Source organism: Aotus nancymaae, unplaced genomic scaffold, assembly GCF_030222135.1.
Source record: "Aotus nancymaae isolate 86718 unplaced genomic scaffold, 86718_ANA_hifiasm-v0.15.2.pri h1tg000006l, whole genome shotgun sequence".
NCBI lineage: Eukaryota > Metazoa > Chordata > Mammalia > Primates > Aotidae > Aotus > Aotus nancymaae.
In genome coordinates, this window is record NW_026988417.1 from 65,082,989 (window position 1) to 65,227,167 (window position 144,179).

General features: G+C 37.3%; 1 protein-coding gene across 1 annotated transcript; it reads right to left on the reverse strand.

The window, feature by feature from the left end:
- Positions 1-57,417: 57,417 nt before the first annotated feature.
- Positions 57,418-96,356, reverse strand: GC (GC vitamin D binding protein). The gene is made up of 13 exons (XM_012464420.2): positions 96,189-96,356; positions 85,711-85,780; positions 84,667-84,799; positions 81,186-81,397; positions 79,582-79,714; positions 79,189-79,283; positions 73,905-74,034; positions 72,613-72,815; positions 70,617-70,746; positions 70,060-70,157; positions 68,146-68,278; positions 61,498-61,552; positions 57,418-57,595 (listed from the first exon to the last, which is right to left on the reverse strand). Exons 1-12 carry the CDS (start codon positions 96,247-96,249, stop codon positions 61,523-61,525), a joined length of 1,428 nt encoding a protein of 475 aa, XP_012319843.2. The 5' UTR covers positions 96,250-96,356; the 3' UTR covers positions 57,418-57,595; positions 61,498-61,522.
- Positions 96,357-144,179: the final 47,823 nt, after the last annotated feature.

Here is a 144,179-nt window from a genome sequence, read left to right on the forward strand (position 1 = left end):
TGTGAGTTTCTCAATACTGCTTTTCTTTCTGATATTGAAACGTTTTCTTTCTTTTTTTCCTTTTGACCCCAGATACCTCCTTGGGAAAGAACAATTTTCTATAAATCAGATTTGTGTCATTGATTCTCACTTTCCTGGCAATAGAGCGTTCTTTCTCAAGATAGTCCTTGGCCAGATAAGCAAATGAATTCCTGTAACATCTGCTTTCCCCATCTGTTATCAGAGTCCCAGCAGTGTTACAGTTTAGGTGCAACAGTGGGCACTCCAGGTTCACGTGGACCGACACTTTTCTGACACTTATCACTCTGCCAAAGCTCAGTCTTTGCTTCACAAATCAAAATGCAGCATTGAGACTTTAAGAGGTCTTATTTACTTCTTTTAAGTTTAAAGTATTTCAGTATTCTTTATAGCTTTTCCTTTTTCTAACTATAATATTCCTCACCTGATCAAAGAAAGGAATTATTGAACAATCAATCAATAATTGTGATTAAAATTATGTTGTGATTAAAAATACATTCTGGCTTGTTTCTCTTTACTTATAATTTTAGTTACACTAGTCAGGGGTACTGCAGGAAGGGTGAGCTAACAAGCTTTCAGTAGGCCTAATACTCTGCCAGGCCATCTCTTCTCAGCAGGTCACTCCTGGGTTATTCAAGAAAAAGTTGCACATGGTTAACACTGAATGGTAAACTTGGCAGTCGCAGCTGTCAAAATGATTTGTTAAACCTTAGGTCCTGGAAATTAGGTTATTCTTGCTGTGGTTTTCTTTGTGGCACTGTAAGATTTATTGAATGTAGTTAACGCACTCAAATTTTTCTTCCTTTAGGAGTTAGTTGTTGGCATTAAGTTGAATGGAGAGGTAATAACTTAGGAGACAACAATAGAATTTAAGCATCTTTGACAATGACCTATGTTATTGACAAGCCGAGGTGAAAAGATAGGGGAAAATTTAAAACGGGGAGCAAAGGAATGTGAACACACTTCAGAAAGAGTAATATATCTCACATTCAAGGAGAAGGGGTAGAAAGTAGCTCTTTGAGAGTGAGACAGAAAAGATCTTGGACTGTTAGTTGATGGTAAAGGGAAGGGAAGGGAAGTCAAGACTTGTGCTGCCTCTGTTCCTTAATGTGTTAGTTTCTCTCTCAATGTGTGAGCTTAAGTTAACAAGGTTGGTGCTGAATCTTCAGTAGAACATTGAAGATAGCGCCTTAGCCTCTGCTGAAATGGCCCTGAGTATTTCTTTTGTGTTGGCTGGGAATATTTTCCCATCAGCTCTGTATTCTGCAGTTCCTCCATAAAAGAAGTAATAAGTCCACTCCCTCTCCCACCTAGTTTGCTTATTCCAAAAAAATATTTTTTGGGGGGTATAAGTAGACAAATTGAGGTAGGAAAGACCTTTGCCCTCTGATAAAAGGAAAATCCCAAGGAAAGGAAATTCATCCATTCTTATTACATATTTAGGTACAGTTTTAATGTGAAGAAAGAGTAGATCATTTTCCTGGGAGCCGACTGAGAGGATGGGAGAGAGACGGCAACACGATGAGAGAGCATCAGCATAGGAAAGGAGAGGACAAGCTCTTCCAGTAGGCGAGCTCTGCCTGATGTTTTTGCCAGCCTCCTCTGCCTGATTGGTTAAAACAAGAAGTTTGGGAGTTCTCCCAAGTGTTTTCCTGCCTTCATTTTAGCTTTGTCATATCTTTTGCATAGCTCTCTATAGATTAGACTTTGTTTCAAAATGGTATTTTAAAATAATTAAATATTTAAAATAATGTAGCACAAATGTTTCCAGATAACCAAAAGGAAATGAAGTTTTGCTGGATTCCCAAACTTTTCTATGTAGAAGAGTTAGGCCACTGTGTTCTTGGGAATCTCTGAAATGTTAGCAAATGAACATGTACTCATCCAAACTTATAGGTCAAAGAAAATGCCAGAGAATCAGGTTCTAGAAAGGGTGGGGAGGTAAGTGTGCTATTAATGCTTTGTGTGAATGATGGAAAGGAAGCAGGCAAATTTTCCTGCACCAGGCAGTTTCTGGCACTGGGTTCTTTATTTAACTTACAAGTAATTTCATTTATCTAGTATGGAAGAGAGAATAAAAGAGGAGGGAAATTTGAAGTCAGAGTTAGAGTGAGGCTATAGATGACATGACTTAAAAAACTTGGACTTACTATGGGAAACTAGAAATAGTTTGTGGGGCTTGTGGTCAAACATAATTTCCTCAGAGATGCTTTAGATTAGAAGCAATGCCAGAATGAAAAGGGGGCCAGAATAAAAATGTTTAATAATTCTTCCTGTTATGAAAAGTCCTTTTCATATTTATGTCAACTAACTTTAGAGAATGTATCCTATTCTCCTGTAAAATTCATTCTGTTTGGGTGTTTCATTCTTGGAGGACTCTAATACTCTTTCATCCAGTCAGTCAAGCAATGTTTCATTAAAAAAACATTTGAGTACCTATTATGTGGCCACGCATGGTGCTAGCACTGGAGAAACCAAATGAAATGAATGAAACATAGTCATTGCCCTCAAGGTAGAGCCTGCAGAAAAGCCCACAGTCTTTCTTGGGGTGATATTCAATATCAAATGAACCATGACAACATTGGACAAAAATGAGTAACATAGGTCATTGCAGACTTGAAAGAGGCAGTGATGAAATCTTCTTTGGTACATCAGAAATGTCTTCTTGGAGCAGGGTCAAAGCTGAATCTTGGATAAAAAAAAGTTCTCTATGGTGGGGATAAAGGTGGGTGTTTCAGTCAGAGAGCATTGTAGAAAGCAGCAGTCCAGTTTAGATGATGAAGGGCTTTGTATGCTCTTCTCAGTTCAGACTTTATCCTATAAGCTCTGGGGAACCATAAAAGGTTTTTTAGTAGATGAATTACATGATAAAATTTGCAATTTAGAATGGTCACTCTGGTGACTTTCAAGAGGACAGAACAGTTACAACATTCTAGATTACTTTGGGCAGAATTGTTTGTTATCTAAATACTATTGAGTTTTCTAATCTACAGACATGGTATATGTCTCGGTTTCTTTTGGTCTTCTTTAATTTTTTTTAGTAATGTTTTGTTGTTTTCATTAAACAGGTCTTGCACATATTTTGTCAAATTTATTCCTCAGTTTTTCATGTTTCTGGTGCTATGATAAGTGCTATTGTTCTTAAATTATAATTCCCAATTGCTGTTGCTAGTATATAGAAATGCAATTGATTTTTGTGTATTAACCTTGCTAAACTAGAATATTAATTCTATATTAGCTTTTTAAAAAAGGTTTCTAAGGAATCTAGAAAATGGACATGATTATGTTGTCTGAAAAAAAAGAGTTTTACCTTTCTTCGAATTTTAATTCTTTTTTTCCTCCTTGCCTTTTGCACCAGCTAAAACTTCCATTACAAGTTTACAAGTTTCAGTAGAAGTAGCCATGGACATTCCCCCCTTCCTCCTGATCTTAGTGGCAAAGCATTTGGTCATTCATCTTTAAGTATAATTTAAGCTGTTGCCTTTTCACAGATATTTTCAGGCTGCAAAATGTTCCCTTCTATTCCTAGTTTGCTGAGAGTTAAAAAAAAAAAAAAAGCAAGAATATTAAAATGTATCAATGATTTCTCTGTGTCTATTGAAATGATTATATTGGTTTTTAAAAAATTCTGTTGATATGAATTACACTGAATGATTTTTAATGTTAAATCAAGCCTGATTTCTTGGAATAAACCCCACTTGGTCATGATGTCTTATTGTCATTGTGTATTTCTAGATTTTGCTTGTTAAAAATTTCTGCTTATAGGTTTCTAAGGGATATTGACATGTATATTCCTTTGTTGGGAATGTGTGAGTCTGGTTTTGGGATTAGAGTTATTCTGGCCTATTATGGTGATTTGGGAATTCATCTTTATCCTTCTCTTTTCTGAAAAAATATGTATGAGACTGGTATTTTTTTTTCTGTAAATGATTAAAATAGTTTACCAGTAATGCCATTGGTACTAGAGTTCTCTTTGTGGGAAGATTTTGAATGATGTACTCAGTTTCTTTAATAGATTTAGGGCTATTGAGTTTTTAAAAATTATTTCATCAGTTAGTTTTTGGTAGTTTATAAATTTTAAGAAATTTTCCTATTTCATCTAAGTTGTCATTTTTTTGGTGAATTTTTTTTTGCAATATTTTCTTTTTATCTATTGAATATCTGCAGAATTTATAGTAATGTCTTCTATTTAATTCTTGGTATTGGTCATTTGTTTCTCTCTTTCTCTCTTCCTCTCTTTCTCTCTTCCTCTCTTTCTTCCTCTCTCTTCTCTCTTCCTATCTCTTCTCTCTCTCTCTCTTTCTTTCCTTCTTTCTTTGTTTCTTTTCAAGATCTCCTGCTGTTGCCCAGGCTGGAGTATAGTGGTACAATCATGGCTCACTGAAGCCCCAAATTCCCAGGATGAAGTGATTCTCCTGCCTCAGTCTTCTGAGTAGCTGGGAATACAGGTGTGCACCACCATGCCCAGCTAATTTTTGTATTTTTTGTAGAGACAGGGTTTTGTTATGTTGCCCATGCTGTCTAGAACTCCTGGGCTCAAGCAGTCCTCCCACGTCAGCTTCCCAAAGTGCTGGGATTACAGTTGTGAGACATTGTGCCTGGCCTCTTTTTTTTCTTTATAAGTCTAAGCATAAGTTTATCAATTTCATTCATTTTTGTTTTCCAACAATTACCTTTGGGTGTTTAAAACTGTCTCTATTGGTTTTTTAATTTTCTAATTTCTTGATTTCTATTCTTTACTATTGTCTTCTTTCTACTTACTTTGGGTTTAATTTGTACTATTTTTTAGCTTGTTAAAGGGTCATGCTTAGGTCATTTATTTAACATCTTTTCTCATATAACCATTTAAAGCTATGTATTCCTCTCTAAGCACTGCTTTAACTGCTTCCCACAAGTTTCAGTATGTTTTGTTTTTAATCTTCAATTCATTTAAAATATTTTCTAATCATTTTGTGATTTCTTTTTTGACCAAACTTAAAAGTTTAACTTTCAAATATTTGGACATTTGGTAGATGTTTTGCTATTGTCGATTTCTAATTTAATTTGATTGTGATGGGGTAATAAATGTGGTATTATTTTAATTATTTTAAATTTGTTGGAACTAGTTTTTAATGGCATGGCATTTGGCCTACTTTGATGTAAATTCCATATGTACTTGAAAAAAATGCATTTCTTGATGTTACTGTGTGGAAGGGTCTGTGAAGATCAGTTAGCTCTGATTGAATGCTATAGTGTTGCTCAAGTATTTCATATCCTAATTGATTTTCTGTTAAATTATTTGAATAACTATTGAGAGTATTGTTGTCTCCAACTACAATTTTGGATTTGTCTTGCTTCAGTGTGTCAAGGGTTGCTTTTTTTTTTTTTTTCCAAATTTTGAAACTCTAGGTTTTAGCTTTATTATATCTTTTTTTGTGAACTGACCTCTTTATTATTATAAAATGTCCATCTTTGACCTGAAAATATTCCTTTTTATAATGTTTACTTTGTTTGATGTTAATGTAGCCACTCCAGCTTTCTTATGATGAATATTTTCATGCTTTATCATTCTTCTATCCTTTAAGTTTTAATCTACCTGAGTCTTTATCTTGAAAATAGTTTTCTTGTAAATGACATACAGTTGAGTCTTAGTTGGGTCTTGTTATAATCCAGTCTGATGATATCTGTCTTTTAATTAAACTATTTAGACTATAGACATGTAATATGATATAGTTGAGTTTAAATCTATCATTTTGGGGAAGAAGGCAGCAAACCACATTGCCATGTATGTACCTGTGCAACAATCTTGAATGTTCTTCACATGTACCCCAAAACCTAAAACGCAAGAAAATATATATTTTAAAAAATAAAAATCTATTATTTTACTGTTTGTTTTTTTAGTTTTCATATTTCCTGATTTAACATTTACAAATATTTAATATTAATAATGCTTAATATTTTTAGGGTTATATTTTACTTCCAGGAATGATTTATTTAATGGATTATCTCTGCTTTTTATTTGCCCGATAAAATTCTTATTTTTCTTTTTTTTCCCCTTAAGAATATTTTCACTGGATACAGATTCTATGTCAACAGCACTGTCTTCTGGCTTGCATAGTTTCTGACAGGAAGTCTATGGACATTCTGCTTTATTCTTTTGTATATATGTGTCTTTTTTCCTTTGATTGCTTTAAAATTTTTCCCTTCAATGCTTGTGTTTGGTAATTTGATCATACTACATCTTCATGTGATTTTTCTCTATATCTTGTTCATCATTAAAAACTTCTTAAATCTGTTTGTTGCAAGATCTCAGAAAATTTAGAATACATCTGACCACCATTTATTCTTCAAATAATTTTTCTGCTCCCTCTCTGCTTCCCACAGACTCTGTTATGTCTGTGTTAAACTCTTCACTATTATTCTACATTGAGGTTCTGTCAATTTTTAAGTGTTTTTATATTTGTGCTTTATATTTGGATAGGTATATGGTCCCAAGTTCACTAATTTTTCTTTCTACAGTGTTCAAACTAATGCTACTTGCTTCTAGTCACTTTTTCATTTTCACTATTGCAATTTTCATTTCTAGATATTGCATTTGGTTTTCTGTATGACTTTCATTTCTTTTATTATTATGTTCATTTTCCTCTCCTTTGCATCCTTCAATATGTGTAGGAAATACATATCATCTTAAGCTTTTAATCTCCTAATTAAATCTCTATTATTTTGGGGTATGTTTTTAATTAACTGGTTCTTCTGGCTATTTGTCATATTTTTTGGCTTCTTTGTACATCTAATAAATGTTTAATTGTTTGCTAGACTTCTGAATTTTATATTGTTGAGTGGTGGATGTTTTTGTGTTAATTTAATATTTTTAAAATTTTGCCTGAAGACAATTAAGTCACTTGTGGGTTAGTTTGATTATCTTTGTTTTAAAGCTCTTTTATCTTAGATGAGTATAGAGTATGTTTTATTCTCAAGATAAATTTTTCCCACTTTTACTGAGCCTTCTACAGTCTACTGAATACCTTGTGTATTCAGAGAAATCTCTCCATTCTGGCTGGAAGGAATTCAAACTGTTTTTGGCCCAGTCTCAGCTCCAGAAACTGTTCATCTTTCAGCTTCATGGTAATTGCTTTTTCTGCAGAAATTATTCTTGTCTGTCCTCCTGGGATTTTACCTTATAAATGGGCAAATATCTCCTTAGCCAAAGACTCAAGGTGACCCTTACCCAGGTTTCTAAAGTTTTTTCTCTATGTAGTTTTGTACTGTCAGATACATTGCCTTAAAAATTCTAGCAACTCTGACCTTCCTGAACTTTAACTGTGTCTGTTCAACACAGTGAGACTGCTGGACACTCCTTAGGTTCTTCCTTCCCGCATCACTTGGGCATGGGTAAGATTCATCTAGTTCCTTCTTCCCCTTCCCCAGTTATCAAGGAACATTATTATTTTACTGTCCATTGTCCAATATCTGAAAATAGTTGTTTTTTGTATTTTGTTCAGTTTTATAGTGGTTTGGAGGGTAATTTAGACTACCTTACCTTCTCATGGACAGAAACAGATGTCTCTTTTGTCTCTTAGTTTTCAGTCTGTCCTCCTTGTCTTGCTTTTTTCCCCCACTACCCAGCACCCCAGCATTTGTTTTAATCTTACCTTTTGGATCGTAGGGTGGAAAGAGATCAAACCTTGTGCACAGGTAAAGAAGGATAATGAAAAGAATCAAAGAAAAGGCAAGCAAATATTTCTACTTCTAAGATGGGTTCCTTCATTAATAAGATTCCCAATCATCATTGTGAGAAAGGATTCCCTGTCCCCTTTTCCGGCCTTACCCAACATTGCTAAGATTGTCCCCATCACACAGTCTGATTATTACATGGCTAAGAATTTCCAAATTTTCTTCAGTTTTAATACAATCCTCTTGCTCTATTGTTAGTTTTCCACGGTTCACTATCCCAGAAGGTACCGAAGAGTGGAGAAAACAGTAAGATGTCATAAAAGTGGGAGAAAATTGGGTTTCAGGCACTATGGTTATGAGAACATTCTTCTTGAAGTTAATGTTTGCTTCTTGTGGAAACATAGTTTAAATGTCTGCCCACAATCATTTATCATTCATATTTCTACCTGGGAGAGTATTTATTTAAGAGCTAGAGAGGCCAGCACAAATACCATGGAGGAGCAAACTCAGAAGATAAAGTAGATTTTTCTCATATGACCTGCTTTTTGGTTTTTTATTTTATGATTTTGACATAACTAGTTCTTCCTTTATTCACCTCAAAAGATACTAAGGTTATTTTTCATAGGCACTACCTTCTTTAAGTGGAATGAAGTCACCTTAATATACTTGGTTAACACAATATTTATAAACTTCTCTTCACCCCTGAATTTTTAGAAAATGATAGTTAATATTGGAAAATCTTTTTTATATTATACCGTAAGTTTATTTTCCACAGTACTTATTATTATGCTTTGTTCTCAATTGTTTCTCACAGATTTACTCCTGCTCCAGTAAATCTCACAGGTTTACTCTGTTCTAATATGATTTAATTTGTTCTCTTTGCTTCCTTCCCCACCCTCCATATTCATTCCCTATCCTTTTTTTGACGTGTTTTGACTACTTGGTAGCTGACCATTATGAAAAGAGTTATCTGGGTCCACTTGCCTGACTCTCTTGCCTTGATGGTTGAGAGTCTCAGTAGAAGGTTGAAGGTCCAGAAAGTTGAGTCCCAGTAGAAGGTTGGAGAGAGAAAGAAGGGAAAGAGATGTCTCTTTTGCCTCATTGTCCCTTCTACAGTCTGACAGTGGTTGTGTATCTCCATAGTTAACAGCTCTTGTGAGATAGTCTTCTCTTGCTTCAGCTCTCCCAAGGCTCATATATTCCTTTTTTCTTCAATTTGTCCCTTCAGGCTTTGGGGTAGTCCCTGGGTACTTCACTAACCCTTGTTGGCTTCCATAATCCTACCCATGACTCCACATGCAGTCTCTTCACTGACCTCTCTTTAGTTAAGCCCTTTTTGAGTGTGGCTGTTTTTCCTGCTGGGACCCTAACAGATATAAATTCTATATATTGCCTAGAGAACTCTTTATAAAACTGGAGTCAAATAACATTGCTACCCTATTCCAAACTCTTCAGTTACCTTCCTTTGCAATTAGAATCAAAGAAAACTCTTTGATAGAACCTCATGATCTTAACTCTCCATTTTTTTTCTCCTTCCAGTCTCTCTCTCTCTCATTCTGTTCCAGCGACACCCATCCTCTTTCCCTTGAACATGCTAAGGTCACTCATACCTTGGGCCTGTACACTTGCTATTTTCTCAGCCTAGCTAGTTCCTCTCCTAGACCTTAACATGACTGACTTTTTCTCAACATTCATGTTCCTGCTCAATTTTCACCTACTCTCAGAGAATGTCATTGATCAATGTATTTAAATTGATCACTTCCCCTAGTATTACGTGTCTCATTGCTCCGTCTTATTTTGAAATAACAATTGCTACTGTTGGAAATAATTCAATTTATTTTTCTCTTTGTGCATGATCTTTCTTTCCCCACTACAACATAAGCAGCTATATTCAGGACATTTGTCTGTCTTGTTCACCATTGCATCTCTAGTGCTAAACCACTGTCTGGGTGCATCATGTACTCTCAATAAATGTTTATTCAGTGATTGAATGAGTAAATCCATGGTTAATTTAATGAAAGATTGAAATAACAAATGAAGCTGAGGAAGCCAAAGAATTCTTAATCAATCCTCTGAAAGGTAAGCTGTATATATTGATCTATTCTTAGAAAATTCATCATGTCCCATCCGTAATTCTGGATTGAGAGGCAGAACTTATTGGTACCAGTGTAAGCAAGTTTGACTTGGGAGAAAAAAAGAGAGTAGATCAGCCAGGAGCTGAGACTATGGAGAAGACTATGAGTAGGAGAATGACAGTCACAGGCCAAGGCGTTAGTGGACAGAGATGCCCTGTTTCAAAGGGAAAAAAACGCAGCAGGAAATAAACCTATGCCAAATCAGAAATGAACCGTCCTAGTAAAGGCCAAGAAATGCAACAGGAACCATGGAATCAAACGGATATGAAGTCCATGGAATCATCAAAGGCATGAGAGTATGAAGAAAGTGCCGATACAAGACCCATATAAACATGGGCTTAGATGCTCTAAGTGTAGTTCTGTGGCTCTCTGTTCTCCAGGTCAGCATCTCTTCCCAGGTGGCGTGCTCTCTCAATCATCTGTCCACCCACAGCTCTCCCTGATCATCTGCATATCGGCAGGGAAGCCTTGGAGTTTCTTAGTTGGATTTGTCAGTGACTGCATTTTTTTCCCCAGCAGAATCAATAATTCTGGCAGAAAGATTTCCTTCTTTTGAGACACTAACTCTCTGTTGTAATCTCAACAGCATCTGCACATCTAAACTTTTTCAGAGCAGGGTATCTCTAAAGAGGAGGCCAGACTGCCTTCCCACCCATCAGTTGAAGCCCAGTTTCTTCCTCTAGCTACAGGAGTCTTCCAGACCCTGGCTCTTCTAAGACAGACTACACATGATGCTGATTCCCATGTCCATGTGGTTTTCCACAGCAGGGTTGGTTCAGCTTTTTGCTAGCCCATTGCTTTTTTAACTGGAGCTTCCATTGTCCTAAAACTTAATCCCGTTAGGCAATGCATGGAAAGAAATCAAATAAACTAAAGATTTCAATTAAGTTTATTGGTTACTAATCATTATCCCAGATGAAACTGAGCCTTCCTTGGTGCCTCCTAAAAACAGCGGCACAGTCTTTATGCCTCTTTAGCAGATTTGAGGAGGAGCTGTGCTGGAACAGTGACCTTACACTCTCTCTCCACACCAAAGGTGAAGGAATCACTTTAAGAAGTCAGTTTACTATTCTGTTCCAAGAGAATTCCTCTGGAACAGGACTGTTTAAAATAATCTTTTTTTGATGATGAAAATATTCTATATCTGTGCTGTCTGATGCAGAAACCACTAGTCACCTATGGCTGTTTAGCATTTGAAATGTGGACAGTGCAGTGAGGAACTAAATTTTAAATTTTGCTCAAATTTAAATAATTTAAATTTCTTTTTTTTTGAGACAGAGTTTCACTCTGTTGCCCAGGCTGCAGTGTAGTAGCACGATCTCGGCTCACTGCAACCTCTGCTTCCTGGGTTCAAGCTATTCTTCTGCCTCAGCCTCCCTAGTAGCTGGGATTACAGGCACCTGCCACCATGTCCGGCTAATTTTTGTACTTTTAGTAGAGATGGGGTTTTGCCATGTTGGCCAGGCTGGTCTCCAACTCCTGGCCCAAGTAATCTGCCCACATCAACCTTTTGAAGTAGTAGGATTACAGGCCTGAACCACCATGCCTAGTCTATAATTTGAATTTAAATTTAAACAGCTACATGTGGCTAGCGGCTACAATATTGGACAGCACAACTCTAGAGTCTGCTTACCAATGCACCACAGCCCAGGTGCAAAATTCTGCACCTCCTCTTGTCTCTAGGCATGATGTAATGGAGGGATTGGCAAGGCTCAGACTTATTTTGGAAGAGTACCACATATAAACAAGAATGTATCTTGCTGAGGCACCAATCTGTAAGGGGTGTTACTTCTTGTTCTACTCATTCTGGAAACTCACTGAATAAAGCCAAATAATGCATTTCTGGTGCTAATCGCCAATCACTTTTTTAAGTGGTGCTGAGAAAACTCATGGTCAGTGTGACTAGGAAAGTCTCTGTCTTTGTTTTGGGTCTGCACCTATGATTCATTCTCAACTAAAGCTCATGCTAATCCTTCTCCCATACCCGTGCTTGCTAAACAAAGTCAGTAACAGTTCTGACAAATCCAAATGCTATTATTTCTTTCTGACATTACACAAAATCCTTCCTTTAAAGTACAGGACCACCCTGCATTGGCTATAGAGCTGCATTAACTATATTCTAAAGCTTTAGCTAACTGTTCTTTTATTATTTTATAAAGTTGTATAAATGCTGGTCTCTCTGGCTCTTTTCCAGTATAAATGGATTCTATTGGTACTGTCTTTAAAACTTTACCTCAGGGTCCTCCAAGAAGCAGACACCAGGATGAGATTAAACAGATAAGCTCTATTAAGGGAACATGCCTGTGTGCAGGAAATAGGAGGACCACCTGACCACTATGCCAGTCTAACCCAGAGTGAAAGAGAGACAGAGAGACAGAGCGGCAGTGAATGTTGAGTGGAGGGCCACACAGTTTTGGCAAAGCCACCAGGAAATCCTCAAACAAAGCTGACCAACAAAAAGTCCCGTGTCTCTCTGGAATGGGGTCTGCCTTAGTATCACTGCTACACTCAGTCACTGGCTGGAGCAGCCTGTGAGAGGAGTAGCCTTGAAGCAAACCCTGGTACTGATTTCCAAGCTGGAGCCCCTGGTCCATCATGCTCTCTAGAATAAGACATGAGCAAAACACACGCCTTGTACAATTCCTGCTTCAGTGATGATGGGTGGAAAAGAAAATGAAAGATAAAAGATGGGATAGCTAGAAAATGAAATATCTGAACAATACCTAGAAGATTTTCTTCTATTAGGCAGAATTGTCCCCACTTACTGCCTCAATGTTAATTCTAATTCTGTTCTATCCAATGGTTCCATTGGCTTCAGAATTAGGGATAGAAACTATCTTCTTGTCACCTTTCTGGACTTTTGTTAAGTCACTTCTATCGACTTCTAGTCGTTCATTTCCAGAATATGCCAAGGAGAAACATTTTCTTTTGCATTCTGTTTACCAACTATTGTTATTTATTTATGTATAGTTTGGGGTTCTTTGAAAAGGTCTGATAAATAATACATTGCTTCCACATTCAGTTTCAGAATAAGAGAAGAACAGAAAGAAAAGGGTCAGTATATAAAGGCCTCAAAAATGACCTTAATTACTAATAAAACTAGATAATTTGACTATGTCTCTGGATAACTTGGCCCCCTGATGCTGTATCTAGAATTCAAAGGGCATCTACTCAGCTTCATTTGCACTAGAACAGGGCAGGAGTTTCCAGCTCCAAGTGTAGGTTCTTCCCAAGCTAGAGAGGGGAGCATGTTTCCTGGAAGCTTCCATTCATAGTTACTCTCCCAAATTCACTGATCAGGTTAAGTCTTTCCTATGTCTCTGGAATGGAACTAAATGAGTGAGGGAGGCAGAAAGAGGCCAGGAGTATTAAATCCACAGAAGGAAAGATCAGTAGTGGGGAAGAGGCCTGACAGATAAAATACCAAAATGACACTTGCCAGGGATGCACAGGCTCGGTGGCCAATTCTCTACTTTACAGTGGTTCTACGAACATCTCCAGAATTCTGAGTTCAACCAGTGGGTACATTTGTATACTACCTTCTCTTTGGATTCTTGAAAAATGTTTTCCCCACTTTTGGCTCAAAATTTGGGGTCAAAATCTTTTTGGAGAGCTTAGGAAAGCTTTGGATTCTCCCTTACCAAAAAATGTTTACAGATTCAATTTTTTTTTGTGACTAAAACCAGACTGAATTTATTTATTGACTCAGAACTCCAGCTCTCTTTTCTATACCATTTTAATTTTGCATACACACATATGCACACATACACACACGCATTGGACTTGAGGTTCTGAAGGCCTTTTCTTTCATTCTGGCTTTCCTTTAGCCACTTGAGTCAAGCCAAAATTACTATAATCCTGACTTTTGAACTTGGAGAGCTTATGTGAAATGGTCCATAAACTCATTCTGAGAAAAGATTACTTAATGCCATTTCTGTATTACCATGGAATTAAATCCCCTTTCTCAAACCTACTTTTACATTATCTTTCTTAGGTCAAAATCCCAACTTGAATTTTATGGATTTGGGGAAAGAATTTTAGTAACTGAGTCACGCTATAATGTGAAGTAGTATAATTGAAGTAGTACTGGGTGAGCACTTAGGCATTGGAGTAAAACAGAGCTGTTTTTAAATACTAGCTCTTTGACCTTGTAAAAATTACAAGGTAAATTTTACAAAAATTCTCAGACCTCTCTGAGATTTACATTCTCCATAAAATGAAGAAAATAATAGTACTTTTGTCACAGGAGTATGGTGAGGGTGAAAGGAGATGATGTATTTAAAGCATTTAGCATAGTACCTGGCACATAATGAACCGGTGATAAAAATCAGTGATTCTTGCTGTTATTATTATTTTTACTTAACTTGCATTAACAGCACTTGCTGCAATAGCTGACACAGAATAAATGCCTAAGAAATATTTACTAAATGAAGACTAGGGCAAATTTAGTCACCTTAGTCTTCTCGTACCCAAAAGTAGTAGATCGTGCCATATCTTATGCCGCTGTACGATGGAAATCAAAATGGACTCACCACTCTTTACTTCTTCTGTGACCAGCAAAACCTGTCTGAAGACATGATACTAAATAATATAGTATCTCCAGCTATTATCCTCTTAGGAAAATATTTGTCAAGTTCACATTTATTCAAAAATTTTTCTCTAGGATAAATCAAAATGTTTCTACTCAGTGAACATAATCACCAAGAGCTTCATTACATGTTTCTGAGTCTGTCTGTTTAAACAGACTCTTTTCAAGAATTGGTGCAATTCTTTGAGAATAAAAAATCAGACTAAGTTAAAATCAACCAGACAGGTACAAATAATCTATCCAAAACCATTTGTTCTTTTTGTCTTTTTACAAATATACATAGAAAGGCAGATATATGGATAGATATAGATATCAATGTTTTGAGATTAACTTTTGCTATTCCACAGATTCTAGATCATTTTCTCCAAACCCCTCACTTCAGTACCTCATCAGAAGTTTCCATATCAGGAAATACAGGTTAAACAAGTGTTTGTTTTATAAAAAGTGCTTCATTCCTTTAGGGTTCTCTCTCACATGATTTCTCTCATCTGTCTTGCTGGGCAGATAGAATCTTATGAGGATGTCAGCTTGCCAAATAATTAAGATTCTTTTCAGTAATATAGGACTCAAATCAAAAACATTCCTGGAGACTAGTACATTTACAAATATTATTGCTTATACAGATGTGTGGTGGAATGGGATAAAATGTTAGGTATGACAACAACGAATTAGAGAAATATGAGGCTGCCTTCAGGCACATGAATATATACATGAGGGTAGAAATATTTTGGTGGGAATTATTACTAAGGATGTGAAATCTTTGAAACAATATTTGGAAACAGAGGCGTCCAAGTCAAAATGAAGGAAGCCAGTCAATGAAGGTTTCTTGAGCACAAATTATGTGCCAGCTACTGGTCTAGGCACAGAGAACATAGACATGAATGAGACAGACATAGTCCCAGTCTTGGTTCACAGTCAAATGCAGAAGATGGACATTAAGCCAATAATGAAATAGCTCAGAAGAAACTAGGGCTTTGAAGAACTGTGAGGTCCTGTAAAATTTGGGGCAAAGGTAGCATGGAGGAGAAGATAGGTCTAATCTAGTATGGAAGGTTAGAGAAGGCCTTACTTTGAGACAGTGTTTTCTAAAGCAAGACATAAGTCTGTCTTAGCTAGGAAAAGAGGGAGGGAAGTTGCTCTGTTAGATAAAAGGAACATCATGGGCAAAGGTCCATACAGAAGTTGAGAGAATCCCATTGCCTTATTTTCCTAGGGCTGCTGTAACAAAGTACAGCAAACTGGGTGGCTTAAAACAACAGAAATTTATGACCTCACAGTTTTGAAGGCTAGAGGTCCAAGATCAAGGTGTCAGCTGGGTTTGTCCCTTCGAAGGGCTGTGAGGAAGAATGTTTCATGCCTCGCCCCTAGCTTCTGGTGCTTTGCTGGCAATCCTTGGTCCCTTTGGCTCGTAGAAGCATCATCTACATCTCTGCCTGTATCCTTACATGGCATCTTCCCTGTATAAGCCTAGGTCCAAGTTTCCCCCTTTCACAAGGACACTATTGAATTAAGGGTCCACTATATTCTAGAAGAACTCATCTTAACAAATGACATCTGCAATAGCCCTATTTCCAAATAAGGTCACATTCTGAGGAGTCAAAACTTCAACATATGACATTTTTTGGGGACATGCCTAGCCTGGAGAGAGGAGTGGGGATAATGGTTTGATGTGATCTCAAAAAGGTAATTAGCGTACCAGCACATAACACACATTTAGGTGAACTTAGTATTTTGTACATTTTTTCTAAGGGCCATGGCAAACCATTTATGAATTTTAAGCAGGGGAGTGGAAACGATCATATTTGTGGTTTTAAATAATTGCCCTGATTTCAGTGTGGGCAATGGATTAGTAGGTGGTACAGCATCATATTGTATCCCTCCACTTTCCTTTTTGGCATCTCTTTAGTTATCCCCGAAGATATCAGCTCTCCCTACCCCATGTTCATAAAGGCTATTTAGCTGGCCTTTGAGAGGTCCAGATCTCTTTCTTGTACAAAATGCTCTCTTGGGACATATTCTATGTTTCTGAATCCATCTGTCATTCATTATGTATTTTTCTCCTTTAGACATCAACAGACAGGAAAGTTTAAATTTGCACAAAGAATTCAGTTTAGTCAAATGACTCTTGATCTTTTCAGATCATTGAGACTTTACATTAGCTTCAATTGAAAAAATTGCTAATAAAATGTTGAATATTTAATAAAAAGACAACTTGTACATGACTGTAAAATCAAGTATTCAAGTTTGGGCTTTTACAAAATGATGAGAACTTTTGTTGTTGTTGTTTTTTGTTGATACAGGGTCTCACTCTGTCACCCAGGCTGTAGTGCAGAGTGTGATCTCAGCTCACTGTAGCCTGGACCTCCCTGGCTCAAACAATCCTCCTGCTTCAGCCTCTAGAGAGACTGGGTTTACAGGTATGCACCACCACACTTGGACAATTTTTGTATTTTTTTTGTAGAGATGGGGTTTCACCATATTGCCCAGGCTGGCCTCCTAGGCTCAAGCAATCTCCCCATCTCAGCCTCTCAAAGTGCTGGGATTACAGGCATGAGCCACTGTACTTGGCTGATGAGAGCATTTTTTATGTTCATGTTGGGAATTGACTTGCATAAGCAAGAGCAATGTTGAGTCAACTTAAGTTGATTCTCCCAGAGCGCCTTCTGGCTCTCCCATGTGAGCTGCAGGATTTCAGGTTTCAAACCTCACATCAACTGCAAGCCCTCCCTGGCTGCTTTGTGCTGATAGGCAGAAAACTACTTTATGTGATCTAATCTTCTCATAGGATTATGTCTGAGGATAATGAAACTTTACTAAATGCCTGTGGGAATTTGAAGATAGCCTTTGTAATGAAGGTAATCTATTGTCATACTGCATGATACTGAAGCAGAGGAATATTGAAAGTGATTAACAGAGCAATTAAAAGATATAATGATGGGGCCTGTAAGTCTGAGATACTGAGAAAAAGAAAATGCTATCATTTAAAAATTGATCTTAAGCTTTAGCATGTGTTTCTGTGACCATCACTGGCAGAATAGCAAGGCTTATTCTGTATGTTTTAGTGGTAAGGCAAAACTTCTGTTTCTTCCATTTTATTTATGAACAGTCAGATCTAGAACATACTTTAGAGATAGTTTGTGTAGGACCTTCTGTGTCAGGTAGGGTTCACGCTGAGCTAATATAACTAAAGCGGTTTGAACAAGATAGAAGTATTTTTGCTTCTCTCTCATGTAAGAATCCAGAATTAAGTAGTGCAGGGCTGATGGGCTTCTCTGTTTAGTGATGTCTATCGGGATCCTGTGCTGGTGGCGGGCTCTGCCATCCTCATCACGGGGCTCTCATTCCTGGGTATAGGTGGTGGATCCAGTTATGGCCATTTCCCAGCTAGTGGGACAGGAAAGAGTCCAAAACAAGTGGCTTTGTCTTAAAGGAAATGACATAAAAATTACAATATCATTCTTGCTAGCCCACAACCACTCTTAGCTATGAGGAAGGCTGGAAAGATAGTCTCTAGCTGGGCATTCTTGTGCCTAACTAACATTTGAGGGTTTTGTTACTAAAAGAAATACTGGGGCAATTAACTGTATCACACTGTCATACTCTGAGGAAGAAATTAAGACCCAGAGAGGGTAAATGACTAGTCAGAAGTTGCACCGCTATTGAAACTCTGATCTCTAGAATCCCAGAAGGAGACAAACTTTACTAAGTAGCTGTGGGAACTGCCCCTTGTCCTGTTCCTTCCACACCACCAGTATTAAAAAGAACTGTGCCAAAGGTCAAGAGTTTGTCTTTGAAATGGCAAGTTTGTCAGTTGGCTTCCAGGGATTTCCAGGAGTTAATTAACTTTAAGCATTTGTCCAAAACCGCCCCCAAATCTAAGTTGCTTGTCAGATTAGCAAGCTATTGGTAGGCTTCCCATGACTTGTTCTAGAATAGTTTTATCCATTTTAATGTGCTACTTTCAACCCCAAATTCATATCAACTCATATTTGCTTCTTTTAGAAATTTTTGAATTGAAAATCCAGCTTCCTGAGTAAACCTGTCACTGATTCCCCTTGTTACCATTTTCACATGTTGTCTTTCATTCTGAGATTATCACACAGTTTGCTGAGATACACAAAGTAGCACATAAGACGACATACAATGTGACCATTCTATTTCTATTAAGAAAAATCCTTAATTTCTATTTGTATAAGTATCTTCCTCAGCATTTTATTGAGAGGAAAATGGATCAAGCAAACTGGAAAGGCAAGTAGGTTTTCTAAGTGTGGAAACAAAGAATTAGATTTCATTCATTCATTTTTTAAAACATGTTTTAAAAGTAATAGTTTTCAGAAGACCTAATTGATCCTTGCTTTAATTTTAGAATTATTTCACCTTTGGGAGTTCTTGACCAAACTTAAAAACTCTGTGAGCAGTGGCACTTCAAGCTTTCTGGGACCTTTTCAGGTAATACAGTCTCAGTGTTCTGCTTCCTCTTGATCAATCAGAGGTGAGATTGCTTCTTCTTTTCCACGTAGCAGGGTTTTAGTTCCAAAGAGTGTATTTGTCTCACTTACGTACTGCTGAAGCCCTGGGGTTGTATTTTTCTGAGATGAAGATAGTTTAATGCAATCCCCTTACACAACTATTCTAGATGTGTTTGTGGCTAAGCATTTAGTATTTAATAAAGCCTTCAGGAAAATATGTGTTTGTTAGTAGAGCATTTATTTTCTTTAAACATAGGAAAGGTAATCTTTCTCTTAAGTTTCTTAAAAATACTTAAATACACTCATAGTCTGTTAAGTCTAAGAATAATGTATAATGGGGAAGTGGGGATGGTGGGATTCGCAATAATACTCAGACTATTCCTTCCACAAATTCAAACACCGGACATTTTAGTTGTTTATCTCTTTTTAAGAGAATGTTGTCTTGTATATCTGCCCCTCTTCTGGAACTTTAATTTTCTACCCTTTCTTCTCTCATTTGTATACTTCTATTAATACTCCCTTCTTCAGACCTAGACTTATCATGTTGGTTGCCCTCTATTTCAGTAAGAATCACATAGAAATCCAGCGGGTGTCAGGCAGCTGGCAAAATAGAAAGGCTCTGCTAGCTGAGTTTACCCAGGACCTGTATCCAAACTCTGCCCATGTTTTTAACTTCTCATTCATAGACTCTCCTGTTTGCTATGACCCCTCACATGCTATGAACAGAGTTTTGACCTCTTGTAGGTCTTTCACTATTAGAATTAATGCATGCTTCCACTGCTAATGGCTCACAGGGTTCTCCTTCCCAAGTCTGACACAGTTCTATGCACTCCCCATCCTTAGTGTGGCCTCAGTTATCCTAGTAATCTTATGTCCATGACCAATATAACTTCCTCTTTTGAAGGTTATGACCAAGAGCTATGCTATATCAAGAAGGTTTACAATTCATGTAATGTATAATACTGTTGTTTGTTTCAATTAAAATTACAAAAAATTAAGTCAATATAGTTAATTATATGCATGATATTTATTGTGCTAAGATTTATTGGGCTCTGATTTACATTTTAATAGTAAACTATCCATTTAAATGAAAATAGTAAGATTTTCATATAGTGAAGCTAAGTATGTTACTTGGGAAAGTGGTTCAGAGACGGTGGAACCAAAGTCTGTATATATATCTTTAGGCTTCTTTTCTCCTGATCAATTTCTTCTTCCTTGAATCCCAAGGTATTACTTAAAGAGAGTTTCTGCCCAGATTCAAGTCTTTACTTTGAAAACTCCATAAGACAAGACAAAAATCCATTATGTATCTGTTGTAAATTTCCAAAAGCTAGGGTGGGCAAACAAGTTAGTTGAGGTTTAGAACATCTAGATTTCAACTGTGCTCAGTTTAGTTTTCCAAGAAATAGAGAATGGTCACCATAGAGAAACGCATTCAGATCATTAGAAGGCTAAGGTGGCAGCCGATAACAAAGAAGATAAAGGAAGCTACTCCTTGCTTATTGGAATAGCTTTTTAAAAAATCTAATTTCAAAAATAGTATTTCTCTTTTTATTGTATTCCAATTTATTATAGAAAAATTGGAAAATGGAAAACAAAAAAAGAAAAATGTCAGCCAGTGACCACTACTCTCATGGGGGACTTTCAGCCTTAAGGAGTAATTAAAGAGGAGGTGACAGTCATAGGGAAAAAAGATGCAACCCAAATTGGCAGGGCACAAAAATAGCAACATTTCCACAACATTATAATATTATTACTTAATCAGATTCTTTCCTAAAACCGGCCTTTGAGGAAAGTGTGGTGTGGATGAGTGAAGAGGTAATTTCGGTTGCTAAACAGGGTGTGGGATTAGGAGTTTCTGTTTGTTTGTTTTGAGACAGTCCCTATTGCCCAAACTGGAGCACAATGGTGCCATCACAGCTCACTGTAACCTCAGCCTCCCTGGTTCCAAGCAAGTCTCCTGAGTAACTGGGACTACAGATGTGTGACAGCATACCCAGCTATTTTTAAAAATGTTTTTGCCATGTTGGCCAGGCTTGTCTCAGACTCCTGGGCTCAAGGTATCTGCCTGTCTTGGCCTCCCAAAGTGTGGGATTATAGTCATGAGCCATTGTGCCTGGTGGATTATGGGTTTTTATGGAGAGAACCATGAGGGCACCAAAGAAAAGGAGCCCAGAGGCTGGAAACAGGGGAAACAAACTCCCTCTACTTAGACATGTTGCTTATTGCAGCCTTGCCCACTCTCCTTTGACTTGTTTCAAGTCTGTTCTCATACTTCCTTCTCTTTCCAGTACTCTCCTCTCAACTCTCCCACACCCCTGGCTCTCACCAGAATAATAATAGTAATAAAAACAACAGTAATATCAAAAGCAGCTAACATCTAGACAGCACATTACAGCTTACAAATGCTTTCATATATGTCCTCTCATTTAATATTTGTATTAGCATTTATTCATTTAACCAAAATTTAATGATCACTGGCTAATTTTTAAGTGAACAGAACAAGCCTAGTGAATTAAAGTATTATAGAACAAGCCTAGTGAATTAGGTATTAATAGTCCTTCTCCTAAAAATGAGGAAACAGTGTTTAGGAAGTTCAGGAAACTTTCCCAAGAGGACACGACTTTTATTTGAATCCAGAATTGAGCTCCAGGACTGCTTATTCTAAGTAACATTTTTTTTCTTTTTCATGGTTTCTTGAATAGTGAGCTAAAGAGTCAGTGAACTGAGTGTGTTTCTGTGACCTGAATCCTTAGTACTCTATAATAATAATTTGTTTCTAATGGAATTTTAAGCCCTGGAGTTTGTTTGGACCTAATTTTTATTGGATACCATTTCCTCAGTTCTTTCATATAAATATCTTACACTGAGAGACAAACACTGAAGGATTTCATTCATTGAGACATAATATTTTGCTGCATAAAATCCAAGAGGCTTTTCTAAGATTCATGGAAAAATAGTAGATATCCTGTACTAACTAGCACACCTTAATTCTTTACTGTTTATCTTTTGACATACTAAATCTAAACTTCATTAGAATAAGACTTTTGTATGTTTCCTTCAGGACTATATTCCAAGCATCTAGCTAGTGCCTGATCCATAATATACATTTGACATATGTTTAATTCTTGAGTGAATTAAAGCACATTGTTGGCGTAAATGTGAAGTTGAACTGAAAGTGTTTTATATACATCATTCATTCAACAAATTCAGTACCTGGCCAGGCACTGTGCTAGGAACTGAGGATAAAATGTAGATTATGTCATAGTGAAATAATTTTGTAAGTCAAGACTTATAAATTGAAAGTTATGGGAATTCAGTAAACTTTAAATATCAAAACAAAAAATGAAATGCAGCTGCTCAGATAACTGGGAAGTTCCAGGTAGAAATGTGGCTTCAGGCGTGGCTTACCCAGGGGGTTCATGTGCCATAGGAGGCATCTGCTTCCTTTATACATCTCTGTTCTGCTTTCCTTTGTGTTGCGTTTATTTTTAGGCAGGCTACTCTTAAGGGGAAGCAACACAGTTATCTCCCTGGCATACTTTTAGCTAGTGTTTGCAGCTTCTTTCTAAAGAGTTGTTCTAACATACAGGTGAGAAGTGATAATGATTTGAATTAGGGTAGTTCAATGGCAATGATAAGAAGTGAACTAATTTGAGCAACGTTTACAAAGTAGAGCTGATTTAATATGGAGGAAGAGGGAGAAGAAAAAGAGTCAAGGATTACTCCCAATTTTTTGAGTAGGGAAACGAGTGAATATTCACACCACTTACTGGTACTAAGTACACTGAAGTTGGGAGAAATATTTTGAAAAAGATAAGTTTAGTTTTGGATGTGTTGAGTTTGAGGTTTTCATAATATTTAAAAAGGTGTAGGCACTTTGATCTAAAAACCGTGAAAGAAATCTAGCTGGAGACGTATAGTCAGAAGCCTTTAGTATGAAGATGATAGTTGATTCCATGTGAGTAGATGAGATTACGTAGGAAGAGTTCGTAAAGTCTGAACATAAAAGGTCTCACCACAGAACCTTGAAGAACACTTATGAATAAGGGATGGGTAAAAGCGGAGAAGTTCACAAAGAATAATTACCAGAAATTTAGAATGAGGTGCTACAGGAGTTATGGGAGAAAGTATTGAGAAGAGCAGGATTACCAATATTATCAAATGTAGTTGAGAATTTAAGAATGATAAGGGCTCAGATATATTGGAAATGGAGTGGAGGCCACTTGTGATCTTATCAGGACCACTTCAGTTGAATAGTAGGGGTGGAAACCAGATGGCAGTGGTTAGAGGTGTAGTGGGAATTGAGGAAACAAGTAGAAAACTTCCAATAGATTTTTCTATAAAAGAGAGGCAAAAAACAGGGTAATAATTGGTATGGTGCATGGGATTGAGGAGGGACTTTTGCTTTTAATTGGGAGAGGTTGAAGAATATTGGCAGCTGTCTTTTCCAGCTTTTAGAGGACATTCACATTCCTTGACTCATGGTCCCTTCTCTCCATCTTCAAAGCCGGCATCATTGTCTCTCCTCTGCTTCCTTCTTTTACTTTTAAAGACCCTTATAATAATATTGGATCCATCCGGATATACCAAAATAATTTCCCTATTTTAAAGTCAGCTGATTCACAACCTTAATTCCTTTTGCCATGTAAATCAATATATTTATAAGTTCCCATGATTAGAATGTGGACATCTTTGGGAGGCCATTTTTATGACTGCCATAGCAGACCATACTAACTGATGAATTTCAGGGATCTGACACAGAACAGAAAAAGGTATTGGAGATGTTTAAGAAAAAGCTGAAACTAAGGAGGAGTTTTACACATAAGCAACAGAAAACTTATTTGTATGTGACTTAAAGTTGAAATGTTTTTGTTTTGTTTTTATAAGTTCTACATATCTCATTAATATTACCCAGATGCCTATAACCTTATGTTTTAGGTCAAAAACTTCATAAGCATCAGGTTTGATTAAAAGTCCATTTGGTAGCCTGTGTGGTTAGAAAACCAAATAAATGCATTACATATGATTAAATGTAAGCCTAAACTGAATTTGGAAGTGCATCTTAACATGATAAATGTAATCAGGAAACACAGAAAAGCAATAATTATTGATTTATATGTAAAAAAATGAATGTGATTTCATTAGTGGAGAAAACTTTAGAAGAAAATAGAATAATGGATGGAAAAATACCTTAATAACCAAAATTATTCTTACATAATTTTTGTTTTTCAGGAATAATTCCTTGATTAATCATATAACTATGATCATATGGGTTAGATTGAAGAACTATTTACAAGAGGTACCCTTGCGTTGAAAATAAAAACATCTCCATCTGGCTATAGCTAAAGAGAAATATAATCTAGGATTCTGTCAGATACAGGATATCAATGTTGCTTTTCAATAAACTACATAGAAATATCACTGTTGTTCCTTGTTAGTTTTCCTAGTATTTCTGGTGAACAAAGGTACCAGTGATTCTCATCTGTCTTCCACAGTAAACACTCATGATAAATGATGGCATTCATGTATGCAATACACATGAATGAAATTTAAGCTCAATTCCCTGAGCAGTATTTCTGATGCTATCTTTTTCTCTGTCACTCAAGATCATATAGCTGATAGTTTGAGAATTAAATTCATGCTATTATAGATGTAATACAAGGGCCTGCTAGCTTCTTAGATTCAGCCTCCTTTCAATACCCAAATAATTATCATCTGGGCTTTTTTTTTGTTTTTTTTTTTTGAGACGGAGTTTCTCTCTTGTTACCCAGGCTGAAGTGCAATGGCGCGACCTGGGCTCACCGCAACCTCCGCCTCCTGGTTTCAGGCAATTCTCCTGCCTCAGCCTCTTGAATAGCTGGGATTACAGGCATGCACCACCATGCCCAGCTAATTTTTTGTATTTTTAGTAGAGACGGGGTTTCACCATGTTGACCAGGATGGTCTCGATCTCTTGACCTCGTGATCCACCCGCCTCGGCCTCCCAAAGTGCTGGGATTACAGGCGTGAGCCACAGCACCCGGCCCATCTGGGTTTTTATCATATGGGAAGTCACACAGTGCAGACAAGTCCTGGGAATCCACAAGTCCTGGGAAGCCATGGTTAGAACTTACCTTCCCCTGGCTGTGGGCTTTGCCTAGCTTCTCCACCATTTTTCCCAACCCTGCTATCTCATAACTACTCTTCATGCAGTGCAGATATTTCTGCTCTGCCTCACTATAAAACTAGACATCACTTTTCTCTCTCCAAAACACAGCTGACAGGCTTTATTCTTCAAAAGACTTCACTCAAGAATGTGAACTATAATATAAGCTACCCTCCGGAAGGGGTCTTTATTTTGTCATAGACAAATCTCAAGTACCTAGAATATTGCTTGGCACATAGTGCAAGTTCATTAAAAACCTGTTGAATAAATGGAAAGTTTATGGAAACATAAGGTAATTACAATGCAGAAAAGTAGGAAATCCTACTCCTAAAATCTATTAGTCGTTCCTCAGCCCTCAACTAAATTCCTAGGACTTCATTCACTTTTCTTGCTGAGAAAACCTTATTTTAACTTTATTCTTGCTGTCCAAGAGAAAACAAAATGGTTAACCCCACGATAATCTTTCAGAAATGCTGCTGTGACCACAGAAAATAGCCTTTTACATTGCTTTTTGTAGTTAGGTTTCTTTTATTCCAAATCCAGTGTTTCAAAACAGAATCTATTACCTTTGCATAAGCAAAGGCTCATGAAAATGTTTATTCTAAAAGCCAAACTCCTTCTATCCCAAAGGTGATAGAAAATTTATTTTTAGCAATACGAAATATCAATAAAGCTTTGATGTTCCAGGTGGTTTTTTTCTTAAATATTTCAAAGAATCCAGATCAATATTCCCCCTTTTCCTCCTTGCATATACACAGCAATCTGAAAGTGGTAAAAGTGGTAGGCATTTTCCAGTCATTGATAAATCTGGCATTGGGAGAAGGCAAGGAGAAAATTTATCTTGGTTTTTAGACTCATAGGGATCATCCTTCCTCCCGTTGTACACATGTAAAGATGACTTTGAATCTCCTCTAATTCTTTTTTTTTCCAAAATAAGTCATATGCAAACTGCCCTGTGATAATTATTATTAGTAACATGTTTCTAGTGACCTTTCGTCATACCAGTATGTTGTAATAATTCAGCTGAAAGCACAAAGCAATAATTAAACCCAAAGGTCTTCATTCTCCTAGCTTTGTTTTCTAATTTGCACATGGTATGAAAGAAGTCTTTTCTAAATGTATAATTTACAGATTTGGAAAATAAAGATGTATGTGTATAATTAAAGCAATGACAACTTTATGTCACAAATGTAGAAAATATAGACAATATAGCATGGTAGTCAAGAGGACAGGTAGCACTTCAAACTACCTAAAATCCCCAGAGACTCCATGACAATAAAGCATGGTGACTAAGTACACACATCTTGGAAACAGAAAGACCTGGATTTGAATCCAACATTTACCTCTTATTACTGTGTCCTTGAACAAGTTATACGACCTCTCTGAGTCAGCTTCCTTACCTGTAAATAGGCACATTATTGCAGGTCTTAGAGGGTTATTGTACTCAGATATACAATGGTGCCTCTAAAAAATCAAAGTCCCAATTTCCCTTGGGCCTGTAATGCCACCTCTCCTGTTCTCCACAGCCACTATTTTATACCTTTTCATGTTCCTAAAATCTGTGCCCACATCCTACATCCAATGCTACTGAGAAAAAAAAAGGCACTCTAAGTAGGGTGACCATATAATTTCTCATCTAGATGGGGACAGCTTTGAGAGTCAAAGGGGATGCTCTTATAATTTTATACCAAGTCAATGAGTATTGACAAAGATTGTTCCAGATAAGCTAGGACATATAATTACTTTAATCACTAAGAAATTCCCTCAATTTCCAATCACCATGCTAAAATAATCTGACCTATATCTGTGCTCATACTTTTCTCCTCATCTCTCATGAGTGTGAAAAAGGTGTCACCTCTCTGTCACTGAAAATCCCTTTTCTTATACTCTGGACCCATGCCTTCTCACCTTCCCAACATTTCAGCTTTGCTCTATTATTCCTTCTCTCCTTCCTCTCCAACCTCACTCCAACCTTCCCTCTTTTTCTCACTGTCTCTCTCTCTCTTTCTCCTGGCTTCTTTCCATCAGAGCTATTCTCCCCTAGAGCCTGATCTTCCCCAGAGCTTCCAAATGGAAGGTAGTCCTGCTGACACCTTGATTTTAGCCAGTGAGACCTATGTTAAACCCCTGATCTACATAAAGGTAAAATAATACATTGTGTTGTTTTAAGCCTTTCAGTTTGTGATAATTTGTTAGAGCAGCAATGGAAAATTAATATACCTGCTATTTGCAACATTGTGCTGTTCATTTTTTTGATGCCTCATCTTTCTCTTTGTACCTTTTCTGCTTCTTTAGTGATGTTCCCCCACAGGAGGCATGGATAAGTCTGAGTGGGTTAGAGATGTAGTCATGGTGGTACACCTGAAACTTTTAGCCTATTTAATATAAGCTAGGTCATTTTTCATGACACTAGCTTTCCTCTACTCATGCCCTTAACTCATAATAGACATCCTCAGAAAGACCACATTATTTGTAAGCATAGTGCAGTGGTGTGAACTGAGGAGAAATAATCACCCATGCTCATAGCAAAAGTTTTCATTTTTATTCCTTAGGGAATGTTTCTGGAGTCAAAAATTTAAATTTAGTTAAAATTTTACTATCTCATTGTCAAAAAGGCTTATGTGATCTTTTGCTACCTATTGTCTATAGCAATGAATATGAATCAGAGGATGAGTTGGGTTTTTTAAAATTTTATTTTTAAAATAAGCATATAGTGAAATTGACTTTTTTTGGTGTACATACCTATGAATTCTAACACATATATGTTTACTTCTAAAAGTTTTATAATATTACATTTGATGTATAATCCATTTTGTGTTAACACATAAGGTATGAGATTTAGGTAATTTTTTTTCTTACAGATATGTAATTGTTTCAATGCCATTTGCTTAATGACTATTTTTCCGCATTGACTTGTCTTTACATCTTTGTTAAAAATCAATTGGTCATAGTTGCGTGGGTCTATTTTTGCAGTCTTCATTTGTTTTCCTTGATGTGTTTCTCTCTTTGCCAATGACACACTGTCTTGATGACTGTAGCTTTGTAAGAAGTTTTAAAAACAGGCAAAGTGAGTCCTGCAACTTTATTCTTCACCTTTAAATTGTTTTGGTGATTCTAATTCCTTTGCTTTTCTATATAAATTATAGGATCAGATTGGTTTGTATCAACAAAATCTCTCATGGGATTTTGATTTAAATATCATTATATGAGTAGATCAATTTGGGAGAAGTGACATTTTTAGTACATTGAATTTTCCAATCAATGAACATAGTATATCTCTCAATTTTAAAGTCTTATTTGCTTTCTTTTGTCAGCATTTGTAATTTTTGCCCTACAGACCCGGTACATCTTTTGTTAAACTTACACATAACTTTTTTTAGTTAATGTAAATGGTATTTTTTAAAAGTTGCTCTTCATTATTCATCAGTAGTATATAGAAATATGATTGATATTTGTACACTGACCTTGTATACTGCAACTTTGTTAAAGACACAGTTATGGGAGGTTTTATTTTCTACATAGACAATAATGTCATCTGCAAGTAGGAAAAGTATTCTTTCTTTCCAATCTGTATGCATTTTATTTCTTTTTTGCACCCTATTTCACTGATTATGACTTCCAGTACTGTGTAAGAGTTGTACCCTTGCCTTGTTCTCATTGTTAGGAGGAAAGCATTCAGCCCTTCACAATTAAATATGATGTTAGTAGTATTACATTGAGAAAGTTTCCTTCTATATTTAGTTTTCTGAGATTTTTAGATCATAAATTGAATTTTGTCAAATGCTTTCTTCTGCATTAATTGATTGAGTTTGTGGTCTTCTGTAGAGTTTGTAGTTTTCCTTATATATGGTGAATTATTAGGTTGGTGCAAAATTAATTGCCATTTTTGCCATTACTTTTAATGGCAAAGTTTTCACTAACCCAGTATATTGACATATATATATACATAAAAAAAGTTCAATTTGTTAATATTTATATATATATAAATTCAATTTGTTGAGGATTTTTGTATCCATATTCATGAGCAATATTGTGTTAGTGGTTTTCTTTTCTTCTGTTATCCTTGTCTGATTTTGGTATAGAGTACGGTGTTTGGAATGTTTCTAACTACAAAATTAATTCCCTTAATATTTATGAGATTCTTCCAATTTTCTATTTCATCTTGAATGAGTTTAAGTAGTATGTGGATTTCAAGCAATTGGTCTATTTTATCTGTATCATAAAATGTATGTGCATAGAGTATTTCATAGTATTTCCTAGCTTTTAAAAAAATATTTTCATGGTCTGTTATGATATCTCTTCTTTTGTTTCTATTTTCAGTCTTTGCAGTGTTATTTGGACCAGATCCACGTGTATAATCATTCAGTAGCCAGTCTAAGACCTGAGGAATGATTTAACTTTTAGTTTAGTTTTCAGAGTCTTTGGTATGCTGATTAGGGCAGATGCATGCAGGTATGGTTTGGAGATGAACCTAGGAGTTCAGAACCAACTTTATTGGGTTGCTTTTTTCGGCTTCTCTCCATGAATATCTCCATTACTTTCCAGTTCCCTGAAGTTCCCCTTTTCAGTCTTGCTTCCAGAAAGCTGGACTTTTATTTACTCTGTTCTGCCTGGCATTTCTTATGACTCTCTACCAGTGCTGTGGCTAAGCAGTAGAATGACAGAGAAGGTAGAAAACAATGGGGCTTACCCCACCCTCTTAGGTTTTGGGATCTGAGCTCCTGCAAGTGGAGAGAAAGTTTCTTATTTCTCAGAATTTTAGATAATTGCAGCATCCCCTGCACTGGCCACCCCTCAAGTCTAGAGCTCTTTCTGTTTTCACTGATGGCTACTTCCAGGTTTTAGGCTGCTTACAGTTTAGGCCAGAGGACATCAGTGGAATACATGATACACACACTAGTGGTTAGTGGTTCTTTAAATCTGGTCTTTGTTACTCGTTTGCCTGCTGCTGTTTACTTTTCAGAGTCTCCAAATGTCTACTTCATGCATTCTATATAGGTTTTTAAAATTACATTCAGTGAGAGAGACAAGGTAGAATTTGCTTACTCTGTCTTATTCCAAACAAGAATTGAATAGAATTTTTTTATTAGATTGGAAAGTGATATGCTTTGAACTGAAGAACTTTGGTGATTAATTTCATGGACAACACTGAGTATCCTGGTGGAATGGTGATGGCAAGGGGATTAATATTTTGGAGATTGAAGTTAACTTCTTTGTAGCCTTACCCAGGGCTGCCTTAGCTCCAAAACTCATTATCCCCTGCCCCTTTCTAGCCTGCTTGAAAACCTCATATTAAAGAGTTGAACAATTATCAACTCAGGGACACAATTTGCCATAACCTTCAGTGGCACAGGGCTTTAAACTGAGTATCTGCAAACAGAATTCTATCTCCATTGGCTCATTTTTCCAGTCAGCTGTCTACTGATAGTTTAATCTGTCAACATTTGCTAATTTCATCATTTCATGTGACATCTGTAGTAAACTTAAAGACCATTGCATATAAGATTTATTGAATGAAGCATAAAATTCTTATATTTTATAGCTTCACTTAAAGTTATTTAAAATTATTTTTAGGATCTATAGCTAACCAATTCAGTGTGTTGAAATGGCAAGAGTTTAGTCCTGCCCTAAAGTACACAAAAAGATGATTACATGTAATTTGGTGGAATACTCCTTGCATTTGTGTTGCCAGTTAATCCTCCTGTAAGCAGTTTAGTTGTTCACACACTGCAAAGTATGTGGATTAGGGTGAGGCAAAGACTGTGTGGGAATTTATAAAGATCAGGAACACTAGTTTGCCCTATTAAATCCAATTTTCTCTTCTTTATGACCAGCTTAGCATCAGAATATTGTCCCTGAAATGAACATTAGAGGCAATTAACCTAACTTACAAAAAAAGAAAAGTAAATATAGTTAAGTGACTTGCTTCAGATTATACAGCTGGCAGGTGACAACACTAGGCTTAGGGTATAGATTCTCTGACTTCCAGCCTATTGGACCATGTTTACAAAGCAATTCTATAAACTCATCATTAGCTGGAAGGGTATTCAGGATGTTAGGAGCCACCAATCGTAAAAAGGCACACAGGAAGTTTACATCTCTTTAAAGCCTGCACCCTGGTCTTATTTCCTATTTGGAGTGGTTAAACTTTCACATGCTCACATGCATGTTCAGCTTGAGGGTTAGGAGAGAGTTAAAGGTCAGAAGCATGCACTGTGGTCACTTAGAAGCAGGACAATATCACAAGCTTTCACCTTGGTATATACTCAGTTGCATCATCCACAACAGCAGTAACGAAGGCAAACATTCTTTGAGAGCATATGTGTGGCAGGTACCAGACTGGTCACTGGTGATAGAAAGAGTAGCCCAGGTTTAGTCTCTGCCCTCAATGAGCTCACAGTGTAGTTAGTAATAGTTGGTTTGTCTCTGCAGAATGTTCTCTGAGCTAAATAATATATAATTAGAGAGCAGCTGTTTTTTTTCCTTTCTCCCTTTCTCTAATTTTGTATTCATTCCTCTTTATAAATGTGGGATGTGCATTCAAGAGCTACTTTAATCTTATTAGCCTTTTTGGAAGTCCTGAAGCATCTTTGGGTGAACAAGAACCAGCCGTGTAAGCAAACAGATTTCTTAACACTGATTCATTAGGTGGATAGCCACACTGTTTTCTGGTTTCCTCAACACCTCTGACAGCCTGAGGTCTTGGAGTGCTCCTAAAATTTCTAGGTTCTTGTTTTCATCTCTGTTAGCATGTAAAGATAAAGGGTGTGGGGGTGTTTCTAGACCCCACTCATTCCTGGTTCTGCTTTCTTATGATCTGCTCTGCTCTTGAGTGTCTGGGCTACATCCTCTGCTACATTTGCCCTGGCTTGGGCTGTATTCTTTGACTCACAGCTTCCTATCAGCACTGATATTTTGATTGGGCTCATCCTGTTGCACAGAATAAAGTATCAGAAAGCACCTATATTACTTGTAAATCAATGCTAAACAATAAATTAGTAAAAAAAGAAAATGGAGAAATGTGTTACAGTGTAGTTTTTGGAAAAAAGACATGGGACAAGTAAGGGAATAGTTACTGGTAATAACTATAGTTAGTTTTTGCTCTGCCTTCTTACCTTATTTCTGCTAAGTTATCATATCAAATATTTTCAAAAGTGATGACAGCTAATGAGGGCAGAGGAGCAGGGTGGAGCCTAGGAATTTTATTTACTTCAATGACTTGGTACCTCTTGCCTCTGGCCTCCTTGGCATTTCAAGTCTTCAAGGCTTTAAAACAATATTTAAGAGAAGATGGCAACTGTGTTCAGATAATATGCAGCAATATTTTTAATTGAAGCAATATAATTGATAACTGTTTTAATTAAAAGCCAATTAAAAGAGGAACCAAATACATGAATTCTGCAATCCAGGTATCTTTAAGAATTACCAGTCTGTGTAGATTTTTGCTAAGATTAGAAACCAAACATGTTTACCTGGAGGCCTTCAGGCTGACTCTCCACTCTTTAAGGGGAATCTAAGTGAACACAGGCTGCAAATTCAGATCAGAGGGCTCTGAGATGGCCCTGTCAAGAGATTTTAGCAAAGATAGATTAAAACAAAGATCTAGGTTTCTACTAGGAATTACAGATCAAGGATCTGGAACCTTTTACAGCATCTTAGACTAGAGAGGATTCCATGAGGTATTTCTGGGCCCATGGCTGTTCTTACAGTCTCTGAACCAGTCCATACCCACTGGCTTATGTACACAATTAATAGGAGAGAGGAGTCGTGAATAATCTGAGGGCATCCAAATGGCATGGGACAAAATCATAACAATTTAAAAAATATCTACTGCCAAAAATTGTCCCTGACATTTATTAACTGCTGTATTTGTGTGATCTTATTCAATCATTACAATATCCTTTAAGGGGTGGATACTATTATTTCCCTAATTTTTAGATGAGGAAACTAAAAAATATCGATGACTTGATGTCTTGTAGATAGAAAATGGAATTTTTCTTCATGTCACATTCAGACTGTTTGAATGGCTCAAAATAAAATGGAGGCCATTACTGTTTAAAAGTCTTATTTTGATTATGGTAACAATATGCAGTAAAGTTTTATATCTGCAAGACTCCCTTTGATTTTATGGTGGGAAATCAAAAACCTTGCAATACTCATTTGCTAAAGATCATGCAAGTAGTAAATGGCAGAGCTGAGAGTAAAACTCGTGATTTTTGACAAGGCAAAGTCCTTTTCACTAACTTCTTGATGGTAGAATTCAGAAGGTTATGAAAGTGGTTGGAAGCCTGCAATTATACAGTAACCAGGAATTTGCTACCATCTAGTGGGTTGATTGAGTAATTTACATTTTCAAAAGCAGTTTCAGATATTGCATATAGAGCAGCATAAACACATACACACACACACACACACACACATAGGCAAAGAAAGATAATACTGTTGTCAAAGAATATGAGGTGAATAGGAATTGTGAAGGTCCTCTAGTCTATTGCCAACATTTTACAGATGGGAGCATTTAAAATGTTCTCCAAGGTCACACAGTAAATATAATGGCAGCAAAACTGGGAGTGAAACTCCAGTCTCTTCGCTTTTGGTTCAGTGTTCTTTTCCTCTGATACTCCATAAACAGGAAAGAAAAGGTTCTTTTAATTAACAGAATCCAAAATCAAAGTATTTGCCTGAAGTATTTTGAGTCTTTCAGCACAAATATCATTCAGCTTTCTATTTTGGCAGTCAAGTCTCAGTTACATTAGTGGAAAGGAAACTTGTTGTAGGTAATAGGAATATATAACTATATATCCATATTTATATACATTTATGTTTATATTCCTGTACTTATAACTATGCCTATACTTATATACCTACACTCAGAGTGCTCGTAAAGTTGCTAGGTTCTAGTTTACATTCCTGTTAGCATCTAAGGATAAAGGATATAGGATGCTTATTGCTGCTTTATTCTTAGATACTAACAGGGATGAAAACAAGAACCTAGCAACTTTAGGAGTACTCTAAGACCTGAGGCTGCCAGGGGTGTTGAGGAAACCAGAAGAGGAGAGTATAGCTATCCCCTTGTTGAGTCAACATTAGGAAATCTGTCTGCTTATATTGCTCATTCTTATTCACTGACATATGCCTCATGACCTCTAGAAAGGCTGATTAAAGTAGTTCTTAATCTATTTATCTTAGGCTAATACTAGAATAAATTTCCCTTTCTTAGGCACATAATAACTTGTGATAGACTAGAAGTAGACTGGATGGCAGTAGACTACTGTTCAGCATTTAAAAAAAAGTTAATAAAAAAGATGAATAGATTGTAAATAATGAAGTATATATTGTATAAGGTATACTTCATGCCATTATTGTCAGAGCAGTAAAAGAGTTTTGTAATGAGTTTTTTAAAAGCTGATTTCAAAAACATATTTTTATTCCTACTTTTGATAAATTTATTTTGCATATCAAATAGCATACAAGATCTACTATAATACACTTTTAAATATTCTTAAGAACTGGTTTGTTGTATCTATACATGGATAGACCATTACTTAAAATGGTGGGTCTTTCTTTGTCATATTTGTTAATTTCTTTCTTAAAACAGTGTATCTTGGGAAGTGAAAACTGTTTGGCTGTGTTCTTTTGAAAGACAGCAGGGGAACTGGGGCAGAGACAAACCTGGGCTCCTCTCAGGAAAAAGTCCTTTTTTTTCTGTGGATGGTTTCTAAAATGTCCGATATGGAGATTTTAGAGGATTTCTTGGTTTTCAGCCCTTTTCCAAGACATTCTCATAGATGGACGCCACCATCAAGCATGTTGCCATCTTTGCTGTACTCATTTGTTATCATTGTCAATATTGCAGGATTGTAAACACAGTGAAAAGTTTCAATATACTTTTAGTAATTTTAAAAGACAATGAGAGAAATAAAGCAAAAGAAAGGAAGGAAGGAAGGAAAGAGAAGAAAAGCAAGCAAGCAGGTAGAAAGGCAAGCATTAAAACTTTTAAACCCAAACAACAATACACAAAAGAAATCTGGCTGCCTGTTTGGATACATAGGTAGAAAAATGTCTTTCCGACCGAAGCAAGAAAAATTTCTCCCATTACAACTTTGGCCGTCATTTAGAGAAGCTGCTTTTCTTTGATGACTATGCCCAATAGATAGAGATAGAGTGGGATCTATCTGAGTTCACAGACTTTGAGGTTAGATTGCCTAGGTTTGAATCTTAGCTCCACCATCATTTATTAATGATTTATTAATGGTGGTGGAGCTGAGGGCCACTACCAGTATTTAACCTGTAGCCAATCATTTAATCTCTGTATATAAATCTTCCTAATATAAAACCAGTATAATTATTATAGCTATCTCACAATTTATTTCTCTGTGTGTGAATATGACATACTGCAGTTAAAGTGTTTAGAACAATGTTTTGCACATAGTAAACAATTTTGTTATTAGAATAACTTTGGATGGGTTGTAGTTAGAGATTTTTTTCTCTTAATTTAAAAAAAATTTTGTGCATACATAATAGGTGTATATGTTTATGGTATATATGAGATGTTTTGATAGAGGCATGTAATGTGAAATCATCATATCATGAAGAATGGAGTGTCCATCACCTCAAGCATTTCTCCTTTGTGTTACAAACATCTAATTACACTCTTAGTTATTTTGAAACTCACAATGAAGTTATTATTGACTATAGTCACTCTGCTCTGCTGTCAAATAGCAAGGCTTATTCTTTCTATTATTTTTTTTACCCAGTAACCATTCCTGGCCCCCTGCCAGCCCACCACTATCATTCCCAGCCTCTGGCAAATGATCCTTCTATTCTCTATATCCATAAGTTCGAGTGTTTTGATTTTTAGACCCTGCAAATAAGTGAGAACATGCAGTGTTTGTCTTTCTGGTTTTACTTATTTCATTTAAACAAAATGATCTCCAGTTATATCCATGTTGTTGCAAATGACAAAATATCATCCTTTTTATGGCTGAATACTACTCTACTGTGTATATGTACCACATTTTCTTTTTTTAAACAAATTTTATTTTACTTTAGGTTCCAGGATACATGTGAAGAATGTGCAGGTTTGTTACATAGGTATACATGTACCATGATGATTTGCTGCACCTATCAACCCATCATCTAGGTTTTAAGCCCCACATGCAGTAGGTATTTCTCTGAATGCTCTCCCTCCCCTTGCCCACAACCCTCCAACAGGCCCCAGTGTGTGTTGTTCCCCTCCTGTGTGCACATGTTCTCATTGTCCAACTCTCACTTGTGAGTGAGAACATGCAGTGTTTGGTTTTCTGTTCCTGTGTTAGTTTGCTGAGGATGATGTCTTCCAGCTTCATCCATATCCCTACAAAAGACATGATCTCATTCTTTTATATGGCTGCATAATATTTTGTGGTGTGTATGTACCACATTTTCTTTACCTAGTCTATCATTGATGGGCATTTGGGTTGGTACCATTCTTTGCTATTGTAAAGAGTGATGCAATAAACATATGTGTGCATGTGTCCTTATAGTAGAATGATTTATAATCCTTTGGGAATATACCTAGTGATGAGATTGCTGGGTCAAATGGTATTTCTGGTTCTGGATCCTTGAGGAATCACCACACTGTCTTCCACAATGGTTGAACTAATGTACATTTCCATCAACAGTATAAAAGCATTCTTATTTCTCCACATCCTCTCTAGCATCTATTGTTTCTTGACTTTTTAATGATCACCATTCTGACTTGTGTGAGATAGCATCTCATTGTGGTTTTGACTTGCATTTCTCTAATGATCAGTGATGATGAGCTTTTTTCCATGTTGTTGGCCAAAGAAATGTCTTCTTTTGAGAAGTGTCTGTTCATATCCTTTTTCCACTTCTTGATGGGGTCGTTTGTTTTTTCTTGTAAATTTGTTTAACTTCCCTGTAGATTCTGGATATTAGACCTTTGTCAGATGGGTAGATTGAAAAATTTTTCTCCCATTCTGTAGGTTACCTGCTCACTCTCTTTCTTTTGCTGTGCAGAAGCCCTTTAATTAGATCCCATTTGTCAATTTTTGCTTTTGTTGCAATTACTTTTGGCGTTTTAGTCATGAAGACTTTGCCCATGCCTATGTCCTGAATGGTACTGTCTAGGTTTTCTTCTAGTGTTTTTGTGGTTCTGGGTTTTACATTTAAGTATTTAATCTATCTTGAGTTAATTTTTGTATAAGTTGTAAGGAAGGGGTCCAGTTTCAGCTTTCTGCATATGGCTAGCCAGTTTTCCCAGCATGATTTATTAAATAGGGAATCCTTTTCCCATTGCTTATTTTTTTCCCACCAGTTTGTCAAAGATTAGGTGGTTTTAGATGTGTGCTCTTATTTCTGCGGTCTGTGTTCTGTTCCATTGGTCTATATGTCTGTTTTGGTACCAGTACCATGCTATTTTGGTCACTGTAGCCTTATAGTATAGTCTCAAGTTGGGTAACATGATATCTCCAGCTTTGTTCTTTTTGCTTAGGGTTGTCTTGGCTATACAGCTCTTTTTCTGGTTCCATGTGAAATTTAAGGGAGTTGTTTTTTTTTTTGTTTTTGTTTTTCTAATTCTGTGAAGAATGTCAATGGTAGCTTGATGGGGATAGCATTGAATCTATAAATTACATTGGGCTGTATGGCCATTTTCACTATGTTGATTCTTCCTACCCATGAGCATGGAATATTTTTCCACTTGCTTGTGTCCTTTCTTATTTCCTTGAGCAGTTGTTTATATTTGTCCTTGAAGAGGTCTTTCATGTCCCTTGTAAGCCGTATTCCTAGGTATTTTATTCTCTTTGTAGCGGTTATGAATGGGAGTTCATTCATGATTTGTCTCTTCTCTTGTCTTTTGTTGTTGTATAGGAATGCTTGTGATTTTTGCATATTCATTTTGTATCCTGAGACTTTGCTGAATTTGCTTATCAGCGTAGGAAGTTTTTGGACTAAGACTATGGGGTTTTCTAAATGTAAAATTATGTTATCTGTAAACAGAGACTATTTGAATTCCTCTCTTCCTATTTGAATACCATTTATTTCTTTCTCTTGACTGATTGCCCTGGCCAGAACTTCCAATAATATGTTGAATAGAAGCGGTGAGAGAGGGCATCCTTGTCTTGTACGGGTTTTCAAAGGGAATGCTTTCACCTTTTGCCCATTCAGTATGATATTGGCTGTGGGTTTGTCATAAAAAGCTCATATTATTTTGAGATATGTGTCATCAATACCTAGTTTATTGAGAATTTTTAACATGAAGGGATGTTGAATTTTGTTGAAGGCCTTTTCTGCATCTACTGAGATAAGAATGTGGTGTTTGTCATTGGTTCTGTTTATGTGATGGATTACTTTTTTTTATTTGTGCATGTTGAACCAGGCTTGCATCCCAGGGATGAAGCTGACTTGATCATGGTGGATAAGGTTTTTGAAGTGCTGCTGGATTCTGTTGCCAGTATTTTATTGAGGATTTTTGCATCAATGTTTAACCAGGATATTGGTCTGAAGTTTTCTGTTTTTGTCCTGTCTGTGCCTGGGTTTTCACATCAGGATGATTCTGGCCTCATAAAAAGAGTTAGGAAAGAGTCCCTCCTTTTCAATTGTTTGGAATAGTTTCAGAAGGAATGGTACCAGCTCTTTTTTGTACCTCTGGTAGAATTTGTCTGGTCCTGGGCTTTTTTTCTGGTTGGTAGACTATTAATTACTGCCACAATTTCATAGCTTATTATTGGTCTATTCAGGGACTCAACTTCTTCCTGGTTTGGTCTTGGGAGGGTGTATGTGTCCAGGAATTTATCCATTTCTAGATTTTCTAGTTTATTTGCATGGAGGTGTTTATAGTATTCTGTGATGGTAGTTTGTATTTCTCTGGGGTTGGTGGTGATATTCCCTTATTGTGTCTATTTGATTCTTCTGTCTTTTTTTCTTTATTAGTCTAGGTAGCAATCTATATATTTTGTCAATCTTTTCAAAACACCAGCTCCTGAATTCATTGATTTTTTGAAGGTTTTTTTTTTGTGTGTCTCTATCTCTTTCAGTTCTGCTCTGATCTTAGTTATTTCTTGTCTACTGCTAGCATTTGGATTTCTTTGCTCTTGGTTCTCTAGTTCTTTTAAGTGTTATATTAGGGGGTTGATTTAACATCTTTCTACCTTTCTGATGTGGGCATATAGTGCTATAAATTTTCCTCTTAACACTGCTTTAGCTGTGTCCCAGGGATTCTGATATGTTGTCTCTTTGTTCTCATCAGTTTCAAAGAAGTTTTTAAATTTATGCCTTAATTTCATTTTTTACCAGGAGTCATTCAGGAACAGGTTGTTCAACTGCCATGTAGTCGTTTGGTTTTGAGTGAGTTTCTTAATCCTGAGTTCTAATTTGATTGTACTGTGGTCTGAGAGACTGTTTGTTATGATTTCAGTTCTTTTGCATTTGCTGAGGAGTGTTTTACTTCCAATTATGTGGTCAACTTTAGAATAAGTGCCATGTGGCACTGAGAAAAAAGGCATATTCTGTTGATTTGGGTTGGAAAGTTCTGTAGTTTTTTGTTAGGCCCACTTGATCTGGAGCTGAATTCAAGTCCTGAATATCCTTGTTAATTTTCTGTCTCGCTGATCTAACATTGAGAGTGGGGTGTTAAAGTCTCCTGCTATTATTGTGTGGGAGTCTAAGTCTCTCTATAGGTCTCTAAGAACTTGCTTTATGAATCTGGGTGCTTCCGTATTGAGTGCACATATATTTAGTTCTTATTGCACTGATGCCTTTACCGTTATGTAATGCCCTTCTTTGTCTTTTTTGATCTTTGTTGGTTTAAAGTATGTTTTAGGTGGGGCATGGTAACTCACACCTGTAATCCCAGCACTTTGGGAGGCCTTGGCAGATGTATCACTTGAGATTGGGAGTTTGAGACCAGCCCAGCCAAGACAGTGAAACCCTGCCTCTACTAAAAATACAAAAATTAGCCAGGCGTGGTGGCGGTTGCCTATAATTCCAGCTACCCAGGAGGCTAAGGCAGAAGAATCACTTGCACCCAGGAGGTGGAGGTTGCAGTGAGCTGAGATTGTGCCACTTACACTACAGCCTGGGTGGCAGAATGAGACTCTGTTTCAAAAAATAAATAAATAAATAAAAGGTCTTTTTTTTCAGAGACTGAGATTGCATCCTCTACTTTATTTTTTGCTTTCCATTTGCTTGGTAAAATTTCCTCCATTCCTTTATTTAAGCCTATTTGAATCTTTGCATGTGAGATGGGTCACTTGAATACAGAACACTGATGGGTCTTGACTCTTTATCCAATTTGCCGGTCTGTGTCTTTTAATTGAGGCATTCAGCCCATATACACTGAAGGTTAATATTGTTATGTGTGAATTTGATCCTGTCATGTTGATACTAGCTGGTTATTTCGCACACCAGTTGATGTGGTTTCTTCATAGTGTCATTGGTGTTTATATTTTGGTGTGTTTTTGCAGTGGCTGGTACCAGTGTTTTCTTTCCATATTTAGTGCTTTCTTTCCATATTTAGTGCTTTCTTTAGGAACTCTTGCAAGACAGGTCTGGTGGTAATGAAATCCCTTAGCATTTTCCTGTCTGGAAAGGATTTTATATCTCCTTCACTTATGAAGTTTAGTTTGACTGGATATGAAATTCTGGGTTAAAAATTCTTTAAAAATATTTAATATTGGCCCCCAATCTCTTCTGGCTTACAGGGTTTCTGCTGAGGGATCTGCTGTTAGTCTGATGGTAGGTGACCTGATCTTTCTCTCTGACTACCTTTAACATTTTTTCCTTCATTTCGACCTTGGAGAATCTGATGATTATGTGTCTTGGAGTTGATCTTCTTGTGGAGTATCTAATGGTTTTCTCTGTAGTCCCTGAAGCTGAATGTTGGCCTGTCTTGCTAGTTTGGGGAGGTTTTCCTGGATAATATCCTGAAGTGTGTTTTCCAGCTTGGTTCCATTCTCCCCATCTCTTTCAGGTTCAATCAATCATAGGTTCAGTCTTTTTACATAGTCCCATAATTCTTAGAGGCTTTGTTCATTGCTTTTTATTCTTTTTTCTCTAAACTTGTCTGCAGGCCTTATCTCAGCAAGGTGGTCTTCAAACTCTGATATCCTTTCTTCTCCTTTATCGATTTGGCTATTGATACTTGTGTATGTTTCACAAGGTTCTAGTTCTGTGTTTTTCAGCTCCATCCAATCATTTATGTTCCTTTCTAAACTGGTTATTCTAGTTATTAGCTCCTGTAACCTTTTATGAAGGTTCTTACCTTCTTTGCATTGGGTTAGAACATGCTGCTTTAGCTGGAGGATTTTGTTATTACCTACCTTCTGAAGCCAACTTCTGTCAATTTATCCATCTCATCCTCTGTCTAGTTCTGTGCCCTTGTAGGAGAGGCATTGCCATCTTTTGGAAGAAAAGAGAATTCTGGATTTTGGAATTTTCAGTGTTTTTGTGCTGGTTTTTCCTCATCTTTGATTTACCTACCTTTGACCTTTGAGATGGATGACCTTTGCATGGGGTTTGTGTGTGTGTGTGTGGGGGGGGGTCTTCTTTGTTGATTTTGTTGTTGTTGCTTTCTGTTTGTTAGTTTTTTTTTCTAACAGTCAGCTCCCTCTTCTGCAGGTTTGTTTTAATTTGCTGGAGATACACTCCAGACCCTGTTCACCTGGGTATTACCAGTGGAAACTGCAGAACAGCAAAGATTGCTGCCTGCTTCTTCCTCTGGTTCCAGAGGGTCACCAGCCTGATGCCAGTCAGCTCTCCTGTATGAAATGTCTCTTGACCGCTGTTGGGAAGTCTCTCCTACTCAGGAGCCCCAGAAGGTCAGGGACCTGCTTGAGGAGGCAGTCTGCCCCTCAGCAGAGCTTGTGTACTGTGCTGGGAGAATCCCCCTTGTCAGGATAAGCTTCTCTCTTCAGAGCAGGCAGGTAGGAAAGATTAAGTCTGCCGAACTTGAAACTGCAGCTGCCCCTCCCCCCAGGTGCCCTTTCCCAGGGAGATGAGGGTTTTATCTGAAAGCTCTTAACTGGGGCTGCTGGATTTCCTGCAGAGATGCCCTGTGCAGTGAGGAGGAATCTAGAGAAGCAGCCTGATCACAGCCACTTTGCTGTGCCATGCTAAATGCTATCCAGTACAAATCTCCCAGTCTCTTCAGCATTGTCAGGGGAAAACCACCTACTAAAGCCACAGTAATGGAGGTCGTTCCTCCTGGCACCAAATTCAGTCATCCCAGGCTGACTCCGGACTGCGCCAGCAGTGCAAATTTTAAGCCAGTGGTTCTTAACTTTTTGGGGTCCATGGGAGTGGGACCCGCTGAGTGAGACCACATGACTCCCTGGCTTCAGCCCTTTTTTCCAGGGGAGTGGATGATTTTTCTGTCTCACTGGAGTTCCAGGCACTGCTGGAGTGTGAAAAAAATTCCTGCAGCTCACTGCCTGCCCAAACAGCTGCCCAGATTTGTTTTTGAAACCCAGGTCCCGGGTGGTCTAGCCCACCAGAGAATCTCCTGATTTATGGATTACAAAATCCATGGGAAAAGAATAGTACCCCAGGCAGCTAGCACAGGCCCTTACTGCTTCTTTAGGGTGGGAGAAGGAAGTCCCCTGGCTTCTTACACTTCATGGGTAAAGTGATGCCCCACCCTGCTTCTCTCTCTCCATGGGTTGCACCCACTGCCTAACCAGTCCCAGTGAGATGAACTGGGTACACCAGTTGGAAATGCAGAAATCACCTGCCTTCTGCGTTGGCCTTGCCAGGAGCAGCAGATGGAAACTGTTTCTATTTGGCCATCTTGGCCCCTCCCCCCAAATTTTCTTTATCCATTCCTGCGTTGATGGACACTGGTTGCTTCCAAATCTTGGCTATTGTGAAGAGTGCTGTGGTAAACATGGGAGTGCAGGTACCTTTTTAATATACTGATTTCCTCTCTTTTGGATATATACCCAGAAGTGAGATTGCTGGATCATATGTTAGATTTATTTTTAGTTTTTTGAGAAACCTCCAAACTGTTCTTCATAGTGGTTTTACTAATCTACATTTCCACCAACAGTGTATGAGGGTTCCCTTTTTGCCATGTCCTTGCCAGCATTTGTTATTGCCTGTCATTTGGATATAGGCCATTTTAACAGAGATAAGATATCTCATTGTAATTTTGATTTGCATTTCTCTGATGATCAATGATGTTGAGCATATATCTGTTTGCCATTTTTATGTCATCTTTTGAGAAAAGTCTATTCAAATCTTTTGCCCATTTTTTGGATCAGATTATTAGATTTCTTTTTCCCTGTAGAGTTGTTTGAGTTCCCTATATATTCTGGTTAGTAATCCCTTCTCAGATGGATAGTTGGCAAATATTTTCTCCCATTCTGTGGGTTTTCTATTCACTTTGTTGATTGTTTTCTTCACTGTACAGAAGCTTTTCAACTTGATGTGATCCATTTGTCCATTTTTGCTTTGGTTGCTTCTGCTTATGGGGTATTGCTTGTGAAATTTTTGCCCAGACCAATGTCCTAGAGATTTTCCCCAATGTTTTCTTGTAACAGTTTCATAATTTGAGGTCTTAGATTTAAGTCTTTAATCTATTTTGATTTTTGTATATGGCCAGAGATAGGGGGTTGTTTTATTCTTCTGCATATGGATATCCAGTTTTTCCCATACCATTTATTGAAGAGACCGTCTTTTCCCCAGTGTATGATTTGGAGCCTTTGTCAAAAATGAGTTCACTGTTGGTGTGCAGATTTGTTTCTGGTTTCTCTGTTCTGTTTCATTGCTCTATGTGGCTATTTTTACACCAGTACAATGCTGTTTTGGTTACAATAGCTCTGTCATATAATTTGAAATCATGTAATGTGATTTCTTCAGTTTAGTTATTTTTACTTAGGATAGCTTTGGCTATTCTGTGTCTTTTGTGGTTCCATATAAATTTTGGGATTGCGTTTCCTATTTCTGTGAAGAATGTCATTGGTATTTTCATAGAGATTACATTAAATCTGTAGATTGCTCTGGGTAGTATGAACATTTTAACAACATTGATTCTTCCAATTCATAAACATGAACTATTTTTCTGTTTTTTGGTGTCCTCTTCAATTTCTTTCATCAGTGCTTTATAGTTTTTGTTACAGAAATCTTTCATGTCTTTGGTTAAGTGAATTCCTAGGTATTTAATTTTATTTGTGGCTATTGTAAATGGAATTATGTTTCTTATTTTTTATTCAGATGGTTAACCATTGGCATATAGAAATGCTACTAATTTTTGTATGCTGATTTTTGTGTCCTGCAACTTTACTGAATTTGTTTTTCAGCTCTAATAATTTTTTGGTGAATTCTTTTAGGATTTTTCAAATATTAGATTATATCATCTTCAAACAAGAATAATTTGACTTCTTCCATTCCAATTTGAATGCTGTTTAATTTTTTTCTCTTGTCTGATTGCCATTGCTAGGACTTCCAATACTATGTTGAATAACAGTGGTGAAAGTGGGCATCCTTGTCATGTTCCAGTTTTTAGAGGAAAAACTTTTTTTTTCCCCATTCAGTATGATACTATCTGTATATATGTCATATATGCCTTTTACTATGTTGAGGTATGTTCTTACTATACCCAGTTATCTGATGGTTTTTATCATGAAGGGATGTTAAATTTTATCAAATGCTTTTTCAGAATCAATTAAAATGATCATGAAGTTTTTCCTTCCTCATTCTCTTGATATGATGTATCACATTGATTGATTTGCATATATTGAACCATCCTCATGTCCTAGGGATAAATCCCACTTGGTCCTAATGAATAATCTTTCTCATGTATTGTTAAATTCAGTTTGCTAATATTTTGTTGAGGATTTTTGCATCAGTCTTCATCAGAGATATTAGCCTATTGTTTTCTTTTTTTGATGTGTCTTTGGTTTTGGTATTAGGATAATACTGGCCTCATAGAATGATTTTTGAAGTATTCCTCTCCTCCTCTATTTTTTCTTTTTTTTTTTTTGTATAGTTTGAGTGGTATTGGTGTTAATGGTTTATATGTGTGGTAGAATTCGGCAGTGAAGCTCTCAGGTCCTGGGCTTTTCTTTACTGGGAGAATTTTGTATTATGGCTTTGATCTCAATACTTGATATGGGTTTGTCCAGGTTTTGGATTTCTTCCATTTCTTCCTGGCTCAATCTTGGTAGGTTTTATGTGTTTAGGAATTTGTTCATTTCTTCTAGGCTTTCCAATTTATTGACATATAGTTGCTCATAGTAGCCACTAATAATGCTTTAAATTTCTGCAGTATCAGTTGTAATGTTTCCTTTTTAATTTCTGATTTTGTTATTTGGATCTTCTCTCATTTTTTTCTTAGTCTGGCTAAAGGTTCATTACTTTTGTTTAACTTTTCAAACACCCAACTTTTTGTTTCATTCATCTTTTGTATTTTTTAAATTTCAATTTAATTTCTCGCTGTTCTGATCTTTATTTTTTTCTTCTACTAATTTTGGATTTGATTTGCTCTTGTTTTTCTAGGTTTTCAAGACACATCCTTAGATTGTTTATTTGAAATTTTTTCTTATTTTGATGTAGGCACTGATAGATACAAACTTCCTTCATAGTACTGCTTTTGCTGTATCCCATAGATTTTGGTACATTGTGTTTCCATTGTCATTTGTTTCAAGAAATTCTTCAATTGTCCTCTTAATTTCTTCATTGACCCACTAGTCTTTCAGGAGCATATTGTTTCTTTTTTACATATTTCCTAAAATACATGGTTCCTAAAATTCCTGTTATTAATTCTACTTTTATTTCATTGTGGTCACAGAAGATGCTTTATAATATTTCATTTTTAAAGTATTTAAGACTTGTTTTTTTGACCTAATGATGATCTATCTTTGACAATAATCCATGTGCTGAGGAAAAGCAGGTGTTTTCTGCAGCCATTTTATAAAATACCCTGTAAATAACTCTTAGATTCATTTGGTATACAGTGCAGATTAAGTCCAATGTTTCTTCGATCTGTATGGAAGATCTGACTATTATTGTATTGAAGCCTATCTCACTTTTTAGCTCTAAAAATATTTGCTTCATATATCTGGGTGCTCCAGTGTTTGGTGCACATATATTTAAAATTGTTATATCCTCTTGCTGAATTCACCCCTTTATCATTTTATAGTGACCTTCTTTGTTAGTTGGAGATTGTGAAGCTATCTAAGTCTAGGCTTAGCTCTGTGATGCCATGAATCAAATAGCATCCCTCTTGAACCAACATTTATTCTAACCATTTGGAACTAATTCTGTTCCTTAGAAAGCAGTTCTTTAACATCTTGGAAAGAGCAGGATTTCCTCCAAAAGTGTCAAATACGCCTCTGCTCTGTCCTAGGTGAGGGCTATGGTATAATAGCAGGACCCAAATTACTCTAATGTAAATGGAGCTATTATCCCTTTTCCTCCTCAAAAATGGTTAGAATTGGTTGGCATCCCAAGAGTAAATAATGAAATAGGCTACTTTTCAACAGTATAAAGTCAATGATAATTTCTGGCCTTGTCCTTGGGTTTCTGGTTCCTGGGCACCAGAAACCCAAGAACAAGGCCAGAACTTAGCATTGTCTCTGAGAGTGGTGCCTGTGACAGGTTGGACCTGTGACAGTGTATACCCTGCAGAGTATACACTGGAGATTCCTTGGAGCCACATAAGATCCTCTTCACCTTGCTCAACTGTTAGCTCAGACTATGGGAGTTCTTGGAAAAAGACATGGGAAGTGTAGTCCTTTTGACATACCCCAGTTTTGTGTGTGTGTGTGTGTGTGTGTGTGTATTTTCTGAGTACTTACATTGGTTCTGGCACTACAAGAAGGTGTAGGTTTATGATGTATATTTCCTCCTGTAGTTCTAAACTCTCCACAGATCCCTGGTTCTTGCTATTGGCACATACTATTAGAAACAATGATCTGGCTGTGGGTGCCAGGTGTGCCCATTACTTTTTGAGTATTGTGTCTTTGGCCCACTCAGCTGACAGAGCAAACAAGTATATGTGTGTGTACACATATCTGTAAATATTTCTCTACGTAACCACCTGTATCTATCTTAAATTAAACATGAGTTCTTACTGATGTTCCTAACTCAAATTCATTATTACATGGAGCATTCTAGACTCCTCCCCCTGTTTATTTGTAAATTCCTACTCTCACAGTGAGAAACCTGGCTCCCACTATCTGCCCTTTACTCACTCACTTAAATGTTCAATCCTAGTATACATGTATAGGTAGTATCAGAATTGTTAACACATATTTCCTTGGGAAATAACTTTATCCACTGGAGTACAGTGCTTATGTGCAGTTCTTTTTGCTTCTAGTCTTACAGACTTCACTGATTTCTAAGGGTATGTAGATAAAAGCCTTTTCTTCTAACTCTGTCAATCAACTTGTTTCATGCATATGTAATAAAGTTAGATTTTCTTGTCACAGTTTGCAGTCTTTCCTGGAATCCTCAACCTCCTAAACAATGTTTTTAAAATTGTATAGATTAAGGTTTACTTTTTGTGTTGTACAGTTTTATAAGTTCTGACAAATGCATAATGTCATTTGTCCACCATTACAGTATCATACAGAATGGTTTTACCATCTCCAAAATCTCCTGTGCCTCACTCATTTGTACATTCTCTTTTTTTGTTTTTGGACTTTTAAAATATTTTCTCAATTTTAATGTCTTGCTAGTTTTGGAATTGTAAATATTTTATCCCTACCTGCACATGTCTGTGAACTTTTTTCATGATGTCTTTTGTTGAATGGAACTTCTAATCTCGATAATAAAATTCATCAAAATTTTTCCTTATGATTTGTCCTTTTTAACTTTTTTTTTTAGTTAGGCTATTCCTACCTTCATGTTCCAAATACATTTATGTTCCTTTTTTTATTAACTCCAGAGATATATTTTTAAGTCTTTATTTGTAGCCTGCCTTTGCATGTGCTGTTAGATAGGGTTCCACTTTAATTTTTTTACACATGGTAGACAAACTCAATACCACCTCTAAAAGAATACAATCTTTTCATGTCTTTTTCAGACACTATCACTATAGTGTTTTAAGTTCCTCTACATTCCTGAATTTCTATTTTATTCTGTTTATTTACTGCTCTATTATATATTACTTGTTGTTTGTATGGCTTTGTATTATGTCTTAATATTTGGTTAAACACATTACCACACATTACTAAATTTTTAGGCAGATTTTATTGTAGACTTTTATGTTTCTACATAAAATTTTTAATAAGAATGTTGAATGACTAAAAAATTTTTCTGGAATTTTAATGGAAATTGCATTTAATTTATTGATAAATTTGGAAAGAATCAATACTTTTATGAGAGCCAGTCATTTACTCCAAGAGCATGGACTGACTGTCTTTTCACTTACTCAGACTATCTGTTATGACTTCTCTAGAATTTTAAACTTTTCCGAAAGCAAGAGCAGATTGTGGAATATTTTCTTCAGCTTTCTCTGCTCCAGAACGAATCTGCTACAATTCAATCTCCTTCCCTCACAATGTTCCCAAGTTCAAGGTGGCCTTTAAGGAATGCTTCCACCTTCAGACACCTCAAGGGCTCTCATATTTACTGTTGTTATGATTATTAGTTTCTTAAATTATTGCTAGTTTCCTCTCATATTTACAGTTTTTCCAGACTTGATTTTGGAGGAAAGAGCCAGTAGTTGGTTTTAAATCACCATCCTGGGGAAACACCTGGGGATATGGTTTGGCTGTGTCCCCACCCACATCTCACATGAATTGAATTCATGTGAGTTCACTTGTACCTTGAATTGTAATAGTCCTCAGGTGTCAAGGGTGGGGTCAGGTGGAGATAATTGAATCATGGGGGAAGTTTCTCCCATACTGTTCTCATGGTAGTGAATAAGTCTGGTGAGATCTGATGGTTTTACAAATAGGAGGTGTTTCTGTACAAACTCTCTTGTCTGCCACCGTGTGACATGTGACTTTTCTCTTTCTTCACCTTCCCCCATGATTGTGAGGCCTCCCCAGCCATGTGGAATTGTGAGTCCATTAAACCTCTTTCCTTTATAAATTACCCAGTCTCAGGAATGTCTTTGTTAGCAGCATGAGAAGGGACTAATACACCTGGCTACAGTTTGTTGTTAAACCTGTTTGGATAGAGCTGTATATTGCTATTGTGTAGAAGGAGAGAGAAGTCACTTAGTTGATCCATTTCAGTACCTGTAAAATAAATACCTGACCCTGAAACTGCAGGCCTATGCATAAGAGTACAAATGGAGGCCCACACAGCATGTGTCTAAATATTTAAACCTTTGAAATCTAGCTGACAAGCTGTTAAATAAATAAAACATGTTCTACCCTCCTAAGTTGGCAAATATACCTTTAACCAGAAAATTAAGGTTTAGCTTTAAAATTCATATTTCCTTTGAGTTCTAAAATAGAAATTGGCAGAATGAGGAGAACGAGCTTTCAGTCCACGCCTGTCCCTCTTCCGTCCCAGCTCCAACTCTGCCTAGCTCTGTGGGATCACTTACATATGCATGTGCAGACCTTGGCCCATATGTCTAAATACTACATCTGCCGCAAACAACTGCCTATTGACCAACCCTCGTGCCTAAGTCTGGTCTGCTTAGAGAAGAGATCTGTTCAGTTGCTCAAAGTTGCATGCAATTCTGGCACCCAAATGAGTAAAATTTATATTTGACCCTCTTACTCTGTTTTCTCAGTGCCCCTTCTTCTCCAGGAGTTTTCCCGACTTCCTCAGGTACCCTATTCCATAATGGCCAGAAAATATTCAGATGCAACCCCCTCCATATGTCTCAGTTAGTTGCCAATTGTTCATGGCTATGTCCTATTGACCAGCATCCTATTCAGGCCCTATGCATGGCATTGTTAAGTACTGTATTTTGAATCTCACCCCTAAAAATGGTCTTTGGTCTCATTTATTTGCCCTAAATATTTGGCTTTTAGGAACGTGGTTGGTGATCTCATTTTTTAACATATTTCTATAAATTTGTGTCAATGTTTTACATTTTTAAGAGCACTGCATTAGAGGATAGTGAGGTGGTTTTGTTTAAGGTTGGGGGAACTAAGTGAGTAGTGGGTAAGGTCACTTAGAGGGTTGATTGGCTCCACAAAGAGTCTGATAGGACATATCCACATGCTGTTCCCTGGAGAGTCAGCTGTTTAAAATCTATTTTCCTTACATTTGCCTCTAAAACTTGTAACATATTGAGTTCCTTGGCTTCCACTTTCAGCCAATATGTTTTTTCAAAAAAATAAATATTTCTTGAAAAGAAATTAAATCACTTTTGGGTATTAGCCCAATTTGGGGATCAAATAAGCGTATCAAATCCAATGATGAAATGAAAAATGCATTATAATATAAAAATAAGGAATTATTATCATTGTTATCAGAACACTGGAAATCTTGAGGAGAGTCTGAGGAAAAGAGAGAATTCCTAAAAGTACAAAAGGAAGTCCAGAGCTGGTTGTTGTGGGCCTTGGAAGATATACACTGCTTCCTCCCCGTTTGTCCAGGACCTGGTGGTGTAGAGGTGGCAGCATGATTTATTTTACTTATTATTTGATACGTCAACTCTCCACCTATCACCAAAGTTAAGCAAAAAAACAAACAAAAAGAACCCCAATAAGGTATAGTGACTTTTCAATGAGAAATCAATAAATGATATATTGTTCTCGTTGTCCTTCTAAGCTTCAACTCCCAGATGGAATCTCAGGAAAGCTGTGTTGGCTGATGAGATGAAGGAGGAGAAATGACAGATGGCAGCTCCCTGCACAGGACAAGAAGCCTTACAAGGTAATCTGCCCTGGAGCTGACTTAATAGCAGAGAACACCATTTCATGTCAAAAAGCCTGTGCCAATATTCAAACTGTAGACCTGCCACCGACCAATTTTCCTCTGAGCTCATCCTCAGTGATACCCTTCTCTCTACCTGCATCATTCAGTTCCTAACTATATTAGTTCATGTGTCTGTCTTCCCTATTAGAACAGAAGTTCCTTCGATGATAGGCATTGTGCTTTGTAAATGCTGACTCATGCTCAATAATTGCTTATTTAAAAGATATATTCCACAAAACATAGCCTGGCTAGATATACTTTTCTTATGAAATGAGGATGAAAGGAAATAGATATAAAACCTTTTTAATTTTTTTTACCTGATAATTGTGATTGATAGCAAAATACCCTTCAGAATTGTTAGTATATATCCAGCTACCAATTTCAATGTTGAGAGTATGCATAGAGGTTAAGGATATATAGTGGACCAGGTGCAGTGGCTGATGCTTGTAATCCAAGCACTTTGGGAGGTGAGGTGAGAGGGTTGCTTGAGTCAAGGAGTTTGAGAATACCCTGGGTAACATAGTGGGACCCTGCCTCTGCAAAATAGAAAAAATTAGCTGGGCGAGGTGGTGTGTACCTGTAATCCCAGCTATTAAGGAGACTGAGTTGGGAAGATCACTTAAGCCCAGAAGGTCAAGGCTGCAGTGAGCCATGATCACTTCACTGCACTCCATCCTGGACAACAGAGTGAGACCCTATTGATACAGAGGGCTGTGATCCTGGGTAAACCCCACCCTTAAGCCTGGAATCAAGGCCCTAAGTGAAAACAGCTGACACTGTTTTTCCTACCCGAATGTTGCCTTTTTTGGCCTGCCACTGCCCCTATCCTCTGCCCATAAAAAGATTTCAGCTGGCAGAGCAACACAAGTGGCTGAGTGTTGAGGATACAAGCAGCTGAGTGGTGAGCAGAGAAGCAACTAAGTGTTGGAAACTACAGAGAGACGTGGCTAACTTCAGATGGTACTACTTTGTAGAGGGGCCTAGCCCCAAACAGCCAGGCTTCAGGGAAAGATCACCTTCTACCCACACCATCCCTTTCCAACTCTCCATCCTGCTGAGAGTCACTTTCGTTACCCAATAAAATCCTCTGCCTATAATACCCTTCATGCCTATACCCTTCAATCCATTGGTGTGACTTGATTCTTTCTGGATGCCAGACAAGAACCTGGGTGCTGAGAGAGCAGGAGCTGCCACCTGGACCCTCCACTGAGCTGGTTGGCACTTGAACATCCCTGGATGGCAGAGGTGAAAGAGCATTGGTTGTAACACACTTGGATGCTGCTGTGGAGCCAGCACAGAGCCTACTCCTGCCACAGAGGAGTGACTGGCCAGTTTCAGTGTTCAGTAGCTTCAGTTCCTGTACTTGTTTGCACATTCCCTTTCATGAGGAGTGGCCAGCAGTGGGCAGAGTGAAATAAGTCACTCCAGTTCCTGTCCATGAAAGGGGTCAAGGGAATTATCCCACCTTACTATCTCAAAAAAAGAAAAAAAAAAAAAAAAAATATATATATATATATATATGAGAGAGAGAGAGAGGGAGAGAGAGAAAGAGAGAGAGATTGATTGCTTGATTTAGTTGCAGGGTCAAACTACCTGGAATTAAATTCTACCACTGAAACTTGACCTTGGGAGATTATTTGACCATGATGTGCCTCAACTTCCTCATCTATAATATAAAGATAATAGCAGTACCTATCTTGTGGAGGCTAATGAAGATAATGTATATGTGATTATTTTAAAAGATCTGCAAATTCTTTGATACAATACTCATCAAAAATTGCAGTCTATTTCTCCTCTTCTTGAACTTAAATGGGTCTTTGGACTTCCTTGATTAATTTAATATGATAGAAAGGAAGTTGCCTGACTTCTGAGGGTTGACTAGAAAGGATAACTTCTGCTATTATCTTGTGGGAAACTCACTCTAGGGCTCTTCAGCTACCATGTGAAAAATCTGGCTGCCCTGAAACTGCCATATAAAGAGACCACCTGAAGAGACCACTTAGAGAGAGATGCTCTAGGAGCCCATCTATTCCAGACCCCAGATGTTTGATTTTTTCCCAGCCCAACTACCAAACTACATGCCTAGGAAACCTTTCAAGATGGTCAGGCCCAACCTGCAGCCACTGACTGGCTGCAACTGCATAAGAAACTCTGAGCCCACTCAACCCCCAGATTTGTGAGCACAGTTAATGATTCTTATTGTTTTAAGCTATTTTTTTCTGGGTGGCATGTTACTAAGCAATAGATAAGTGACTCAGTTACAAAGCAGTAAGAGCTGTACTTAATAAAAGTTCTCAACAAATGTTTTATATTGTTAAATCAGTCTTTGTTGTTTGCTAGTGTGTGCCCTTATTAGTGTGCTCACTCACTGCACCTATCCTATCTGTAAATTACATGTAATAGGACCTGGGTTATCGGCCTTATGTGATTTCAATGAAGATTAGATGAGAAAATAAGAAAGTCCTTTGAAAAGTAGTAAAGTGTGTAAAAAGTGAGTATTACTGTTTTGCACATTTTTTTCTTACCTTAAATTTAGCAGGAGTTTAATATTGAGTAGATGTTTGTACTCCAAAACTAGTGCTATTTAAGAGAGAATTTTTCATATTTTTAAACATTTTCAAACTAAATGAAAAATTTGGATGGATTATTTGTTCTGTGTGTACAAAGTTGCCAAATTGACATAATTGTTAAAATCTCTGAGAATAAAATGAAAAATTCTGTATCTTGTTAACAAGAACTGCTTTTCATGTTGCTCTACAGCTATAGCATGGAGTAAGCATATCCTAGATGATTTTGTATTATTAATTTAATTAAGAACTGATTTGAGAATCTATTTTTGCTTAGTCATCTGCATTTTGACATGTCATCCACAAGGTGGAGGCAAAGGTTTTTATCTGAAATAGGCATTTCTTTAGAGGGGTTTCATGGTGCAGCATACAACAGATGCAAAGATTTATACTTTTGATATTGAGGAGAATACACATAGACAGTCAATCCATTATTAGAAACTTTCTTACTTGGGTAGAAGTAATATATGAATCCCCAGTGCCTTATCCATGGATGAGCAATAAGGTACTACTATTGTTAACTGCAAACTAGAACTTGCCAGAATGCATTCGTTATGAAACTAGTAGCTTAGTGGTGGTGGGTGTCATGGAAGAAACAATTAGACGCTTTCTTGGCCCAATGGAGAAAATAATATTTCAGATCCTTGAAGAAATGGACAAGGATTAAAATAGACTCTGGGAAAGAGAATTGTTTGACCTGATTATCTATGACTGGGATTTCTTTAGTGGGAGATAAAAGTTTATTTTATAATTAAGGAAAAAATACTCAAAATGCAATGCCAGACTGAGCTAATACAGTGTTAGAAATTCACACTTGCTACAGTTTCATTAGTCATTTAGCCAACATCTTTAATCGGTTAATCCAAGGTACTTTTCTCTTTCTGATTTGGGTGAAGGGATCAAGCTTCTAAAGCAGTGATTGGTAGGTTTGGTTGCCAGGTTTCATTCGAGATTACTTAAATCTGAATCTCCGAGGGGGTGCCTGGGCACTGGTATTTTTTCCAAAATTCTCCATATAATTCTAAGATGCAGCTGGGGTTTGGAATCACATTTATAGGTTGGGGCAGGGTGAGACCTCTGCGGTGGGGAAAGGTGCATAAAAGGGAGAGCAGAGATGTAAAAACAACCTTCTAAGTCTTCTTATTTATTTTTAGCTATTTATCTCCAAATGGAAACTGGGTAAACTCTCAAGCTGATCAAATTCTTGCTTCATTAGGACCTATTGCTATTGAATGAAATGACACATTAGAAAGGTCTTTCACTTACTGTTTTTAAATTAAAATCTTCCTAAAAAGCTTTGTTTCTTTAGAATTTCCAGGTGAGGTATTAATACTCTAATTCTGTGAAGACTGTTTAAGGTAATGGGTCCCAGGTGATGTTTAAGAACCACCCATGGGGCTGGGAGCGGTGGCTCACACCTGTAATCCCAGTACTTTGGGAGGCTGAGGCAGGTGGATCATGAGGTCAAGAGATCGAGACCATCCTGCCCAACATAGTAAAACCCTGTCTCTATTAAAATACAAAAATTAGCTAGGCATGCGTGGTGGTGTACGCCTGTGGTCTCAGCTACTTGGGAGGCTGAGGCAGGAGAATTGCTTGAAGCCAGGAGGCGGAGGTTGCAGTGAGCTGAGATCATGCCATTGCATTCCAGTCTAGTGCCTGGCAAAAGAAAGAGACATTGTCTCAAAAAAAAAAAAAAAAAACCACCCGTGGGATGACCTAGGAATCCAGAAAAACACAGGAAGTCAATACTGCAACTTGAAAGACTTTAGATCTTATAGATGACAAGAGAAGGTTTGTGTGATAGTTAATTTTTGTGTGCCAGTTTGTCTAGACTATGGTAATCGTTTGTGAAACATTTGCCTAGACATTGCTGGAAAGAGATCTTGCACATGTAACCATTGATAATGTGATAATGTGAGTGAATGTCATCCAGTTGAAGGCTTTAAGAGCGAAAACAGGTTTTTCCAGGAAAGAAGAAGTCAACCACAACTCTGTAACGTAGAAATCCTGCCTGTGTTTCTAGGCTATTTCAGACTTGCCAGCTTTACAAATGCATAAGCACTTTCTTAACATAAATCTCTTTATCTCTTGTTGTTTCTGTTTCCTCAGAGAATCCTCACTGATACAACTTGTAAACATCATTCTTAGAAACAAATTTGATATGGTTTGGCTGTGTCCCCACCCAAATCTCATCTTGAATTCCCATGTGTTGTGGGAGGTAATTGAATCATGGGGCCAGGTCTTTCCAATGCTGTTCTCATGATAGTGGGTAAGTCTCATGAGATCTGATAGTTATTATAAGTGAGACTTTTCCTGCACAAGCTCTCTTTGCCTGCTGCCAATCATGTAAGCTGTGACTTGTTCCTCCTTTCCTTCTGTCATTATTGTGAGGCTTCCCCAGCCACATGGAACTGTGAATTCTCCATTAAACCTCTTTCCTTTGTAAATTGCCCAGTATTGCATATTGTATTCATCAGCAGCATGAGATCAGACTAATACAGTAAAATTGGTACAGGTAGAATGGGGCGCTGCTGAAAAGATACTTGAAAATGTGGAAGCGACTTTGGAACTGGGTAACAGGCAGGGGTTGGAACACTTTGGAGGGCTCAGAAGAAGACAGGAAAATGTGGGAAAGTTTGAAACTTCCTAGAGATTGTTGAATAGCTTTGACCAGAAAATTGACAGCCATATGTACAATAAGGTCCAGGCTGAGGTGGTCTCAGATGGAGATGAGGAACTTTTTGGGAACTGGAGCAGAGGTGACTTTGCCAGGAATTGGGAAATAAAATGCCTGCTCCTTGAAGCTTCTACATAGAAAGTACAGCCCTACCTTTCACTAAGATTTCAAAATGAGAAATAAACCTCAAACAGAGAAGTTCTTTAGATGACAGAAAGTGATTTGACCTTGGCTTAGTTAATGAAATGCTCCTTCATGGGACTTAGAATTTTGAGAAGTGACAGGTATGTTAGTTAACTTAACTCCAATTATATTTGCCATAAAATTGCTTCATCTATTGTATAACTCTACATCTAACATGAGGTGAATTCAAATTCCCTGACGCAATTAACTCTACATATAGAAGGTTGCATGATTTGTCGTAGTTTCAGAGATTTATTCTGAATATTTGAATTTTCCTTTAAAGCAGAATAGAGAGAACACTTTCATTTCCCCTGGGCAAAGAAGACATATAGAATATTATATATATTTTTATATGTGGTACATTGAGTTAAGCATAAAAATCATGTTTTTAGAACTTTATAAATTTCTCTTGGGCATTTTTTGTAAAAATAAATTTGTTCAAGTTACAAAGATTTTCTTTTTGCAAGGCAGATGCTGCCTAGTTAATTCCAAGCAACTTGTAGCTGGAAGCAAGACAGTAGTTTCAGGAGTTTTTTGTTGCTGTTGTTGTATTTTTGCTGTTAGTTTTTAAAAAGTGAGATATTCTAGGCTTTATGGTGGAAGTCTGTCTAACTTTTTCTTTTCTTTTTTTTTTTTTGGGATGGAGACTTGCTCTGTCACCCAAACTGGAGTGCTGTGGTGTGATCACAGCTCACTACAACCTCCACCTCCCGGTTTCAAGCAATTCTCCTGCCTCAGCCTCCTGAGTAGCTGAGATGACAGGCACATGCCACAACGTCTGGCTAATTTTTGTATTTTCAGTAGAGACGGGGTTTCACTATGTTGGCCAGGCTAGTCTCAAACTCCTGACCTTGTGATCCACCCACCTCGGCTTCCCAAAGTGCTGGGATTACAGATATGAGCCACTATGACTGGCTCAACATTTTCTTAATGGTACCTACTAAGCCTGAGAATCAGTCAGGGAATGGAGTTTAGCATATTGGGAATTGTAAAGTGGATGCTTAATGTTGAGTCTTTTAGAAGGAAACAGTAGAGATCTAGACAAAAACAGGCCTTATGAGATTGCCTACTGTAGCATTTTTGTGAAAGACACAGGAACAGTTCTCAAGATCAATGCTGTGAAGATCCACATAATTCTCAGTCATATTTATGGTTTGCATTGTATTTCAATTTATTTTGATAGCAAATCATCATACTTATCATTGTATGAAGACATTGTAGCTAGAAAAAGTAGAAAGTATCCTAGTTGTCTCCCAGAAGCTCAGTGGTTTTGCTTAGGTTAAGTCATCAGAGGTCATTCCCCAGGGTGGCGCCAGCTCTAGGTCTATGAGAATAATGAAATGAATTTTATGTTAGAAAAACAGAGCTAATGGGTAACAATCATAACATTGCTCAATAGATGCATATAACCTCATGCTATTTTAATATTTATGCCAAAAATTACTCTGTCTAGGATGACCTATATATCCACTATGGCCCATCTCATAAGTCTAGATTAAGGAAAAAAGTAAGACATTTCCAATATCAATAGTGATGGATTTATATACTATATATATATATAGCATATAAAGCCATTACCATTGATACACCAGGGTACATTGTACATTGTGCAGTGTTTTTAAAATATTTTTTAAACTGGTGATGAATGTGACTTTCTGCTTTATGATGATAACAATTATGGCCAGGGCAAAACTGTAAACCAGTGGCATAATGAGTCCACTTGATCATGGAATTGAGACAATAGTTTAGTAGTTTTTATTTTAGCAAAACACTGAGTATGAATTTTTATCAAATCATCTTCTACATTGTATTAGGGCCAATTTGTCTACCTTTAATTTTTTTCCCTCTTCCAAGACAATATAATATACTTATGTCGTAGTTCTATTTGTGCAGTATAAAAAATTCCATGTTTCATTGTCTTCAGTGAGTTTATGCTTTGGAGTGAGGATAGGATGAGAGACACGAATCTTTTCTCACAGCCTCACTTCCTATGTTTCTCTCATAGTGTGAGCAATTCTCTGTGTTGGTTTTGATTCTGGTATCTAAAATATATTTCACCCAGCCTGATTCTACATTGTGAGCCAACTCATTTATTATTTTGGCAACCCGGAGGGACCACTACTTGCTTCTATAGCTAATGGCAAAAAATATCTGGCTTTGTGAGATTTATTAAGAGACAGAGATTCTCTCCAAAAGTGCATGCAAGTATGGCCACCATCAATTTGGAGCTTGAAGGCTTGAATTAAAAGATTGGTCAAGGAGACCAATCACTGTCAAGATGAGAACTGAAGTTTTTAAAAAGACTCTAATTGAGAGTGAAATAGCGTGAAACTGTTGAATTGTAGATAGTACTAGAAATTGGAACACCTTGAGATAAAAGGCTTCAGCTTCTGAATGAGGGATTCAGATCCCTAACTAGAGACGGGTAGGCTTAAATGAAAATGAAATACACAGCCAACCAAAGTTGTCTTAATGGTTTTAGGAACTGCTTCACTCTAAACTATGTGCCACTTCTGCGACTGAAGAGATTACCTGCTACAGCAAGGGAAAAATCATTGAAGAAAATGGATATTTTCTACTTGAATAATTTAATATATGTTGAAAAGACTGATCTATCTGAGGGAAAGTACTCAGCATTTACTCTGAAATCATTAAGACTTAGATTTAGAGCAGCTCATGACTAGGATTGTGTTATTTTATTTTTTTTATTTTTTGAGATGGAGTTTCGCTCTTGTTATCCAGGCTGGAGTGCAATGGCGCCATCTCGGCTCACCGCAACCTCCGCCTCCTGGGTTCAGGCAATTCTCCTGCCTCAGCCTCCTGAGTAGCTGGGATTACAGGCACACGCCACCATGCCCAGCTAATTTTTTGTATTTTTAGTAGAGATGGGGTTTCACCATGTTGACCAGGATGGTCTTGATCTCTTGACCTCGTGATCCACCTGCCTCGGCCTCCCAAAGTGCTGGGATTGGATTGTGTTATTTTTGAGGCAATGCTGCTGATAGTTGAATGACTTCACAGTTGTCCAATACAGCTACAAAATTCCCCCTGGAACCCAGGAACTGCAAACAGTCGGTTGTGTTCTGAAAACCTATGACAAGTGGTAAAGTTGTGGTCTCATTATTTCTGGATATCAAGTACCTCAGGCTGGTCACAGTGGCTCATAACCTTGTGAACGAGGTATAATTTTCCTTTTCAAAGTCATGTAACTATTCCCAAAATAATTGAGTGTCGGTAGGCCTTCATCATTGCAGAATGCAATAGTGATAAATAGGCAGTGGATAAAATTGAGCTCAGAAGAGTCAATGCATGTTGCCAAAATCCATGGAAGGAATATGTGAACAATCTTAGGAAGGAATAAGTGAATATGTGAATAATCCATCCAGATGATCAAAATGTATTTGGGAAGCCAAACAATTGAGTGGTATAGAAATCAAAGAATTAACTAAAGGTCAGAGAAAAATGTAGACTAACACAGGAGAAATGATAAGAAATGTCTACAGAAGATGAAAATAATGACCATGAACCAGAAGAATCAGTATATTAGAATCTTCATTAATATGTCATTGACAAACTGAATTTATCTCTTGATTTAGTTAGCATTAAAAATACTTGTGAAATTTGTTCTGAAAAGAAGTCTCTTGAAATCTGTCAGACTATTACTTCCTCCTTTACTTATCTTAGGATATCTTATCCTATTTTAATTAGTTTTCCCAAAGCCTGAAAACATATAACATTAAGGAAATGCACTCTGAGTTCTGAAGAATAATAGTCCAGTGAAAAACATATTTGAAATCAAAGTTATCATATAGCTTTCCAAATAACCCTGACTCTTAATTAAAACTTAAGAAATCTTGAAGGATGAGAGGTGAGGTAAATGTTGTGTATTGGGATTTTAACTTTTTGCAGATTATTACATGTGGATTGAGATAAAGGGAAAGCAGACTCATTCAAATGGGGAGAAGAGTAATAATTTAGCAGTTACTGAGATCAGAAAGTATTTTCCTTGGAAGTTATTGAGAAAACTTACTTTATCTTTAGGACAGTGGCATATTTTATGCTTTGGCATATACATGGGCAGAAAAACGTTTTAGATTCATATCAGTACTAGTAGGAGAATCAGTGCAACAACTTTGCTAGTATTACTGCTAATATTCATTTTTATTATTTTTTAGACATTTTATATACATCTTAATCATAAAAATTGAAATTTTATATTGAGGTAGATATTGAAATTTTCATTTTAGATAAAAGGAAACTCATCTTTTGACAGGAGAGATAACTTGCTCAAATTCACAAAGGCAGATAGTTAGAGTGGGGATTCTAATCCAGGTTGAGTGATTTTGAAAATGAGTTTTCTTGACAACCCCCCTAGTACTGGTTCTCAGAGTGTTAATTTTCTTTTTTACTGCTTCACAAGATTTAAATAATTAATAATTGAAAATATGAACATGGTGAAATAATTTAATGTTATTAGTCAAGGGATTGGAAGGCTTTTGTGTCTACATTATTTTGGGCAGAGTTGTCAGCAAAATAATAATTGACATTATTGAAAAGCCTCAGTTCAGCTAAGAACTGAGATCCAAACCAGTTTGCATCTTTTAAGTCTCATGTATAATATCTTTAGAATAAATACAATTGAATCTGGAGAAGAAATGTTTTTGTTGAAATGTGCAGAGTTCAGGTCACCTTCAGTTTAAGATGTGAAGTTATGTCAGAATAAACTATTTTAGGTTCTTAATGTCTTCATCTGGCATTTTTTAATAGGTGAAAATATAGTAACTGAAAAAAGCAAGTAATAATATTTTAACAGTGTTGTTTTAATTTGAATAACAAAGTCCCTTTCCTCCTAAGGTCCTTGCTGTGTTATTTGTAAGACTTGATGAACCCTGTCTTTAAACTCAGAGTTCTTCCTATTGAAGTGCATGAGAATCCTTTAAATGTTCTTTATGCTGTCATTATGTTACATGTGAGATTATGATGGATGAAGCACAAGGCAGGGGGCCAGTAAACCTGGATTCTAGTCTTAAATATATCAGAAGTTGGCTGTGTGCTCTTATGTAAGTGTAAGCTCTTTAACTTTTCTCATTGCTTAATATTCTTATCTGTAAAATGAGTTTGAGTAGATAAGAGTAAATTTATTAAAATCTCCTTCCCATTCTTGATATTTAAAATACACTGTACAGTGCTGAATTCTTTGGTCCTGGATTTTAAAAATACACTTACCAAAGTTAATACACATGCTTCAGGACTACAGGATAGTCTTCAATTCAGTATCAATCTGATAATGAAAAAAGAATGTTACATCATTTACGAAGTATTTCATTTGTAGACTACTAGATTATGCAGAAGGTATACAAAATCTTGAAACCTTGGTTAGAGGAGACGATTCTTGCCAGAATGCAATGTTACATTGTAGTTTTTATTAGCCACTCTTCACATTTATTTAGCTTTACGTCATCCCTGCCCTTGAAGGGCTTACAGTCTGCTGGGAAATGTAAACAAGAAAAAAATGGCAGTAGAGTTTAATAAGTGCTAATTATTGGGTGCACATGGAATGTTATGGGACAACAGAGAAGTTTGAGTGTCAGGGAAGAGTTTTCAGAGGAGGTAATGTCTTCTAACTTGAACCCTAAAGCCTGATGAACGATTCAGCCAAAGCAAGCCTGATGCGAAATAGGGCAATTGAGTGGAGCTATTATGTGCAAAGGTTTTGAGGTAAGAGCAAGTTTAACACGTTTGGAAAACGGCAAGTAGTTCAGGAGAACCCAAGCAGGAGGCACAACAAGTGGTGATAGCAAGTTACTACTTGGAGAAGAAATCAAGGTCCAAAATATCTCTATTTTGTAAAAAAATGTGTATTTTAATTTGGAAGCAATGAAAACTATTAGGGTAGTGTATTAACCATTTTTGTGTTTTAAAAAGGTTGGTTTGACCTCAGTATAGAGATGGGATTGGAAGTGAGGCATTGTGGGCAGACTGGAGGTGGGAGGCCAAAGGACAGGCTGTAATCTAGGTGAAAGATTGCCTGAAACTAAATATTAGGAATGTAGAAGAATGTGGGTGGGAGATTGAGAGATGTTACAGAGTTAGAATTGATGGGATTTGCAATTTTATTTGCTGCATAAGGAAAAAGAGAAGGAGAAATAAAAAGAGTCACTAAATTTTTATCGTGGGGCAATGGGTAAATGATGATAATATTCATAAACTTAAACACAAGAGAAGGTTATAGGAGTTGGCCTATATTTTGGCCATGTTGATTTAAAAATTCTTATGGGACAAGCTATTGGGGGAAAAGAGAGTCCCATAGACAGTTAGATAAAAAGCCTGATGCTGAAGGAGAGATCTTGGTTGGAGGTAGAGATTTGGAGATTAAAAGCGTATGCATTGATGAAAAAGGTTGGGAAAATGTAGCGCCATGGAAGTGGACACCAAGGAAAAAACTCTGGAAAACAAATTTAAGGGATAGGTAAAGGAAGAGGACAATATGAAATAGAACAAGAAGAGAAGAATCATAGAAAGACAAAAAGTAGAAAATAATAACGGAGATGCTAAAGAAATTGTTTCAAGAAGGAAGGAATACTTATGGGTATCAAGTGTTTTGCAGAGACAGCTGGTAAGAACTAAAAAATGTTTATTAGATTTAGCAATAAGGATATTGTTGGCGTGCCTTCGTTGATAGTCATACGGTACTTCAAAAGCCAGACTCCAAAGGAGTCTGAGAAATTAATAGGAGGTGTGAGGAGTTGGCCTATATGGTATTCTTGCAAGAATCTTGGCTGTAAGGGGAGGTGAAAGAAATATAGCTAGGGAGGTGTCTAAAGTGCCTTATCTATTATTTTTTCAGATAAGAAGAAGAAAAACTTTAATACAAATTAGACAGAGCTGGTAAAAATGTTGATGCAAATGGAGAGAATATCTAATGGAGGAAGTGAGATGGGTAGAATTCAGAGTGATACTACCAACATAGTATCATTTTTTGCTACTTAACAATAATTTCGGATTTTCAGTCAATAGTCTTCTGGTAGCAATACTTTGCTTTTGTCATGATTAGCTAAATTAGGGCTAAAGTCTATGACAAGGATATTGAGAGAGAGTAACAGACTAATACAGAATAAACTTAGATTTTCTTAACATCATATAGCCTCTATAAATTTGATTCAACCCATCTGTAAAAGGGGAATTAAAATAATAACATCTAGAATTGTTTTGGGCTATTCTGTAAGTACATACGTGTCGGGCTATTATAGTTCTGTTTAACATATAGCAATAGCTTAATCAATGATAGCTGTGACACTGAGGATTATAAAAGCTAGTTATACCGAGAAATAAAACAAACTACAGTGAATATACTAGTTTTTCCTAATATAAGAAAGACAGAGGGGAGGGGATGGACAGTATATCACTCTATTTGTCAGTCTCCTCTTTGCCTAGCTTCCACTTGGCTATTTGTATTTGTCTCTATGTTTTGAAGATTTTTGTGATCAATTCCAGCATATTACAGTGACTTTCAGAATACTTTGGGAAATCATATCTGATGCTCACTAGCTGAAATATTTTAAAGGAAGCATAGTAATGAGTTCTCAGAAGAGTACAAGGGGACGCCCTGCCTGAATGATGGTAGAAAGAGAAAAAAATATTTCAAGTCTAATTTTGTAACTATGTTTTTCTGCAGGCAAATGGGTCTTTTTGGCATAAACAAATGAATCAGTTCTGAGTGCCATGGTAAAACCAAAAGAAAATGACATGGTTGTTCTATTTCCTGCTCATTTCACGATCAGGGTAAGGATGGGGTAGATACCCATGTAATGAAACACTAAATTAATGTGGTTCAGAAGCCCCTTTTGCCAATCTTCCAGTACTTGTGCCAAGTGTATTTGGAATGACAAGTAGAGACTGATCCCTGGATATAAGTGATGGGAGGGAAAGGAGTAGATGGATATTACTTTTAAGGAAAAATTTTGTCAAGCAAATATATGACAAAGACATCTCACAAATTATGATCCAAATATTAGGGAAAGTGGAACATTCACGTTAAGCATTGGAAATTAAAGAGAATGCTGTTCAAACAGATGTTATACTAAAATGAAGTCAGAAAGGAGGGGTGAACTTGCCTACCTAGCTATAAGGTCAGTTTAGAAAGGCAATCAGAAGGCTAATTGAAACAGCAGAAGGTTTAATCTCTGAGTGCTCTGAATAATCAAATATGCACAAGTAACTCAATAACTGCATTCATCTCAATAACTCCGTTCATCTCAATCTACTTTAGCAATTACTGAAAGATAAGCTACTCAGCTCCTATAAATTTATTGGCGATAAAGCAAGAAGAGGGATAGCTACAAACCTGCCTTCTCATCATTGTAGTGATCTGAATGGCAATATGTTATAATGAAAAATATATTGAAAACCAACTCAAAGAAATAAAAAACAAGGGGCTTGAAGTGAGCATGAATTTACACTTAAAGCTCAGTTTGTCTTGTATAGTGTTAGGCAGGACAGTACCTATCTGTATAGACAAAGGGGGCAGGGAAGGATTTCAAGAGTGATATTTCTTATAGACTCTAAAAGAACATTTAGACTGTTTTTTTTTCTTCTTTTGTAATAGACTCTCAGAGCAAATTTTCTGGTGGGAAACAACTTATATGTAAGGTGATTTTATTTTTCTAGGTTAAGGCCACCTAAGTTGAAACTAAATTTAGGTTACCAAAAGCAAGTTGGTATGAAAGGAAGGAACTGTTCAATTATTTTATGTGAAAAATGTTTTAATGCCCACAAAATATTCTGACAATCCAGCTTCTTCTGTTTTTATGTTGAAAATCTTAAGTAGTTCGAATTTTAATGAACAATAAAGATGGCATATTTGTCAGTAGAATTTAAAGAAAGGGCTTTGATTCTACCGTGCTCTTTTCATTTGGAATTCTGACTTTATAAATTGTTACAAACAAGATTAGCAAATAGGTTTGGGACCACAGTATAAATATGGAAATTAGAAAAGAAACCAGATCCCTAAGGTTATAAGGAAGACATTAGAAAAATATGTAGCTCCATTTGTCAAACTAAGACTTTTTTCTTAGGTACCATACAGAAAAATAAATCAAAACAAAACAAATAAAACTTTACTAAAATATGAATATAAAGAAATTTGGTATGCATAGCCCAAGACTTTAAAAAAATATTTTACCTAGCCTAATTTTTTTAAAGCCACTTCAAGTATAAGACAGCTGCTATTGCTAACAGAGACATTTTCTAGTTGCTAGCAAAAGCCAGGGTGATCTCAGGAGAAATTACAAAGGGAATATCACAGCTTAATTTATAGTTCTCATTGAATAAAAGAATATTCAATGCATCTACCTGGTAATGAAATAGGCCATTTCCATTTCTACTCCTAGGAGAAGATAAATTGACTATGGAAATTTAAATGACTGGGCTCAGTGGCTCATGCCTGTAATCCCAGCACTTTGGGAGGCCAAGGTGGGCAGATCACAAGGTCAGGCAATTGAGACCACCCTGGCCAACATGGTGAAACCCTGTCTCTACTAAAAATATAAAAATTAGCTGGGTGTGGTGGTGTGCACCTGTAGTCCCAGCTACTTGGGAGGCTGAGGCAGGAGAATCGCTTGAACCCAGGAGGCAGAGATTGCAGTGAGCCAAGCCAAGATCATGCCACTGCACTCCAGCCTGGCGACAGGGCAAGACTCTGTCTCAAAAAAACCACAAAAAAACAAAAAAACTTAAATGAAGGCTGAATGCACCTCTGGAAGGAATTAACTGATTGAGAAATTATGCTAGATGATCTTTATAGTTTTCTTTGAACATTTATACTTTTTAAAAAAGTATAAATTTTGACTTGCTTTTTTAAAAATTAAGTTCTTGAATATTTTTAAATGTGCACGAATAGAAATTGGGCTTTGTTGCTTTCGTGGCTAATAAATGAACAAAACTTCATGTAAATTCTTAAATTATTTCACTTATAGAAAGGGGCTTCTGCCCAGGCGTGGTGGCTCACACCTGTAATCTCAGCACTTTGGGAGGCCGAGGCGGGCAGATCATTTGAGGTCAGGAGTTCCAGACCAGCGTGGCCAATATGGTGAAACCCCTTTTCTACTAGAAACAAAAATTTCCTAGGTGTGGTGGCACACACCATTAATCCCAGCTACTTGGAAGGCTGAGGCAGGAGAATCACTTAAGCTCAGGAGTCAGAGGTTATAATGAACCAAGATCTCACCACTGCAGAGTGCAGCCTGGGTGACAGAATGAGACTCCATCTCCAAAAAAAAAAAAAAAAAAAAGGGCTTAAGGGCTTCTAATTGGTATTAAATCACTTAATTTAAGTATCATTTGGTATGGCATAGAATTGTTCCTTACCCTGCCTCTATATTTCAGAAATAGAGTGGACAAGACAACAAAATTCTTGGAGTTATTACTAATGTCTCCAATGTCTCCGAATAAGCAGTAAAGTGAAATGAAGTGTTTTTACCTTTTGGCTCTTCTAAAAAAATGAAATGCTTGCTGGAGAGTAACAGGTAAAATGGAGGCTGTGAACATACGGGCTGACATTTTCTGAAAAAAGCCATCAAAACACACCCCTCACCATGAGAACAGGGCGGATGCTTACTTAGTGAAGAAATCTTAGGATAAGACACTTGAAGTCTCAGAAATTGGAGCATAGCTCAGGTCCACTAACGGTGGGCTCACACAGCCTGCTCGAGGTCTCCTCCCCTCTCTCACACCTTCAGTCTATATACAGATGGGCAGAATACACGATCCCAACCTAACACTGTGGTTCATAGGAGAAAACCAATACACTTCAGATGCAGTGATTAGATAAACAATAATTCATCTATTGATACCATCAGAGAAAGCAGAAAGGTCTGGCCAGAACTGCCCGTGTTTTGCACAAGTTAAAAAATAAATGATCTTGCAGCTATGAAAATACATTTATGGGAAAGAAGGGGAAAGAGAGAAAGGAGGAGGCGAATAGGGGAAGGGGTTATTTTACTGTTAACATTATTGGACCTGAACCAGGAAGCGGGAGGGGAAAAAAGTAAAAGGGGAGGTTAGGATGAGGGGAAGGGACATTTAAAGAAAGATGAGCCCAAGAACTATCCAAAATTGAGGGAAGTAGAGAGGGAAGTTGGAAGATATAGGAGTTCTAATATCTTTATCTTTCAGAGTTTGGAGGCAACGGTTAGTGTCTAAAAAGAAATTTGTAATAAAGAAGACTAATATTTTAATATTCTTTAAAATCATTTTTTAGCTTTAAGAAAATAACTCAAAGAAACATTTATGTGACCTTTAGAAATTCTTCTGTTACATTTCTTTTTCTTACGTCATATGAAAACAAATGTAATATTTCTATAATTAACATATTAATAGAAGCTATGATATAACCCCATTTTTCTAAAAATATTTCCTTTTATCAATCTACCTACTTTATGCATATGTATATATCTACATGATCACACATACAGATACATGAAATACAATTTACCTTCACTATGTGAAGGTGGTGAACTTGGATGTTTTCACTGTATTCTTATTCTTCTCTTTTTCATTTAAAAAGGCTGTTACTAGGTTACAATCCACAATTTGTAAAACACTACGTGTTCTTTGTTGCCTGTATTCACAAACTTTTTTGTTTCTTAAAAAAGTATAAAATTTCATGTTTTACAACTGCCTCAACTTGCTTTTAAATGAGTATAACATGAAAACAGTTAAGTTTCTTACTTTCATTGCAAAGACAGCCAAGTTATAATAACACCAGGAAAAGCCTGTCATAATGGTGTCTCCATAACAGGAAAGAAATGAATAGATCTGAGTGCATAAATTCTTAAGTTATTCTGCTATGTTAAGTAGAGGGTTACATTTTCCTACCTCTGAATCACAGTAAAGAGGAGGTGAGTTTACGGAACAGCAGTGGGAGGCAAAGTCTGAGCGCCTGTTAACCAGCTCTGCCAGTTCCTTGGGTGTGACGTCAGGCAATTTTGCTCTTAGTCGCTCTGCCAGTCTGAAAGACCATTTAAATGTAAGATCTTACTAGATGTATTTATTTTATAAAAATTTCTAATGCAAAATAATAGCCATTTCAGATATTTTACAATAAAAGTGAAAATAGAAATACTTGCCAGTCTCAAGAAAATTCTACACCTGTGGTATAGAAACGTCAATTTGAGATCAGAAAGTGAAACCTATGCCTCTTCGAGATCATGAAAGTAAACATACAAATAGCTGCTGAATTGGAATTCCAGTCTTTATTCTTTCATTTGCTCATTATTTCAACATGGAAGAATTCTTCTATTTTTTTCCTAACCTTTCATCTTCTCTTCAGTTTTAGATTTCAAATTCCTTACAAATTATTTCCTTTACAGGACCTCATACCAACTTAATGCCTTTTTTTTCTTTCCAAATTTATATGCTTTCACCTTCAGTTTACCTACTTCTCAACTCACTATGTTGGAAAACACTGATATGAGAGTCAGAAAACTTTGGCTTTTGTTTTTAGCTCTACTAAAAACGAACTCTCCGTCTCTCTTTCAGGATGGTGATGGGACTTGATGTCTCCTGATTCTTTCAATTTGAACAATCAATGATCTCAGTGTGTCTTCACACTCATAATAAACAACCCAGCCTGGTTTTATGACTTTCTTCAGGAAATGCTTGCCAGCCCAGCAGTGGGCAATGGGAGGTAAGAAGACCCATATTAATCTAGACTTGGGCTTGACAAGGGTGGGTGCTGGGAAGGCACAAAAGGGTAAAGGGGACCAGTTAATTCATAAAAGGATTGTTGAACCCCAGGGTGGTGGGGTGGGGGTGCTCAAATGAGGCAAGAAGAGACTCATGCAAAAAAGAAGTCGGAGGGGAGGTGGGTAGGGATTAGAATCTGAGAAATTTACTAAATATAGCTTGGGAAAATGACATGGTTTTCTCAATGGAGACTTTCCTCAAGAACCCAGTACCACTTCTTTCCTTACTATGGCTTATTATTTTACAGTTAATGCCTATTTATAGAGAAATTCTTTTTCCTCCTCTTCATTGAGAAAAAAGACTTAATCGAAAAAAAACCACCAATAATATTATTGGTGGTTAAGATTTCTATTTCTAATTTATAGGGAATATATGCAGGTGATGGCTGACACTATGCTTGATTGAAAGTTTGGGTCTTCTTGCCAGGCAATATGCCATGAAGTTATAATGTTTCTCAGCAGTTTTATAGGTCCTCAATTTTATATAGCAATTATCTACAGAAAATTCTGGGATGAGAATGTTGATAAGCTATGTACTCATTTTGCCATTTTGAATCAAGTTCCTGCAGATAGATTTTGTAATCTATAGTTTTGTGGCTGTGTTTCAATTGCCCACCCACTTGATACACTTGATACAATTTTCCCCCGGAAAAACACTTAGCTTCTTCTTATACAGATAATAAATTTTGAACTACTTTTTTAAAACTAAAACGACTTAGGGGGTACAAGTGAATTTTTGTTAATGGATGTATTGCATAGTGGTGAAGTCTAGGCTTTTAGTGTAACCATCACCCAAATAGTGTACATTGTACCCAAGAGGGAATTCCTTATCCTTCACCCTTCTTCTACTCTCCCACCCTTTGGGGTCTCCAATGTCTATTATTCCACTCTGAGATTCTGACTACTTAAAAAAACTCCTAATTGCACCTCCTCTTTTCATTGTTCACTGAAGACAATCTTATGTTTTCAACTATGCTTTCAATTCGTAGTACTAAGAAGATATTATTGATAAATTTGGAGGATACAGCCAGAACAAGTTTCTTACTTTTTCTTGTACTCAGTAAATGTATTTTCTGAATAATCTGCACATAGTTCTTGTCCCTTGTCAATGAAAGAAGCTAGTTCCTTCTTTAGTAGAGGGCCCTGTAAGGAAACAATTGCATAACAAACTTATTTGTCTTGAAACATTGTCCCATCAGGCCGTCAAATCAAAATGTTGCCTACATTAAGCATTGGCAAATATCTTCTACAGAAGGCTGGATATTAAATATTTTAGGGTTTGCAGGCCATATATGGTCTTTGTTGAAACTACTCAATTCTGTACAGAAGCAGTTGTAAGCTTTGCAGAAACAATGAGGATGACTGTGTCTCAGTGGAAGTTAATGTATAAACACTGAAGTTTGAATTTTGTATAATTTTCATGGGTCATGAGATACTGATGTTCTATTGTTTTTCCCCCAACAATGTAAAACTGTAAAACCATTTTTCTATTTTTAGTTTGTAGGCCATACAAAAGTAGGCAGTGAGCAAATTTTGGCCCATGATCTATAATTTGCCAATCCTTGATGTACGTGCTTAATAAAGAAAATCTAGCAAATATACCTTAACATTAAAACAGGCAGTTGAGTCTTCAACATCACAGCATTCACCAAGTCTTTTTAGGGTTGGGTCAAGTACTTTACTGAGGAATACTTCTGGAAGATGAGTCCTTCTGCTTAGTTCAAATGTATACCTAGCATGAGGGAGGGAGAAAAGGAGATATTTACTTCTTTTGTGTGTGATGGAGTCTCCCTCTGTCACTCAGGCTGAAGTATAGTGGCTCCACCTTGGCTCACTGCAATCTCTGCCTGCTGAGTTCAAGCGATTCTCATGCCTCAGCCTCCTGAGTAGCTGGGATTACAGGCACCCGCCACCATGCCCAGCTAATTTTCACATTTTTAGTAGACTTGGGGTTTTACCATGTTGGCCAGGGTGGTCTGGAACTTCTGATCTCAAGTGATCTGCTTGCCTCAGCCTCTCAAAGTGCTAAGATTATAGGCATGAGCCACTGCACCTGGCCTACATTTTGAAATGTGAAACATCTAACATAAAGGCAGAGCCGTGGTTTCTGCATCTTAATTAAAAGAAGAGATTTACCTCAGACTGACTCTAAATTAACATGTTTTGGATTATAAAATACTTTCATTGAGATACAAGTTATTAATACTTGCTATTGTGACTAGTCAATACTGAATTAAATCTTTGTGTGTAATATACATTTATATTATATATAAACATATCTATTTCAAATGCATATGGAACTGTCTTTGTGCAAACATAATAGTTTGACCCCATATAAAACATCATGTGGGTACTTTAAAAGGTTTTTCTGTGAAAATAAGTTTGTGTAAATTCCTTCATTATGTCTTATCCCACTGCCATCTATGCACTTATAAAAACAATAAACATTTATTAAAATGTAAATTAAAATTTCAGTCCTATCTAACTTCTGCCATCTGATATTGCTAATTGCTGCTTCAAACTATATGTGAATTTTTTTTTTTTTTGAGACAGAGTTTAGCTCTTGTTACCCAGGCTGGAGTGCAATGGCATGATCTTGGCTCACCACAACCTCTGCCTCCTGGGTTCAAGCAATTCTCCTGTCTCAGCCTCCCGAGTAGCTGGGACTACAGGCGTGCACCACCATGCCCAGCTAATTTTTGTATTTTCAGTAGCGATGGGGTTTCACCATGTTGGCCAGGATGGTCTCGATCTCTTGACCTCGTGATCCATCTGCCTCAGCCTCCCAAAGTGCTGGGATTATAGGTGTGAGCCATCACGCCTGGACTATTACTGAAATATTTTTATGCCATGAGTATGCATACACATCTATTCAACCCATGGTATATTTATTTTATTTCTTTTTTTAGTTGGATGAAACAAGATAAAAACTTACCATTTCTTTGGTTTAATCTCTTTTTAAATTTAATGATAATGGATATCGATAATTGCTAAGAAAAATATTCTGTTTTTGCCGTCTCTTTTATTTGCATCAAATGCTTATTGTCCAAAAGTTTAGTGTACTTTAGGCTTTTGATTTGTGACTTTAAACCAGAAGTATTATGATAAAACTAGTAAATAATATGATAAACGTTTCTGGTTGTATGATATATTTTACATGTGTTCAGCATTGTATACAAATATATGTTTTCACATTTACTTTCACTTACATTCCTACATGTATTTCTCATTAGCAATCTGTGTGCTAAGTAAGGCAAGTACTAACATTTTCAAATTAATTAATGATAGGCTGAAGTTCAAAAATGTCAAGTTACTTCTTTTGGCCATGCACAGGAATCAAAGAAGGCAGAATTAGAACTCTAAGCTTCTTTCTCGCTATCCAAAATATTTCTGTCAAACTCAATGAATTGCGATGTTTTAAAAATTCTGGTTATTTACAATCGATTAACAGGTACTTAAAGTCCGTGAAAAACATAAAAATAGTACTTTGCCTGTGTTTGAAATGGATGACAGCAAACCTTCCCTCCATCTGGCTGGCCCCCACTTTTTGTCCAGAGAACTTAAAATGGGAACACATTTTCACATGACCACTACTTACTTATCCAGAGCTTTGGTGTTTCCTGAATCACACACATCTTTGTTTGTTGGCAACTCCACATCTGGAAGCTCAGGGGGTTGGGCAGCTGCCATGAAGTAAATGCACACAAAAACATCCATGGGTGTTTTTTCTCGACAACAGTCTTCAAACTTAGAATTCTTTGTGGATAAATGTTCACAGATTTTTACTGTGTGTAAAGGCAGCTACAAAATAAATGGTTTGTGCATTGTCAGTTTCCTGATAGTCTAATTAAAAATAAAAATTACATAGGCTTTGGCATCATATTTATGAAAGTCAGTGTGAATACTCAGAAAATTGGTAAAATATTTGGAAAGGCAATTTGTCAATATGTACTAAAAGTCTTAAAAATGTACAATTCTATTTTTAAAAATTTATGGTCAGAAAATAATTATGGATAAAAGGACAACTATAAGGCTATTAAGTGCATCATTGCTTAAAATATTAAAAAACCAACACAACCTAAATGCAACAATAGAGGATTAGTAAAATAAAAATATACTGTGTCTAGGTAGACCGATGTAATACATGACATAGATATAGGCAACAGACTCCTATTTTGCCATTATAAATCCTTATAGAAAAACATCTATTAACACAGACATGCATTTTTAATGGAAAAGAACAAGGCAACACGATGTATCTATTACTACAGAGATTGACAAGACCTTGGAGGCTGACCTTCAGCTAAAGCAATTATTCACATAGTTTTAAAGGATTATGAAAACAAAAAATGGTTAAAAAAATTTGAGATGGGCATCAAATTATAAAAAGTATTATAAAAACAGTAGTAGCTTCTACTAGTATAATTGTTGAAGTGCTGCCTAATGGAACTTTATGTAATAATAAAAATGATCTGTATTTGCACTGTCTAATACTATTGTGCATTTGAAATGTGGTTATGTAACTGAAGAACTGAATTTTAAATCATATTCAATTATAACTATGTTTAACTTTAAAATTAAATTTAAATGACCACATGTGATGATGAATACCATACTGTGCAAATAGCGTAAGGTCTTGGGAATCAGATAATCTGATTCTTGCATATGGACTTTGCCACTTACTAGTTGTGTGGTCTCAAATTATTGATCCTTGCTAATCTGTTTCCTCATCTGTACAGTGGCGCTAAGAATTATTTATGTCTCATAGAATACATGTGAGCATCCATGAGGTTAATGCACATGAACTAGGGCTTAGAAGAGTGCCTGCCACTCAGCACTTGGCATTCAATACCTGGTACATGGTGATAATGATAAGAAAGACTGTCTTACCTCTTTGGCCATGCAATCATCAGAGGCAGACTCACAGCATTTGGAGAGGACGTTAGTAATATCTTCAGCTACTGGTAAAACATCCTCCAGATCAGCAGTAGGCACTTTTTGGGCTAACTTTATGAGATTGCTAAACAGTTAAAAATAAATTTGTTAGCTTATCAACGTTCTCAGTTTTCTTGGTTTCAAGATGAACACAGTATTGGGAGAAATAATAACACAGTTTCGACTCTTTGGCCTCAAGAGCTGCATGGGAGCACATCTGCCATGCTATAGATCTTATGTACCAAAGCCAAAGACTCAAGATTGAAAGATCCCTAATGAATCTTTTCAAATGTTCAGTACTCAAATGCAGCTTCTCTTCTGCAAGTTCTATATAGTTAAAGCACACCTTTAAAATGTTAGATATAAAGCATTAGTGAAGCAATCACAAATGTCTCTCTCTCTATTCATAAGGCCAATGTTATTTTTTTTGTGGCTTCTCATAAACTGTAAAAAGTATTTTTTATAAATTTTATTAGAAACTATAGATAAAAGAAGTATTAAAAGACCTTTTAACTTTACTAGTGAGTTAATAAATGTTCACATTTTGGGTGTGTAACCTTTAAGTATTTTATATGTGAATGGTATGCTATACTATTCTCATATTTGCCTTCTTCACTTAATATACCAGGAGTATCATTAGGTTTTTAAAAATATTAATATTCCTAATATATCATGAATATGATTAAATACTATTTTTAAAAATTGTGATGAAAATGACATTAAATTTACTATCTTAACCATGTTTAAGGTGTACAGTTTAGTATTTAAGTATATTTACATTGCTTTGCAACAGATCTCTAGAAATTTTTCTTGTGCAAAACTAAAACTCTATACTCATTAAACACTGATTTGCTTCCCACTTCTCCTCCCTCACCCTCCCATCCCTTGGCAACCACCTTTCTATTTTTTGTCTTTATGATTTTGATTACTTTAAATATTTCATATGTGTGGGATTATATAGTATTTGTCCTTTTGAGACTGGCTTATTTCACTTAGCATAGTGAAAGTCCTCAAGGTTCATCCTTGTAGCATGTGACAAGATTTTCTTCTTTTTCCAGGCTACATAATATTCCACTGTGTGTATATACCACATTGTCTTTATCCATTCATCTGTTGATGGACATATGGGTTGCTTCCACCTCTTGGTTATTGTGAATAATTCTGCAATGAACATGGAAGTGCAAATCTCTTTGAGATCCTGCTTTGAATTTTTAAAATATATACCTAAAGGTAGAACTGATGGATTTCATGTTATTTCTATTTTTAGTGTTTTGAAGGACTTCCATACAGTTTTCCATAACGATTCCACCATTTTACATTCCTACCAACAGTGTACAAGCATTCCAATTTCTATGCGTCTTTGCTAACATTTGCTAGTTTCTGTTCTTTTGATAGTGATTATCCTAATGGGATACCTCACTGTGGTTTTGGTTTGCATTTCTCCCATCCAAGTATTAAACTAACCAGGCCTGACTCTGCTTAGCTTCTGAGATCAGATGAGATTGGATATGTTCAGAGTGGTATGGCGGTAGACTTGATTTACCTATCTCTTAAGGTTAGTGACTTTGAGCATCTTTTCATGTTCATTGGCCATTAGTGTATTTTATTTCAATAATTGTTTATTCAAGTCTTTTAACCCTATTTTAATTAAGTTATTTGGTTTTTGTTGTTGTTGAATTATAGAAGTTCCTTATTTAGGCCGGGCGCGGTGGCTCAAGCCTGTAATCCCAGCACTTTGGGAGGCCGAGACGGGTGGATCACGAGGTCAAGAGATCGAGACCGTTCTGGTCAACATGGTGAAACCCCGTCTCTACTAATACAAAAAATTAGCTGGGCATGGTGGCGCGTGCCTGTAATCCCAGCTACTCAGGAGGCTGAGGCAGGAGAATTGCCTGAACCCAGGAGGCGGAGGTTGCGGTGAGCCGTGATCGCGCCATTGCACTCCAGCCTGGGTAACGAGCGAAACTTCGCCTCAAAAAAAAAAAAAAAAAAAAAAAAAAAGAAGTTCCTTATTTATTCTGAATATTAACCCCTTATCTGATATATGATTTGCAATATTTTCTCCCATGCTGTAGGTTGCCTTTTTACTCTGTTAATTGTGTCATTTGATATGTAGAAGTTTTTTGTTTGTTTTTTCCTTTTTGTGGAGAATGGGGTCTTGCTATATTGCCCAGTCAGGTCTCGAACTCCTGGGCTCAAGATATTCTCCTTCCTCTTCCTCCCTAAGATCTAGGATTACAGGCATGAGCCACCATACCTGGTCAGAAGTTTTAAAGTTTGTTGTAGTTTCATTTGTTTATTTATGCTTTTCTTGCCTGTAATTTGGTGTCATATTCAAGAAATCATTGCCAAATCCAATATCCTGACGGCTTTTCTACTATGTTTTCTTCTAGGAGTTTTATAGTATTAGGAATTAACATTTTGGTCTTCAATTTATTTTTGAATTAATTTGTATATATTATATAAAGTTCCAACCTCATTCTTTTGCATGTAGTTATGTGGTTTCCCAGGATCATTTGTTGAGGAGACTATCTTTGAATCCCATGGTTTAATCTTGGCACCCTTGTTGAAAATCATTTGGCCATATATCCAAAAGTTTATTTCTGCACTCTCTATTCTGTTCCATTGGTCTACATATCGGTCTTCATGCCAGCATCACACTGTCTTAATTACTGTTGCTTTGTAGTATGTTTTAAAATCAAAAGTGTTAGACCTCCAATTTTACTCTTTTTCAAGATTATTTTGGCTACTTGGGATCTCTTGAGTATTTTAGAATATGTTTTTCCTATTTCTGAAACAAATGCCGGTAGGATTTTGATAGAGATTGCATCAAGTCTCTAGATTGCTCTCATTTAAACAGTGTTAGGTCTTCCAAACCACAAGCATGTGCTATATTTCCCTTTATTTGGATCTTTTAAAATTTCTTTTAGCAATGTTTTATAGTTTTCATTAAATATTCCTTTATTATATAATTTTAACAATATAATGTAATAACCGAGAGGCAGAAGCAATCCATTTGTCCATCAGCAGATGAATAAAGAAAATATGGCATATATATATGGTATATATATGGCAAAGAGACTGGTGACATTTTGCCCCTGGCCTAGAGATTTGTGGAACTTTGAACTTGAGGAAAATGATTTAGAGTATCTGGCAGGATAAATTTCTAAGCAGCAAAGCATTCTGGGAGGATAAATTTCTAAGCAGCAAAGCATTTAAGAGATGACTTGGGTGCTGTTAAAGGCATTCAGTTTCATAGGGAAGCAAAGCATAAAAGTTTAGAAAATTCACAGCCAGACAATGCAATAGAAAAGAAAGCTCATCTTCTGAGGAAAAATTCAAGCTCGCTGCAGAAATTTGCATTAGTAAAAAGGAGCTGAATGTTAATCCCCAAAACAGTGGGGAAAAATGTATCCAAGGCATGTCAGAGGCCTTCACAACTGCCATCTCATCACAGGCCTGGAGGACTAGGAGGAAAAAGTTGTTTCATGGACTAGGTCCAGGGTCCTTGTGCTGTGTGCAGCCTAGGGATTTGGTGCCCTGCATTGCAGCTGCTCCAGCCATAGCTAAAAGGGGCCAATGTAGAGCTCAGGCCTTGGCTTCAGAGGGTACAGGCCTCAAGCCTTGGCAACTTCCACATGGTGTTGAGCCTGTGGGTGCACAGAAGTCAAGAATTGGGGTTTGGGAACTTCTGCTTAGATTTCAGAGGATGTATGGAAACACTTGAATGTCCAGGCAGAACTTTGCTACAGTGGCAGGGATCTCATTGAGAACCTCTGGTAGGGCAGTGCTACAGGGAAATGTGGGGTTGGAGCCTCAAAATAGAGTGCCTACTGGGCCACTGGCTAGTGGAGCTGTGAGAAGAGGGCCAACATTCTCCAGACCCCAGAATGCTAGATCTACTGACAGCTGGCACTATGCTCCTGGAAAAGCCACAGACGCTCAACACCAGCCTGTGAAAGAGTACCTTGCAAAGCAACAGGGGTGGAGCTGCCCAAGACCATGAGAATCTACCTCTTGTATCAGCGTGACATGGATATGAGACATAGAGTCAAAGGAGATCATTTTGGAGCTTTAAGATTTGACTGCCCCACTGGATTTTAAAGTTGCATGGGGCCTGTAGCCCCTTGATTTTAGCCAATTTCTCTCATTTGTAATGGCAGCATTTACCCAATGCCTTTACCCCCATTGTATCTAGGAAGTAACTAGCTTGCATTTGATTTTAAAGGATCAAAGGCAGAGGGACTTGCCTTGTATTAAATGAGTCAGTGGACTGTGGACTTTTGAGTTAATACTGAAGTGAGTTAAGACTTTGGGGGATTGTTGGGAAGGTATAATTGATTTTGAAATGTGAGGACATGAAATTTCAGAGGGGCCAGAGTTGGGATGATATGGTTTGGTTGTGTCCCCACACAAATCTCATCTTGAATTTTAACTCCCACAGTTTCCACATGTTGTGAGAGGAACCCAGTGGGAGGTGATTGAATTATGGGAGTGGGTCTTTTCTGTGCTGTTCTTGTGATAGTGAATTAGTCTCACAAGATCTGATGGTTTTAAAAACAGAAGTTTCTCTGCACAAGCTCTCTCTTTGCCTGCCCATCTATGTAAGATGTGATCGCTCCTCCTTGCCTTCTACCATGATTGTGAGGCCTCCCCATCCACATAGAACTGTTAGTACAATGAAACCTCTTTCTTGTGTAAATTGCCCAGTCTCAGTTATATCTTTATCAACAGCATAAAAACAGACTAATACAAAAGCAGATAACTAGTGAGAATAAATTAATGAAGGGCAAGAGATATATACTGTATAGTACAAGTCTTCATACAATAAGTAAGAATTAAGATGTCTTATCCCAAGAAAAATTGGGAAAGGCAAATAATAGGTAATAAACAAAAAAAGGTTTTTCGGGTTTTTTTGTTTTGTTTTATTTTGTTTTTTGTTTTTTTGTTTGTAACATATGCTAACATGAACACTGAAAAAATATTTTCTAGTGGTCAACTGTATGGAAAAGATTGATTAAGAGCAAATCTCATGGTTTATGACATAACCTTGTTCCTTATTCTTCATAATCTGTATAGAGAGAAGAAAACAAGAATTTGCCCATATTTTTAAAGATTATTGAAGCATAAAACTCTATTTTATATCTTCCAGTGCAGACTTCTTCTTAAAAACCATAATATTATGGATAGATAATGCAGAACCAAACTTTTAAATACGAGGATGGTGCTTAATGTTTACCTGAGCCTTGATTTCTTCTCCCCATAAGCAGCATATTGTGAACAGACTCTATTTGACATAGTGGTGAGAAGTGATAAATGTTTAATCTGGAGTCTCTAGAAAACAAGTGAAAGACTCCCATTAGATGGTCAAAGTTCATTGGAAACCATATAAATGGCAAAAATAGGGACTATTTCATTATTTTTTTTTAATGAAGAGGAAACTGAACACTGATGAAAGGAACTTATTGATATTTCTTTTCCAGAGGTATTACATTTATTTTCCAGTTAACAAGATGCAAAGGAGGCATTTTAGAAACTTACTGATTGCAAAATCTCAATTTCTACCATTGTCTAAAAGGAATGCTATTAGAAGAAAAAAACATAAACATGTAATAAGTAAAATGGGACATACCTCGTTCAAAAAGCAGGCAGTTGGGTTTGCAGAGATACAGCAGGACCCTACCATAGAGAGGTAACTCTTGGTGTAACTGACTAAAAGTGACAGAGGAGCTTGTCCATAATTAGTGGAATATTCCCACATAAAGCTGTGGAGGAAAAAATAGAATTAGTCAAAAAACTTATGAATAAACAAAACCTACTTTTCTTTTTTGAGCCAGTATCTTGTCCTGTCACTCAGGTTGGAGTACATTGGCACAATCATAGCTTGTGGCAGTCTCAATCTCCTGGGCTCAAGTGATCCTTCTGCTTCAGCTTCCTGAGTAGCTGGAATTACAGGTGTATACCACCAAGTTCATCTAATTGTTTTAATTTCTTATAGAAATTAGGTCTCGCTAATTGGCCCAAGTTGGTCTTGAACTCCTGGGTTCAAGTGATCCTCCCATGTAAACCTCCCAAAGTTCTGGGATTACAGGTATAAGCTACCATGCTCGGCCCCCAAAACCTACTTTTTAGTAAGTACGTTGATGGAGAAAGGATATATGTTACATTTATAGTTTAATATCTAAAAACACTAAGAATTTAGAGAAAAGATTATAATACTGGTCACTATTAATATATTCATTAAAAATAGATTTCTAAATTTCTGTGTTTTTTGCTTGAGAGGAGGGGCCATTTGTTCCTTTGTTCACTTCATGTCTAGACAGGTGTATCACCCATGGTAGCTGCTTGTTAATTAAGCTGCTGATTGAATTAATTGAAATAAATGTAATTACTAGATTTGCTTTTCCTTATGTATCTCAGTTTACTTTAGATAATTGTTATGTATACATTACTTATTTTCTGGAAATAATTTCTATTTTTGAGAATACATGTCCTTATGAATCTAAAAGGGACTCTGAAATTCTCAGCAAAATCCTCTTTGAAAATTGACAGAAATGAGCAATCCTAATTTTTACAATTTGTGACCATTTCAAATGACATTGCTTTTGATTTTTGAATATATATATATTTCTTACTTTAATAAATATATTTCCCCCCATTTTTGTTCATTTTTGTGACCTTCCAGACTAACATAAAGAATCACTGTATAATCTGGCCCGTTATGCATGTTAAACAATGAAAATACCAAGGTTGCATGTTTACTTGATGTAGTAGATGCTCATATTCACATATACATGTCATGTTTCTGGGATGTATAGGAGTGAAGAGAAAAGCTGTTCATTTTTTATGGTTTACTAGAAATTAAGTACTTAAAATGTGTACAGCAATAAAATGCTTTATCATATGACATATGCAATGATCTTTAGCATCAGAGAAATCACCACAGGGGCTGTCAAATATTTGAAAATATATCATGTGGACAGGGGAGTCAAGTGATTCTGATTCAGATAATAGGATTAGGGTTGCTAAGAGTTTGGGAAAATTGATTTCATCTCTGAGAAAGATATACACAAAACTCAGCACCAAACGGAAGCTGGGCTGTCTTGGATGAGAGTCAAGTTCTCAGAATTTGTTCAGGTTGCTGTAGAGGAAGTGTTTGCACAGAGTACGGGGTTAGATTAGAGTCATTTCTGATATCTTAGGCCCTAAAGTTCTATTTATGATGAAAACGCTCACTGATTAGCAAATTCCTTTGGATCTTTCCTGAACACCTCACAGATTTCATCATTTGTGGGTTCCACATAGGTAGGGAATTCTTGTGGCGGGTGCTTCAGAGCCGCCATGCAAAGCTTCCGTTCCAGTCCTTCTTTGGTGCAGCACTCGGCAGTGCCTGGGTGAACTGGAAATGGAGAGTTACTTTCACAGGACTTGGCAGACAGTGCTGAGGTCTGAAAGAGAAGAAAAAAGGAAACTCATCTATATATGTAAATTTCCAGGCTCTTCGATCTCCATTCAATATAATATCTTAGCCTATAATTAGAAAATTCTCATTTGTAACTGTGTATTCATGCCAAGGGCGCCATGAGGTGATTTTTCAACATGACAAGTTGTATGATTATCGGCAAGCATAGAATCTTATTTATGTTAATAAATGACTCCTCAGAGTAGAACAAAAATAGAACTTTGAATAATAAATGGACAGTGTTTATCTGATGAGAGCCATTAGGATTGCATTCTCTAGCCCAGTGTTCCTCCATGGGGATATTAACATCTCTGAGGATGAGAGGGTCATTTGAAAAACTTCCACTGGTGATTCTGTCATCATCTCCCACCTGCTTTCTGCTGCAAATGCCCCATTAAGAGTGAGGAGGACCTCCCTTTGTTTATGAAATAAGCTCTCCTCCCCTCTCTTTATGAAATGAGCAGACTCTTGATTGCTGGCTCTTTTAATCTTCTGTTGGGGTGGCTGGCAAAATATTAAAGATATATTGGGAAAAGTAATAGATTAGTCTCAAACCTTTTGGAAGGCTGAAAGGTTTTACTGGGGCAGGCCGAAGGTGGCAGGTCCATTAAGTTAGGGAGAAGATAGGGCAATAAGATTCTTTTCCCAGTTTAAGTCTGTTTACCCCACATCCCTTTGTCTCTACTCTAACTGTTTACTCACATGAACTGTGCTGGGTGGCCCACTCAGGGGGAGATTAAAGGGGAATTACCTGTTAATAGTGTTTACTCTGGGCCCCAGAACCTAAAGCTTTTATCATTCATATAACTACTCTTTTAACCATGTTAATTATCCACAAGTGTGTTAACTTAGAACCTCTGTTGTAAAATCTTGAGGGAATAAAGGTGTGGGTGTACAGGGAGTCTGGGTCGATTGGTTGCATTTTGCCCTCTGAAAGCAGTCAACAGCCATCCCTAGCCCACTTGAAATGCTGTAATGGTGTGAGAATGCGTTCATTCATCCGTGGTTGAGTCAGGGTCTGCAGGTCAGACTCTGCAGGTGGTGACTGATGTCTCGTTCTACATTATTTACATTCTCTTACCTAATGATTCTTGAGCCTGCTTTTGCATCAGAATTACTTATACATAAAATAAAAAATGCTTTGGTTGCACAACGCAGGAATTACGTTTCAGTAGGTGAAAGATAGGGCCTGAAAATCTATTTTTCCCAAAGCTCCAAGATTTATGTGCAAGTGCAGTGTAGTTTGAAAACCACTGATGCACCTTCATTTACTGCTTCAACAATGATACACTGATACCTGTGAGCAGACTAAGCACCATCAAGGCAATTGTAGCATCAAAATGTTCTTTTTAGAAACAATTTGATATTTGAAATTAAAATCTAGAATAGAAATAGCATAGAGGAAAAAAGATTAGAAATAGCCATCATGGAAAAAATTACCTTGGGATTTATATAGGAAAAAATACTTTGACATTCTTAATTTAAAAGTCATCTTTTTAAGGTAAAGTTTCTAAAAATCTTTTCTACCAGTGAAGGATGGCAATGTGATAAATTACTTATGTAAACTAACTTCTCACCCTCTCCCATATCATCCTTTCATCAGATTTGGAGAAGTTAAAAATTAGATTCTTTCTTTTTTTCACTTATCTCTCTTTTCAGTCCATCTTTTTCCTTTCCATTAATTTCTCTGGCAACCCCCCTCCCCCTTTTGTTTTTTGCCTTTTTAAAGTTATCTTCTTTCAAGTAAAAAAAAAAAGGTGGACAAAATATCAAAACACTTTTCAAAATGTTTTGAACAATCAGGAGAAAGAGAAATATGCAAAAAATATCAATGCCCTATCTGTTCTCTTATGCTCCAGGATTATAGAGACATCAAGGGATGTATTAGCAAATATGTGAAATAAAATAAAAATGTGCTTGTTATATTGACCATGGTTGACAGCTTGATGCTTTCATAGTTTCAGGTGGTACAGAAGTTCAGGTTGAAATAAAAAATATTTATGAACTTGCCAGTGGAAGAAAAAGATTATAAAATTCTGAAAAACTAGATAAGGGACAGAACAGATAAAACAATTAATGAGTAAGAATATTCATTGTGTAGAATCTATTCTAATCAGATCTTTGGAGCATTGTTTCTGTAGGATATCTGCTGAAGGCTTGAACAGTGAAATGAATTTGTCTGTAAAGGCCTTTATCAAAATGCATCTAAATGTTATTTGCATCAGGCCTGATAGCTGCATTAATAAATTGCTGAAACTCCTTAGATTTCACCCTTTTCAGCTATGGTTAGAACACTGTAACTTCAGCATTTTAATTTCTCCATAAGTGCTATAGGGGAGAAAACCTAGAATTTAGTTATGTGCGTATAGGGCAACTTTTGAATCCTCCTCCTCAATTTGAAACCAACACGAAATTGTTCTGGAGCAGTTGGTACCAGTCCTGGCATGATGATAAAAGAGGATAAAGCTATGGTTAGGTTTTTAAGCTATATAGGATATTTTAGGATTATTTCAAGAGGTTCATGAGCTGATATATATATATATATATATATATATATATATATATATATATATATATGTATATATATATATTTAATTTCATTTGTATATTTAATTTCATAGGTATATTTAATTTCAATAGTTTTGGGGGAACAAAACTATTTTGTTCTTGGTAACATGGCTAAGTTCTTTAGATGTGATTTCTGAGATTTTGTGCACCCATCAACTGAGCAGTGCACACTGTACCCAATGTGTAGTTTTTATTCCTTGCCCCTTCACCCTTCCCTCTAAGTCCCCGAAGTCCATTTTATCATTCTTACACCTTTGCATCCTCATAGCTTAGCTCCCAGTTGTAAGTGAGAACATATGGTATTTGGGTTTTCATTCCTGAGTTACTTTACTTAGAATAATGTCCGTGAGCTGATATTTGAGAAAATCAATATGGTGATAAAAACTTACATTTTAGAGTTATATCTGGATTTATATCCTCTAACTGCTTCTTGCTAGCAATGTATAGTTAATAAATCACTAAATTACTCTATGACCCAGTTTTCTCATTTGAACCTTGTAGGAATAATGGGTAATATTGATTCATTATGTTAGAATAAATTGGGCTCTAAAGATACTAGGCTTCATATTTCCCCCAAACTAGAATACGTGGAGTTGCTATCTAAAATTTTCTCAACACATGGTGTAAAGGGTTATTTTGGTTTCCTTCTCTGGGCTGCCGTAGAGACGGCCAGTCACAGAAACCTACCCTGGTGTCATAGCAGTCAGGGTCAGCCCCTTTGGCACAGCAGGTTTCAGTCAAGGAGACAACTTCCTCCACAAGCTTGGTGATCTGTTCAAAGGTGCCACTGGGAAATTTTCTGCTGTACAGAACTAATGACCTGAGGGGAAAATAAGACAATATATCAATTAGAATGAATTTTTTTTTTTTTTTTTTTTTTTTGAGATGGATTCCTTGCTCTGTTGGCTAGGCTGGAGTGCAGTGGCGCAATCTTGGCTCACTGTAACCTCTGCCTCCCAGGTTCAAGTGATTCTCCTGCCTCAGCATCCCGAGTAGCTGGGACTACACGTGCCTGTTACCATGCCTGGCTAATTTTTGCATTTTTAGTAGAGATGAAGTTTTGCCATGTTGGCCAGGCTGGTCTTGAACAGCTGACCTGTGATCTGCCCTCCTTGGCCTCTCAAAGTGCTGGGATTACAGGCCACCATGCCCAGCCAGAACTGAAACTTTCTTTTTACATTTTGGCACATTAAAGTATGAATGTGCACATTAAAACATGTTCAGTGTTTCAGTGAAATATTGTACACATTTACTTTATTTGGCTAATGAAAAAAATGAGATTTAATTTTAAAAGCAGCTTTTGTTCTAGGCAAATTTATCTTGGAAAGCGGTAGACATTGAACCTTAGGGCTGTGTCAAACCAGTCTGGTGTGGTCCTTCTTGAGCTTTCCCAAATGTACTTGCTCTGTACCTCATTGCCTTGGTTTGCTAGATTCCTAGAATGTATTGTTGCATTTTAATTGACCTTAGAAAGCTATGCTGTATGTATTCTCTTTGAACTTATTCATAAACTTACTGGTGACAAATCCTTAGACTGTAGTAACCAAAGGTTAACTGGAATCTCTAGATGTCCTTCATTTGCTTGACTCCTGTGCCTTCATTGGCTCCAGGGCTCTGTTCTCTTAATTTTGGCAAGGATTAAGGATTCACCTCCATGCCGAGTCAGTTCCTAACACTCAGTTTTGTTCAAGATCAAATCACCAACAGAGTGAGTGGCTATGGCACACTTACAAAGATGTGAAGTCCTCCTTTCCCAGATCGGAGAATTCCTTGCAGACTTTATTCTTTTCATAATCTCGGCCTAAGGAGGCAGAAATAGAAAAAAATTGTATGTTTCCCCTTTTGATCAATATTATGTTACATGTGCATGTATAAAGTGATCTTCCATGTGGTCTATGGTGAAAGTAGCATTTTCTCAATGTTTATATACAATTTCGTATTTTGAGCAGCTTTCTAGCTCTTCTCTCACAATAGGCCACAATTTTATGGCATTCTGTTATATTTTAGTCACCAGCAGAACAAAAGGAGAGAGTAAACTAATGCTGAAAGTAGGCGAGTCAAATGATACATGTCAACTAGTGAGTCAGAAGCTACTGATGTGGCAACTCTTAGGTCCTATCTTTATAATGATGCCAAAATGAGAATTTTTCTCCTTTCCTCCCTCCTTCCCACCCTCTTCCTCCCTTCCTTCTTTTATTGTCTCAGTGTCACCTAAGACCTGAAAAGGAAAAAGAACAACAAACAAGTAGAGAATGTCTCTGTTCCAAGGTGAGGGGCAGCATCACTAATGCAGGACTTTAAAGGAGGTACAGAAGAGTTAGTGCTGCCACCCGTGCTCTGTTACTCATCTCCCGCTGTCTAAGGGAAGGCTAGGAATTCAACTGGGGACAAGGTGGAAATCAGGCTAAGACTATTTCGGACAAAGTTAGTGTGGTGAGTCTGGAGGATGGTGGGGAGTGTTCCCTTTCACTTTCACATAGTGTCAAGGGCTTCAAGAAACCACTCAGTGCTTGAAAGGGGACTCTTGGAGTTTGGGGTGTAATAGACAGGTGTCTGATTCAGGCTGGAGAAATCTAGAGGGTGATGGGCTTGCTAGGTGGCCTGGAGAACAAAGCAGAGGACTGTGTGGGAAGCGATGGTGTGGCTTGCAGAGCTGACATAGCTCAAGCAGGAGAGTGAACTGGCCAAGAGTTGTCTTAAATATATTTCCCCCAGTCCCAGCTCCACCAAAAAAGTGCTATCTGCAGGGCAGTGTACTGTCAATAGTTGGGTGTCTATGTGGAGGCAGACAATTTGAAAATCAAGGACCCAAAGGAGAGTCTTAAGATACCAGCTGCATATGAGACATATCCAGGAATAATGAGGGAAAGAGATCATCAAAGAACCCAGTAAGAGGAAACGGCAGCTTTGCATGTCTTCATAACCAGAGGAGACAACCTTGGCTCACCATGCTGCCCACTGAAATTTTTTTGTCCATTGTATTGAATTTTTCCTGCTGCTATCTCTCTTACTAGCTTCTCCTTTCCCTGTATTATCCCTGGAGGAGCTAGAAGCAGCCTAGAGGGTACGGAGGAAGGAGAAGAGGAGAATAGGCAAAGTAGAAGAGAGGCAGGTATCTGTGTTCCTCTTTCCCACCACAGGCAGCAGGACTGAAACAGGCCTGAATGGGGGAGTAGCTTCAACTTTCAATACATTAAAGCATTTTGACTATTAAATACAACTAGACATTCTCATGATGAAATGAGATTGGTATTTGAGAGGGAACAGAAAAATCACAGGACCCACTCTTGAGTTCATTCACACTACAGGGAAGAGCTAGTTTCTGCAGAGGAAGAAGTGTTCTTTACTAATCATGAGTCCCTCTTGTTCAGCGTGCCCATCACATATGTAATAGGGCGGACACATCAAAGTCAGTGTCCTCCTAATCTGATTCATCCTTTATGCAAATAAGCCCAGGAAATTTCCCTCCTGTGATGTTATATTTTCAGAAAAAATGTAGGAAGTATATAAATACCCTACTCTCTGTTTTAAGTGGCTTTAACTTTTAGTGGTTTATCTTTCTCACTTTAAATGTTGGGAAAGTCATCTCAGGTGATATGATGGTAACTGCTGTCAGGCTTTAATCCCAAAGAGTCCTCTCCTCTCTAACAGTTACAGTTCTATGAAAGACTGTGTAACATATGCCTGGGTGAAAATTTCTATTTGATGGCTTGCAGCGGAAGTGGTGGTGATTGGATATAGATTTGAAAGGGTTGTATATTTTTGGTTGAAGATTCTCTTTAGGAGTCATCAGATTAATGCCACCTGTTTAATGTCAGTTTGCCTATAGAGGAAGCAGTTACAGCATGTATTTTTTTAGATGGATACCCTCCAAAATATTTTTGAGGTGAGAAAAGTCAGATTTGATAATTGTGAGAAAAAGACATTCTTCAGCAGCACTATTTAACAAGAGACCTACTCAAACACCCTCAAAACCACAGGGAAAGTGGGAAAGAACTCCCATGCCTGAATCTGATGTTATTCTGGCAACTAGGACAAGGCAGTAGGGTTGATAAAGCTAATTGTCAGTGGAACCAAAAAAGCCACTTGCAGCAAACCTCTGTTATGTCTGAGAACCTTCAGATCTTCTGAAATTTATTGATTAGTTTACAAGGTTGGCTATTGTGACACCTTCAAAAGGTTAAACAAGGCAGAAAACTTCCATTAATCATTAATGGTATTCTATGGAGTTGAAGACTAGAATAGAGAGAAAAAAAAATTGAGGCTAAACTGTTCTCATGTGGTGATAAGCTGTACTTAGGATGTCAAGAGTTGTCTTAGTTTGCTTCTAAAGTAGATTTGGTATATTAAAGTGAGCTAGAAAAAATGGCTGGGAGTTATATAGCAGTAGATTTTAGTTCAATGTAAGATATCTTTATTCCAACTGTGGCTACTTTATAAGTGAAATGAAAGCAGCGTTTTAAAAAGGTGAGTTTGTTTTGTCATTGTAAATATCAAAATAGATTTAAATAACCATATATTGTAAAGATCCTTGAATTTAGTACAATGTATCTTCATGATGTATAAGATCACTTGCTGAGGATTATAAACTAGTCTCTTGAAAATAGAGATTATAAGGAATTTTTTTCAAGGCTTACTGTGTTTTAAGACACACACAAAATAGCTCTAATAAGAACTCCTTTTCCTTTTAATAAATAGGAGCTTTGTTTAAATCCCCCCTATAAAATGGAAGAGGTTATTTTTGTTGGTACTTCTGTTGTGACCATTGTTCAATAATATGCAAAGTGAAATCCTGTATTCAAATGAGGTACCTCTGATGAACATTTTGAGAAATATTTTGCTTCTAACCTTTCAGGTTCTGATTTTTTATTTCACCAAAAAAATGTAAAGTTTTCTTTCATATATTATGGGAATGGGAATGTGCATATGAAGGTAGTGTAAATGGGCCCTGCAGATTATCCCATTAAATAATTTGAATTGAATTAACTATTCGAGTTTGCACACAGCACTTTAGAATTCATCAGCATTCTATACTACTTTAGTTAGAATGCAAACTGATGAGAGAGAAGTGGGAAACTAGATGGACTTAATAAGGCTTAAAATGGTTTTGAAACTATTTTTGCTGGAACATTCATCCTTGGGCGTGACAGGAAGCAAGGGAGGAAGCTCAGGTTGGATATTGAGAAAGCTCAGAATTAAAATATAAAAATAACATGTAGAGGAAGTTGTTGCACCTTGATCTTTCAGGTGAACTACCCAAAATATACTTCTGATAAAATAATTTTAAAAATTTATCTAAAGAGAAGATATCTAGCTTACAAGACTAAGCCAATGTATGTTAATCATTGTCTCAATTTGCAAATACAGCAAATAAATACTAAAGTTAATTTGCAATGCGATTATTACGAATTGATTCCCCATTCCATGGAATACTACTAATAAGTATGCTTTTTTTTTCTTGCACCAGTTGAGCTCACTCCAATTCATATAGTTGAAACCTGTCTGAAATGAATTGTAAATGATATGCTCTGTTTTTAAATGTACCATTTAGTGATAAAGAAGGTGATTTGGACTTTGATATATCCCTAGTAAATATTGGCATAATCTTAGTGACTCTGGTGAAATCACTTTCACATCAAGTGACCCCCACAGTACTAAGTGTTTACAAATTTCATTAACAGAATTTTTGCTTTTTGGAACAGCATGTTCCATTTTTTTTTAATCTATATTGTGAAACATTCTGGTAAGTATTGTTTAATTTTGAACTTTTGAAAGGCAGTTTGATTTATTTTCAGGAAATCTTTGCTGCTTCAGGCACCTTACCTCTGCCTACAAAGTTGAAAATATTCATTCATACATGCAACAAATATTTTTTGAGGCCTACTCTGTGCCAGGCATTGGGTTCAATATCGAATTTGAACATACAGTGGAGCCCAAAATAGACACATCCTTGCCCTCATGGAATTTTCATAATAAGTCATAAGATACTATCTTGTTACCAAGTTTATTCAAGTAAGTATTTGGATACTTTCACTATTATTAGTCTTTCACTCAAATCTAATTTGGTTCCTTAGAACTGTTATTTGTATACCAGGAACATTAATGGATGCTAAATAACATTGATGTAAATAAATGCTCACACAGGATGCTAGGAATTGTCTCAAGTTGCTATTTTCCTGTTGTGTTCTGGAGACTCATGGGCTTTAACAGCTCTGTTGGGTATTTTATATTTTCACAATTTCATTTCTTTGGTGAGATAAGTAGTGAGATGGTAGAGGAGATCATTGATGATTTTATCATTCCCCATTATATACAGATATCAAACTACTCCATTGTGCCCCATAAATGTATATCATTATGATTTGCCAATTAAAAAACAATACCTTTTAAACCAGAAAACACTGGACATGGGTGATTTCCTTTCACTGTTTCCTGTCAATATACACATCTCAATGACTACTGAAGTTATAACTGTATAAACTGAAAACAAATTATGCAATGTAATGGCAAAGATATATCGTACATGTATCATTATTTATGTTTCTGTCATCACATGTGGTTTTGTCAAACAGCTCTCCTGAGCCATTTAAATGCATTTTAAGTCCAACAGATTGCAGTATATTGATAGGAAAAATTTAATTTCAAAGATTAGTAATTTATCTTTTAAAAATGATAAAGAGTAGATTTGTGTATATTAATTTTTAGTATGGCCAAAACAGTTTTATAGTGCTTGTCTCCTATAGTGATGTATCAGCAGTATTTTTTTCATAAATGAAATATAATTTTCTAATTCTTCTTTTTAAATCCCAGTAAGAAACTGAAGGCTTATTATTGGACACTTGTGAGAACTGTAATTTAAATGGGAAATTTTACTATCAAATACTCAATGCTATTTTGTGTTAACCATTGTGATATATATTGCTTTAAGTGCTTTTATAGCACTTCATTTGTCTTAGTAAGGCTAAAGAGAACCTTTTAAACAAATAATAATGAACTTTGCAGTACCATGTAGATGGAAAATATAGGCCTGGCGCGGTGGCTCACGCCTGTAATCCCAGCACTTTGGGAGGCCAAGGTGGGCAGATCACAAGGTCAAGAGATCGAGACCATCCCAATCAACATGGTGAAACCCTGTCTCTACTAAAAAATACAAAAATTAGCCACGCGTGATGGTGAGCTTGTAGTCCCAGCTACTTGGGAGGCTGAGGCAGAAGAATCAGTTGAACCAGTAAGCGGAGGTTGCAGTGAGCAGAGATTGCACTACTGCACTCCAGCCTGGTGACAGAGCAGTGAGACTCCATCTCAAAAAAAAAAAAAAAAAAAAAGAAAAAGAAAATAGAATGCCACTGTTTTCTAAAGGTTATAAACTAGATGTTACATCCCAATTGTCTCCAGGTTATAATTCCTCAGACACATATTTTCTAAGAAAACTATTAAGGAACACCCACTTCAATGTTAGCCTAGTCAACAATCCAACCATGTATTTTGTTATTTATATTTTTTAAAATCTAGTATGTATTTGTCAAATGAGTACATTTCATTTTAAAACCAATTGTTACCTAACATTTGCAGCAGAACTGATAAATATCGAAATAACAAATTTACTTTGATATGTGGTAAAATTTGAAGACTGAAATGTGTTATTCTGTGACTGTGCTCTTGCTATTATATTTTTAAACAGATAACAAAATTACAGTTATTTACATTTAAAAATGTTACTTAAGTTTTGCTTCTGTAGGATAAAAACACAATTTGTAAAATGTAAACATATTTAAATAATTCACGTGTGATTTCTTTGAAAGGTATGGCTGGTAACTAATTTTTTTGCCTATTTTAAATGCAAAGATAAAATCACTGGTTAATATTCTTTTCTGTTTTTAAACGGAGTCTGCCTCTGTTGCCCAGGCTGGAGTGCAGTGATGTGATCTCAACTCCCGTGTTCAAATGATTCTCCTGCCTCAACCTCTCAAGTAGCTGGGATTGTAGATGCACACCACAACACCTGGCTACTTTTTGTATTTTCATTAGAGACAGGGTTTCACCATGTTGGTCAGGCTGGTCTTGAACTCCTGACCTCATGGTCCACCTGCCTCAGCCTCCCAAAGCGTCGGGATTACAGGCATGAGCCACCATACCCAGTTGGTTAATATTCTTTTCTTTAGTTACTATTTTACCATGACACCCCGGTTAGCAAACACAAATGCTCATAGGATCTAGGAACTGCACAACTTACATTTGATCCAAGGGAAGAAAGGATTAAATACCCAATAGTGAGAACTGGGGGTTTAGTCCAAAAGGAGGAGTCACAATTCAGCTCCAGTTCATCATTGCCATGTGAAAATTTGGCCCTTATTACCACACCTTCCTGTGCTTCCAGAGAAGCTAGAAATCTGATTTTTATGTGGAATCTCTAGGTTTTAAAATGTTGACAAGTCAAATGAGACTTTAAAGACAGCCTTAAAGAAATTTTGTTGGTCCAAACCATGAGGACCAAATAAAACATCCATAGGAGGCTGTATTTTATCATGATTTAAGAAAGAGGCTTTGGATGCAGACCACCTGGATTTGAATCCCTACTGCCCTGAGTAGTTGCTTATCCTCTCTGTTCTTCCTCAGTTTTCTCATTTGCAAAGTGAAGATGATTATATCCTTAGGAAGCAGAATATACCTGGCAGTTATTATTATTAGCTAAATCCAGTTAGTTCGTGACCAGTGTTATACATATGAATATATATATGTACATATCTATCTATCTACAAACACACACATACACAGACACATCGACTATGTACTGGGAGCATGGCATCATATGAAAGAAAACTCTAAAGCCACCAATCTTTAAGGAACCTGAGTCTGATAGTAGACATAAGTATACAAAATCCCAATTTTGTAATATTACACAAAAATTTATTGAACATTTACTAAATGCCAAGTAGTGTTCTATAACTGGGAATTACAGGAAATAACAAAAGTTCTTAATTTCACAGAGCTTACATTCTACATTTGTTACAATAAGCAAATGAACAACCAGTGATAAGGTAAGGTACTAAGTGCTAAGAAGAAAAATAATCCCAAGTAAGGGGATAGAAGGTAATAGAGTGGTAGGTGTCATTTGTGGTAGGTTGGTTAGGGAAGCCCCCTCTATAAGTAGACTTGGAGTAGACACCTGAAGAAGGTGAGAAAGGGAGCTATGAGAATATCTGGACAATCAATATTCCAGGAAGAGGGAAGAGCTAATGCAAAGCCCTGGGGTGCAAAGGACTTAGAGTGTGAGATAATGTGTGGTCAGATCAGAATGAATGAGAAAATTAAAAGAGAGAGAGAGAGAGGAAGCAATAGGTAGAATGAAGAAGTTAGATGACCAAAAAATTGGGGAAGGGTATCGTCAATTCCTTTTAGGGGTGTCTTCATCTTCCTCCTATCCTAAGTAGATTAAGTTGATAGCCTTTTAGAGAGTGTGTACATTTATCCTTATATTACACACATAATTGTGACTGCATATGTGGCATTACACCTGATATCAATAAGATGAAACGTTGCTATTGATTTTCAGGGAGGTTAACATTGCTCTCAGTGATGAAGTTAGCTGCCTGTATGACTTCAGCCCTTGTGTAGGGCTGTTTTGACAGGGAAGGAAGAGAAGGAGAAGTGTAGCTCACCCACCAACCCAAAGGGAACTTTCTTCTTGCAGTTTAGTATAATGTTTAATAAATATGTATATATATGCTGAAAATGAAATGCTTAAAGCAAAAAAGGAAATGTTCATAATAAAAGCCTGTTCTTGTCAACAACTCTTATCAACTGCAGTGGTTTATTTCCTGCTGGCATAATTACTTTGATAATTTTGTAGCTCTGTCACTAGTCTTTGCTACTTGGTTTCTTTGGCAGGGAAGAGGGAAGGATATGTTTTATATTAGTATTGCATCCATTTCAGTCCTAGGGGAAGAAGCTACTTGGAGGCAACTGGCAAATGCTGCCTTCTTGCTTCTCATAGGGTAGCAAAAGTGGACATTTTCTTATGACACTATCCAGATTTAGCAGATTTGGTAAGCTCTTTTCTCCAAGATATATCCAAAGGGTTGGGAACAAGATTCCCAATGCTGTTTGATAGTATAGGACTGGCTTAACTGGAGTCTGTCCAGTAAAGATTGAGCTATACCAGTATCCATTTCAGACCCAAGGTTTCCAAAGAATAGTTCCATAGATACAGTCATTGTAGAAAAGAGTCAATATGTTGAGATACTCTGAGTTAAATTTCTTTCTGGTAGTGTTTCTCACAACCTTTAGGACAACAAAGGCATTGATTGTGAAACCACCAAGAAGGATAATGTATGACTCATTTCTTAAGTGTGTTTGGCCACAGAAACTTCTTTTCAAGATAAATCTCGAATGTAATATATTCTGGAACAGGTGCTTAAATAAATGCTGTGGGTGGTCAGCTCTCTAGAAACTATAATATGCAGAGAAAACTGCAATCCATACCAATCTCCCATAATCCAAGGCTACTCAGAACCTTAGAGTCCCCAGAACTCCCTTAATTTGTACACTTCATAACTCCCTGCCGGGAGAAAACACAGCTAGCTTCTAAGTAAACTGACTTGGTCTTTGGGTCATGCTCATGTATTAAGAGAATAGAGATGATAGATCAGAACTACTGCCCCCAAATATTGAATGTTAATGTTTACCAAGTGTATTATGTATATCTCAAGATTTCATCTGGCGTATAGCACATGGGTTATAAGAATAAAGTTCAGATCTTCAAGGGGTCTGATGGGAGGATTTTAGCATCTGTTTCATCAGAATCTGAGGACTGCTGAGAATGTTGAAATAGAGAATGCAGAATGCTCTGTTACTCTCCAAAGGACACTGTCATTCTTTGAGGTGATGTCAATGCACATCTATTGAGTCAGCAGTCTAAAATGGTGATTCATGCTCCTAGTTATGACCTCTACATATAATTCAAATTTCTAGCCATTATTGGACCATCTATGTTTAAAGATCCTGATCTGAACCTACTTCAGTAGGATTTTTCAGGATCATATCTGCCCCAGCAAAGCCTTGGCCAAAAGAATAAGACTTCGGGATTTCTTGGAACATGGCCTATTCAGAGGTCTTATAAGGGATACAATTTATGTTGCTTTTTTATACTCTACACTATCTTGGAAAGACTTTGTAGTCTTACCTAAAGACACACGGCTTACTTAAGAATTGATGGGTAAGACAAGAGTTAAAATAATTTGAATGATAAAAGTAGATCAAGGAAAAGTAAATGTAAGAATAATAATTAAAAGTCTGGAGTAAGGTTATTCATGTCACAGTAAATAACTGATAATTTCTGGGAACACACATTTTATTCCACTGGTTAAATATATTACTAATATGAATAATAGTGTATGAGTTAGGTGAGGCTGTTAACTCACAGCACTAAATAAAAACCTTAATTTTACAAAGCAAGGTAAATGCAGGTTTCCCTTGTGAACATTAAATAATCAGCCAGAAAAATAAATTGAAACTAATGATGAAAAGTTTCCCAGCTGTAGAATTCATAAAGTTGTATACTTCACATTATCTGTTTGTATCATATAAAAAAGTTTTGAAACATTGCCCAAAGAAGACACCATCTGAAGAATAATTTTAATAAAAAATATAATTCAATTATCTTATTTGTGGTTGTGTTTCATAGCTATAGAAAAATTTTATGTGAGGGGTATTTTAAAAACAGTACATTTTCAAATATTGCATGTATAGGATTCCTCTAAAGGGGTCAAAGAAATCTCTAAGTTGACATCACGCATCATTCACATGGCATCTTATACTCTTGATGGCAATGAATATTTGAAGTCTGAATAAATGCTTAATGATGGATCATGGTCTTTATTTGCATCATCTTGTAACAATTAGCAAATGTCTAATTTTAAATCATTCTCTTTAGGTCTTGCTTATCAAAAGAAAAGGGGAGGGATAATTGACAAATTGTGTAATTCCATTTTCTTTCTTTAACAAGATGCCTGTCTTGATGTTTTTGTCTATTCCAATTCAACATTACATGGCATAGTGGAGCTCTGGCTAATGCCTCTCTGGTCCTTACCCCTCTCCCCAGCATATTCACCAGTTCTTCTGTTTCTTACCTTTTATTTCATTTTTTAAGTGGTAATATAAAATTAAACTAGTAAGAGTTCCTGTAAATGGTGACAAGAAATAAATCTTACCTCTCTCTAAAGCATGTCCAAATGCCACAGCAAGCAGGAGTAGTACCAGGACCTTCTTCATTTTTCTACCAGGGAGTCTTGCAGCACCTCCTGGCTCCTGCAGGTGATCATGTAAAAGGTGGTAGCCAAAAGTAACTGGTTTCCTTTTACGAAGATTCCTGACTATGAACTAATCAATTATTAATCTCTACACAGAAGCAAGAGGCTATTATCCTTGGCCCCAAAGAGATAAAATCAAGGTAAATAGACACCCTGGGAATACTGTAGTGGAAAACCTAGGAGATTTTAATGATTAACTTTGTCAAACTGCAAAAGAGCCAAGGTGTTAGGTTATTTATCACTGCTGTTCCTCACTAAAGTTTATTTAATACATTGGTAAGGGATACCTTCTCCCCCTGTCTAAGGCTATGTGTCTTGTTTGGACTCCACCTTTCTCATATGTAAGTGGAAAATTGGAAACTCTCTCTCTTTACCTCTCTTCCTCTCTTTGTTTAAATCTACTACAAATAAGCATTACCTTAAAATATTGCAAACCAGATGTTCTAAGTAATAAGAAGAGAAGCCCATTCAGTATAGTTTCTAGAATCCATAATCCTGATGCTATAAAGTAATTTTCTTTGAGGTGATGGCATAGTACTTTGTATTTATGTGCTATGTTACACTTTGTGAAGCACTGACATACATATTAAAAATAAACTTTGAAGTGAGGCAAAGAACTGGAGAGGTTAAATGGCTCACCCACTGCCAATAATAAAAAGTTAGTAGCAAATCTTGGACTTCCTACAGCAATTTTAAAGCTCTTTCTACTAATAGTTCACATCTAGTATATTTTATGGGCATGTAATTTGAGAGCTCAGAGAGGCCTTGTAGGACATGGAATCCAACATCTTTATTTTACAGAAGAGGGAACTGGGCACTGGGTAAATTCTGTGACTTATCCAGAGATTCACAGGTAGATCATTCATTGGAATTAGATGAGTTCCACTCCTGGTTTTTTCAGTAGTCCTCTTTTCAGGAAATGGTCAGTTACAGGTTGTTACACAGACTCTAAAATCAAATCCTTACTCAGCTTTCGTAGATGTGTAACCTTGGGAAATTTATCCCTCTGAGTTTCATTTTCCTCACATGCAATGTGGTGATAACTCAGTACATTGGACACAGCATGACTATAAAGTTAAGATGATCCAGGTGCAGGGCTCATGGTAACATCCATCACATAGTAACATGGATTAATGTCACCTATTACTCTTATTCTAGTTATTGCCACTTCCTCCTGCTGGCTTTCCAAATTTATAATATCTGGGAAGGTCGATGGAACTAATGAGGCCATTGAAACTCAGCAGAAGATGTTAAAACCAGCCCTGTGTCCAGGGTCTCACAGATAAATGATTTAAAATTTCATTGTCAACTCAGTAGCCAACGATTATCTACGTGGGCAGAGTCCATCAAAATCTCAGTAAACCAATTTAAGCAGTTACATGTTTAGTCAGATTCTTATCTATGTTGAAAATTCCTGGGTGCTAGTTTCGGAAAATCAGTCCAGCTAGTTGGACAAATATACCTATGTCAGATCAAAGGACAAGTGTCTCTGTAAGGCCAGTGGAAATCCATATGGTCAAGGAGATAGCTTTCCTTTCCAAGAGCTAACTCTATCCTGTTCAATGATCAACTTCCTGACTAATATAAATGTAAATTTTCTGTTCCCTTTGGCCAAATTCCTAGTTTACTGCGCAAGTTAGTTAAAAAATATATTTTAGTTCTATGGCAAATTATTTGGAAATGAAACTCCAAATGAGTGTGGAAAAATTTAAAAAGTACTCAGACCCCCAGAACTCAGAGAAATAACTAACACATTAGTGTATTGCTACAGTTTTCATTTTTATTTAAGATAATATAATGTATTTATACTTCTGTATCTCTTTTATTTAACCATATTTCAGTTATCTTCTGATGATTAGTTCATTTAAAAGGATACACTCAGATTATTTCCCACAAATTTTAATACAGAGTTTAAGACTAGCTAATTCTTTCATTGTTTTAAAGATTAAACTTTATCTCTGCTTTTGCAATAACATTTGCCACGTTCGTTTAATGATAAACTACATGTAGCAAGAATTGCAACATCTCATTTATGTGTCCTCTTGAGAAATCTCTACACAAACAGCCAACGTTTTTCTAACTGAAAATCAGCAAAACAGGCTAGTAGCTAAATATATAAGCCTTTTTTCAGTCTCATTTATGTAGCTTTCCTTAATTTTTCAAATGTTGATTGCTTACTGTGATTCTAAAACTGGGAAGAAATAATCATAATTGGCCTAAATGAGAGGCCTCATGTGACAATGATTACTCTAGTAAGTCAGATGGGGAAAAAAAATGGATGAAAAAGACCAAATCAAACCTTCTGACATTGCCTATGACAGCAGCAGTTATAGCAACTCAGAAATTTATCACAGAAGTTAGTATTTAACAAGAATTATTTATCGAATATGTAAGCAGAATTTTGCAGGAGCTGTTTTTCCTGTATAACACTGATTTGAAGTCGCCTCTTTCCTCTTTTCTATCTTGCCATTGGCTTCAGAGGAAACACAGATTTCTCCCTGACTAGGGCTAGTTCCAGGCAAAATTGTGAGGCAGACCCAGCCTATCTTTAGTTCTTTTCTCTATCCTATGTCTCTTCTTTTAGCAAGGCTTAGTTGCTAAAAGGTAACACTAATACCGCTCTTTTTCAAAATAGTATCTTTTTTTTTTTTTTTTTGAGACAGTGTTTCACTCTGTCACCCAGACTGGAGTGCAGTGGCCTGACCTTGGTTCACTACAACCTCCACCTCCCAGGTTCAAGCAGTTCTCCTGCCTCAGCCTCCTGAGTAGCTATGATTACAGGCATGTGCCACCACGCCCAGCTAATTTTTGTATTTTTAGTAGAGATGGGGGTTTCACCATGATGGTCATGCTGGTCTGAACTCCTGACCTTGTGATCTGTCCAACTCAGCCTCCCAAAGCGTCAGGATTACAGGCATGAGCCACTGCACATGCCCAAAACAGTACCTTTAACATTTTAATGTTGCTACAGGTTTCTTAAAAACTCTTATAGTACTCCTGTAGAAATGACCTTCTTCAGAATGATTTTGTGAGAGTATTCTCTTCATTCAGGTTGTCTTTATACTATTAAAATGCACTATCAGTATCTTTTCCTGATAAATGACCTGATGAAATTGATATTAGTAGCTTGAAGTAATACCCTTAAAGTTGATGAACAGAGAGGAATAGAGCACAATCCAGGTTTCAGAATATTCTTATAGCCCAGCCATATATCTATGATTGACTTCCATGAGAAATTCCAATATCCTTATAGTGAATCTCTTTTTACTTAAGCTTCTTCTTGCTGAATTTGCAATTAAAAGCATTCTAACTAACCTGCCTTTAAACATTCTCCCCTCTGTTGCTGTCATTATTTATCAAAAATGCAAATAAGACTGTTACTGCCTCCCTATTTAAAACAATTTAGGCCAATGCCTGTGCTTAAAGTTCATGAATCCATGCCACCTACCTCTAAAAGGGATTCTTTGCTGTGTATGTATATTAAAATTAAGTACAGCTGAACTAGTTGTGGTTCACTGAACACATTGTACTTTTGAGCTTTCCACAGTCTTTGTTGAGATTCTTCTTTTTCCTCTTACTCTGTTTTATGTGTTTGTTGTCCCTTGTCTGTCAGCCTTTCATTTATTCATTTAACATATTTAATTCATACCACTTTGTACCAAGTAACATGCAAGCTATTGGTACTACTATGTCAAAAGATCTATATGGTTCTTCTCCTCACAGACCTTCTAGTCTAGTTAAGAAGACAGATGTTGAAGACAAAACGCTGAGTGTGCTGAGTTGTGAGGGTGCAGAGAATAGAGGGGGTAAGAGTAGATACAGTGAGAGCAGTTTGAAGACGGCTTTAGAAGTCTAAGCAAGGGATGACAGAAGTGTGGCCTGTGGTGCTGGTAGAGGGGCGAGACAGTTTTGGAGACAGAATCATCACATGGTTTTGGAGGCAGACTTTGGCTGAGCGGGGAAGAGTGAGAAGTTATGCCCAGGTTTCTAGCTTGTGCAAGTGCATGGATATAAATGCCAATCTCTGAAATAGAAGACACCAAAGAAGACACACAGTTTGAAGGAAGATGTGTTCAGGTGGTATTTTGAGTAGGCAGTTGGGTCCATGACTCTGGAGCTTGGAAGACACCCAAAATTTCCAGGTTGTGCTGAGTCTTCCTCCTCTTTGCTTCGCTCTCCTGCAGTGCTCCTACTGTGGCTAATACACCTTTATTTTGGTATTCCAACAGCTAGCACAGATAGAAACTGAATGCGGTAAATCCTCAGTCATAATCAGTTTAATGAAGGAATTTAAATGTCTAGAGAAATTTGTTAACCCTGGATTTAGAAATGAAAGGCTATGCTAGAATTATGCAATTTGTTTATGCTCATTGAAATCCAGGTATAATTTGAGTAATCGTGGTTTTCATGAACAAGCCAATTCATTTTTAAGTTTACTTGAATTTTCATGCAAATCTGCAAATGATTTATTTGTACTATAAAACAAAAGGAGCTGTTATATAAATATATTCAACAGAGTACAGGAGTTCAGAAAATGCTGACAAATATAAATGTATTTATTAAGCAAGACGTATTCCTTTAAAATAAAAATTTGAGCTACAATTAAGAGATGAATTGACTTCTGCTGTGACTCTCTTTACTAAGGCTATAGTAGTTTATGAGGTCTTGTATAACAAACTGGCACATAACCATAACTATTCCCAAAACACTTTCATAAAGAAATATACATCACTGAAGAGAACCATAGATATTTAGGAGAAGTGATGGTTCAACCTAGATACAAATAATTTTATCTTCTGCTTGAAAAAAACGGAGAGAGATGGAGAGAGAGAGAGAGAGAAAGAAAGAAAAGAAAGAAGAGAGAGAGAAAGAACAAGAAAGAACAATTTAAAAAATAGTACAGGAGCAAGGTTCATATGAGACTTGGCTGGTAATCTTAGGCAGGCAGCTACATCTCTTTCTACCTCTATTATTCAATGGTATGAGGAATGCTATAATATTCACTGTTAAATATATAGTCATAATTATTAAACTGTCAGCTAAGTATTTTTAGTATTCTTAAGTAAAAATATTTAGGTTCAGTTAATTAAAAAGAAATTGCTTTATAGTGATTTTTTACTGAACTATTTCCAACACTGGAGCCAGGTCATTTGTAGAAACAGGTCTGAATACTAAAACTATGTAATTACTTTTACAAGTATTAACAATGGTAGTATATTTTTGAATTATTTATGGAAAGAAAGAGAAGCAGAAGGTGATAAAGAGAAAATGAGAGAATGGAGAATAAAGGATAAAATATGGAGAGAATGAGAAATTAAGCCAATATATACTAAAACATCCATATGTAAACAACCCTGATAGATGTCCCCAAATGTACATATATACATTTAGTTTTTAAATATATATTTTCCAGGCATAGAATGGAGTCCTCAAAAATAGAACAAATATTGATTTTCATAGCCTGGCTAATCTTTGTTAAGAGCTTCTAATAATGCTGTTTTCTGTACATTCTCTAATGAACAGGACTCTAAAGAGGAAGGACTGACAATTTGAATAAATAAAGGTGACAAATTGGGTTCTATGAGTGAGTTTTAAAAAGTTTTTAGGGTCACATTGCAAAATAAGTTAAAATATTAGATGATCTAAGAGATTATCTTTACTGAAGGGGAAATGAGTTTTCTGTTTTCAGGAATTTCTTTTTAGAGCCTCTAGAAAGTCAGGAAAAGGCAGAATACTGGCTGACCAAAGAGGCCCACACCCTAATCCCCGCAGCCTGTAATTGTTATGTAACCCAGCAAGGGGGAATTGAGGTTGCAGATAAAATTAATCAGTTTACTTTATAGAGATTTTCTTGGCTTATTAGGGTGGTCTCAATGTTATCACAAAGGTCCTTTAAGTTTAGAAGAATCAGGCAGAAAGTCAGAGTGAAAGAAAGAGATGTGAGACGGAAAGCAGAGCTTGGAGTGATAGGATTGCTGACTTTGAAGATGGAAGGGGTCTGTGAGCCAAGAAATGCAGGTACCTCCTAGAAGCTGGAAAGGTCAAGAAAATGGAAAGGAGTGTTAAAATCTCCAACTCCCATTGAGGATTTTAGCATTTTCCCTTATAGTTTTTTAATCTATTGTGTTTTTGCTTCTTGAAATTTGAAGTTCTGTTATTATATACATAGAGATTTGTAATGATTATCTTTCTGATAAGTTATTCCTTTTATCAGTATGTCCTCCTTTATCTATGATAATACTTTCTCTAGAAATCTATTTTGTCTAATGCTATTAGTCTGGTGCAAAAGTAATTGTAGTTTTTGCCATTAAAAACCATATTTTTATTTATTAGTTTTGTCATTACTTTTAATGGTAAAAACCATTTTGCACCAACCAAAAAAACTTTTGCACTAACCTTACAGTATAGCCGTGACAACTTTCTCATACTTAATGTAATGGTACATCTTTTTACGTATTTTTAGTTTCAATCTAGTTGTGTCTTTGTGTTTAAAGTGAATCTCTTGAAAAAAGCATTCAAACTTGCTTGTTTTATCAAGACATAATCTCGGAGTGTTTAGTTCATTTATGCTTAATGTTCTTATTGGTATGATTGGTTTTGAATGTATATTCTTACTATTTTTAATATATTTGCTTTCCACTTTTTTCTTCTGTATTTTGTTCCTGTTTTGTTCATTTCCTGACTCTCTTGTCTCAGTTGAATATTTTTATTGTTTTATTTTAACATTTGTGATTTTTAAGCTATTAATTTTGTTAAAATGTAATAGTTTCTCTAGGGCTAATAATATTCACCTTCAATATTCCAAAGTTTATTGGTTTTTTGTCCTACATGTTTTACTTTCTATTTTATACCTGAAAGTTTTTTCTTCACATTTTCACATCTCATATGTCATATTTTTATATCACATTTCCTACATTTAAAAAGCTTACAACAGTATAATATCATTTACCAGTCTTATTCTTTGTACTATTTTTTAAATACTTTGTGTTTATTCCAGCCTTATAAACTTTTCTTTCAAAGCTATTCTTTTTGCTTAAAGTTTTTTTTAGCACTATAAACATGTTTTTTTATTATCTTCTGTTAAGGGGTTGGCAGTCAATCTTTTCATTGCTGTCCTGAATGCAGTATTTTTTTTTTCCTCTGGTTGCTTTTAAGATGATTAGTTTGTCTTTGGTTTTCAGTGATTATCCTAGGACATTCATTGCATGATTCTCTTTATATCTGCCTTGATAAGGGTTTATTGAGCTTCTCATAAGTCAGTTTTTTTAAATCAAATTTGTAAAATGTCCAACCATTATTTATTTCCTGCTCTGTTCTTACTGTCTTCTCTTTAAGACTTTAATTACACGTATTCCCAATGTTGTGTTAGACCACTTGATATTATCCCACAGGTGCCTGCTCAGTTTCTTCAACCTTTGTTGTCTCTGTTCTTCAGTTGGAATAGTTCTTATTCATTAGTCTCAAGTTCATTGCTCTTCTGATATCTCCAATTTTATTCAATAAGTAGCATTTTTCATTTCAGAATTTCCATTTTATTTTAATTTATATTTTCTATTTTGCTGCTGATATTCCCTATCTATTCACTTAAGACTATATTTACTTTTAATTCTTCCAACAGATTATCTTTTAAACTTTTCACTTTATAAATAAAAGCTGCTTTTAATCTTTGTCTAGTACATATTGTGTTTGCACCATCTCAGAGTTGGTTTCTGTTGATTGATTATTCTCTGAACCATGAATGACTTTGTTTATTTCTTTACAAGTGCAGAAATTTTGTTTACTGTACAATAGACATTGTTAAAGATATATTACAATGACTCTGTATTCTGGTATTTTACTGTAAAAATTTTAATTTTGTTTCTATTGACACTTCAGTTACTGGTTAATCATCTTGAACCTGTGTGAGCTAGATTTGTCTTTTCTTAGGGCGGTTCTGTGGAGGGCACACAGTGGTTCCCAAGGCCCTCTAACTTTTGAAGGACTCAACCTCCAAACTCAATCTCCTATAGTTCTTGTAAGGATTTGGATTTTAGACACTGTAAGGGTGAATATACAAAAGGCCTTTCTTTATTAGTGTATTAAGGTGTAGTCTTCCAAGGTGTAGTCTTTCTGGAGTCTTAGCTGGATACTTGGGTGTAAAAAAGCTCATAATGAAGTCTCTCCACTCTAGATGGATGGGAGTGCCAATGTCTTTTAGCACCTTCTGACTTCTAGTCTGTATTTTTTATTCTCAGCAACTTAGTAGCCACTTTTAGGCAAGCCTCATATACCTCTCATATATATATATATATTTTAAATATATATTTTAAGAAGCAGAATTACTGAGATATAATTTAAATACGATAACATTCACCTGTTTAAATTACAAATTCAATGGGTTTTGGTGTATTTGCAGATTTGGGAATCATTACTATGTTAATTTTAGAACATTTTCATTAACCTCAAAAAGAAATCCCATAGCTCCCCCTTTTGGCATGACAGTGTGAGGAGCTTCATGGACTTATTCTCTAGTGAAATGGGTGAAAATTATCTTAAAAAGAATCATTTCCATTCTCTGGAAATGGTTTTAGGGTGATATAGCAAATGAAGAAGCATTTACTTAAGGAAATCTACCACACTTGGTAAGAAAAGTAAATCTGTGATATTTGAACCAAGATCCGCTCATTTATTTCTTGCCTCCCAGCTCAGCAAGACAGATATAACTGAGAGAACAGGACTCTGTCTACCCCCATCTCTCAATGGAGGGCTGTCTTCCCAAGATGGGAAGCATGACATCCTTTCTCCTCCTGCCCTCACCTACCTTTGCTGAGGCTAAGTTCCTGGTGAGTGTGGCCAAGAAGTCAGTGCTCTATTTTGTCCAGCCCTGGCTGATAGGATGTAGGTTCAACCTTGGGCGTGGCACTGCTGAGAATATTTAAATCCTGATTGCTCTTGCATTGGCTTGTGGGAAGGGTTTCTAGGTCAAGAGAGGTAAGCCAAGGGGTCCTGGGGCTGATGCTTTCCCTCTCCACTGAGTACTTATGTCTAAAATGAGGGGGTCTCCTAGAGAGAAGCGACATTGTGCCCACCAGCAGACAGCACTAGACTCAAAGACTTTACCAGGCAGGAGAAGCATGCTCTAGCATAGAGAACTCTTAATCTCTCCTACAAAAAAACTTACTTCATTTACAACAAAAAAGTAGTGAAGGTTGTGGTGAACGGCAATGGGGGAGGGGGGCTGATGGATTCATTGGACATATAGTCTAAGCTGTAGTGTGGCTAGATTACTGGAAAGGAATAGGGATAGATAAAGCTGTGAGGAGCCCCCCTGGGGTCAGAACAAATCTCCAACACTGGCCTCTGGGGCTATCACTTCCAAGGAGGTCAAATTTGATGATATGAAGGTGTGAAGCAAATTATGTCACAGGACATTGATGAAAACAATAGAACAGTCAACACACAATTAGTAGAGATTTATAGCTGACACTGTATACTTTTTTTAAAAAATTTTAATTTCCAGGATACATGTGCAGAACATGCAGGTTTGTTACATAGGTAAACGTGTGCCATGGTGGTTTGCTGCACCTATCAACCTGTCATCTAGGTGTTAAGCCCTGAATGTATTAGCCATTTGTCCTGATGCTCTTTATCCTTGCCCTCCGTGGCAGGCCCCAGTGTGTGTTTTTCCCCTCCCTGTGTACATGTGTTCTCATTGTTCAGATCTCTCTTATGAGTGAGAACATGTGGTATATGGTTTTCTGTTCTTGTGTTAGTTTGCAGAGGATGATGGCTTCCAGTATTATCCTTGATCCTGCAAAGGACATGATCTGATTCTTTTTTAAGGCTCTATAGTATTCCATGGATAAATGTACCACCTTTTCTTTATCCAGCTATCAGTGATGGGTATTTGGGTTGGTTCCATGTCTTTGCTATTGTTAATAATGCTGCCGTAAACATATGTGGGGGTATATGTTTATAATAGAATGATTTATATTTATTTGGGTATGTATCTATTAATGGAATTGCTGGGTCAAATGGTATTTCTGGCTCTAGATTCTTAAGGAATCGCCACACTGTCTTTCACAGTGTTTGAACTGATTTGCATTTTTACCATCAGTGTAAAAGTGTTCCTGTTTCTCCACAGCCTTGCCAGCATCTGTTGTTTCTTGACCATTTAATAATTGCCATTCTGACTGGTATGAGATAATAACTCACTGTGGTTTTGATTTGCATTTCTCTAATGATCAGAAACTTTGCACTTCCTATTTTATAATTAAATTTTTTATAACAAACTAAGAAATCTAAATTCTAGAATATTAGAGGTAATCTTCATGACCTCAAATTTGACATTGGATTTTTAGATATAATACCAAAAGAATGAACATCAAAATAAAATAGAAAAATGCCCTTCATCAAAATTAAAACTTTGTGCTTCATGGATACTATCAAGGAAGTGAAATGACAACTCATGAATAAGAGAAAATATTTGCAAGTCATATATATGATAAATGCCTCATATCCAGAAGAGAGGACTCTTATAACTCAGCAATAAAAAAGACAAATAATCAAAATTTTTAAATGAGCAAAGGATATGAATAGACATTTTTCTGTGGAAGATACACAAATCCAATAGGCACATGGAAGACTTTGACCTCGTTAGAGGTAAAGAAATGCAAAGCAAAACCAAAATAAGGTGCTGCTTTACATCTACTAGAATGACTACAATCTCACAGTCATATATTAAGTCCTCCATAGTCTTCTGAGCACACTTCCTGCTCCCATGCAGATACTTCTCCTCCAGTACTCTGTCCTGCAAATTCCATTTCTTTTAGCTGCCCTAAACTCCTCTGCCTCCTCAGCTCAGTGAGACCATTGTGCTGTGCTTGGATTCCAGCTTGGTAAACTGAGGTCTGGACATTTTTGACAAATAGCCAGGGCGACTTCAGGGCTCACTTTATGAAATTCCTTACACAGAAATCTCAAACTTACATCATCTGCTGTCCAATACATGAAAGCAGGTACCTCCTTAATGGTTTCTTATGGAAGAAACTCCAGTATGGCACATACCTAAAAGAGGAAATACTCTACATGAACACAATTAAAAAATGCCTAAAATATGTCTAAAGTTTGCCTATAAAAATGAAGAATAGTAAAGAGGCAATTATCTAAGAATAAATTTAACAAGCATATTTTATTCTAAAATTTAAAAATAACTGGACTCCAATTTTTAAACAATTCTACTAAGCCCTAAGCGTCACAGTAATTTTTCTTTCTTTCCTTTCTTCCTATTTTTCCCTTTTTTTCTTCTTTTTATTTTATTTGCCCTGGAAGTCAATTACAATGCTTAGATTACAAATTAGTATTAGTACTGGAAAGATTAGGTGATTGAAAATGCCAGCTTAATTGTTATGTAATTTTATGTAAATGAACAAAATATTGAATTATTTGAAGTAATTGACTTTACAGTAGCCTTTAAAATCTCATTATTTCTTGCTTTGTTTGGACAGTAGATTTTATTTATCTTGCCTCTGAACATCAGATATAAACCATTATGTGAATAACATCATCAGTTTATCATTTAAATTATTTAGTTTTTATCTATTTCAGTTAACATTTCACTATTTTAATAGTCTTAGGTTTTCTAGTGCTTTTAGTCAATGCAATTAGTGCTTATTTGGGGTTTAAGGTTCATATTATTTTTGCGTATCCTTTTCTTTTTCTGGATTGACATTTACCTTTTAGGATTATTCGCATGCAAAATGAAATTTGTAGCCTGCACAGAGAATGTCTGAACTGGATAGGTTAGTTCAATACAGTCTTTTAGAGAAAAACAAGATCTTTCAGATAGCCTAATTAGCACTTGCAACATTAAAAGGGAATTTTAAAAAATTAAACCATACGATACAGATGCTGCTAGATTTACAGTGGGGTTGTATGCCTATAAACCCATCATAAGTTGAAAATATCATTAGTTGAAAATGTATTTAATACTCTGATAAGCTCATCCTAAAGTTCAAAAGTCACTAAGTCGAACCATTGCAATTTAGGAACCACCTGTACTATCAAGCTTTTTTTCTCATTTCTTTTCTCATTCTTGATATCCCAGAGTTTAATTTGTGTCATTAAGGCTTTTTTTTAATTGAATTGATTGGATAGCTGTCAAATTCCTACCCCGTTCAGTCAAACAATCATCTGAAATACAGATGCTCCTTAACTTACAATGGGGCTATGTCCCAATAACCCCATCAAAAGTTGAAAACACTGTAAGTCAAAAGTGTGTTTTTGACTTAATGATATCTTCAATTTATGATGAGTTTAATATAGCTACAACCCTGTCTTATGCTGAAGAGCATATTGAGTATGTATAGCTTTCACATCATCACAGTCAAAAAATTGTAAGTCAAACCATTGTATAATAAGTCAGGGACCGTCTGTATTCAAATGTGGAGGAGATAGAGAGAAAGGCGTCTGGTGAACTTACAGTCTGATAATAAAGAATGTGTTATGAATGATGTGCTGCTATGCTTATACCACGTGCCTAGGATTAGGGAGAGTTATGTTCACAAAGAGTGAGGCTTGCTATTTTACTTTTTCCTCTGACTTCTATCAGTCAACATTTGTAGAACCCAAAGATTTAACAAACTGTGTGATGCTGTTCCTGTGTTCTGATTTGGCTGAACATAAAAAGAACAAATAAGGAAAGTTGTTTTCTAGTAATAGAAAAATTGTTTTTATTCTCATTCTATTTCTAATTCAGTTACTTCCTTTAAAAAGTGGAACCTCTGTTGATTCCCTCACAGAAAGTACACTCAATTTTCACTTCAAATGTGAAAACTTTAAACAAAAAGTTAATAATCGATGATAATAACTTTACAAACTTTTGTCTTTTTTATTCAAGGTATTGCCATGTGAGTTCTATATGATGATGCACTCAGGAAAAGGAAACTAAATATAAAAAGCTATAGTGCAGTAAAAATACTGGCTATTTCTGGTATTCTATGTATTATTTACTTTTTGTGATCTTACTTAAGAGATTTGGGATTCTATTACATTTACACAGAAAATTTGATATAAAGTCATTGCTCTCAACATACTCTGTCATTTGACAATATGAATGGATATAGATGAGAGCTAATACCACCAACAATCCTCATACACATCAATATTCCTTTACAATCAACAAATCACTTCCCTATACTTTTTATTTTATTTCCTTTGCACAGGAATCCTATGCATTGGTAGTCAGAATATTGTAAATTCATATTGTAAGGAAGCTGAAGCTCAGACAGTACTAATGGTAACTTGAAATTCTTTGGAATTAGAACATAGTACCTGACTCCAAGACCACAGCATTTCCCACCAGTTGGACTAATCCAGATCATCACCAGTGTTAGATTAGGTAGATATCTTTCTCCTGGTGGAGTAAGCAATCTCTTTGAAAAAACAGTGAAAAAGAGACTTTGGTTTTAGAGAAAGATTTGTATGCAAGCTCTACCAATAACATTAATTATTATATATAAAATAGATTTGATAACAGATTAATGGTTAATTTATTCAAAGCACCTAGCTGAGTACAAGTAAATCAATTCAAAACACATACATATAATATAACTTGTGGATTTTTTTTGAATGCATCAGTTTTCTCAATCATGACTGATTTATGAACAGTGAGTTAAATCTTTGGATTCTACAAATGTTGACTAACGTCATAAATCAGAGGAAGAGGTAAAATAACAAGCCTCACCATTTTTCAAATGTTACTCTTTATAATCTGCAGTCATATGACATAAGCATAGTAATATTGTTTATATCATATTCTTTATTATTTTGTTAATTCTAGTAATACAACTAACATTAATAACAAATTCATTCATTTATTCATTCAAATAAATTATTATTGATCCAGGCACTGTTCTAAGTGTTTAGGTTAAGACAGAAAACACAGACAAAAATATTTGACCTCATGGAGCACGATTTTAGTGGGATAGAATGGGTAATAATTATATTTTAATAAACAAGTAATGTTAGGTAGCTGATGATTGCTTTCTGATACAAAAGTTTTAGTGGAACCTCTTTATTACACCTATAGAAACCAGAGGTGCCCAGTTCCTTCTCAATTGTCTGTACCACAACTGTCCTGGTAGTCACATCCTTTTAGTAGATATAATCATATAAATTAAAAAAAATAAATTTTATTATATATGTTTGAGGCATATGACATAATGTTATAAGATACATATACAGTATTTTTTTTAATTCTAAGGATAAACAAATCACTGTTGCCTGAGGGAAATTGTTTTATAGTGAGCAGCTCATACCAAGGCAATTTGTTTTTTAAAGTCTTATGCCATTCTTATCACAAAGTCACTGAGTACCACAGATAATTAGATCTGTGATTGTTCTATATTTATTTTTACCCTTGTAGTCAATAAACAACATTTCTAGCTTAATCACAAAAATAAAAAATGGAAGAGCTGTGGGCAAAAAAGCAAAACAACAACAACAAACAAACCAATCCTACATTTAGCGCTTATAGAAAAACAGGGAATAACTATGGAAAGCCATATAAACATTGGACAAGGCAACTTTTTGTTGGAGGGCGGTGTGCTGAAAGAGGAAAAATAACTAAGATCATTTCTTCTTATTACTTTTTTTCTCTACTTCATCTCTCATGTTGCCTTCATGATGTTTTACCTAGGATGTGTACAATGTTTAAAATTTAATTTTTTTCCTAAGGAATAATGATTATCTAAAGAAGAGCAGTTGTTATATTTACAAGTAATTCTTACTAAGATGATTCATGATTTATAATGTAATGTGAGAAATAGTGAGGATTATTTTTCCAACAGACTTTTCTTTCTTCCTTCCTTCCTTTCTTTCTTTCTTTTTTTTTTTTTTTTTTGGGGGGGGATGAACTCTTGTCCTGTCACCTGGGCTGGAGTGCAATGGTGCGATCCCCGCCTCCCAGGTTCAAGCCATTCTCCTGCCTCAGCCTCCCAAGTAGCTGCAATTACAGGCACCTGCCACTACACCCAGATAATTTATATATATGTTTTTTGGTTTTTTATTTATTATTTATTTTTTTTAAGTAGAGACTGGGTTTCACCATGTTGACCAGGCTGGTCTCAAACTCCTGACCTCAGGTGATCAACCCACCTCGGCCTCTCAAAGTGCCGGGATTACAGGCATAAACCACCATGTCTGACCCAGACTTTTCTTTTAATTTTCAACTCATCTTTTGAGTTATTCTTAAATTTACTATAAGATTGTCAAATTTTAATAAAATTGACTAGCATTTAAAAAACTTCTCAATGGACTAGCCAAATAACTTCCAAGATTGTATAGAAATTTAATGGTAATATTTCTATTTTGACACTATAGCTATTGTGGTCTAAATATTCTTTGCTCAGTAACCTGGACTGGCTAGATTCATCAGTTAAAGAGATTTTTTCCCAACCTTTTTTTGGGGAAAGAGATCGATGTCATTGCAATGGTCAGTAGATCCATATGCATACTAATAAAAAACATTAATATATAGTGAGAGCTCAACATATACTATACATTATGCGAAAAACTTTACATGAATTTTTAATCTAATCTTTACAGCAAACAAAATATATCATCTTTTTTTTTTTTTTTACAGATAAGAAAACTGAGTTTTATTAGGTTTTCTAGTAAGTAGTCTGAATTTTAAATTGGGCATTTTGATCCAGAACCCATTCCTAATAGGATAGATAGTATTCTGCTAATCAACAAGTCTACTATCAACAGGTAAATAATGACAGTAAATGGAATATGTCTTCCAAGTCACTGTGTGAAAATTATATTTAAATGTCTTCTGATTAATAAAATGAAAATTCTTTTAAAAGAATTTTGTTAAAAAGTGATTAGGGAGGAAAATGATAAATTTTTTAATAGCAAAAAAGAATATATATACTTGAAAAAGCTGGAAGTGACAAAAGGGGAAGTTGGCAAGATTGACTTTTGGGGTCACTAGCTCAGAACTTAAGCCTATTAGCATGAGTTTCATAAAAATGCTCTGACTATAGTTTCTCCACAACTGGTCACTTTAGATATGCAAGCTTTTTTGTCTTAGAAGTAACAGAGAAATTAAGGCACTATAACAGAGGTAGCAATTCAAATCATTTGTGTAAAATAAAAATGAATAAATTCTGAAATATTTCTACTTGGTAGGGGCAATTCTTTACAATTCATTCAGATTAAGCTGAAACTTTATTTTCTTATTTGATTGTCTCCCTCTTTCTGTTACTCTCTCTCTTAAATATATGCACAAAATACATAAAAGTATACCTAATAGGTACAGGTCTGGAGGTTTCTGGAGAAACTATATAGCTTTGTGATTATGCTGGACTTGCATATCTTCTATTTCCTTTTGAATTGGGTAGAGCAGAATATAATATTTCTCAAAACCCAAATTAAAAAATACAAACTGACTACATATGCATAAGTTTCTGAGCTGCCTTACATTCTGCTTCATTTCAACTATGTCTTTCATGTTAACTTTGGCTGAAGAACAATTATTAATTCATTATTCAAGTCTCCCATGTATGTTCTCCAAATGTAGGTTGATTAAACCTATAGATGTTACGGGATCTTTGGGGTGCTGCTTTTTTTCTGGCTGGAAACTTCTGTGACCAGTGCAACCTTTGCCCAAGTTTTGCTTCCACCCACTTGGCCTGTCAGGCTGTGCTCAGCTCACACTACCAGCCTAGTCAGGAGCAAGGTCATCATCCGGGAGTTCTAGGAGCATTGCCGCCGGGGACTACTCAGCAAGCACAACGGCAGGCCCCCGAGCCCCTCCACCACCTGCCTGCACACCCCCGCCCCTGGCGAGGATGCCACCGTCCCCTCCAAGTCCCGGCTCAAGCGGCTCATTTCTGAGAACTCAGTGTACAAGAAGCGGCCTGACTTCAGGATGTGTTGGTACGTGCACCCGCAGGTGCTGCGAAGCTTCCAACAGGAGCACCTGCCCGTGCCGTGCCAGTGGAGCTACGTGACCACGGTGCCCTCAGCCCCCAGAGAGGACAGTGGTGGCATCCCCTCCACCCTCCACGGGGCCCGGCCAGGGTACTCCTGTCTCACTGAAGAGGAAGTCAGCAGGCAGCATGTGCATCACCCAGTTCATGAAGAAGCACAGGCACGACGGCCAGGTTGGTGCTGAGGACATGGACGGCTTCCAGGCAGACACGGAGGAGGAGGAAGAGGAGGAGGGCGACTGTATGATCATGGACGTCCCGGATGCTGCGGAGGTCCAGGCCCCGTGTGGCGCCGCTTCTGGACCTTCTGGGGGTGCTGTGGGGGTGGATGCTGGCAAGGCTGCCCTGCCCTCAAACCCACTGGGTGCCTCTTGAGAGCCATGGTGGCATATGTAGAATGCTTAGGGCGTCCTCCCCGCGGAGCAGATACTTGAACCGACTCGATTCCTGTGTGAAGAGCACTTTGTCCTGCTTCACGGACCTTCCCGAGGTGTGCAGAGTAATATATAGGATGCCGGATTAGTTCTTTGATATTTGTAAAAATTCCCCCAAGAGCTACATATGAATCTACCCTTTAATAAAGCATTATTGAGAAAAAAAAAAAAAATCACACGACCAGCCTAGATCCCATGCCTCCAAGGGAGACTGCAAGTCAGATGTGGAGTGGTGAGGGGTGTGTGATCAAGTGTGGGGTCCAGCCACTCCACAGTTAGAGGCACCAGTTGCTGCCATGGGGCGGGCAGCTCCAGGTTCCAGCACAGGTGGTGGTTCTCTGTGAGGCTGCAGCTGGACCAGGTGCACAGTAAGCAGCTTCCACTGCAGGGGCCGAAAGTGGGAATCACAGCCCTAGCTTGGGGAGCTCCCAGGTCTGGGCTCCCTGAAGGGCTGCAGCTTTCCTCTCCTTCTCTTTGCCAGCCATGGGGAGAGCAAGATGCATGTTTCAGCCCTGTTTGGGTTGCAGCTCTTTTGTCCTCACCGTTCTGTGGGTCTCAAGTTCTTGTTCTGCAACCAGGAAGAATGAGGAATGCAGAAGAGTGAAAGGTCAACAAGACGAAGAGGAGCTTTATTGAGGGATAGAACAGCTCAGAGGAGACCTGCAGGGGGCAGCTCCTTTCTGCAGCAAGGGTGTCCAGTCCAGTGTTCAGCTCTCAGCAGAGAGGGTAGCTCTTCTCTGCAGCTGGTTGTCACATTGTGCAGCTCTCAGCAGGAGGCCCTAGAGTGGGTGGGTCCTCTCTGCCTTCAGGTTGTCCCGTCATGTGTCTAGCTCTGGCTGAGCCTGGGGCTTTATGGGTCTCAGTGGGGAGGAAGTGTGCACTGGTTAGTCCATGGGCAGATGTGGGTGGGCTCAGAAAAGTCCCCACAAGTTCCCACTCTGGTCTGTGGGACTAGCAGCCCAGTCCCCAGGCTTCAGGCTGTCCCTGGCCTGAAAGTGGGGCCTCACCAGGGACCTGCCCCCTTCTGCCTAGGAGCCTGTCTGCTTCCTGCTGCTGTCCATGGTTCTCACAGCAAGGAACACCTGCAGGCCAGTGCTGAGCTGCCCTAAGCAGCCCCCCAGCTACTTCCTCGTCATGCTCATTGGCACTCAAAGTCTGTAGGGGACCGAGGTGGCAGGGGGCTAGCATGTCAGTGCTGCCCTGAGTGTGCGCACACCCAGCCAGGCTGTGACAGCCTGGACTTGGCCCCAACTCTACTCCAAGATCAGAGTGGGCACCAGAAGTAGGGAGAGGCCAGATAGTGGGAGCAGATACCTCTGAGCCTGTGGGGGAAAGTGGGGGTCTTTTCTGGGACTCTGAGGGTACAGACTGCAGAGATGCCTGGGTCCTGTGCCTGGGAGGGCAGGGCTCTCACCCACTCCATGGAATGTGCAGGCAGCCCTGGCAGTGCCTCCTTGAAGCCTGGGGCAGGGGCTCCAGGCTCCTCCTGGGCCCCTCTCTGTCTACCCCTCCATGCCTGATCATGTTGCTCCCCCACTGAAGGGCACCACGACTCAGCTCTATCATTGTGGCCCCCAGGGCCATGGGCTCCCAGGAGGGCTCCCACTTGTCTCTGCCTCCCACCAGCTCCAGGCCCAGCTCCACCTCCTATATACCTAGAAAACCCTAAACACTTATCCAAAAAGTTCCTAGATCTGGTAAATGAATTCAGTAAGTGTTCCGACTACAACATCAAAATACACAAATCAGTAGCACTGCTATACACCAACAGCAACCAAGCTGCAAAAACTCAACCCCTTTTATAACAGTTGGAAAAAAAATAATAATAAAATACTTAGGGATATACCTAACCAAGGAGGTGGAAAACCTCAAGGAAAGCTACAAAACACTGCTGAAGGAAATTATAGATGACACAAACAAATGAAAACATATCCCATGTTCATAGATGGGTAGAATCAATATTGTGAAAATGACTATACTGCTAAAAGCAATCTATAAATTCAATGCAATTCCCATCAAGATACTACCATCATTCTTCACATAACTAGAAAAAGCAAACCCAAAATTCATATGGAACCAAAAAAGGGCCCAGATAGCCAAAGCAAGTCTAAGGCAAAAGAACAAGTCTGGAGGCATCACATTACCTGACTTCAAACTATACTACTAGGCTATAGTTACCAAAATAGCATGACACTGGTATAAAAACAGCCGGGTAGACAAACGGAAGAGAATAGAAAACCCAGAAACAAAGCCAAATACTTACAGCCAACTGTAAACAAACCACACAAAACATAAAGTGGGGAAAGGACACCCCATTCAACAAATGGTGGTTGGATAATTGGCAAGCCACATGTAGAAAAATGAAACTGGATCTTCATCTCTCACCTTATACAGAAATCAACTGAAGATGGATCAAAGCCTTAAATCTAAGACCTGAAACCATAAAAATTCTAGAAGATAACATCAGAAAATGTCTTCTAGGCATTGACTTAGGCAGCGTTAATGATCAAGAACCCAAAACCAAGTGCAACAAAAACAAAGATGGGACTTAATTAAACAAAAACTTCTGCAAAGCAAAAGAAATAATCAGCAGAGTAAGCAGACAACCCACGGAGTGGGAGAAAATGTTCACAAACTAGGCATCCTGGAAAGGACTAATATCCAGAATCTACAAGAAACTCAAACAAATCAGCAAGGAAAAAACAATTCCTTCAAAAAGGGGGCTAAGAACATGAATAGAAAATTCTCAAAAGAAGATATGCGAATGGCAAACAAACATGAGAAAATGCTCGACATCACTTATTATCAGAGAAATGCAAATCAAAATCACAGTGTAATACCACCTTAATCCTGCAAGAATGGCCATAATTAAAAAATAAAAAAGTAATAGATGCTGGCATGAATGTGGTGAAAAGGAAAGCTTTTACACTGCTGGTAGGAATGTAACCTGAAACACCCACTATGGAAAACAGTATGGAGATACCTTACATAACTAAAAGTAGAACTACCATTTGATCCAGCAGTCCCACTGCTGTGTATCTACCCAGAGGAAAATCAGTCATTATGTGAAAAAGACACTTGCACATGCATGTTTATAGCAGCACAATTTGCAATTGCAAAAATATGGAACCAGCCTAAATGCCCATCAACCAATAAGTGGATAATGAAAATGTATTATATATACACACACACACCATGAAATACTAACCCATTAAAAAGGAACAAAATACTGGCATTCACACCAACCGGGATGGGGTTGAAGATCATTATTCTAAGTAAAGTAACTCAGGAACGGAAAACCCAATATTGTATGTTCTCACTTTTAAGTGGGAGCTAAACTATGAGGACGCAAAGGCATAAGAATGATATTATGGACTCTGGGGCCTCTCAGGCAGCAGAAGGAAAGGAGAGAGGCATAAAAGTCTACACATTGGGTAGTGTAGTCTACACTGCTCAGGTATTGAGTGCACTAAAATCTCAGGAAACACCTTTCATGTAATCAAACACCACCTGTTTCCCCAAAACTATTAAAGTTTAAAAAATCATTAAAAATTTATTCCAGTAAGAATTCAACTATAAGCTGCATTCTTTATTTATTCACTTTTTCTTTCACTTATTTATTTAATACTTACTTTGTCAGCCTGGGCAGCATGGTGAAACCCTGTCTTCATTAAAAATAAAAAAATTAGCTGGGCGTGGTGGCATGTGCCTGTAGTTCAAGCTACTCGGGAGGCTGAGGTGGGAGGATCACCCCATCCTGGGAGATCTAGGCTGTAGTGATGGCATCACTGCACTCTAGCCAGGGTGACAGAGTGAGACCTTGTCTGAAAAATAAATAAATACATACAACTATACATACATACATACATACTATGATAAAAAGACTTGGCCTTGTGGTGTTTACAGACTGTGATCTTATTATGTGTTTAATGGGATCTATGGTGTGCCTGACAGTGTTTATCAGGATTTTCAGACTTCCTCTCTTAGAATAACATGGCTTGCTGTGGACGTTACTTAATGCCTTGTCTCACATCCCCTCAACCTTCCTTTCCCACCATCACCTTTCCCCATAACATTGGTGTAGAAACTTGGTGTCAACAGTTATGACCTGATAGTACCTCACTTCAGCTGTATTAAGGATCTATCATTTACTACCTCTGGACATCTCTGCCACATCTGCATGGGACACCTGCAAAAAGCCTCAGTCACCCTGATGTATGTTCAAAGCTAAATGATGAGGGAGACGACACCTATGAGACAAGCCTGCACAATGGGGATGGAAGTTGGTAGATAAATAGTACTGTTCCGTCCACAGGCAGAAAATTTTGAGGTTTTAAATGGCTCCCTCAGAGGAGGGTGAGCATATTTCTAAAGAAAATATATGTAGGCACACCTTGTCTCAGTCTCTGCTTCTTGTGGAATCCCAGGCTAGGGTAATTGGTACTAGAAGTAGCTCTAGGAATATCTTTTAACGAACCTCCTGATGGGACTCTGGAACTGGTAATTAATTGTTAAGAGAGTGATCAGACCCCACTGCTAGTGGTAGGTGATAGACACTGGTGGTAACTTTCCGCATATAGTAGTAGTAGTATGATTAAAACTTTAACTGATGATGAATTGAGAAGGACAGGAGACGGTAAGTTATTGGCTTATACAGAACACTGAGTAATATTATATCAATAGTTGTGAAGTTAGCTGGCTTTTGTTAACTTCTCTAGAAACTTTGTAAAAGAAAATGACAGGCTCAGTTTTGCCACTTACCAATTTAGAAAGCCTCCATGCGGTGTTTAAAGGTGGCCACATTTCCTGTAGTCATTTAATAATCAGTGTCTTATCTCAGGGTTATATCAACTCTCCTGTTCTTTGTGACAATATAGTCCTCGGAGGCCCTGAGTTTCTTGACATTCTGTAGAATATCATCCTGGCTCACTATATTATTGACATCAGGCTAATTAAACATGTTAAACAGGAATTAGTATGTACTCTGGTGTCCCAGTAGGACACATGAGTATCAGAGGGTGAAAGATAAAATTCCAGGAACTTTCAGATAACTGTTATATAGGTAAAAAATTCTGGAGTCTTGTACAAAAGAGACTCAATACTCAGAAAGCCTCTTTGGACTTTGGAGACAGTATATAATGTACTTGGGAATACATTTTTGATCCATTTAAAAGTTACTTGAAAGTCATCCAGATTTAATGGGATCCAGAGCAAAAAAAGACTTTGGAGAGAATTCAGTTTACTAGCACACCACTGATTCAGGTGTTGTCCTTCAGAATGCAGTGTATGCAATAAACTGATGGCTGATATACTGTGCTATATGGTACTGTCTTCAATAACTAAAACATATTGAGGTAGGAGATCAGCAGGACTTTTTTTTCTGGCACTGGTCACAAGACCTCACTGAACAAAACAGGAGCTGATCTAAAGAAATCAGCCCAAACTAGCTGAACTAGAAATTTTAATGCGTTTGCACAATATACTCCCACGAGCACCATGACAGTTTACAAATGCCATGGCAATCACCCTGAAGTTACCTTATATGGTTCTGGGAATTTCATGCCCCTTTTCCAGAAAGTTCATGAATAACATGACCCTTATTTAGCATATAATTAAGAGTGGGTATATAAATAGCTAGCCAGAAACCCACCAGTGTTATTCTGTGGTTACCTTGCCTAGGAGACAGTTCTGCTCTGTCTATGGAGCAGTCATTTTGCTGTATACTTTAAGTAAACTTGCTTTCTTTAACTGTCAATTTACTCTTGAATTCTTTCCTGAGTGAAGTCAAGAACCCTCCCAAGCTGAGCCCCAGTTTTGGGATTTGTCTGCATCAATACGGATATGGGTTGCAGGGAGGATTGGCCCCCTCACCATAATTCCAAATGATTATTTTTTGGAATTGTACTTCTCATACTTTCGTTTTTCGGGAATCGAGCTCCTGTGCCATCAGGGACGTATTTCTATCAGAGGGCATAGTAAAGATTCTAATGGCCTGAAGCCCCACTACTACTTTGTCATTTTAACTCCTAATGCTGTGGAACCAACAAGCAAATAAAGGAGTTACTGTGAGAGCCAAATGATTGATTCTGATTACCTTGGATAGATACATTACACAGTGGAAGCAAGGAAAAATACTTGTAGAACTCAGGAGAGTATGTTGGTGTTTCTATGCACAGTCATGACTGTAGATAGGTAATCATGGCAATGGTGTTAAACCATAGTAAGTAACTGGAAGCTTTGTCTTCCCCTAGAGGTCTATGTTTTCTCACTAAACAAGAAATCTGGAGTTACTGAATCATTGCTCAAAGGTTAGGGAAATATAATTGTGTGATGGTGGAGAGAAATAATAAGTACCAATTATAGCCTTGAGATGAGTTGCAGCAGAGGGACTGTAGCTTGGTTCTCTGTGACATATTGGATTTAATGTAGTGCACAAGTGGATCTGAGTGGTATAAGGGATAAAATGTATAAGTGGTATAAGGGATAAGATGCTGTGCTTTGCTTCTCAGCATCTCTGCCCAAGCTTCAGTTAGAGAGATTACAGTGGCAATCCAGGACTTAGAGGTATGGCTTGACAGTGACTTGCCTCAGTGTACCATATGTCTCTCTTGCTTTCTGCCCTGGTGTTTCTCTATGAACCAGTGTAGAAGGTGAGCACCATGACACATACACCAATCAGAAAGTACAGGAGAGCGTTTACCATGGGACAGTTCTTGACAAGTAAGGCTGAAAGCAGATACAAAAATACCTTTTGTTTTCTTTTTAAATATTACTCTCATGGGAAATTTTTAGATGTATTTTTCATGGCTCCTCTGAGGCATCCCAGCACGCCTGAATCTCAGAAACCATCAGCTTGATCACAAACCATAGAATAGCTTTTCCTTCCTTCTCTGTATCACTTTTCTCAGTCTTCTCCTGTACTTAGGATTATTTAAAAAAATTAGTGAGTTAAGACACAGCCTTTTGAGTCTGGGGATGTCCATGTGATTTATTTGGCCATATTTGGAAACACTTGAGATCCTTCATGCTATTAATTATCCCTGCTCTCTTCCTCAGTCATGGTGATCATGTTAAGCTGTGCCAATACGAAGACAAGTGGAATGCGGAGCCACCATAAACAAGAAAGAGTGAAATTTGAACTTTTGTTTAGTTATGCCATATATATTTGGGGGTTTGTTAGTGAAGCATAACGTGGCCCATTCTGGCCAAAATAGTTTAAATAAAAGTAAGTGAAATGGTGCAATAGGAAGAAGGAATGTAATAGCACTAATATTTCTTCTCCCCACCCTTAATCCTACCTCTAAAAAAGAACAGGTATACATTTAGTTTCTTCAACTTATCCCTTTATTATGAATTATTGCAAACATGTTGAAAAGATAAAGAGGATAATATAATTAAAATCCATGTATACATTACATAAAAATGAAGCACTTCTGATTACATTCTCCTACCTCTTTCTCTGAGGTAACAAGTATCCTGATCTTTTTGTGTGTATGCTTTTCTTTACACTCCAAATAAATGTCTTAATATTTTTACTCTAAATAAGTGATTTGCTAAACAAATATTTAATATTGTTTTGCATGCTTCTATACTTTACACAAATGCTATCAACACTGTATGCTACTTTTTGCAACATGCCTCTTTTTTGGAAACAATATTTCTGATATTAGATGATACTAGTAACTCCACTTCACTAATTTTCACAGCTTTGTAACATTAATTGCATGGATATTATGTATGGAGCCAGCCCTACATCATCTGTGGGTAACCCTTGTTTGGTGGCAACAAAGGAATGAGAATAAGATTAAAAGTGCTAAGAGTGGGACCAGGGGGCCATCACTTATTACTTTGGAGGGGACAGTGAAGGCCCTGAGCTCTGATCATCCACACTATTTATTGGCTACAATCACTTTGATCTACAGGGTAGGGGTGGAGTAGTGGTGGGGAGTGAGTGATGTGATGGTGGAGTGAATCAGTGAGCCGGAACTGGTGTGTCATTCTAAGGATTGATAACGGTGGTGGTTTGGGAGTTTCACAAAACAAGAACATGATTATCTTTAGCCTATTATCTATGTGCAGCTGATGGAATGAGGGCCTTACAAGGAACCTATAAGTCTGGCTACATCATAGTGCTACAAAGGGATTTTACATCCTTGAGCACAATGTTTATGGTAACAGAGCCGAGGTCACCCTGCACCAGAACATGAGGCGTGGAGACATCTTCCTCCTCAGAGGCTTCCTGCAGCCTTCCGCAGTTTGTTGTTCCTTGTTTATGTGTTACTCATAACCAATTTATGTAGGCACTCTGTAAATCCTTTCTCCTTTGCTGCTTTTCCCAACATCTGACACATTTTATTTGTCCACATTTAGATTGTTTACAGAATTAAGCCAAGGTCTAAGCTGTTCTTATACCTTCCTCTCTTGCTTCCCAGAAAAAGTAAAGAGCTTGTGGTTTATGTTCTTTAAGAAGGATTAAATTGTTGTTTACCTTTGTGAGAGCTGCTTCAGTGAACTACTGGGGCAGAGGCCAAAATGCTATTTAGGTCTGTGTGAGCGGAAGACAAGGAGGAGAGGAGTGCCTAATAGAACCATTAAAAGTCCCTCTGGGTTAACTGGTTTGGGGGTTTAAAAACGTAGGAAAAATGTGCAACATCATTAATGATCAAGGAAATGCAAATCAAACAACGTGATACCACCTTACTCCTGTAAGAATGGCCATAATGAAAAAATCAAAAACAGTAGTTGCTGGTGTGGATTTGGCAATCAGGGAACAGCTCTACACTGCTGATGGGAATGTAAACTAGTACAGCCACTATGGAAAATAATGTGGACAGTCCTTAAAGAAATAAAAGTAGACCTACCACTTGATCCAGCAGTCCCACTGCTCGGTATCTACCCAGAGGAAAAGATACTTGCACATACATGTTTATAGCAGCACAATTCATGATTATAAAATCATGGAACCAATCCAAATGTCCATCAATCAACAAGTAGATAAAGGAATTGTGGTATATGTTCACAGTATAATACTACTCTGCCATAAAAAGGAATGAATTGAAAGTAATGAAGGAGCATACCCAGCTCCCAGAGCTCAGAGATTCTTGGCCTTTCTTACCCCAAAGAATGGGGAAAGGGCCCCGGAGGCTGAATAAATATCGTGGAACCAAAGAGTTTTGCAGAAGAGCAATTTATTAGACAGAAGCGGGGTGGGCAATACCCACACTGTTGTGGGAGGGGAACCCAGAGAGGGAAATTCCTTCAGGTAATGAGCAGCTGAAGTTTTAACCCTTGAGTTATTCCCTCCCCATTCATGTTCTCTTCCAGTGAGAGGCGTTCTTTCAAACTTCTTCTGGAGTGATTGATCTCTGACTCTGATACCAGATTGGCTACTTGGTCCACAGCCTTGAGTTACAAAGCCCCCTCCTCCCAGAGCTTTCAGTGGGATTTTGGGACAAAGGAGCCCCACCTGGCTTTCCCTACTTAGCCCCAACGTGGGAAACCCAGGCAAAGAACTTTACATTTGAAATCCCTCTGGTCTCCAGATAGAGGTGCGGAGCCAGCAAATTCCTGCCCCTGAAACCTGTCCCCTAGGGGACCTGGGAAGAGAAGTTTCTTTAACACAGTCCCTCAATACAATGGACTTTGGGGACTTGGGGGTAGGGAATAGTGGGAAGGGGGCAAGGGATAAAAGACTATAAATATGGTACAGTGTATACTGCTCAGGTGATGGGTACATGAGGATCTCACAAATCACCACTAAAGAACTTACCATGTAACCAAATATGGTATACCTCAATAACTTATGGGAAAAAAATGGATGCATATTTTAGGAGAATCTTTGTCCAAGTGTCAGGGGAAGCTCTTTTCTATTTGTTGTTTTCATAAGCCACAATGTATATTTTTAGAAGATTCAAAACTCTAAGAGCCAGATATCTGTCAGATGTGTTGATAATGGTGCTTCTATTTTCTATTCAACATAGCATTAAATAATTATCCAATGTTACTCCCATTGAGTTCTCAGAGCTCTGTTATAAACTCTTTGTTTGTATTGTTTCAGTGATTTGAGTCATAAATGGAAATTCTTATCCCGTCTTTCTGTCTTAGGAAGAAAAATTAGAAATGTGTTAAAAGGCTTTTATTTCATTGAACTTTGAGGACATGGTTTGGTCAGTGCTTCTCAATAAGAAGTGACCAGTCTCCTCTTTTATACCCACATTCATAGGAATGATTTCTGTATCTATATGTATATCTATCTATTTTTCTTACCTGACATATATATGTGTGTGTGTGTATATATATACATGTATTTTTTTTCTTACCTGGGATACTGATAGGTTAGCTTCATTTGTTTGATATCTGACAGGGAAGCAAGCATGGAGATAATCCTATGATACAGTGCAAGCTATAAAGACTGAAGACTGCCTCATGATTTGCTCCTTTCCCTTTGGTTTATCCTACACAAATAATCTCCTGGGAATAAAAGGCCCCAAGACTTGCTGAAACCAGCACCATCAGTTCACTGAGTTCATTACTTCATAGATGAAGCCATTTGTCATATGGCAAAAGGTCAAGAAGATGTTACTTCTTACTCTGACAGTATTGTTGTAAGTTCCCCAGGAAGCTTAGAAATTACCTATGTGCTGAATGTAAGAGAAACTGAATAATAATACATTTTGAACAATAAAGAGAGGAGGAAAGAGATCATCATGATTATATTAGAGGAGAGCAAAAGGGATGATAATAGAAAATTCCCCTTCAGAATCTGGGAAATTATCGAATTATATAGGATACTTGACTTGTAGGGTTCAGTTCTCTGCTTTTATTCAGCACCATAGGGAGGTAGGAGAAGCTCAGAGGGGATTGAAAGATGCTTACCAGGGACCTGACTCCTCTACTTGGCAAAGATCATGGTGCCTAAAATGCCCAAAAAACAGCAGCACTCCCTGCTTTACAGTGACTACAGAGGTGGTCAAGTGTGAACTGATGAGAAGCCCTTGTAAATTTTTTGGAATAAATATGATGTTGAAACTCCTACATAACCTCCAAAGGAAAATAAATTGAATTTCATGATGGCCAACAGTGTAGAGACTCAGAGAAGATTTAAATAGATTTAGAGAAATATATATATCAACTCTTGGTTCTGAGAGTTGAGAAATACATTTCATACCTGCTATGTTTGAAAGATAAATATAGCAAACATGTCAATAAAAAGTTGAGTATATACTCAGAAGCTATGACACAAGTAAAACAAATGGGCTTACCTAGACTATAGCTAACTGTTCAGGCTTGGGACAACCTCTGGTGATGAAAATAGTGCCCATCACACAGATTATATATTTAATAAAAGTCATCAGCAAGTCCTGTAATTTCTGCTTCCAAGGTGGTCATTATGAAAACAATGGCAGTAGCTAGCATTTATTGGTCTCTTTCTCTGTGCTAAGGATGCTTATAATCATTTTCTATGTGTTATTATCTAATCCTTACATATTTGCACAAAGCAAAAAGTAACCGAGGCAGATCTCAATGAATTTAAAAGTTTATTTTGCAAAGATTAAGGATCATGATCCATGACACAGCTTCAGGAAGTCTTGAGAACATATGCCCAAGGCAGCTGGGTACAGCTTGGTTTTATATGTTTTAGGGCAGAAAGGTAGGGCAACTGCAAGTGGGGGAACTTAAAAGTCATGGTGGATTCAAAGATTTCCTGATTGGCAATTGGTTGAAAGGGTTAAGCTCTGCCTGAAGAGTTGAAATCAGTTTGAGATAAGGTAAAGGGGTTGTTGTGGAAGCCAAGGTTCTTGTCATGTAGCTGAATCCTCCAGTTAGTAGGCTTCAGAGAGAAGATATGTGACTATTCTCTCACATCTTATTGAAGGTGTTAGACTCCAAGAGAGACCTAGTAAAGGAAGGAGATCCTTTATAGAATGCAAAACTTCACCTCCAAGAGACAACTTTGTAGGACCATTTCAAAATATGTTTCTTTTAGAACCCTGCTATCTGTCATGTAATGCTATACAAGAGTCAGGTTGGAATTGAGTATCTGTGTTTACAGAAGCAGTTCTGTCAGTCTAGTGTTTCTGGGTTTTGGGGTTCAGGGGAGCACTCAGCTACCCTGAAAGGATGTTTTTCCAGGCTCTTTGTCTCTCACTCACCCAAGAATGGGAGAGGGACCACAGCATGGTGCATACAAAAGAAAACATTGGACCCCAAAGAGTTTTTGCAGGCAAGTAATTTATTTAGGCAGAGAAAGAGAAATAGGAGAGAGAAAAAGATGAGAGAGAAAGCTTTCACGAAGAGTGTGGAAGGGGACCCAAATATGGAATCATGGAGAAGAAAGCAGCTTCCATGAGGATTGTGGAAGTGGATCCAAAGATGGAGTCCAAAGGGGGTGTGGAAGAAGGAGACTTTTAACCTGGGAGGAATTCCCTCCTTCTCCAAGCCCCCTGGCCAATGAAAAGAGTTCCTTTAAACTTCCACTGGAGTGATTGACTTTGATTATTTCCCCACACCCTCAAAAGCTAAACAGAAACCATTAAGTCTCCTGGATGGAGAGAGGGGAGGGGGGCATTGGGAAGTTCTTGCCTCTGAAACTATGCCCCCTCATGGACCCAGGAGGAGACTGCATTCCCTCAGTCCCCCCTCTGAACAGGAAAGTTCAACTTCTGTTGGAACACAGGCGTTGACTGTTCTTTAACTACTTCCTGCTGAAATGGGGCACAAGAGGGCCCTGCAGTTGAGGTTTCCTCCAGAGGGGATACTTTCAGGGGTGCAGGTTGATCCTGAGGTCCACAATAGAGCTCATGAGCCAAGGACATTTGGGATTCCAGTGGCAGGATTACTTGTGACTGTATGGTTCTCGAAGAAATGAATGTGACAAAAAGGTTAAAGATGAGAGACCCAGAGGCCAACAATTATAGAATGGTTATAACCAGGCCTAGGAGAAGTTATAGCCAAGACAGCCGGTTGTTAAACAAGCTTCACAATACTGTTTCTTGAAGGTCACTAGCCCTGTGTTTGATTGATTCCTGAGTTCTTTAACTATGTTTAAGACAACATTTAACTGGTTTACAATGTAGCAGCATTTTTCCTAGAAAGAGGCAGGTTCCCTTCCTCTCTGTTGTCAGCAGATTTGGGGCCCTTTTTACTTTGAAGAACTATGGCAGCTAAAGAGTTAAGCTGTTTTGCAGAGAGAGCTGCCTTTGCAGAGAAAATCAACAACTTTTTAATGTTATTAATTAACTCCTGAGATAGCTTACAGTAACTGAATAGAGGTAGTAACTTTCCTAATACCAGCACTGAGTTTTTCTATTGTTCAACACCCGCCCCCAAGCCATGAAAGGGATAATTGGAGTTTGAGAGAGAGCAAAGTTAAGAGTTACAGTCCTGTTAATTCCAGGATACAAATTAGACTCATAAGGAGTTAGTTTCCTGGGGATCTTGTTGGAAAAGCAGGTGAGGATCCTCTAATGGCTCGCAGGTATATGAAAGGTTGTCTCTGGGACTTCAGGCTGTGGAGTGGAGGGTCTGTGACTTTCTTCAGGGGGTGTCCAAGGTGTCAGCTGAGTGTGACAAATCCATGAGTCAATTCCCACTACCTTAACTGACGTTGAGGTAGACAGAATAACCGAAAATTGTCCTTCCCAAGATGGGCCTAGAGAGGGAGAGTCTGAGGGGAGAGATTTAACAAACACCAAGTCTCCAGGGTGCCACTTACCCCAGGAACCCTCAGTCCTGCCATTGGGTCATCTGGTCAGACACCTCAGGCCCTGGGGACCTTTGTTCCCAGGGACAGTGTGCTTTGCAGTAATTCCTTTGGCACAGTGGGCATGGATGAGGTGGTGGTCCATTTCTCTGGGGACAATTTCTTATAAAATGTCCCTTCAGACCACACTGGTAACAAGCTTTGCCAGACTGGTGGCTAACCCAAGCATTTCCCTCATTTGAGCCCCTGGGGTCTGTTTGCCTGAAGGCCATAACTAAGTCAGCAGCCTTTCTCTGATCTCTCCTGTTCCTTTTAGCCTGTTCCTTGGTCTCTGTTATAAAACACTGAGGTTGCCTGGTTCAGTAATGATTCTAGACTCTGTTCTGGCCCCAAGGCCAGCTTCTGAAGCTTCCTCCTGATATCTGCTGCTGACTGGGTAATAAACTTGTTCTTTAGTATTAACTGACCCTCAGTGGAGTCTGGTGACAGGGGAGTGTACTTTCTTAAAGCTTCCTGCAATCGCTCAAGAAAAGCTGTTGGGTTTTCTTCATTTTGGAGGCCAGGTTTTTTTCCCCACTCAGCAGGGGGTAATTTGGCTATGCTGTTCGGCAGAAAAAAATGAGCCACTTCTTCCTCAAAGATTGTGTGTCAAATTGGTCCCAATTCTCCAGGATACATTTTAATGGGGACTTGATCTTGGGAAGAGAAGCACCCATCTGAAATTGAACACAAGGGATGCCAGCATCCCTGGTTATTCCACTTGAACTGAGGCATCCCACAGATAAGGGTATTGAGTCTGAGGCATCACTCAGTCAGTACCTCGAAATTTCAGTGTGCCCAAGATGCGTGATCATCTTTTTGGGGAGCCTCCCATGTACTGGATTTGAATCATGCCTACCAACATCATGGGAAATCACTCACTGCATGACCTCCAGTGACTACCACAGAGGCATGATGGGCTGTTGGGTTGGGTAGTCATGTACCAATGAGCCCTTGACGAGGCCAGTGAGGCTCAGGAGATGGGTACCAATATTCCCTAGCAAAAGTCTAATTTACACAGGCCAGATTATAAAATTGCCCTAGAAGGGTAAACTTCTAGGGAGGGACCATTGGAGCACACAATTCAAAGAAGGCAGGCCGCGTGGCTGAGGCTGGAACAATACCCTCAGGACCTGGGACTCCTCCCCCCACCTCATTTTCCATTGTAGGAAAATGCCCTTAGGGTTGTGAGGCCTGCAATTAGCTATTGGGTCCCTAGACTCGGTTTAACTGTGATCATCTAGATGGAAAAGTTCTGCCATAGAGAGTGTGCCAATCCTAAGCAAGACAAATTACACACAAAACCCAAAGTCCCATAGCCTTCAGCTTCTGAATCTTCCTAGAAGATTTCCCCAATTCAAGACTGACTCCACCAGGAATTTGAACCAGGTAACTTTGCAGCTGCCAGCCCTACACCTTAACCCCTTCACCGTTTGGCCACTTGTGTTAAAGCAAGGCAGAAAGCTTTTGTAAGCCTTATCTGAATGAGAATGCTGCACCCTGAGGTGGTGTGGCTGGCCCTGAAAGTCAGGCAGGGCTTATAGCCAGCAACCATTTTTTTCTTTCAGCTGGTGCACTGAGAGAAAAAACCTGCTTGCCAGTGTGATTTTAAAAGCTGGGCATGGGTCACACAGGTGGCTTTCATTTGCAGCTGCTGCTGGGCCAACTGTGAGTTGTGGGAACCATGCCCCATCCCTGCAGCTTTCCTTCTGCCATGTTGACCCCACCAGAACCACATGCACGCTTGGGCCACTCCCTGAGCCACTGCCTCCCTGGCTGCTGCCCACACAGTGACCCCCAGCTGGCAGACAAATGCCCTGGGGCCGCCTCCCCTGTTCTGCCCTGACTGTGGTTTTTAACAGTCTGGTTCCACTGCCTGAATGTGTCCGGTTCAGCTGTAGCTGTATGCGGACCCAGTACAGGCTTTGCCCAGTGTCATGGTTCCAATAAGGCTTTGCCTCCAGGACTGAGTGGCAGTTTTGCCATCCCAACTCATGATCTGAATGTGTGGCCAGCAAGCAAGAGAGCCGACAAAAGCACTTCCCTGCTTTGCTTTTTTAAGTGCTGCTGCTCTGCTAAGCATGGGCAGTAGGAGTGTTTGGGGAAATCACAGCATTTAAAGCCTCCGTGCCTGGCTTGGCCACACCTTGCTGCCTCCCCGCTGCTTTACTCCAGCCCATAGGTGCCTGTGACTGCAGCTTTTAACTTCCCAGGCCCACTGTGGTCCCAGTTCCTGGATGGCAAGGAGTGAAAGGCCTGGGGGAGTGCTCACCTGCTCTGCCCTGCAGGCTTAGTTTATAGCCAGAACACACAGCCAGGACGCCCAGTAACTGCAGATAGTGTCTGCCTGCCCCACCTCCCACAGGTTTTTGCCCAGAGATGCAGCTGAGAGAGAGCGAGGGAAAGCAGAGAGAGCTTGGAGGAATAAAACTGAGCCATTAATTCTGACTGACCCATGCCACTTAAAGATGGGCTGGGCCCTGCCCCCACAGCTTGACGCTGCTGTTCCTGGTCTTTAAAGCAACAGGACAGATTTTTAAGTGAGAGAGAGAGGCATCCGATATAACTCACCCCTCCCACGTGCTTCCTTATGCTGGCTCCTGGCTGTACCTGGCTCCTGACTGCACCTGGCTCCTGACTGCCTCCTCCTGGCTGGCTCACCACTAATTGTTTCTGGGTTTTGGGGTGGAGGGGAACACTCAGCTCCCCTGAGAAGATGTTTTTCCAGGCTCTTGGTCTCTCACTCACCCAAGAATGGGACAGGGACCATGGCATGGTGCGCACAAAAGAAAATATTGTACCCCAAAGAGTTTTTGCAGACAAGTGATTTATTTAGGCAGAGAAAGAGAAAAAGGAGAGAGAAAAAGATGAGAAAGCTTCCATGAAAAGTGTGAAAGGGGACCCAAATATGGAATCCTAGAGAGGAAAGCAGCTTCCACAAGGATTGTGGAAGGGGATCCAAACATAGAGTCCAAAGAGGGTGTGGAAGAAGGGAACTTTTAACCTGGGAAGAATTCCCTCCTTCTCCAAGCCCCCGGCCAATGAAAAGAGTTCCTTTAAACTTCCACTGGAGTGATTGACTTTGATTATTTTCCCACGCCCGCAAAAGTTAAACAGAAACAGTTAAGTCTCCCAGACGGACGGAAGGAAAGGGGGCATTGGGAAGTTCTTGCCCCTGAAACTATGCCCCTTTGTGGACCCAGGAAGAGAATATGTTCCCTCATTAGGATATCAATTTTAATGGTAATGGTGGTCAGTTGTGCCTGAACTCCAAAGAAAGGTGAGTATGATGGAGTGTGTCTAATCTCCACCTTCATGTCATGGTATGAACTAGATATTCAGGTTTAGTTAGCTCCCATTGGCCAGTCATTTGGGGGGCTTAGAATTTTATTTTTGGTTAACATATGTTATAAGGAAGAGTATATTAATATCCCAATCTTACAGCAGAGGAAATTGAGACTCTGAGAGGATAAGAAACTTGTCCATTTCAAATCCATTGACTCTCCTCCATATACTTTGTCACCACCTTAATATGGGCCAATCATTCCTACTTTGATTACTGCAGTAGCCTCCTGGTGGCTTCCCTGTGTACCCTCTTGCCTCTTTCTCTGCCTGTTTCTAGCAGGATATCCAGAGTGAATTTGTAGAAAGTACATTGGAATCTATCCCCTTCCTAATCCTTCTGGGATTTTTCATTACCTTCTTGTTACATTGGCAGTCTGGATTCTAGTTATAATCTCCAGGGTCATCTCATAGCATTCTTCCCTTGTTTGCTAATTTAACTGGTCTTTTGATTCTAGAAACACTGCTTAGGATCTTTGCATATAGTATTGCCTCATTTTATCTTCCCATTCTGGTTAGAATTAGATTCAGAGGCAATTGGCATAAAACTCCAACTAACAGTAGCTTAAACTCAATAGAAGTTTACTTTTCTCACATGAAATTTCTAGTAGATTGTCAATGGCTCTATGATGTCAGGGTGATGTCAGGGTCTGAGTTACTCTGCTGTGTGTGGCCTCTTCCATAATCCAAGTTGGCATCATTAATCTTCCTGGTAGTAAGATGAATGAAGGCAAAAAGAAGATCACTTAAGGAAAGTTCTAGATATTGTCAAAGGATATTTCAGCTTGCAACCTATCAGCTGCTAGAGCTAATGACTTAGCAGCCATGCTAAGCTGTGAGGGAGGTAATTTTCCTTTATTGGAGTCCATAAAGCACTTGGCTTATCATTTAATGAAAAGAAAATATGGAATTATGGTTACACTTACAATGATGACTATTTCCTTCACTACTTCAAATGTATTCCCTGCTGCTTTGTTTCCATACTTTTTGACCTATACAATAACTTCTCACTTCAAGGACAATTCAAGTGTATTAGTGTATTCTTTTAAAAAGAGACTTTACATAGCGATTAAACTGACATGTGTAATATTAGCACTACACATGATTCACCTGGTATAATGGCAGTGTGAACAGATATGACCAAGTTGGCATATGTGCAGGCAATGACAACTACCTCACTCCTATTGCCTGGTAATAATCAGGATTGTTACAGTCATGCCATCCCAATTTTAGAAATGTGAAAATGTGAAAAGCAATATATTTAGTTGTTTATTGCCTTTCATGCCTTAGAAGAATGCAAACTTCTTGAATACAAAGGCTTTACTTTATTCAGTATTTTATCTCTAATACCTGGACAGTTGTCTAGAGCGTTTGCATTCAATATATATGCCAGACTTGTCGAAAGACTGAATGAAAGACTACATTATTCTCTATGATAATCTAAAAAATCTCCAGCTAAAAGTAGCTTAAACTACTCAGATAAGGGCTCAAAATCTTAATCTAATCAAGGAGCAGCTGAAGATAACACCAACTGAAGCTAAAGTAGACTTTCTGTATCCACAGTTTCTGTTTCTCGAGATTTAACAAACTGCAAATAGGAAATATTTAAGAAATAATAATAAAAAAGTAAATACAGTAATAAAATATTACAAATAAAGCAATAAAATATAACAATTTCATAGCAATTATATTGTATTAGTATTATAAATAATCTAGAGATGATTGAAAGTATACTAGAATGTGTGTAGGATATAAGCAAATACTAGACTTTGAGCATCCTTGAATATTGGTATCCTTGGGGGTCCTGGAACCAATCCCCTGAATATGCTGAGGAATGACTATATAGTCTCAGGTACCAGCCAGACCTCTAATGAGAGCCAGAGACTCATGGAGCATAAGAACTCTTGACATAAAGGTGCTACTCACAGGACAGCTCCCCTCACTATGGCTGAGTACAGGAGGCACCACAAGGGGACTGATGTGGGTACTGTTGGGAGAAACTGACTAAAACCAAAATCTTCTCCCAACCCAGAAAAACCTCTCCCCAAAGGTAGAAGAGAAAGAAACCCATTTTATTATTAAATAACCAGAATTATTAATAGCCAGAATATAATATACATCACACAATTCATTTAAGTAATCAAGAAGACAGAAATCTCAGTCCTTTCTCAAGCCAAGCAGATATAGCCCATTACATACATGTTCTCAAGATAAACAATAACTAATTATTAAGAGGACTTCAGAGCACCATTTGTCACACATAGTTCATTTTAAGTTTATTTGGTAGAGTGAACATCTGCATTAGCTTATTAACTTTGTTTAAAGGAAAAAACAAACTTCTCATATTTTTTGAAAGGAGGTAGTTTTGGAGCAAGGCACCCAATGAAGTTATGCTTATATTCTCTCACAAAAACTGGGAGATAGGAGTGCTAGCTTTTTTGATAATTGCATTTCAGAGAGATGATTCTCAGGTTCTTGAGAAATACATTCCTGTATTGTAAAGCTGGAAAGAGGTTAATTGAACTTTTGCAAGAGACTTAACATTTCTAAGAGACAAAGAATTTACAAGTTTTGTAAAGGAAATATCCTGAGAAAAGAGTGGGGGTTGTTATCTTCCTTTATTTTCAACAGGGATTATTAAATGTCTTATTTTTAAGTTGTATTTTCTATTATAGTACCTGCAGGGCAAACAGACTAACATCTTAGTTAAACTGTGGACCTTGCATCGATCAATCTGACATTGAGCAAAAATGGAATATTTACCATGTGTCCAGCACTACGTAGGTGAACCAAAGTATTCAGAAAAGTCTCTGACAGTCACTACCTTCAAAAATTATGACTTTCACCACCCCAAAATTATTTTACACATTTTAAGATGAAGCTGTGTGGGTTTCGGTGGTTTCTATAAGCCAAGGCAATAGATCATATATAAAAAAATGTGGCTTGTTTCTGAAACTGTCTTCACAAAAATTATAACAGTGAGAAAATTATGAGAATGAAAGAGATCTGACCTACCCCATTACACCTTGTTTGTAACCTCCAAGCTGTCCTTGTTCATTTCTGGGCATAACTGAACTAAATTTGGGAAAAAATTTAGTTTATAGTTTTGTTACCAGTGGCAAATCTGTATGGGTCTGCAGCAACCTCAATTCTTGCTTCCTCAGAAGAAAGCATTCAACTGAGGGGCATAAGGCAGCAGAGACTGAGGCAAGTTTTTGAGCAGAAGTGAAAGTTTATTAAAAAGTTTTAGGGTAAGAAGGAAAGGAACTAAATACGCTTGAAAGAAGGCCAAGTAAGCAACTTGTGAGAGTCGAGTGCACGGTTTGAACCTTTTGACCTGGAGCGTATATTGGGATACTTTCAGACGGTTGTATCTCTTCCCTGATTCTGTCCTTGGGGTGAGCTGTCTGCATGCAGAGTGGCCTGCCAGCACTTGGGCGGGGCTGCAGTCACGGTGTGTTTACTGGAGTTGTACACATGCTCACTTGAGGCATTCTTTCCTTACCAGTTGAGTGTTTCCATAAGGTCATACACCAGTTAAACTCCACAATTTTGTCTCTTAGGTGCACACACTTGTACTCACTTGCCCCACTCCTGAGCTCTTATTGGGAAGCTGATCACCAGTTTCAGGTTTTTCTATCTACTGGTAGACTGCCTTTCCCTGGTACTGGGTGTGACCAATTATTATTGTAGAGAGAAAGCTTAACAACTACCTGACCATCACCTGATGGTCGCCTGATGTTCCTGGTGCCAGGGGAAGGGGAGGTCTCCTGCTCCTGCCCTGCTCATGTCTGCCTGACTACCTACTGTAACAGTTTAACCTTAAACAAAGATGATAACATCTCTTTCCTAAGCAAACCTTCTTGCCTGGGGACAATACTGCCTTTGTAAAACACATATTAGCCATGAGATTAGATATTATGGTCTAGGAGATATGCAGTCAGAGGCTGTAAGATTCCAAACCTCTCCAATTACTCCTACTGATAGCATTACTTGTTGTAAAACCTAACATTGGTGCTGGAGATATTTTTCAGACCCTATACTTGATGGATCAGCTGGCACCACCCAAACTGGTAAACTGGCTCAACTAGTTCTACTATCCTACCTAGGAACAGAAGAGAGCAAGAAAAACCCACTTCTGTCCCCTGTGATATTGTCTCTGACCTGACCAACCAATCAGCACTCTCCACTTCCTTGCCCCTGACCCACCAAATTATATTTAGAAATTACACTCTGAATTTTGGGGGAGGCTGATTTGAATAACAATAAAACTCTAGTCTCCCATTCAGCCAACTCTGCATGAATTAAACTCTCTATCTCAATTTCCCTGTCTTGATAAATTGGCTCTGTCTGGGCAGTGGGCAAGGAGAACCTATTGGGCAGTTATATTTCTTTTTTTTTTTTTTTTTTTTTTTTTTTTTTAAAGAGAGAGAGAGAATAGGAAGGAGAAAAAGGAAGAGAAAGAGAGAGAGAGAGAATGGGGAGGAGGGAGAAGGAAAAGAAAGAGGGAGAGAGAATGGGAGTATTGCTTTCTTGCCCAGGCTAGAATGCAATTTAGTAATGGGTATTGAAAACCTCTTTTATACTGATAATTATACTTAATGATGTAGTCAGGAAGGAATAAGGGAAGAAGATAACAAACAAACAGCCAACCAATATTTAATTTAAACCTATGAAATGCTATGCGATTACTGAGGAGTGATTTACTTCCAATTATATATTCACCTTTGGAATAGGTGTGAGGTGGTAATGTATGTTTTGTGTATTTGAAGTGGAGAGTACTATAAATATTTATTAAGTTTACTTGTTCCGGGTCTGAGTTCAAGTTCTGAATATCCTTGTTAATTTTCTATCTCGTTGATCTATAGAATCGTTAGCTCTTCTTGTTGCATTGATCCTTTTGCCATTATGTAATGTCATTCCTCGCCTCTTTTGATCTTTGTTGCTTTAAAGTCTACTTTATCAGAGGTGAGAATTGCATCTCCTGCTTTTTGTTTATTAGTTTATTTTTACTCTCTGTTCAATTGGTAAATCTTCCTCCTTCTCTCTGAGTCTTTGTGTATTGTTTCATGTAAGATGGGCCCAGATGCAGCATACCGATGGGTTTTGGCTTTTTATCCAATTAAAATATATATAAGTTTAATACCAGCATTTGATGCTAGCTGGCTGTTTTGCCCATTAGTTGATGTGAATTTTTTATTGTGTTAAAGTTCTTTGCTTTTTGATATATTTTTGGAAAGGCTGATATTGGTTGTTCCTTTATATGTATAGTGCTTCTTTCAGAAGCTCTTGTAAAGCAGGCCTGGTGGTGGTGAACTCTCTAAGTACTTGTTTGTTCGCAAAAGATTTAATTTTTCCTTCGCACATAAAGCTTAGTTTGGCTGGATAGGAAATTCTGGGTTGAAAGTTCTTTTCTTTAAGGATGTTAAATATTGGTCCCCACTCTTTTCTGGCTTGTAGGGTTTCTGCTGAGAGATCTGCTGTAAGTCTGATAGGTTTCCCTTTATGGGTAACCTGAACTTTCTCTCTAGCTGCCCTTAGTATTTTCTCCTTCATTTCAACCCTAATAAATCTGGCAATTATGTGTCTTGGGGTTGGTCTTCTTGAAGAATATCTTTGTGGTGTTCTCTGTATTACCTGGAGTTGAATATTACCCTGCCTTGCCAGGTTGGGAAAATTTTCCTGAATGATATCCTGAAGAGTATTTTCCAACTTGGATTCATTCTCTTCATCACATTCAGGTACACCTATCAAACGTAAATTAGGTCTTTTCACATAGTCCCATATTTCCTGGAGACTTTGCTCATTCCTTTTCATCCTTTTTTCTGCATTCTTGTCTTCTCGTTTCATTTCACTGAGCTGGTCCTCGACTTCTGATAGCCTTCCTTCTGCTTGATCAATTCGACTGTTTAAACTTGTGCATGCTTCGCGAAGTTCTCGTGTTGTGTTTTTCAGCTCCATCAATTCACTTATATTCTTCTCTAAATTGTCCATTCTCATTAACATTTCGTCAAACCTTTTTTCAAGGTTCTTAGTTTCTTTGCATTGGGTTAGAATAAGTTCTTTTAATTCACAGAAGTTTCTTATCACCCACGTTTTGAAACCTGCTTCTGTTATTGGAACACCCGTGTAATCTATTAAGCCTTGTTCCGTTACTGATGAGGAATTGCAATCCCCTGTAGAGGGAGAGGCATTCTGATTTTGAGTATTCTCTACCTTTTTACGCTGGTTTCTTCCCTTCATTATATATTTGTCCGTCTGTCGTCTTTATAATTACCGACTTTCTAACTGGGTCTCTGACGTCCAACTTGTTGATTCCCTGCGCCGAAATCTGAGCAATCCACTGAGCCGGCCAAAACAGCGGTGTTAAGATTGATGGTGCTTTTCTGCCCGGGAATATCCGGACTCTGCACCAAGAACTGGCGTGCTAAGACACCAGCAAAACCGCCACGCCGGCCACAAGAGTCGCCCTGGCGACCCGTGGAGCTCCTCCACTGGGAATCTCGTGGTCCGTGAGCAACTAATATTCGTCTGAAAGTGTGGCGTCCTCTCGTTCTTTGCGCTTTCACTGGGAGGTACGTGCCCGAGCTGCTAATCATCAGCCATCTTGGATCTCTCCCTGGGCGGTTATATTTCTATTTGAATTCTATCTTAACAATCCTAAATCCAATGCACCTTTTGAATTTATACATTCTGGCCTCTGCTTTCCTAGCACTTCTTATAATTTTTTATTCTCAGGAATAGACTTTAATGTTTAATGTTGATTATTAGGACTAGACTTTATCCTAATGTAGATATTTGATCTATTTGTGGTACCCTATTTGGGCCTAATGAAAGAGGTTTAAAGTCTTTTTGTTTCAATGGAAATTATTTGTATTTAATTTTATACAGTTCTTCCCCATTTTCCTGGAATCAAAATAAAATTTATAAGGATCAGTTTATAGCATTACTAGAATTACTTAATTTCTGTGATAGTTATAAATGGGTCATAAAAGCATCACTACTATAGACTGTTGCATTAGTGTTGGATATATTTATTATTTGTAAATATAAATGTCAGAGACAGCTAAGAATCTCTTGCTTGGATAACTCTGTTTTTAGATGCCACTCAGTTATAGGCTCTGGAGCCAAGTGAGGACATGGGCAAGGATCTGAGGATTTATTCTTTTGTCAAAATATATTTCAAGGGGTGAGAGAAGTAAGAATAAGGGTGAATAAAAATGACTGGCCAAAGTCCAAATTTCTAAAAATACAATACATGAGCAGAGTCCTTGGAGAACTGGTGCAGTGATTCTCAGTACTGGCTGCACAGTAGAATCAATAATTCGTGTGTCTTACCCCAGATCATTAAATTAGTCTCCCAGGAGTGGGATCCAAGCACTGGTGTTTTCTTTTTCTCTTCTCTCCTCTTGTCCACTGCCCTCCTTTCCTCTCTCTGGGATAAAATTTTCCACGAGTCTGAAATGCAGCAGAGATGAGAAATATCAGCTAGGCTGAGAAAACAGAAAAATGATGTTCATGTAGAGAAAATATTAGAGAAGAACAGAAATAAGCATGTCTGAGAATAGATAGAAATTGAAATGTTGTTCTTCTAAAACATTCATGAGTCCTTATAGCTTAAAGAAGTGTTCATGACAAAAAAAGTAATGAATGATTGACTGACCATATGGAAACCCTTTTTCAGTCTTAAATTACACTTCAGGGGATTTTTGGATAGTGCTCTTAAAATTGGGTAGAATAAGAAAACAATAGTAAAACTATTATACAAGGACCAGAATGAGCATATTTACTCTATGTGTAATCAATGCAGAAATTGTACTCTAATATAACTTTTTTCTATCTTGATTACTTATGTTCTATTTCTTATAAACTCTTGTAACAGGAACTGTTACAGGAGCTAATATCCTCTCCTTAAAATAAGAACTGAATTGACTGTCCAGGGAATCTAATTATTAGCAAGTTTATAAGGGAAATAAACCACCAAAATATATGAAATGTCTGCATTGCACTACCTTTTCCTGAAGTTTTATGGGAAAAGCTTAAGTAGCAAATACTAACTTTGGTATTTAAAAACACTCCAGCTGTCAAGTCCACTAGCTGTGATAACTCCTGTTAGTGAAAACTTCAGCCCCTCATCATTACCAGCCTCTAGTCATCCCAGTCAACCGAGAAGTGTTTCTTTTTCTCAATCTGTCCTAAGGAGAAAAAATGGGGAGGGAAAGCAAGAAGTTTAATGATGTACCACTATTGTGAGAAAACATGTTACCATCAGGGTAGTTCATTACGTGGTGTATAGTAGACAGCCTTGGTTATCTTAGCAGCTTCCATTTCAGCCCCCCACTCATTTTACAACAACCATAATGTTCAGGTAAGATTGGTCCCATGTCTAAACCCTGCCTGGTAACAGCCTATTCACAGAATGATTCCTCTTCTTGCCACAGTTTAAAATAATCTCCTGCCCATAGTGATTGTTACTGGAAAGGGTAGGTAACCTAAGTTGAACCAATCAGAGTGAGGGCCCTGATGAGATGGAACTAAAAGATGGTTTATGGTTGACACACCTCGTATTTGGTAACAGGTAGAACCAAGAAAATCACAGAGAAAATGGACCTGGAACTCTGATTTTAAAAAGTGCGTGAGGTCTGTTTGCACTGTATTTTTAGTAACGTGTACTAATAAATTTCTTTTATTGTTGAAACCAGTTTGAGCTGTGTTTTTGATTAGTTTCAAACAAAAGTATCCTTCCTGATAAAATAGCTACCATTCAATGTGCTAGGGATTTTGAAAAATATCACTTGCTTATGTCACTTAATTTACTTTTTAGAGGCTAATCTCTGCTCAATATTCCATTTCTTTCTTTTCTATCACAATTTCTGCATGATTTACATTCATTCTTTCTTATAGATTTATTTTTAACCCCTTAACTGTGTTTATCCCAATGCTTTTTACGTGGTCAAGTATCTCCCATTAAAAACCAAACACATTAGCTGGGCATGGTGGTGCATGCCTGTAGTCATAGCTACTCACTTGGGAGGCTGAAATGAAAAGATCATTTGAGCCCGGGAGATGAAGGCTGCAGTGAGCTATGATTATGCCACTGCATTGCCTGAGTGACAGAGTGAGACCTTGTCTCTTAAAGAAACAAAAACAAAAACAACTTCAGTCAACCTCTCATTGTTCATCAATTGTTACCTTTAATCTTTCTCCTTGAAAGTCAATTTTTTTCTAAGGAACATCTATGTGTGCTGTATTCATTTCCTTACTTCCTACTCTTTCCCAGCCAATGATTTCCTTGTTTCTAAAACAAACCAGCATTTTTACATTGTTTATGTTACTTGATTTTTAGGAGCAGTTGACTCTTTTGGTTACTCTCTTCTTCCCAAAATACTGTTCTCAACTGATTTTCATGGCACTACACTCCTTACTTTCATTTGTTGCTCTGATATTCTTTTTTGACACTTTTGTATGCTGCTTTTCTTTCATCAGGCCATTAAGTATTAGAATTACTTAAACTTCAGTTTTAGCCCTCTGTATTCTAACTCCAGATTATCTGCCTGGATGGCTTCAGTCATGCTCAATGTCTCTTTTAATATTTTACAGAAACAGTACACGTGTACCACCCAAACCTCTCTATAGCCAACCAACTCCTGCTTGATATAAACAATTGTCTAATCAACATATTTGAATTTATGAAGGGAATCTCAAACTTAACCTATCAAAGTCAAATTTATAATCTTGTTGCCTCCAAACCTGGCCTTTTGTAGTATCTCTGTGTCACAGATATAGTTGTAATCTAAGTAGCTAGCCAAAATGTTGGAGTCTACTGTCTTATGCTCTCTGTCAAGGCTATCATAAGGTTCTTTCTGTTTTACCTCCTAAATACCTCTTCAGTTCATCTGCATTCTCTTTCATTGCCAAAACCATGCTAGTACAAGTTTCCATTATTTCTTGACTAGATTTCTGCTATGCCCTCTCAATGCATCTATTCAAGTCCAGTCCGGATGCTCTTCAACCTGTTTTCCACATTACTAACAAGATAATCGTTCCTCATTAATGGCTTCCCATTCCATTTAGCATAAGGATAACATTCCTTGGTAAGGCATAAAAGGCCCTTTCTGGTACAGCCTTAACTATCCACTTCATTTCAAACTATACTCCTTTTTACTTCCTTGACTTCAAGTACCTTGTCTTTCTTCTATATCTAACATTCTTCTAAGTTCCTTCCCACCACAGGGCTTTTACACATGCTGTTTCCTCTTAGCCACTGTATTATTAAGTCCTACCCATACAAATTATCTCAGCTCAAACATCACTTCTTTAGGGGAGTCACATTAGGTAAAAGCCCTCTAATACAGGGTGTTATAACACTCACCAAATTTATAGTTTTATATTTTCTTATATAACTATTTCCCTAATGTCTGACCCTCCTTCTAGATTTCAGACTTCAAGAACTCAGGGATTCTCTTTAGATAGGTTAACTGTTGTACACATAGCTCTTTGCATCATGTCTGGAACATGGAAGTACTCAATAAATATTTCTTGTGCAAAGTAAATCTTTACAACTCTGTTGAATGGGTATTATTATTTTCTTCTTTTTACACTTAAGGAAATTTAGATTTATATAGGTTAAAGTCTGAAAGTGCAAAGTAAGGACTCAAATCTATTTCTAGTATGAATTCGCTAGTTGTACAGTGAAAAATCAGAGTGTCATTGAAGAATGACCCACCTGTTTTTCATAGTAGAACCGAGTATGATAATATAATAAAGTATACATTTTAAAATATTGGCATTAATGAACCTGCTAAGGATATGTGCTCTAATTTCATATCCTAGAAATATATCTCTCTAGTCTTTGTAATTAGGATGAAGTTAAGCAAATGGATTTCTCTTGGGGACAGCTGAACAGAGAATCATCACAGTTGTTATTATATATTACATGTTATATAAAAGAAACAATTTGTAGATGAAATAGATGTGAATATTATTTCTAATTGTATGTGGACCATTAGTTAATTCACCACCAAAAATCAAGCAACCTATTCTTTATTATGAACTTATCTTTATCTATGTTGATGTAGAAATCACAAGAAATTAAGTGTGTGTATGTGTTTTGTGATTTGGTTTCAACCAAGTCATTTCTCCTCAAAAGCAAAGTTCAACAACAGACTTTCAGGGTGACCAGTTGAAAGTTTATACCTACAGAGATTTTAATAAAATTAAAATATGGGAAAACTGTTGGCAGAAAATACTCATATCTCAGAAATGAGTCATTTGATTCTGAGAACATATTTTTGTAGTGGAGGTAGGAGGTGCAGAGTGTTTTATCATATCCAGATAATTTAAAAGATATTTTTTCACCCTCTGAATAACCTTATATAACATAAAGGGAAACAAGCCAGGCAAATAAGGTGCATAAGTTAAAAATCTTTGGAAAAATAAACATAGAGTCATTTACTAAACAATAATTTCTTAACTCAGAGAGTTGGGTTTTGAGATAGCTCTGTTTCTTCTGAGGACTAACTGTCTGCACAAATATGAAATGTCAGAATAGCAGAAGGGAAATTTAAAAGAAATTTTAAATTTAAGGCAAGTACAGCTAAACTGAAAGGTAATGTTGAGTTGTCAATATTATTAACCATATCAGCGAAGAGTCAAATTCTGTAAAATACTTGAAGGAATTTATTATGAGCCAAATAAGAGTGACCAATGGCCCATGACGCAGTCCCCAGGAGATCCTGAGAACATGTGCCCAAGGTGGTCAGGCTACAACTTGGTTTTAAACATTTTTAGGAAGGCATAACACATAAATCAATACATGTAAGATGTACATTGGTTTGGTACAGAAAGGTGGGACAACTGGAAGTGGGCACTTCCAGGTCATAGGCAGATTCAAAGGTTTTCTGATTGGCAATTGGTTGAAAGAGTTATTATCTAGAAACCTGGAATCAGTAGAAAGGAATGTCTGGGTTACTTTTATAATGCAGATGAAGCCTCCAGGTAGCAGGATTCAGAGAGAATAGGTTGTAAATGTTTCTTGCAAGACTTAAAGAGCCTGTTCTATTAATGTCTGTGTTTATGTTGATGCTCATCAGCAGTGCCTGAATTCCAACAGAAAAGACGCTGTAATGAGGCATATATGACTCTCCCTTTTCATTATGGCCTTAACTAGTTTTTCAGGTTAACTTTGGAATGCCCTTGATTGAGGGGAAAGACCCATGTAGATGGCTGGGGGGACTTAGATTTTTATTTTTGGTTTAGAATTGTTATCTGATTAAACTAGCATAAAACATTCATTTTCTATTCTGCTAATTGATGTAGTATATGGTGACTGGTTTCCAGTCTAATGGCAAGTGTAAGAAATGCATAGAAGTAAATGTTAGCTATCTTTTTTCTCAAGTATTTTTCAATGGAATATAATGATAAGATGTTAGAGAAGGTAGCCAACAGTTACTTCATTAACTTGTCATTTACTAAAATGCTAAGGGGAAAACTGTTAACCTTTCAAGTGATTATACAGAGGACAGTGTTCATGCTAATTAAGTTTTCCAAAGAGGAAGTCAATTCAGTCCACTCAGGTGTTAACCAAAACACTCTTTTGTCCTTTTCAAAGACCAAAAAAATCTAATAATAGCCTAATTTATTTGCATCTATTCCTGACATTTCATGGAGGACTTTATTATCCTCTGTTTGTAAAGAGGAAAGTAAATAATCGAAGGTGGTCTTTAACATATGAACAGGAAATGTGATTCAGCAAATGTAACTATTAGAATTTTTGGCATTTGTCCCAAATTTTGTCATCCAAATTACTGTAGGGGAAGATTTCTACTTTTATACTAATCCTAGAGACTAGGGGCTTATTGAATTCCAGCAAAACTGCATTATAGAAGGGATGTCTGAAAATACAACAAAATTAGACTACTCAGTTACAGGTAGAAGGAGCAGATAGTAAGAGAAAAAAATAATATTCTAGGTTTTCATTTTTTAAAATAGCAACTTTTAAGATTTATTTTTGGATAAGTGCGGATACACTACTTTTTTTATGCCTCTTCAAATCTGCATCTAGTCTTTTGTACAATAAAAATTTATTTTTATAATGATGACCTTCAAGTTGTAAAAGATAAAATCTTTGGTTGGATAACTAACAAGATGGCTTTATTTAAGCTATTACAATAAGAAGAATATTCATGGATGAAAAATATTAAACAGAAATTGTACTGGTTGGAATTAAATAGGCAAGACAGACTTTGTTTAAGACTATTGTAATAGGGGAGAAAGGTTCAGTTTTTAGGTGCTGGAGGACCTTACAGGGAGGTTGATCAATGTGATCTGACATTTGTGTTTGTTAATTGACACTTATCTGAGATGGGCTCCGATTCTTTTACAGAGCCAGGAAGATATG

Bases quoted from the DNA above. Each gene is read 5' to 3' on its own strand.
- GC (XM_012464420.2), bottom strand. From the start codon at position 96,249: ATGAAGAAGGTCCTGGTACTACTCCTGCTTGCTGTGGCATTTGGACAT. The intron at 70,747-72,612 runs GTAAGTAGTGGT...CCCTCATGCTAG, and splicing joins AACACCAAAGCTCTGGATAA to GTATACATTTGAACTAAGCA. The intron at 68,279-70,059 runs GTAAGAAACTTG...ATGGTCTTTCAG, and splicing joins TTTACTGAGTACAAGAAAAA to ACTGGCAGAGCGACTAAGAG.